This window comes from Dromaius novaehollandiae, chromosome Z, assembly GCF_036370855.1.
Source record: "Dromaius novaehollandiae isolate bDroNov1 chromosome Z, bDroNov1.hap1, whole genome shotgun sequence".
Lineage (NCBI taxonomy): Eukaryota > Metazoa > Chordata > Aves > Casuariiformes > Dromaiidae > Dromaius > Dromaius novaehollandiae.
The window spans coordinates 28,542,385-28,686,563 of NC_088132.1; the positions used below are offsets into that span (position 1 = coordinate 28,542,385).

At 39.9% G+C, this 144,179-nt stretch overlaps 1 protein-coding gene across 5 annotated transcripts; it reads right to left on the bottom strand.

Annotated features, from left to right (window-relative positions):
- Nucleotides 1-33,476: 33,476 nt before the first annotated feature.
- On the bottom strand, nt 33,477-111,952 carry LOC112978774 (TLE family member 1, transcriptional corepressor). Of its 5 annotated transcripts, none has more exons than XM_064502281.1 (20): nt 110,695-111,952; nt 110,116-110,216; nt 108,413-108,476; nt 108,271-108,315; nt 84,059-84,121; nt 83,007-83,111; nt 65,901-66,102; nt 65,136-65,152; nt 56,602-56,718; nt 53,422-53,475; nt 51,677-51,829; nt 50,693-50,837; nt 49,800-49,990; nt 48,282-48,358; nt 39,603-39,852; nt 37,583-37,830; nt 35,603-35,750; nt 35,083-35,233; nt 34,559-34,635; nt 33,477-34,403 (listed from the first exon to the last, which is right to left on the bottom strand). In XM_064502281.1, exons 1-20 carry the CDS (start codon nt 110,716-110,718, stop codon nt 34,296-34,298), a joined length of 2,340 nt encoding a protein of 779 aa, XP_064358351.1. In that variant the 5' UTR covers nt 110,719-111,952; the 3' UTR covers nt 33,477-34,295. The 5 variants fall into 5 exon arrangements, with proteins under 5 accessions (XP_064358351.1, XP_064358354.1, XP_064358350.1 ...); XM_064502284.1 differs by having other exon boundaries at nt 83,037-83,111; nt 110,695-111,951; XM_064502280.1 differs by having other exon boundaries at nt 65,901-66,105; nt 110,695-111,951.
- Nucleotides 111,953-144,179: the final 32,227 nt, after the last annotated feature.

Consider the following 144,179-nt stretch of genomic DNA (forward strand, 5'->3'; position numbering starts at 1 on the left):
AGACTCGTGGATGGATCCAGTCGCACCCACGGTGGTCTAACACCTGTGAAATTATCAGACACATGCCCTAGCGTAAGATCAGAATCAGACTAACTGCCTAAATTAAATTGAGGGTTGTTTTCTATTAAGTATGGCCAGAAAAACACAAATGCAGTGCATGTTTGCATAAAGCAGTCAGATCCCATTTCAGCGCCTATGATTTCAAAACAGGAGTGAGCACATGTGAATGAGAACTTGTGTCTGCTGTAACTTAGTCGTGGTACTAAAACCATGCGCAACTTAAGACACCAAAATTAGAAATTTTGGTAAATACTTGTATCCCAGAAGATATTTCCTGAGACAAGCACCTTCTTTTTACCATAGATAATGATATTACATGTTTATTGATTTTAGCTAAAGATTCCACTGTCATCTCTGTACACTGCTGCAGGGAGTACCTAACTCCTGTGCTGCCATACAGCTCCATTTGCACCTTATCTTCCTGCATTTGCACAACAACTAGCACAATTGTAATCAACGAAGATGTTCCCATAGTAAAGAAACAGAGCCAACAGCACATTTCTAGTTATTTTTCCCCATCTAAAACACTAAAACATTCAAGTAGAAAATGAAGAGAACAGAAAGAGTTGAGCTTGCCAGTGTCCCATTGCATGTGAACAAAAATAGATGATCTACCAGTCCCTTCTTTCTTTAAAAAAAAAAAAGTTTTACATCATAGATTTTGCAAGGAAATTCAGTTTTGATAGCAGAAGTAACTCATACACTACGTATTATATCCAATCAGGCAGTCCAAATATTGCAAAAACATGTCCTTCACCTGAATTATCAAAGCCTTTTCCCAGTGCACTACTGGGTTATCTATCAATTGCAAAGGATATCTGGAAAGTTAGAAGCAGCAGTCTCAAATATTCAGCTGATTCTTACAACAAAAAATAATTTGGTTTTGTGAGTCATCCTACTTTCTGGCAACAACAAAAAAGAAAGCGATAACACATTTCACCTCTGTCCCACGCAAATCTGGTCATATAAAATGTAGGATGTTCATTATAGTGAAAGTGAGAAAGAAGAATCCTCTTCATACTCCAGTAACAGCTCTTCTAGTGAGTCACAGCAAAAAGTAGCCTTGCACAAAACACAGCATCTCTCTCTCAGGCCAAACTCCCTGCTCGCTGATCTGGCACGGTATCACTGAAATTAATTAACCAGCAATCATTTGCACCATAAAAAAGTTTGGCGCTCTTTGTATCAACAGGCTTCTGAGGTGGTTGTTGGGAACAGATTTTCCTAAGGAACCTCAGTGTGTATGGCACAGATCTGAACTACAGCACATACCTGCTAATACTGTGATTTCAGCAGACTTCCACAAAGCCTCTTAAGTGAGAAAAATCTCCGTTTTCTCAGAGACATTGACTTGATTCATTGCCAGAGGAAATTTATAGGCCATCCTGGAGTTGTGAAAGTGATGATGCTTCCATCTGCCTTAAATCAGAGGGGTACTAAGCAAGCTCCCGCAATCAAAATTCACTGCTCAGTTGGACAATATGCTCTAGGTTGGACGCTTGAGCCCAGAATTGTCAAATTCAGGTAGCCAGTCTCCTAAATTGGGGTAAAGAAACTAAGAAACAAGCACTTTTTTCCTCTTAAAGTGGTTTTCTTTGTTGTTCAGGGCACAGATTTACTGTACTTACAAAAATTGGCCTCATGTTGGCCTTGAGAGTCATGACCACAGCAGGCAAGACAATGTGACATTCACCTGCAGAGTGCAGAAACAGGAAGGTCAGAGGGAAGAATGATGATAGAGGACCAGACCCCCAAACTGAATAATTCAGTGAAATGCATAATGAGTCATACCAGCTGAAGACCTAGTCCAAAAATGCCTGGCAATCCTAGCCAAAAAATAATTCGGAAGTCTCGACATCTTGTGCTTAAGAAAATCCTCTGTGCAGAAGCCAATACACATTTCCTATGATCACCCTCACCGTTGCTCAGGTCAGAGAGGCCTGATGCACATTTGCCACATGCAGTAAGCATCTGCTAACTACTCATGTTTACAAAGAAGAGGGAAAAAAACATGCAATGTCCTACCTAAAGGTTTAAAGAACTCTTATCTTCCGCCATCTCTATAGCCATGGACACATCACAAAGCATGATCCAGCACAGACAATCAAGACAAACAAGTAGATGAAAGAAATCCAAACACTAAGTAGGTAGAGAAAGAATATTTTAGATGCTAAATGAGCTGCAAAGAGCTGTTACAAGCACTATACTGAAGGATTTTGATTCTTCTAGAGGATGCTCCGATTTGTTTTTCTGTGTGTACTAACTGTCAGATCCCAGAACGATGACTTTTATTCACCTGTAAAATGCCTTATCACACATCGAAAGAAAAAACTAAACTCAGAAGGCAGAAAATGCACTACTGGTTCTTATACTCGTTAGGTGCAATGAGAAATTGAACAGAAAGGAAAATGAGAGAATCAACTTTTCACGCTGCCACCTTATTAATAGTCTTCAGCGCCCAAAGACTCTGTGCCCGCATATACTCAGGTTACGTTATGCTCTGCACAAGGATACAAGGGATAAGAAGTGGCTTAAACTATCATGCCTTCACATCTAATGTGCTACAGCTCTCTCAGTCTTTTGCAGGAGAGATAATGAACTTTACTAGTTGCATAAGTATGGGAACATGGGAATGCCATTGCTTGCAAAACACTTCTACAGCTCCAATTTCAAAATTATATTTGCCCTACGCAAAGAAGGGTTCCTATCTATATCCAAAAAAGCCCAAGAAACCTAGTCATAAAAATTATGAAGTATTGAATTCCCATATTTTTTTTTAGTTCGCTGCAGTTAAAGTGGGGCCCAAGTTCATATATCTATGCATGTGCGCTCCTTTGATGCCACAAGTCAACCTGCACAGCCAGGTTGCATCCTTGAACTGGATGCAAGTAGAAAGACCTGCAGAGCAGAGCAAGCACAGGGCAAGAACAAACGAAGGGGACACCAGGCAGAACAGTAAAGGGCAGGAGGAGCAGATTAGCAGTTGTAAATTGCCAGAATTTCTTTGGCTCCGACAGGTCTAAGACAGTTTACACAGCTAAGAGCTGCCCTAAGATGAGAGAGGGGGAGAGAGAGACTGAACAGAATGGTGTATCATAAAGCCTGGTCAAAACTGAATTTTAAGTGTTCACTGAAATTTAGGCATTTAGGTGTTTTAAGAGATCTTACCTCTCCAAGCTCTCTGAGATGGGAGTGCAATAGCAGTCACTAGGGATGGAACTTCTGTTCTTAAGCTGGTGAAGAGATCTGCCAAGCCAGAAACATCCCTCTGCAACGTTAACTACCTTTACTTGTAACAGGCATTATAGATACACAGTTTGTCAAGGGGGATGGTTAGAGGTTTTTTGTTTTTTCTGCATGACTGCTTACTTGAGTCTTGTTTTGCATTTACTATTATTTTTGGCATATTAAATAATTCTCTGTGTGTAAACAGAGAATATATAGAACTGTACATTTAAAAAAACCCATATTCTTACAACATCAGCAACAGGCATGTAATACTTGTATCTCTTGCTCTTTCAAAATGATAACCTCAGGTACGAAATAATTCACATTTCAGTCACTGAAAGAAAAAAAATTAAAAATCCAATTCTCGAAATTGGAATATGCTCAGGCAGCTCTGCTGCCTTGAGCAAGATGACACCTGATGTCCTTTATAGGATTTAACAACAAATATCTGCAAGCATGAATGAACTCATTAGATGTCTGACTGTGTTCTTTTCTCCTATATCATTCTTTGGTCTGCTTTTCCACCCAGAAAAACACTGCTATCAGTATCACTCATATTCCCTCTTGGTTTTTTAATCCACAAGGTATATTGTGCCTCAGTCTACTTGATTGTTTCTTCAGATTAAACTGGTATGAGATGTAGTAAAACAAACGCTGGTAAGCCCTACTGAAGAAAGTCGTCATCTCAGATAGCCATAAGCCATTTCCTAAAAATCTACCAGATTATAAATTTAAAGACCATTTATATATATCACACAATTATAGAAACATAGAATAATATCAGTTGGAAAAGATGACAACACATCCAAGTATAAATTGCTATTATGTGCACTTGCATATGGTAAGTAAGCTAAGGGCACTTACCTCAGTTCAAACATCTATATGTGCAACCTCACCTCAGAAGCAGTTTCCTTAGGGTAGCTTATAAATTACAACAGCATTGCTGGCAATCGAGCTTGTACAGAAAATTTTGAAATCTAAATAACTACTATACTAACAAAGATCTCATTGCAATTACACTACCCTCCTATTTACATACTTATCTAATTCACCTTCAGACTCAAAGTACATCGTTTAACTGAGAGTAGAATGGACTTTATTTCACGGTTGTCACTGAGCACAGACACAATAACCTGCACATCAACAACTAAACATACCATTCCAGAAACATACAGCACTACAATAAAGGTGTGAGGGCAAATACAGCCCTTATCTTTTTATTGCTTGGTTTAGTTCCTGCATGCTGGCTGAACACAGCCCTTCAGTGGGCTTTGGGAAAAGGGAGAGATGAGTCTGCCCCATCTCCCAGAGGAGGAAATCAACTCTCAAGCAAACAGGAATACACAATCACACTCCTGTATCTTTTTTATCTCTAATTTTCATGGTGGGATGACCAACTATTTACAAATACCTTTTTTTCTTTTTCTTCCCTCAAGATGCCCTTAGCAGTCTGTAAACATCATTTCAGGTGTATTATCTCTTCTTGATACTTCAGATTATTAAGCAATACTCCTTTCTCCTCAAAGTCCCTTGTATCCCTCAGAAACCTCCACCAAGGGATTTCGGTACATATGTAGCACACCACAGACATGCTGAACTCCCTGCACCACTTCCAAACCCAAACACCCCAGCCTACTGAACTATTTTCTAGTGTTGCAGCTGAGGCAAAGTACATAAATAAGGATGGCAAGTAAAGCCAAGACAACCCGTGAGGTCTAATTCTTTAACATTAAGGCTCCCCAAGGGTTTATTATCAGCATTTAAAATATGTGTAATTAATTCTAATCCTAATCCTGTGCAGAATTTGCATATCAGGAACATGCCTAATTTACTCTGGAAAAATATAACTTGCCAAATGCCTGTTGGTCACTATACATCCAACACTCCTCGTGTTCACACGGAGGATTTTGCTTATGAGTAGATAGGTTCTCACACTGTTGGGAATCATTTCTGGACAAGCAAAACTCCACACAAGAGAGAGTGTTGAAGAATTTTCTGACGAATTTTCTGACGAATTTTCTGATTAACCATAACATTCCATAAACAAAATAAGATCTAAAAGTTTGTTAAAACTGATATTCATCTCAGAATCCTTCTCAATAACCACCCAGAGACTGCTAGTGAGCCCAAGCCTGAAGAACTCACTTCTCTAACGCAGTCCCACCATGAAGGGGATCTTGGGCTTGGAGGTCTAGGTCTTCAAGCCCCTCTGCCTTCTCACAACTATTGACCAAGAAAGCAAACCTGCAGTGGCTGAGGGCACCCTCATGGCTCAGCACAGGACAAAAGCACTGTGTAAGCCATTCAGAGAGGATCCCCAAAACGCAAAGACTTTGGAGGAACTGAAGGCTTGCAAGAACCGTGGCCAAGAGGATAACAGAGTTTGGGTTCTCCTACTCCATTTCATTCTGAAATTTTCCAAGCAAAGCCTTTACTTATTTTCTAAGATCTTTATTTTTCTCTTCTGTGGGAAGTTCTGACATTTATACTTCTAGTTTTGGAAAGTCAGAATTTCTGGCTTTCTGATCAGCTGTCATCTTGTCCTCCATTAAAGGAGTCAAATTATCATCATGTGAAAAGGAGCACCATGAAAAAAATACCTTCTGTGCAAACTGCTCTTTCCTTATATTTTCTCGTGAGTCCAGTCAATGCACTTAAAATAGGAGTTCTAATGTAGGGGAGCAGATCTTATTTTGGAGATCTTTTCTTCCTTCTAATGGCTACAGGACTGGTAAAGCAGCTCAAGACCTGAGCAGGCTTCCGACATGCAGGTGATTTGGGACCTGGTCACCTCTCACCCCATCCGAGTATGAGGGAACAAGCAGATTTTGTCCAGCTGAGCTGGGCATGCCACTTGCACCATCAGAGCAAGGGAGGCAGAAGGACCCTTCAAGCAGCTCAGCTCTAAGCAAAAAGACAACATTTAACTAGTGATGCTGCATACCCAATTCCTTGCAGCTCCTCTGGGGAAAAGTTGGCAAACCTCCTCAATGCCTTCCTCAGCATCAGAGAGGGCATTTTAGATAGCAGTCACCTCACTGAACCTGTCTCAGAGACACTCAGTCACGTGCTCTTCTCGCAGTTTATTTTCCACAAAAGTTCTTTACTCCACTCTGCTGCTGCCGTCCATCGCACATCTCAAAGGAGCTAAGAGAGAGCTGCCAGCTGGCACTAAGCTGACTTACAGCCAGCAGTGGCCATGTGGGGAGAAGAGGAGATCCAGGGATAGCTAGATTTAGTCATCAGATAATTTTGGTGTTTATGACCACATGTCTGTGACAGGCATTACTCAGAGATACAAGCAGTGCCAGAAGGAGAGAGATCAAGTTTGTAACAAAGCCCAAAACAATAAAAATAAATCCAAGTTTGGGGAGGGAGATGTACACATTTCATCCTCGCCTAGACAAGACTCATGAGGACTGTCCTTTCTGGGCAGCCCGAGAAGTCGTTCCAGCACTTCCCTCCCTCCCTCCGTCCCCTCCAGCCTTTTCCCGCTGGCTTACGAAACCACAGCAAGCTACGGCTTCACAGCTACGTTACTTCCAGTGCATCCAGCTGGATATATCACGCATAACAGGGCATTTTTCAAGGACTGCCATTGTGCTGCTGCTAAATAACTTTCTGTCTGCTAATCAGGATGTAATTGGATCAGTTTTCACTTCACACCACACTACCTGACCACTTAGAAATGCTGCTTCACTTTTGTCGTGACCCTGATGCAACGAGGAAGTATTACTGCCATTTTACAGAGGCGCAGAGAGATTAAGCCATTTGCTCAAGGTCAGAGTCAGCAGCAGAGTCCACAGCTGAAGTCATAAAACCTGAAATCCCACAACTTGAAAAAACACAGAGTCATCCGTCGCCTGTCTCCTCGATAACTCTGATGTTACATGGGAGAGTTTCCAGGATGGTCGTGTTACATCGCTTCCATCTGACCTTAATGACTGTTTCCCAGATTTGTAAATAGCAGAACAAGAGGAGGGAAATATTATAAAACAAGTTTATCCTTAAGCCTAAGAAAAACCTTCAGACTAATTACACACTAAGACCTCAGGGGATTATACAAACAAGTACTGCATTGTATACATTGAAGCTGAAAGGAAAATGGTTTGTCTACAAAGGAAGAATACTTCAGAAGTACAGCAACGACCAAAGAACTACAGATGAATTTATTTAAAGGTTTTTATTGGAAGTCTTACTTGGAGATTTTGATCACCCTGGCGACATCCCCTCTGGGGAATTTCCATACTCCTCCAGCATTTAAAAGTATTTCTAAGCAGGAATTTAAGAAGAGACTGAGGCCTTTTTTGACATCAATTCCTATCGCCTTATCTTCCCCCACCTCTTACTCCTTCCCTTGACAGTACACATCAAGGTAAACAAAAATATTCCTGTAGGACATCTCCACATTCAGAAGAACCAGAGGACAACACATGCTTTCATCTCAAAACAGCAAGTTTAAGCATCCAATCAGCATCAAGTTACCAAGCAGAATCCGAATCCTGGAAAGGCTGGTTTCTACCAAGAAATAAGACAAAAAGATGCCAGAATGTAATTTTGTAGTGTAATTTGCCAGATATACAGGATCTAGCTTGAAGACTCCTGCTGTTGTATCATGTTCAAAAAAGAAAAAAAAATCTTTCTTTTCATCCTTACAATTAGAAAACATGTGACATGAAAAAGAATTTCACATGACTTAGTAGCAGACAATTTTGAAATAACTATAATGCAGGTGGAAGAGTTTCAGTCCTCCTTCACCTCCTTATACTGTATCCAGATAAACTTCTCAGATTTTTTGTTCCAAATCATTTTTCTGCACATCTTTAAGGGCCAAATAACTTTCTGGGGTTTTTTTTCAGTACAACTAACATTTCAGAAATGTATTAAAAGTCTGCACCATTTTTATTTATAAAATAGTTGCAGGGGAAGAAAAAAAAATCAGCCACTGAGTTTATATCTATGCTTTTTGCCATAAAAATGCACAAATTATTTTGATAGATCTGTCCTTTTAAGGCAGCAATTAGCTATTATTACAGTTGGGTTGTATAAAGCAGCATGTTCAGTTAAACACTGTGTTGCAGTGAATAGTGTCACCATTGGATAGACTTTTATGCAGACAGTTTAACCTGGCTGATCTCTGGTGATTCATAGAGATAAGCTCATTACAATATCAATAAGGAAACCATATATCACAGGAATAACAAAAAAAACAAAGAAAAATTTAGCTGGAGTGTTAGGAAAAAATTGCTCTAAGTGTATAGAACATGCTGTAGGATGACTGCATTAAATTCTTCAGAAGAATAATGAAATAACGAAGGGAGAATAGTGTTCTCTCCCAAGAGAAACACTCTTGTTAGGGTATTTTAATGGGTTAAGAGCAAGAGGAAAAAAGGAAAAGGATTAGATAGATAAATATTGCATAAACTATATTTCAAGGCTAACTTAAAATTTTGGTAAATAGGATAAAGTTTCATTATTCCTCTCCCTGCTTCTTTGTCCCTTTTCTCTAGATAGATAACTCTGAACTGTTTATGAACTGTGAGACAGAAACTTTTATGTATGTCTGAGTATCTACAGAGAGCAACAATTACTAGAAAACAACCTCTCCATAAGAATAGTCTAGAAAGAGCAATTGAAAAGACACCATCATCACTATTCTTTCAGTAGTATTTATTATTCTTGTTTCAGAAGGAAAAATGTCAAGGTGTCGGATTTGTCATGGGAAAGCAATTCCACCTTCTGCACAGTCCCACTGCTGGGCAGAGGTTCTCCAGACTCCTCATGAGTACGTGCCCCAGTGGTCCTTTGTTTCCTTGATCGGGATTTACAAATCCCAACAAACATCACAGCGGACACTGACATGGCCACCTTTCAGCACTATGCCATGTTCAACTCTCTCCAGTCAAGCCAGAAAAGGCCTCACTTACTCTGTGGATGAAAGGCCCCTCTGTGGGGAAGCATCAGCTGAAGAGCAGTTTTCTGCTTCATCATCCTTATCACACCAGCGTTTCTCCTGTCCACGATGCAGAACTCATTGGGAAGTCACACAAAAGTTCAGCTTTTGGTGCTCTGGCATTAGTTTCATTTCCCTTGGGGAGAATAAGATATTCTTACCCTACCGTTTTCTTTATTTCCTTCAAAGCCTGAGGACTATCTGCAGTTCTGCCAAACACACACACACGCATTCCCCACCCCTTTTAAAAACAACCGTTTGTCTTTTAGTCTTAGATCTTTAATGTAACGTTCTCATTTTTCAGGTAAAAGTAGCCTGAGATGCTGCAAGCATAGACCTCAGCTGTCCTCAGGAAATTCAAAGTGCTTTAGCTAAGCTGTTCTCAGTTTCAATAACGTGGGTGTTTGGAATTAGCACTTGTCACATTTATCTTATGTTAGAGTGGTTACAAACGTATCGCTGAAACCATGACAATTTAACAAGCTGCCAACATAGATTAGTACTACCTAGCTTTCACACAGCATTTTAGCTACATAGCTCAAAGCACGTTACAGAGGACGGTAAGCAACTTCTCATTTAGCAGGCATGGATGACAGCCACCAGCGACACGGCCGGCAACGCGGCCAGCCGGGGCCTGCTCAGGAGGGCAGTTCCCAGCCACCGAAAGGCGGTCGCTCACGTCCTCAACAAGGTGCTCGCGGCCCCTCGGCAAACCTCGCCCAAGACCTCGCAGCCACAGAAGGGGGTTGCCGTGCCACGGTGCGGCTGTCGAGCTCTCTTTGCTACAAGACACCTGGAAAAAGGAAACGTGGCAAGATTCCCTGCAGAAACCCGTTTCCACAGGTTAACCTTCTCCTCTTAGAACGTTTCAGTGGATTTTTCTCCCGGTCTGCTTTTCAGCTCTAGCACACTACTGCCACATTTTGATTCCCCATTCAGGCCCAGTCCTACTGCTGAAACCAGTGGAAATCTTCCCAGTTCACACCTGAAAAAGCAAGGTATGACTCCAACCCATGATGTGCTCCATATGAAAATGCCAGTAACCATTTTAGACTGCAGTATATTTCCCTAGCAGTCAATTGCCACCAAACTGGCTTTTAGCCAGTCACTCTAGTCTGATGTTCTGTACCATATCTTCCTTCACCAGGGCATATTAAAGCTCTCTTTAGCAATCATACAGTCCCTAGCACTGATGAAAGAGAGTTAAGTAGGCCAAAAAAAAAAAAAAAAAAAAAAAAAAAAAAAAAAAACACCCAGATATAAACATCCTTTTGACAGAGGACTACAAACAAGGTTTATGCCAGTGTAGAGGTAAGGTGGCAAAGGGTGCAGAACCCCGGTTTTCAGGTCACCTACTGTTTTAAGTGTTTATTTCAGAACATCCTGGTCAGGAAGCTGGTGGCTTGAACAAACAAAATTCCACATCGAGCTTTTCTTGAAAGAGTGTTTGTATAGCAGACCTGGAAATCCAGAGCTGAAATTGCTACATATAGTAGGAAGCATATGTATAGCATGCATAGAGAACTATCATTAAGCAGCTTTGAAATCCTATATATCTAGCATGCTTGAAGAATAGCCTAAAAGCAACCCAGAGAGGATCACAGCACCATCTGACATCTTCACACTGGTGCGCGCCTCAGTACTGCCTCTTTGGTCTCAGCAACACCTAAATATTTGCTAAGGCTGGAGAAGGGATCCCCGCAACAGTTTGTGTTGCCTGTTTCTCCTAAGTCTCACTGCACAGTCATGAGAGTTGATTGATGCTGCTTCAACCATTTAACTTGGTTTAAAAGTAGCTGGAGTGGGAACAAAAATCCTAACCTAGGTGCCTAAGGCAGAGCACTCAAAAAAAAAATAGTGTGAAAAACATTACGACCTACTTTCGAATGGACTTTCATAACTTCATGTCAATGGCAGGGTTCAAAACAGAGCTCACGTTTCCCTCTCAAAACTACTCAGTATCTTGGGAAAAAAAGAGAAGTGAGGAGAGAAACTTTTAGAGGAAAAAATGAAAGTTTAAATATTTCACCAAGACATTACATGAGCTTGTAGTGTGAAGATCCCATGCTTGCGTTCTCCTTTGTAGATCAGATATCCCAGTCAGACCACATTCTCTTGTGATGCATCACTTGCCACTGACAGCAGTTGTGTGACTCGCCCCCAGAAAAGAAAGCCCAGTCCAGACTTGTGAGCTGTAGAAAGAGGAGCTGCCTGAGGACCTTATTCTCAAATGCTGCAGTCTTTTGGAAGAATTGCATTTTCAATTACAAAAATAAATTTGATAAGAGAAAAAAGAACACGCTGTTTGCGAAAGATTGAAATTTTTAGCTAGCCCTAGTCACAGCCAGACCCCTTTGTACTGGTAGAGAGCTAGCAGCTATTCAAACCTAATTTCTGCAATTAATCATTACGACAACAATTAACAAATTACCTAGCTTGATATTGATGTGGAGGTGATATACACTTCTAAAGGAATTACTTTGCAAATTAGCAGGTTACTAACTGTCTCATACTACAGTTTTCAGTTTGCCAGCCTGACATACAATGCACATTAAGAGAGAGAAAGAATTATGAATTTTGGCTTCCAGCTCATAATTTTTTCCCCTTGAGGTTTACTGTATATCACACAACAAGTACATGGAAGAAGTGAGAACGTTCAGTAAATCACACTTTAAGTTCACAGCCAGGGTACCCAGAATTTCATGTTAAGCAGTAGCTGTCAAAGAAGAAGTGAAGATGACTATCCATATTTGTATAAATATTTGCCACTGGGTGGAGGGTGTTTTGATTTACAACATGCAATTCATATTTTTCAAACCTCTGGGAAACTGGCAGTGATGCTACAGTTTTTGGCTAAGAAAGGAATTCACTATTGTCCACAGGAAAAGAAAAAAGGAAGAATGTGATATTGAAAGGATTTAAAGGCATATGAGATAGTACCTTCAAACCATGACAGCCTGAACTTTGTCAAAAGAAAACAAAATGGGAAAAACACAACAAAAACAACCCCAAAGACTGTGTGTGGGCATTTATTCCAGCAAACAGAAGCACATGGCTGTTCATAGTCCTTTTATTCCCTGAGCTCATATTTGGAAAACACTGTATTCTAGAAGCAGTTTCTGAAGTCCTCTATGTCTTCTTAAGGCGGAGAAGGAGGGAAGGTAAAATCTAGTCAGCAACACAAACTATATAAAAGAAATATAGTAGCTAAAATTACAAAAAAGATACTCAAGTAATCGCTATACTGAGTAGATGCTTACATAGGCAGATTTATTTATTTTTTTACTTAGAGATTTAAATAAATAAATAAATAAAAATGTTCCAAATTCACAAGGTCAAACTGCTCTCCAAGTTACAAGCTCCATTCTCCTTTCCATGCACCAAACCCTGATCTGCGGAAATCAAGCTGCTCAACCTTTTGTCGCTAATGTTTCTTCTTCCTGTTCTCAAGACAGCTTTCCTTCTTCTCATGCATCTTTTTTTCCTTACCAGCTTCTCCAAATCCTATTAGAGATGGATAGGAAGCAGTTGTTTTCCCTCAGCTGAATTAACTTATACAAATGGAAGTGTTTTTTCATAGAGAAATCACAAACTTGGTCTCCAGAAGAAAACAAACAAAAACAATTTTCAAATGTAATTATATGCTCTTTGGTTACCAAAAATAGCTTTTTCCTGTGCTTTCTTTAATAAAATAAAGCACATACTTTTCACAGAAGTTTAAGCTTTCAGATAAAAAGTTTCATCCTACCAATCTCAAAAACTCTCAGTGAATAAGAGACAGCCCTGCAAGATCTCCAGAGGTCTCCCAAATGTTGAGAACGCCATGTTCCAGGCCTGCGCTCAGATTTCAAGACATATAACCCTTCAGACCTTATTTACAGAAGACTGTATCGCTCATCCACTCCAGAAAGTACTTGAAGGTGTTTTATCTCAAGAAAGAAGTCTCCCTTCAGGTAAAAAAAGAAATAGTCCTCGGTGCATAGTTTAATGTTCCAACCAGAACTGGGAAATGCAAAAAGCAGATGACCAAATCAGAAAGATGAAGAGCTTTTCTATTTAATGAACAGGTATGCAAGATAAAGATAAGTTCTTCAAGCTGCCTCCAATTCTGGATATACAGGTCCTCCTCTCAAAAAACACTTCAGAGTTAAGTTATTTGGTGCTTTTAACTGCTGCAGCTGGCGACCTTTTCCAGATCGTAACAACCAAATTTTAATGTGTTCTAGCAAACCTCTTCCATTATTAAAAGTGTTACATATATTCCTGGTGTTACTTGCCCTCATTTTTTTCCGAAACAGCTAAAATAACATCCACAATCACTATCAATATCCATGTTCCCAAATTATTACATATTTATTTGACAATAACAATCCTTGTCTTTTGCCTTTTGTTATCTTGAGTGAGAAGCACAATTGCAGTTAGCAACAGGCTTGTGAAAGCACAGTCATACCCATCCATTCTTTGAAAAACAAAACTAAAACTAGCACTGATGAAATTCCACTTCCCTTCCAGAGGCTGAAAGCTGCGTAAGATGCCTTTCACTGCAGCGAGAAAAAGTATTTCCCTTCCTCGCTTGCACTGAGGAACCTGGAGATATAATTTATGATGGATTCACAAACAAAACGGTCAATGGTTCAGTACAAACCAAACATAAGCAGACACATTTCTAAAGCCATCCGTCATGCTGCTTACACAATCTGTTGATCCATTGAACAAATATATGTTGAAAGATTAGGCGGGAGTTGACTGCCATTCAGTAAGATAAATGTAGACTAGACTCATTTTCTGCCTGACTTAACACTTAAGGATTTGTATCAAAGGGGAGGGGGAGGGAATTCCAGCCACCTAGATCTTTGGAATGAGATTATCCTGCCAAGGACCGCACACAAAGGTTCCTACCAGCCCTCTTTCACATATTGAACCATCTGTTTTCTGAATAAAATTGCTAGGCAAGTGAACTGGTACTCAAGGAGCGCTAATTCTGGCTATTCAGGTTTTTGTCTTGGTAGAAGAGGAAAAAGGCAGCAGGATGAAATCGTATGTGGTCCGGTTCCAAGTGAAAAGCCCTAGCTGTGCCGTCATAGTCTTTGTTATACCGTTGTTTCACAAAAGAGTTGCAAGCTATCCAGCCAGAGTGAAAACCCAAGACCATTAAGTGGAGAAAAAGCATTTACGCTGCCCCAGGCCATCCCCTGGCATATAATAAGCCCGACCTTAACCTGCTTGCTCTTTGCCGACACTCCCTCTAGTTAGAGGGAGCAACAGGTTTCCTAGAACAAGACTGTCCTGATTTTACCAGAAAACATCTTTCACCAAAAGAGATACTGCCTTTCAGAACTTGTGTCCAACAAAACTTTGATTAAAATGTGATTTGCTGGGATTAGAAGTAGCATCCAGTGGGAAAACAGTTTGTTTTATGACTCTGTCATGAGACCTGGCAAGCCCTGGCATCCCCAGCAAGGAGGGCTACTGAAAATTTAGGCGGCCAACTGACAAGAGATCAGACTGATTTAAACCATCTCAGGTCTTCATCATCATGGAGAGTTTCTGGTTTTGACAAAAAAAATCCAATAAAATTAGAAAGTTTCTCATCAGGTCTATTTATAGACTTCTGAGGTGCAATCCTGAATATGTGAGGCAAGCCTGAAATACAGTCCCGGGGAGCCTTTGAATAGACACTAGGCACAGCCATATTTGTCAGACAGACACGGCTTCTAGAAACATGGCACCCAAAATGTGGGTAAAATCTGAGGCTTACTGAAGTCAGTGTCAACAGTTCCATAAGTTTTAACGAGGACATTTATTCACAAGTTTACAGAAGAACATATCTCCTTCAGGTGTCCAGTACTTGAATCCCACAGGCTTCTGGGAGCACACTTTATTATAATGACCCCAGCAATCGAAGCTAGACATCTATCTCATGTTCCTAGGACTTTTTCTTTTTTAACCTAGCCAGCAGATGTAATTAAACAACAAATTAAAAACGTTGTTTGCTGGCAGAGAGAACTTACTTAGCATCTCAGACCCTTCCACTCCTTGGGCATATGAAACACACTTGAAAAGATACTGGGACAAATGATGATTTTGTAAATGTCTTTATTCCAGTCTCTAACTCTCATTGCATTTCTCACACAAGAAAAGCTTTTTCAGAAGCAGGCTAAATAGGGATATCATTACCTGGCTACTTGCGCTGCCTTTCACTCTCTTGCCTGCTACATACCAGCAACGCTGTCTTGGACCAGCTCTTGCACACGTGTCCCTAGCTGGGCATTTTGATACATCACAAGCATGCATGCATCACTTGCATGCACCAGTGTCCGTTTCCTGTGTGTTACAGAGGAGCTACTCCTGTAGATTTTGATTTCTTATAAATGAGCTCTCAAAGCACTAAAATATGCTTAACCTGTCCCACTTCTCCCCACCTTGTTTAGTTTTTGCCTTTCTAAAGCAGACCCAGTGGTCTCTGGAGTAGGAAGTCTTTTTCTTTGCTTGTTTCCACAAGTGCAGGCTAATGGAGTGCTGATCTCCCTTCCAATACTGCCCTAATACTGATGGTAACACCTTAGAAAAATAAACACACACCATTGTACCAGTTACAGCAAACACTGCCTTAACACTCCTATGGCTAATTGCATCTCACTGTCCAATATGCAAACACTAGCCTCTGCATATCTAAACCTAAATTCACTGTAGAATATTAAGTGTTTCATGAAACAGAGATGTTTTGGCTTAAAATCACCTAATACATATGGAAACAAATACAACTGTACTCCCTCTTCTAATATGTTTGATATTACTGCAGTTCTGCTACCCCACTCATAATCTGTTCCTCCTTTGATCTTTGGCTCTCTGTTGTGGTCCCGTGTACATAACAGATGGTTTATGTGGTCCTGGGCACTAACGTGCTTTATTTTCCAGCTGTATTCCAACCACCACACAATGCGGCTCCACAACAGAAATACACCCAGCTTTGGCCTGTTACTGGGCTGTGAACAATCTTGAGATGATGCTCTGCTGCATGACTATTATGATGCATATGGGGCACCACAACTTTGCACCTGGTATATTCAAGGGCATTCAGTGTGAAAAAATAGCAGGCAGCAGCCAACAACCAAAGAGCCTGAACTAGATTGACAGACACCTTCAAAGAGGACATGTTATACAGCTGCTGCACTTGCCGTGTTTTGAGAAGGGTGAAGCGATTTGGTCCCCCAGCAGCTTTTGTCAGAACCCGATCTACACAAAGCAAGCAAATGGCAACTTTATCCCAGGATTTCTACTTTATATATATTTATTCAGTATTTTGTCAATGAACTAGGATTCCAGTCAGGCAGTTTAGAGGACATAGCCATGTCAAATGCCATGCCCCTCTCCAGAATTACTTGCTCATAACTAAACAAATATCAAGATAAACAATTAAACAATCTTTTTCTTTCAGTTCCTTGTCATGCTGCATTTGACAACATCAGTTGGCTTGTTCATTTCACTACCTCCCCTGTACATCCACAAAAGAGTCACACTATTTACTGTAAGCAACCATCTCAGATACTAAGCTCCTAAAAGAAATGCAGGAAAGGGGTAGGTGCCTCCTAGATGCCAAGAAATGCCCACTGGAGGAGCTCTTCTCATTGCAGATGGAGGGAGCTCAGCTCCATCTCTCACACAACAGAGGGATGAAAGCTAGTTTTATTTAAAAACTGGCAAAAGATGACACCCACCACTATATTTTCTACCCTGTTCTTTCCCCAGGCTTAAACATCAATACCGTCGCTTTACAGATGAGTCAGTGGGCATCCTATTATTGTCTCAGCGTATGCTGGTTCTGTTTTGTTAGAAATTTGATTTCTTGTTTTCTCAGTAAATTCACTATCAGAAAGGATCAGTAAATTACATTTAGTACTCTTGCATGAAGTATCCGTGTGTAAAGCACTGATGGTTTTGTGTTTTGTGGGTTTTACTTAGAGGGAATTTTCAACATTGCTAGTGGTTGGTATTAGAGTTTAGAGGTCTAATTTTATTAAAATTAATTTCTACAGAAGCATATTATTAGGATTCCCAAAACTGATTCAGCTTTAGCCTATTTTAGTTAAATAACTACATAAGAACACCTCTCCCAAGTTTCAGGTACTCTTGGCAAATCCTTAAAACAAGTGAATGATAAAAAACCCACAAAATTCACAATAACAAAAAGCATACAGGATAAAGCAATCTGCAAACATGGGTAGACAGACTTCTAGCACATCCTTAGACCAACGTTTCTAATTTGGTATGTGAGCCATCCATGATATGGAGGAGGCAGGTGCCCCAGGTGAACACATTACAACTGCAATTTCATGTTATTCAAATGTCTAGATCACTCCCAGACAAACGCAGCACATTAGCTATCTCTAGAGAGTATAACCAAAATTTCACAGGGCTGTACACTGGTTTAATTAAAAAAAATTAAAAAACAAAAACAAAAAAACCCTGCTGAACAGTTTAAACCCCTCAGAGAAAATGATCAGGCACTCAAGATTAGTTTGGCAGTCCCAGGCTTTTTAACCTAGCTGCTAAAATTATACTAGAAAAGAAAGCTACAATATGGTTCTAATGAATTCACTGGAGACAGTTTGCATTTTAAAGAAAACATAAACTTGACCATCTGGATTAAGTTACAGCAGATTGCTGGGTATTTTTCTTCCTTCAGTCCCACGTATATGTCTAGCAACATCATATTTGGCACAGCAGTAACCTGTGATAGGCTCCACGGCTCTTTTGAAAGCCTGCGGGTACCTGCTCCAGACCTGGGAAGTCAAATGGTAATCATAATGATAAATGACAGTCAAAGAAAGCTTCATTTGTATTTTTTTCTGCTTAAGATAGCCGCTACTATTCATCCTTCTTTTCGTGATACCACAACATATGTTCAGAAAGTAGCCTCTACAGACAGCCAAGTCAATATATGAGACCAGTTAGTGTCTAAAAATGAGTGCTTTACACCAAGAAGGGGGAAAAAAAAAAAAAAAAAGAAAGCAAGACTCAAGTACTGGCCTATCAGTGTTACTCGTGAGCTCCTAGGAGAACAGAATAAGCATAGCACCTGAAGTGAAGTCCACAGCATTGAATTCCTCACGCCTTCTCCCCTTTCCTCAAGACATAGACACGTTCTTTCTTTCAGCCCTACTCAGCTGAAAGGAGGAACAGAAAAGCTACTTTTTTTTTTTAATTAGAACTAAAAGCAAAAACACACAGAAACCAGCAAATAAAAATACACAGGAAAAGCATTAGAAGTGCTGAGGGGTAAAAACGAGGTTCCACAGCTACAGAAGTAGCTCAGATCTTCCTTCAGCATAAGGTACCCGCTCTTCACTAAACTCAACAAAATTACGTATGACTTACAGCCATTCTAGATCAGGCCCAATGGCCTAAAAATCATTTAATTTTTCTTCCTGGAACTAGCAGCTGGATTTGCCAGCTGCCAAAAGCAGGAATTTTGCAAACAGACACTTACACTGTACTACATAAAGACTTTGAAGCTCCAAACACATTTAAATGCAACTTTTCAAGGGTAGTGAAAAGAAATCCTGTTTTAAATATAGGAAGTTCAGGCTCAAATTTTTGCCCAGGAAAGGAATCCCACAGTGTTTTAAAATACCTGACTCAGCAGAGGGTAAGCAGCAGCATGAAGAATGTATTTATTATGTCTTGAGAAGGCAGCACAGGTCACCCCTGTTTTGTGTTTACACTGCAGTGACCCTTGAAGCTTCTGGAGCAATTTGTTCAGCTGTGTCTACAAGCCACGTTATGTGCTGCATTTCATCTGGTGGGCCATGTTTTATCTTACTGTCAGTATACACACATGGTTTTCCGTACGTGGCCATTACACTGGAAAAACAGGGTTTCTGCATCACAGGAACTTTGCTTCACAATTGATAACTAATAAATATGATTTGTGCAACTCAATACCATGGCGTCTACTTGGATGGTAACACAGCAAGGCCTTCAAAATAACTAGAGCTGCAAGTGGCTGAATCTGCAGTGGGAGGAGAGAGAGGTCTCTTCAGATCTCCTTGGCCCATTGCACCGCATCAGGACAGACACATGCATCAGACGATGCTAATGGTAGAGCTAGAGCCCTCCCAGTTCTTCCCCACTAAGTGTGCCCAGTAGAAGGTGGTCACACAAGGACGGCTCTCCTTTTAGATCCATGTTTTGCATCACTGTCATTAACCAGGCTCATCCCAGCACATACCACATTTGTTTAACTGTTCAGGTTAAACAGACAGCAGTTAGGACACCTTGGACACAGTAAGAGCGTGTAACGGCTCTCTAGTGCTTCTGCAGCTCACCTAAGAATAGGTCCTTCTCCACATAGTCAGCGCTGCGTGCATGTGCTAGGCTTGCAGATAGTGAGAAGCCATCACAGCTACTGCATGGGAGGGAGCGATTTATACAGCAGAGCTTTAACAGTTCTCAAAGATGGAAACCACAGTGGTATTTTTAAGGTATAAATTCCTTCTTCATATAACATATGGGGAAAAACATGACAGGATTTTACAGCCCACTCAAGACTGAGTCATACCCGTGGAGGAGTTAAAACTACCATTTACTTTTTCCCTGCGTAAGGTTGTCTTTTCCAGCTCCTCTCACCCCAGCTGGTTATCACCTTCATTGATGTTTTTCCTTTCTCATCTAGTTTCCCCCCTTCCTCCTCATCCCATTTTTCTCCTACCACTCATGATGGCAGGTGGTATACCTTGCCATCATTATCAAACACAAATTATCACTTGCCCCACCCCAGTAGATAAGAAACACATAGTAAAAACTGAACAAGAATTATGAGTGGAAGAATGAAGAGAAGGAAGAGGACGGTTTCTCTCCTCAAAGAGAAGAGAGCCCTAGGGAGGAAGGTCACTCCGCAAACCATTGCCTCCTATCAGACCTCATTGCCCTCCTATCCGCCAGGGCTGTGCACAATCACCAGGACTGCACAGCCAAAGGACAAGGGGCAACAATCCTTATCCTGACTGCATATAATAAATAAACAAATCATAATGAGAATGGTTAGGCACTGAAACTGGTTGTCCAGAAAAAGCTATGGAATTGCCATTCTTAGAGTTATTCAAAACTCAGCTGGACAGTCTCCAAGCAACTCAGCTTAACTTTAAACTTGGCCCTGTTTGAGCATAGATGCACCAGATAACATCCAGAGGTCCCTTCCAATCTAAATTTTATTCTATGACAGACAGGTCACTGAAGTCTGAGACTGTCCAAGCTAAATCAGTAATTTTGTTATGAACTGGCTTTGTGGAAAAAGGAGAAAACAGGATTCCAGTAGCTTCCATGAAAAAGTTCAGCATAAGGATTATGTTTCCTCCCTGGCTTTACTGAAGTGGTCATGAATAGAGGCTAGGAAGTGAGAACAAGAGGATATGAAGTTAAAGGCCCATCCTGAAGGGATGGGGCAGCATTATGGGGCAAATGCAAGAGAAGTGGCCAAAGACTAAGCAGATATTAGCAAAGGCTGGCGTACGTGTAAAAGCGAGGAGAACTATGGTGGATGTGCTCGTGTGCCTTTGCTAGAGTAGCTAGATCTGGTACCCTAAAAGAAAGGCTTTCTTACAGTTCATTATTTTGTCCAATAGATTTCCCCGTGGATGCCTGAATTGGTAGTTAAAGGATGACTTCCCTCCACCCCCGGCAGGAAATCAAGCACATATTGATAGCACAATGTGATATTGATCGCACAGCTATCAAAAATAACAGAACTGCTCCTTCTTCCAGTACAAAAAGATGCCAACCACTGCAGCTTCCCGAGCTCCCAAAGCCCAGCAGGTTGGGATTCAATACCATCTCTAACTGGTTTCATTTAAAGAGGTCAGTGCCGACTTATTTATTCATACTGAATAGTCTAGCAGCCCAACCCACTCATCACACTGTGTGTGGCTTCTTAGGACAGGATAAGAGAAGGATGGGTATTGTGCTTGTGTGCTATCCCAAAACAAACAAAAATCAAGGAAAAAAAAACAGTAGAAGAGTTACAGATGTTAAGCAGGCCTTTCAAATCCTTCCCCCATCTGACTAGAGATGGAGCATACATTTAAAAAGAAAACTCTTTAAAAAGCTGAAAACTGCAACAGCAAATAAGTCAGTGAAAGTAAGATCAAATTAAAGCTCCTTTTCTAGAAGGAGAAACTTGACTGCTATGGGATACTCAGACAATTGCTCAGAGCTGAAGCTGTTCTTATTGTTTAAGTTCTGTTTTCTTTCATTTTGCTTTTGTAAAATGAGTTTCTTCACACTGGCGTAGCAGCAAGCTACCTCCCAAGGAGCTGGAGAGACAGTCAAATAACTGGCAATGTTTTACTTTTGATTGAATGTCTTGCTTGAGGCATCTTTTCAGGCTTTGGATGAAAGCATGGGAAATTGCTATGATAAGCCTCAGACTTTAAAGCAGTGCTGTAGTGGGGAAGACACTTGCTACAGCACATATTGTGGAACATTTCAAAGCGACGCAGCAGAGCACTGCTCTGCTCCTGACATAGGATGATTCCCTCACTATATAGGAGATTAATAGAACCTACACAAATATAACACCCACTTTTAAGAATTTCTATAGTGCCAGCCCTAGAAAAGCAACATTCTTCCTTTCCAAAGAGCAGTACCTCCAATTTTCTGTATTATTTGCCAGTCTGCAGCATACAGGGAGCAAAGAATTTGCAGTAGGACTGCCGCCGGGTTTTTTTTGAACAAAAATGCCATAAAACATTCAGCACTTTGTGACACCAGCCTACATCAGTTCCAAAACATAAGCTATTAATGCCAGGAACTAACATCCTTATTCAACTCCAGTCAGATCCAAAACTCTGAAGAGATCCAAAAGTTTGCAGTTTTCCCCCACTGAAAAGCAGACCCGAGGGTTTAAGGCCTTCCAGTTTCTGACGTTATAGCTCTACATGCTGTAAAAGACAGAGGCTTCCTCCAGGCAAACTCCTCACGCGTTCCCTGCCCTATAACTTCATCCAGGTTCCAAAGTCTCCAGCACAACTGATCAAGAGTTAATCATCAACGTATCCGAACTGAGAATTTTCAACTTTTTCTAGATTTTTTTTTAAATTTTTTCCTCTAGAATTGCCAACTTCTCCTTTCCTGGACCTGAAGGCAGGACTCCCTCTAAGCCGCCTTTCTGAGAGCAGGGAGGACCACCTCCAACCCTGCAGCCCACGTAACCGAATAGCCTTCCTATAAGCTCTTTTCAGTAGAACAAGCTGGCTCACATCTTGATTTTATAGGTCTCTGCCAAAAGCACATTGCACTTTAACCACCACTGCTCGGACAAGACAATTTCTCAGGAACTTAGCAAACAGTCAGATAAACATTTGCTTGGACATTTGCTCTTCCACTGCCTTTTTTCCCCTGAGGGTACCAAGCACAGCCAACAGCGTTGCTTCCTGGCTTCGCTGGTTTTGGTTAGATAACACAAGTGTAATAGTCCACCCGGTCCTCTCCAACCCAGGAGAAAGGCCGGGCTTACCTTTCCGCCGTCAGGTCCTCATCACGGCCCATGCGTGCCGTCCACCCGCCCCGCCGTGTCCTCCGCGCACGTCGTCCCTGCCGGACGTGAAACAAGGCTCCTTCCCGGCCCGAGCGCAGCGAGCAGCCCCCGGCACCGCAGACCTTCGCCCTGCTGGAGAGAGGCAGCTCAGAGGGGGCACCCGGGGCGCGAGGCAGGGCCTCCCCTGATTTTGGGGACCTCGCGAGCACCCTGCCACCACCGGCAGCCCCCTCCTCGCTGAGGGCCCTGCTTACAGCCCCTTTATAAGCAAAAAGGCGTTTCTTTATGAGCGTTGGAAGAACTGCTTAGGGATATTTCGTGGAAAATAAGCCTTTGTTCTCTATCAAACCCCACCGGGTTTATGGTCCCATAAGGGAGGGTTTCGAAGAGCAAAGAGTAGAGACTAGGCTGGTGCGTTCCCGACTGGAATATCCGAAATGGATGGTGACCAAGACAGGGCGCTTTGGCAGGCCAAGAAACACCCACACTAGCCACATTATAAAATTAAAGACCCAGTGGACCTCATTAATGGGGAGCATGGAAAAAATCCTGAATTGTTTCAATGAATGACAGCAAATGTGATCCTGGGTACAATGAGCTACTCATAGTTAAAAAAAAAAAATTTGCTGGGCTAGGAAAAAATGATGCCAGCAAAACGTTGATATTCAACAGGATGCTGCAAGGAAATTAGAACCACTTTCTGACACTTGGAGTATTGGAAACTTAAACAAGGTTTGGCAAAAAGAAGCTGCATTTTCCCACGATGGTAAGTGAGAAGTGTTGCAGAGGATGGCACCATTTACAAAAGCTCAGTCAGGCTGATTAAAGACATTGGCTTTTGTTTCTCTGATTTCCTCATTGCCTGTATTTAAGCAATATGGAAAAAAGTTGCGCTGACCAAACGCAGACTGACCAGCACTTAGACTTACAATGAATTCTGAATTACAGAAAAACAAAGTAAGCCCAGCCGAGTTTCAGGCCTTTCTCTAGAGCTGCTTAAGCTCTTACAGGATAAGAGATACCACTTCAGGCCTGCACGCCTTTTCCGGTCATTAAGTGCTGGCCGAGGACTGGTTTGTCTGAGCTGTTTTTTCCCCACCAACCCCCTCTTAAACCATGCAGCTACCCAGAGCAGCGTCCAGCGCGCTCCAAATCCCTCACAGCCTGGCCTGAGTTTTTGCCCTTTCCATAATAGAGCAAAAGCTTGCCAGGCGGAATTTGTGACAAGAAGCTGCTGCTTTTCACACAAGAATGATTTCTTACCTCCCCATCCTGCGCAGAAAGATGGGCTCAGCCTTGTTAAAGCCAGGGTAAGCAGGTAGGTAACAGCATTCATAAACCCAGCAGGCAGGAGAAATGGATTTCTTTCTGGACACTGCATCACACAATTTTGTTTGTTGCAAGCAAAAGCAACTTCAGCAATTAGCCAGGGCAGATCTGCAGAGTCTCATCTGAATCATCTTTGCGCTTTCCAATATAGGTACTGCACTATATAAAAAAAAAATTCCCTCATATTTGTCCCTAAATTGCAAGGTATATTTCGGGAATGCAACCAGTATGTAATACCTTGGAAGATGAGCAACTGTTGTAAGCTTAGGATAAAGGCTCAAACAACATAGCTCTTTTGTTCCTGTATTTTGGCATTAAAAGAAAAGACATAACACTGAACACTATCTGCATAACTTCTATAAGAGGTGTTCAAACTAATTCAGGGAGGTAACACTTTAGCAGACTAGCAGCTCCAGTTGACATACCTGCACGTGCATGCACGATGATGAGAATGGAAAGCAGCACCCGAGTGAGCCCTGTAACCTGCTGTTCCCCGCATCGCTCTCAGCTGTGCTTTGCGCCACAAGCTGCACCTGGGCTGCCCTAGCCTCAGCTCCTCTGCCCCAACTCCATCGCTGCCTTTCCCAAATCAGTTGTGAGACTGTCTGCAACCTGTTTCAGCCCATTTACCTCAGCAGACACTAATGCAATAGGAAACGAGCATATTGATTTCACTCCATCCCCGGGCAGCCACCAGCTACCAACCCACTGCAGCTGAGTTTGGAAACAGCAACGCTCTTGCTTGCAAAACGGCTTGCTCCCGCTGCTGCCCTCCGGCCCGTTCGCTGCTCCTGATCAATACGTCTGGTTCACGCACGCAGCTCCCTCAGCAGGCTCCGGACCGCCTAAGCGCAACAGCCGGTTCAAAGAAAAAGTTGACGTTTATTCTTTGCGTTGCAAAGGGATTCTGCGTGCCGCCTCCCCCAGGGTCACGGGGAAGTCGCCTCCTTCACGGAAAGGCCCTATAAAACAGAGCTAAAGTGTAACATTAAAAAGCTAGCAGAAATGATAGAGGATGGAGGCTCATTACATGTCACGCTATGAGGAACACATGGGAATTTGTTTAAAGCAGAGAGGGGCGAGTTTCTTAGCCAAACAGCATTTCATGCTAAAAGCAATCAGAACCAGCGCTTGTCCTATGACTTCCACGCTCAGCGGTTACAGTATAAATCAGCTCCATCTCATTATCCTGCCCCAGAAGTCAAATGGCTATTAGAGATCTAAACCAATGGCATAGAACAAACTAGCCACAGAGTCGCTCCTACTCTAAGGCGAGGCCAAGCAGAGGGCACTGCGAGTTCCTCTGAGATTAGCCCCATAAATTCGCCTTCGGTTTTGTCATTCAATTTTTGAGTTGCATAGGTACCAACATCGTTTAAATGCACAGTGGGTTTTGCCCGTCTTTACAATGAAATTTCTTAATAAACCTGTAATGTCTCTTCTCCCATCTTCTGAGAGGAAGGATGGGGGGCAGCAGAACCTATCACTAATATTTAAGCTGCCTGGAGCAGGCTGACTACAAGCATAGCCGGGATAATAATTTGTACCCTCCTTCTACCACACATAACACAGTCTTTATTCAGCAAATAGCAAAGTCGTTTCACTCCAAGCCAAAGGTCAGCTTTTGCTGTATTAATAGCTGCTCTGGGAGGGTCAGTGTTGTGCTATCCTACATTTTTTCCAGGGCCTGGAGATGCAATTTCCTACAATCTGCAGGCAATTTCCCACCAATTTTCTTGGGGAGCTAATAGGCTGTGACAGGAGATGGAGCTAGCAAGCAGCAGGCGGCTTCCGAAAAGACAAATTGCATCTCTGCCACCTAACTGGGCAATCTAGAAAGACAGAGTTTATAGCTTTGTAGTGTTATTGGGCCCCATGCTAACAGCAAATCATTCAAGCTGCTATCTGAATTTCATATTCTTTTCCTTCTGAATTTGTTATCACCACATATCACTTTGTAGCACTTTTTCTAGAAACCACTGTTAAAAATGGATCATGTATAATAAATAAATACTGGTTTAACTGTCTATTAAATAGACAAGTCTTGCTAAATGTTATTCACACTCAGAGAAATAAACAATCTCATTTTTAAGCACACAGTAATTTTTTTGATTATTTTCATACCTGTCAAGGTATAAAGCAGATGCCTTCAGAAAGGCATTGACTGTTAGCTAAATTCAAATGCACCACACAGCACAAACAATAGAAACATTCAAAAAAATCCCTCTAAAGTGCGCACACCTACAGTGGTAAAAAATGCCACTGAACATACACAGTGAAAAATTAGAGCATGAAAAAGCCAAATATCGCTGACAAGGTCTCTACCCTAGCACTGCTTGAAACCCAAAAAGCAAAACTGAGCAGTCTACAATTGGTCCAAAACCATCCATACAACCAAACGATCTAACTTGCAGATTTAAAATGATTTAGGGAGTTAGTAAAACTAACAAAGATCTAAGAACATATTGCCATATCCACTTTAATAGAAATGAAACTGTTTTAAAGCTGCTACCCCTCAACTAAGATAAAAAAAAGAATGATTTTAAGAAACTGATTCAAAGGCACACACCACTGGCAACTATTGCAATAGTTAAATCGAGCACTGTGTTTCCCCTTTCTACTACAGCAAACCCAGGGGATAAATACTGTAAACACATTTTATTACAGTGCCCTCTATATCTGGATTTTTTTTCCAAAATATAAAAGAATGAGTTTCCGAAGGCAGGGACATTATTAAAACAACCAAAAATATTCATGAATTTATGATAATTAGCAGAATTTTCAAGGTTAATATTTCTTCCCCCTCCCCCCAATAAGAATAAATTAGGTAGAGTAAAAAAAATCCATCTAAATTAATGCTGTCCACTGGGGAATAAAATCAGTTTGTGCAGAGTACTGAGATGTATAAAATTTTACTGTAGTTCAACCCTAAGGATTTTAATTACTTAAGTAATGAAAAAATGTAAAACTACAGTGAACAAAGTGTTGAAATATTCTAACATGCATTTTGAAACCCTCAAATTTAAGCCACTTGCCATTAATATCCCCACTTCATATTTGTATTTTTTAGTAAGTTACAGCTCCATAAAACTACTGCAGAAGTAGGGAAAATTTTAAGTAGAGTACCAGGTCAATGATTTGCACTCAGCAAAGAAAAGTGTCTAGATAAACAAATTAAAAAAGTTAATCAGAGCTGTGCAAACCCCAGAAAAAGTTTTTCCTTAAACAGATTGACTAATGAAATGCAAAGGACTACCAGGATGTGAAAATCTCAAATTTAACACACAAAAATTAATGATTTCTTGATACAAGTCTATAAACTTCTCAAAGTACCCATCCAAAAACTCATTATATTCTAGAGCAGCAAATATTCCCTCAACTGCTGTCAGAAATACACATCTCATGTGATTAACAATCAGAAAGACAGGGAAAAGCAGAAACAATACGTATGTACAATGCATTAAAACATCCTAGAGGACCAATTCCTATTCAGGGAGACAGATGGGGGAGCACAGTAGTGAACCAGGCACTGTATGAACAGCAAACCTGTTGCCGAGAGGAAATTTAATGTGGCCATGAAAGTCGGATTATTGAGCTCAAAGCTCTGTAGCACATACAGCTTGCTAGGCAAATACCAAACTCACATTCTGGTCATTAACATATTTAGCAGCAGCGTTTGGCTGATTCATCAGCCCTCAAAAATATTTTGAATATGTAAAACAATCAGATGATATGTTTACATGAAACCTAATTAAGAAAACACTCAGGTCCAACTGCAAAAAAATAACAATAGCTGGATTATTTTTAAGAATAAAGGGAAGCTTGGTTGTTCTCCAAAATATCCTGCCACAGCAAACCACAAAATAAGAGTTATTAGCTTATCATAATTGCAGCCAATTTTTAAAGTAATGGAGTAATCCACTGTGGATTGCTGCAAGGAAGTGGAACGAAGAGTGTGAAATGAACAGATGGATTTTATTTTAAACAAATTAGGCTCACTACCAGGGAAGTAACAAGTGATTTCTTAGTTTTCCAGTGCTACGGGTTAACTTCCACTTATGACCTTTTCAGTCTGCTTGTTAACTTTTCTAAACTGCCATTGAAATCAGTCCTTGAAGAAACACCAGTGTTTATCGTTCTCGGTTACAAGCTATCATCTCCACTCTCTGTACTAATGACAGAGTATGCAAAAGGAATGAGGATAACAGTACATTTGATTACTTAATCTCCAGACTATGAGTTATCTTTGTTTCTTACTCATAGTTGGCAGAAACCAGAGATAGAGATGAGGTTCGAGAAATATCATACCTTTGTCCTGTGAGCATAACAAAGGCAATACCCGCCAAGCTCTGTGCAATAGCAACTGTCTGGTGTGCCTTGCACTGTCTCTTTTATGAGTCAACATAACCTTACTGTGGGCAAAACTGCATGTCAAATGTTAAGAGAGGAATGATCTCAAATTGACATTTTACCTCAGGAGCCACCACAGAGTTTTTTTAGGGTGAGTCAGCTGCACTGACCAGCCATTCCGCAAATGATAAAAGTATGAGTATGGAACAATGATGCTATCTTATCCTTGGGTGCTTGCTTCAGTAAGGAAAATTATTACAACACAGACTGGTCGATACGATCTATGCAGCTATCCACTAAAAGACACAAGCAGATTTTCCTGTAACCCACACACCGCCAACAGACTCGTTAGCAACAAAATCCTCACTGATGCATGAGCCAGAAAGGGCACAGCCTGATTTTCAGCTTCTAGGGCCCCCCCTTGACTGGGGGTACCAGCAATAGAGAATATGGGGGGAAGGGAGAAACGCTCAGATTTGAAAAGAAAATCCCAAGAACAGCTAACGTGGGTCCCCACAATATCAATTTTTGCTACTCACTTTCCTGAGAATAGCATTTTAGCTCCAAGGAAACACAAATGCGTCTCTCTCAAGAATTAATATATCGCAGAAGCAATAGATTCTTTTGTTTCAAGATATAGCATCTTTAAGAACATCCTGCCCTCTGAAAACAAAGTACTCCTTGCTCATTGTTCTTATTTCCTTTTGTGTTTTACTGTTGTACTCAATTTATAGCTTTAAGTTACATAGGAAGAAACTTAATAAACAAAGAAGTAACCCCCCACCTCATTAAAGCATGTTCACAACAGTGATTCCGCTATATTTTAGAGAATATATGTATTTTTTAAATGAGTGTTTGAGTTCTCCCACATAGTTAAACAGAAATTCTGAGTAAACTTCTCAGAAAGGTCAGTAAACTAGATCCACAAGGCAGATTTTAAAGTACCCTACATGTGTGGTTTTGCTGCACTAAGCACTTAAGCTTCATTGGGACATCCGGGAGCATATTGCTTAAAATGGGATTATCAATTGCTGGAAAGCTGAGCTCAAACTACAAAAAAGATAGGTAATGAGAAATGTTGAGAACTGGCTGTGACTGATCACTTTCCTCTTGGGACTACAGATTACTACTTATGAAGGCTAAGGAGATCCCCACTTCCAATTCTAATTCACGCCTTAGGTGTCCTTGGTTACCGTACAGAAACATCTAGACAACCTTATGGGGTCAAGTAGTAGAAACGGGTGAAATTGCACACTGGAACCTCATTCCAGGTGAGTTTTCTAGATTACAGGTTACACTAACACTAAAAAGGGATGTCACCACTATCCCTTCTCCCCCAGCTTGGTATCCTCTGCTATCCACTCTTCCTTCCATTCTGGTGTTCACCAAATGCTCCACAGGGCTGCTTCAGCTCTCTGATTATGTAAAAAAGGACCCATCTCTAGTAGGGCACTGTGATTCAAGAAGTCTCATATATAGACCTGCATTTTCACATTTCACTCTGTGTGCCTGTGATGCAAAAAAGAAAAACAAAAAACAAACAAAAAAAAAAACAAAAAACCAAAACACCTCTAATTCCTTCTAAGGGACAGCATGGTCCAAGGCATTCCTCCTCTCTGGTGAGATGGTGTAATAGGGCAGTCACTTATATCAGCAGCGTGAGTGCTGAGTTCAGTGCTCTTCTTACCCTGCATTCAAATCTGCCTTTCCTAATCACTAGAAGGTCCATATTTCCCCTTCAGCTCAAAATTGCATCAATATACAGAAAATAAAAAAGATTCCTTCAACTAGATGTCACAATCAGGGCAGTCTTTCTAGAAAAGACTCCCCATCCTTCCCACTCCCCTCCCCACCCCCCCCCCCCAAAAAATCAAATCGTCAATCTGGGTTTAAGTTACCTAACCAACTTAGATGCTTTTGAAAACTCTACCTGCATCACTAATGCAAACATGTGACAGAAAAATTATGGTCAATATTTTATACATGAAAGCATGCATGTGACTAACTGGTAGGTTCCACTCTGATCTTTATATTATGAAAACCAATTATTGTAACAGCCCATGAACTCCATATCCTTTTGGTGCTCCTCCTTCCCTTTAAAAAAGAAAGCTTTGAGATGTGAAAAGGGTTTAAAAGAATTAGTGCGGACGAAAATGTTTTCTGTTAAGGATTAGAGGCTTGTGGGTTGATGTGGGGAAATATCTTTGCTTTGAATTATAATCAAAAAGATGCACTGTGACATTGCAACAAATGCATTTTGGGGAATAATATCATGATTTTATGCACAATTGATTTATAAAAGGTTATGCCTAATTTCATATACACAAAATATATATATATTAGAACTGGCAAAGGATTTCGTTCAGTTGACTTGATACTACCACAAGTCTCTTCTTCATCAGTTTGTTTGCACTGACATCCAATGTGTCATTTGTAAGGACTCCCTGCTTCTGTCTGGCATTAGAGTTTGGCAGAGTGACATTCAAACGATTCTGAATATGGAAGGCCACCCAGCAAACAAAGCCAGGCTGCCCCAGAAATGGGCTAATCAAAGGAATCTTTTAGGATTACAATTCAATTGTCAGAAAATAATTAGCCACCCTGTAGTTTACTGCTTCACCCTTTTTAACCATGTACTTTTTCCAGTGGCTTGCCTGCTATTGCCAGTCTGGTTTGGGCTGTTTTTTCATTCAATATGCAATTACTTCCTCCCACTACTTTACAGAGGACTAGTAAGAACTTACAAAAAGTTCAAGGCCTTCAAGTTTTAAATCTTGTAGAAAATATGTATAGTCATGCCACGATTTCACCAAAGGAAGTACACCATCTCTTCATTAAAAAAAAATGCAACTGCTAGTGGAGTAAGTTATAGTTTGACAAATAAAAATTCACAAACCATAAAAAGCAGAACATGTGAAACCAGAAAGGGAGAGGACTGTTACATGGTGAGTCCCTAAGTTTTCAGAACCAAGGCTTAAAGTAGACCCCTGGGTGTGGGGGGAGGTCAGGAGAGTAATTTCTTGATTACAACTAAGAAATAGATATTGTACAAGTCTGATTAAATTTATTCACAGGCATAAAGAATGTCCAGTTCCATAGCTGCTCGGACTCACTGCACAATCTAAAAACTGGTGAGTTTTCCATCCTATAAAATAGGATGGATACAAGAGGGAAAGACAGACAAAGATATTTCATGATTTTTCTTGACACGAACATATTGAACCCCCTTGATTACTAAGAATTTGGTCTTAGTTACTAACAACCACTATGGTGCACTTTACTGTGGAACTATTATATACACACATGTACTTTTTCAAAAGTTATATAAGCATGTGAAAATATTTGGTTTTTTGATTCCTTCAACATCAGATTTTTAAGAAAGGCAAAAGAATACCTATAAAATAAAAGCTAAGGTGGGTGCAGTTTGGAAGAAATCCAGGTGATCCAAACTACAGCAAATGCTTCTCTTGGGCTTTGCCAGTGCTGCTAAGCAAAGTCAGTGATCATTGGCAGTACAGTCAGATGTTTGGAAAACCCTTCAATATGAAAACAGGGACAGCCTAAAAATTTAGTAATCTAGTGTATACATTTTTTAAATTTTCCTTTCCAAATGGCATAACACTTTACAATATTTCAGTGTAGCAAATATGATTATTTCTTCTGAAAAGCCAGATGCTTCTGATTTTTGCCTCACTATTTGAGGAAGAAACATGCCCACCCGCCCATGCTGGTATGTCATTTCCATACAGATGCACATTCAGGATGCAGCAACAAAGGTATAGATACATATGAATAGACACTAATTGTAGAAGTCTATGAAACTAGATCATCCAGAATGGTTAACATTCTACATTCCAAATGCAAAGTTTTATATATATATGTATACAGGCTATTACAATTCTAGAGTGCTATAAAATGGTTTCAGTAGAATAGTCATTTAAATTAGAAAAAGAAAAAAAAGTCTCTTTAGACGGAAAAACAGTGAAAATTTGCCCCCAACTGGGAAATTCTGTAGCCAGTCAGTGAATCTGTTGGTCACACTGGCTTCTTCCTGGTTATATGTCTTTGAGAGATCAAGGATGTGGCTCACTGTCAAACACTAAAGGAAATGAGAAAGCAGCTCTTCACAGATAAATCTTAACCTGTCTGTCAGTTTGTGTAATCTGAACTGTTTGTTCAAAGATTTCCTTCCATGCAGCTGTACTCTCCATTAGCAACCAGAGTGCTAGTTCAGTTACAGAATCTAGGAAATGCATGGCCCCCACTAGCACAATAGCTAGGTTTGTCTAGCACATTGTGGTAGAACCCATTATTTGAAAAAACATAGCTAGAATAAATATTCTCTCCCCATCCACTCCTCTTGAATACATCAAGAAAACTTGATTTGCAGGCTTCTAGCTTTGCTAACTGGCTGCTCGGTTTAGCTCTTGAGAGATGTCCCACACTGATGCCATAGAGAAAGGGACTCAACACTGCTCAGTATGAATTCACAGAGCCTATAGGCCTGTCTACATAGAGACACTCAGTAAATTTAAATCTAATTAATTTGTACAGTGGATCAGTTAGAAAGCAAAAAACTCCTTTGTCAATATTCTCAGAAGAAATTAAGAAGCAAATTTAACGTCGTTTAGGTTAATTCACTTCTGAATGAATTCTGAATGGGAGCAGTCACACAAGTACTTAACTTTATTTAAATGATGCTCTGTAAAACTCACACTGCTAGTGATTCAGTTAAATTTACTTGAGTAACTATGTGTAGACAAGAAAGGAAGCAGTCTTTAACTACTGTTTAGCCTCTCTAAAGCATGAAGGACACAACTTATCTAGCTTTGTTTAATCATAGGAATCTCCTGTTAAAGAATATAGCCTCTGATGTACTTAGCTGAAATGTAGTCCTGCACAAATTCTGTTCAATGGAGGGGTGTGTGCGCGCAATCACTTCTTCTTGAGAGATGAGCAAATGAATTATGATTAGGCATATATATTACTGTATCTACCAATGAAAATATATACTGGACAGAGTAAACTTATAAACTGCACAACTTTATGAAATGTTCAATTTTTATATTTACACTAAAATTAGTACAAAATTGCCTTTTATGTTTTCTGTAGCACAAGACAGTATCTACTGGATTTGATACCCTAATATATCAATTGACTACTCTGAAGTACAATAAGGGAATCTAGGAAGAGCTATAAAGAATAAGACACCATTTTCAAACTATACATAGTGTTTGCTTTTGCTTATAAAAAGGTACTTACATCCCCAAAAGGTTTTTAAATAGATCACTTAATAAGCAGGGGGGAAAAAAGACTGGTGGTTGGTACTAAAGCCTTTACTGTAATAAACTAAATATATTTACAATTTATACAAATGTTTGACCTTCAACAAAAATACAAAAACATATCACAAGATGCAAAACCAGGAAACAAGTTCATCTGAGACACCACTGCTCTACACAGGACAGAATGCAAGTTGAACTGCAAGGAACAGAAAGGTAATCCCACATATTCAGGCAATGAGAACAATTTGCGTGAGGTCACAAAGAAAAAGAAAAATAAAAGGCTCCAACATTCTTCAGCAGACTCAGTTTTTAAAAACTATGTCAAAAAGCTAGGCTACATCTGTCCATCTTGCCTCTGTGTTCTGTTTGGTCCACGTACCCAAGATTTACTTGCTGGATGTTGCCTTCTATTTTGAATAATCGGAGTAGTTTCATGACAAAGTCTGGAACCCCAATACTTTCGTTCCTTTTTAAAAGGCAAAACCTTTCTACTTCTACAATTAAGAACAATTTTGGCCCAGTTCAACTTTTAAAAGTTACATCCCCATCAAATTTTTCAGTAGATAACTTCATAGACTGTAGCCTTTTTGTCTCCAGAGCCAGTGACTATGTATTTATCATCCACAGAGATGTCACAGCTAAGCACTGATGAAGATTCTTTGGACTAGAAGAAAAATAGAAATATATTACATCATTTAAAAAAAAAGTTTGTTAACTTCATCTCAGCATCTCATTTTAGGTACCCACATAGGTGAAGGGACAAGGCCACTTTTTGGACTCTTGATCTACATTTTTCTTAAAAAGCATCATCATCCTTACCTGGAAGATACTGGCTCCATAAGGAGTTCTCCACGCATTAAGAAGGTTATCTTTCCCAGTACTCACAAACCATTTACCTAGAATGTAAAACAGAGTAACAATGAAAACCTATGAAACAGACATCTGACAGATTTTGAGTTTTCAACTCTCATCTATGAGATCTGTTAGTTAGCTAATTACCACTATACAAAACACTTGCCACTAATCAACACAGTATTCTTGCTTACAGTCAATGTGGATACCTGATGCTGCTGCAGTCTGTTACATACTAAAAAATCCCCATACTCTCTAAGTGGAAATAGCTTTCTACATATAACTCAACCCTCACAGCAGACGTCTTAAAATAAACAGATGGTTGTTTGTAGTAAGTGTTTGTATTTATAAAGCAGACATATTTATTTGTAAATTAAGAAGCAGTTATTAAATGAGTTTTGACTATCAAATGAGTTACGACTATGTAATAACTACCTAGCAAAGCAGGAATTAGAGCGCTGACTTCCAGGCTTACCTCTGGGGCAACTTACCACAGTAAGCAAACTTGAGTGACAATACACAGCTCTCATGAAGATGCAGTTGATATTTGTCTGGTTTATTTACATGTAGCACTTCTACATTGCTGCTCTCCATTCCCACAGCCAGCCATTCACCAGTAGGACAATAGCCAAGGGAAAATATCTGTGAAAATTAAATAATGTTTACACTTTTTTTCCTTACAATAGTTAAATGAATTGGGAGGGGGAGAGAGAGAAGGGCCAAATAAAATTCACACAGTTCAATAACAAGACTGCTGTTCAGAATTCAAGTGATTAAATAACCTCTGTTCTTACCTATTAACCTAGGAAAAGTGAGGAAAAGAGAGCAATGTCACTCAGGCTATCATATTGTTCCGGAAGCTAAATATATGAAAGCTCCAAAATATTGTGTTGTGCGCAGCCAAAACAAACAGAAGAAACAATTTCCCAGTTGTACTGTGCTCAGTTCTCAGCTATCATCTTAAACAAACATTTTTGCTTTTCCCCTCAAGTTGTAGGAAAATCCAGTTACCTGTGATGTGAAGTCATGCTGTTGTAGCTGTCTCCCCTCTCTCAAGTCCCAGGATCTGACAGTGTTGTCCAAACCTCCTGTCCAGAGCTTGGTACCATCATTAGAAATGTCAATACAGCTGGCTCCATCTGTGTGGCCCTGGAATTGCCTGATAAAACAAACCAGATTGAATAATGATTTCCTGCCAGAGCTCAAGGTAAACACTGTTGTGGTGTTAGTTTTGGACGCTCTCTGTGTGTGTCATCTCTTCTGTGACTGCTGATGGGCAAAAATCAGCCCCTCCCTCTGACTGGGCATGAAATACAACGATATTACAAAAACATGTTCCAGGTGCTAGAAGTGAATTGCATCACAGCTAGGCAGACAAATTCAAACATTTCCAACAGGTCTGAAAAGTAAGAGAGCTTGTGAGAACCCTGAAGTACACTAACTATACTTGAAAGCACTAGTGAACAACTCAGATGAAAATAAAACAAGTGCTCTGGGAAAAAAAATTCCTCCAATTTCAGAAAACAGCTTCTGGATTTTTTTTTAGCTGTAAGTCAGAACGATAAATAGTCGGCAGGGGAAGGGATCCAGATAGTTAAGGGCAAGCACTACTGGATCAACAAAGTTACATTCCCTATGGCAAGAGATCATCAAACAACTAAACAGTGCATTTTGTTTTAAAATCTTCTCATTAGGAATTCCCTGCTTTCAGAAACAAACGGTCAACTCAAGTTTTCCTTAATCCTTTGGCAGAAGACTTCTGAGGCTCCTGCATTTTTCATCAGCAATTAGCTTTAGGAAAGCCCTGTGCCTCAATGTCAAGAATAGGGAAGATAACTAGCTTGGGAATGAAGGGTATGAATTACCAAGAACTGCCACAGAAGGGTCATGCAGCACATCTTGTTTTGTAGCACTGGTCTGAAAATTCCATGTTATCAATTAGCAAGATCAGCAAGCAAGTGGTGGGAACACTTACAGCAAACACTTGAAAAAGTAAAAAGTAACTTGTACCATTCATTGAAGACCATCACAGATGTAGAAAGAATTCCCCTTTACCAAGACTAAGCACAAATATGGCAAATTGAAGATGTTACATACCAAAAATTTGTAGAAGTTTAACAGAAAGTCAAATTTGCATGCACATGAATATGAATCTCACTGCATAAATTTAGGCGAATTATTGATACACAGAAAACCCAGCTGAAACACAGCAGACAAAGCAACTTCTCCAGCCTATACATGCAAAGTTTTCTAGAAAAATCCCAGCCTTTCCCAATTTAGGCCTTCCTTTCCCAGACTATTCTAAACCACCACAACTTTGGTAAACATAAACCAAAATTTATCTTTTAGGTATCTTCCATCTTTTAGAACTAGTTGCTACAAGGCACTTCACACATAGCCCTATCTTTCTTTCGCAGTCGTAGTACTAATGCTGAATATTGCCCTGCCAGACACTTTAATCTTCTACTAAGATATTCATTAATCAAAGGTTTAACCAAAGATATTTCAAAAGTTTGATCACACTCTCTGCAACCCATTCTGAAAGTTTTAGAGATCGAATTCCCAAAAATAACCCTCAAATAGCTTTCCCCTGAATAACAAAACACAGTCCTTCATGCTTTCCTAAAGAACTGGAGGAATCTACACTTTCAATTGCTTTTGTGCAGCTTGTTATTTATCCTCACCAAATAAGTACTGAAAACTTCCTTACTGAATAAGGCTTAAAATGGGGCAAAAGAACAAATCTCAGTTTCCTACCATTCCTACACTGATTTCGACAGAGTGCAGAACAGCCCTTTATGTCCTGGAAGATGGACTAAGCTGAAGCTACTAAAGCTAGTTGCTACCCAACTTGGGTTCAAACTGCATTCTTTGGATAAGAAATACTATTTACTTTGCTATCATCAACCATTATACAGGGAGATAAATATTTATCTAGCTGTCCAAAGAGTAACTTTTATTAAAGTATTCCGTAAACAAGTAATGACTCACCTGACCAACGTCTGATTGTGCAGATCCCACACTGCTATGTTCCCATCACTACAGCAGGAAAAGCACACCTTGGAGTCAGGGCTGATAGCCAAAGCATAGCAGGCAGGGGCTGAAGATGTCAGCTCTGCTTTTATACGAGGAGTTGGTGCTGCCAGGTCCCATATGGATAATGTGCTGGCTTCTCCGCCAACTATGAGGGTGCATCCATCAGGCAGCAATTTACAAGAGCGGATGTAGTTATCTCTGTTCTGTACAACACAAATCACCTCTGTTATGTTAATACATGCCTGCCAATAATGACCACTGATATAATTCTGACAGCATCCAAATTTTAAAGAGGGGCTATTTTTCCAGTGCCAAACCACAGAAAAGAAACCAGCAGACCCTAAAGGGTTTCAAACACCTACATCTCATCACTAACCAGAGATTGCAGCTGCAGAAATTAAACTACAGATTTATATTGCCAGTCTACTCTGTTTTGAACCTGATGAATGACAATGCTTCCATCTCATTACATAAGACAGAGCCAAAGTAAGCTTCCATTTGTGCAAGCGCACTCCTTCAGCTAATATCACCTGCACCACAGGAATATTCCCGAAAAAGCAAATGAACTCTCATTTTGAGAAACCATTTATGAAAAAGTAGTTCAAGTCTCATGAGTTTGAGGTTTTGGCACTTTCCTTTAAACATTATTTTGCATTCACAATTTTTAAGTAAAAATATTGAAAATTTTATAACCTTACTCATCTTAACTTGGATTTATACTGGATTTATACTTTTTTGTTCAGCATGATTCTTATCGTATTGATATTAATGGTTTCACGTTTGTGACACAATTGCTGACTGAGAAGTACTATGTGGATTTAAAGGTGGAAAAAATTTCAGCCTTCACTCATGACAAGCTTGACTCCGTAAGTGTATTGGGTGTCAATTACTCCATACGAGCTGCCCAATTAATACAGAAGAGTTCTTTAGAAGACAGAAGAATAAGATCTGTAACTCAAAACAAAAATATACTATAGGAAGTCAACACTATGTTTTACTTTTTCTTATTACACTGAAGGAACAGTAAGCTGTGTGATAGAAATGCTGGCTGAGTTAGTGGCAGCCACACAACTTCATAACTTAAATGAAGGCAGCTAAGACTAGTGCATCCAGAGAAATATCTGTCGCAAAACAGAATACATATTCAGCCATACTTTTACTACTAGACAGCTAACATGGGGACGGCAGTAAAGAAAGGGCAAAGACTTAGAAAAACACATTTATTTTGATCAATACTTAAACCAATATTATTTCATTCAGAATACATATTGCTGAACTTTACGACATTAAGTCTTCTCAGTTCACATTTCACATGTTGGCCTCTTTCCAAATGCCTACAGTGGTTCTACTGCCAGAAGAACCTTTTGTTGAGGATCAGTGCATAAAAATTCTCAGTTAACTAGACCACTGAACTCCATTCTGTCTGGTAACCAGTAGAGGTGAAAACAAACAAACAAAATGCATAATGTCCAGAACAGCAACAAAAGTGTAGGAAAACTTAAAGTGACCTTGTTACCTTGTTATATTATTTCATTATATAATTGCTGTCTCCTTAAAAAAAGTCACTTCTGGCATGAGTTAAACACTTGGAAGGTTCTGTGTAGTTCTGTATAAGCCTGACTATATTCCTTTTAAACTTATGCAGCAGAAAAACCATGAACATGACTGGAGGGATGGGGGGAGAGGAGAGGACAAGCGCACACACACACACACACATTCAGGTACATTGTTTGCTCAGAAGTCCCATCTAATACATTATTTGACCCTTAATGACAATAGCTATCCCTAAACAAATCAGGATTCTTCCATTGCAACACCACCTGTTTAGTAAAAAGAAAAAATGGACAGCTAAAGCAGGAAACAGAACTGCCTGCTATTTCCTTGTAATATGAATAAAACCCAGACAAGGACAGCTATTTCCTTATTGAGTCTCCAAGGAGAAGTTACCCTTTTGCATAAGTTCCTGTTCACTTACCAGGCAGTCCAGCTGAGAGACAGGGCTCTTGTTGCCAGGCTGGCTGATATCCCACACTTTGACACAGCCCTTCCCACCCGTGTACACGTGTCTCGTGGGGTTGCTGATAGTAACCGCACACACGACTTCCCCATGGTTCAGAGTGTTGATTTGACGGGCATGGCGAGGGATTCCTGGACCGATGAGGGCATCAGGAGGAAAAGGTACAGGCTGCATCTGACCATCTGCAGTAACGTGAAAGGAGTATGCTCTTTTGGGGGGAAAAAAAGACGGGAGAGGAAAAGAAAAGCAACATTAACCAGTTACACTGCTAAAATGCACGAAAAAACATAGTATTCTGCAATTGCTTTCTTTACCAATCTTTTTTCACATAAAAATCAAAGCTACAGTACCACGTAGTGCAGGCCCAACCCCTGACCAGCCACTACATTTGCAGACTTCTTCCATTGGCCTTGCACCTGTTGCCCTGCAATAGAACTAGCCCTGCTGCACAGTCAATATTAAGCTTGTGCTCTGTTTCTACACCTCATCTTTAACATCAGCATTAGCAATGCTCACATGCATCTCTTTCGAGTTGGGAACTAGCACTTTAAACTGAAAACATAAACACGTAGAGTGCACGCACACACACACACCTTTCATCAGAAGACTGATACCATCGTCTCTTAATTATGTTTTCCTGAGTAAGTATTTTGGAAAAGCTGAAAGGCTCAGTTTCCCAGGTACTTTTGGCACTTGTATAACATCTCTTATTTGTATTCACTGTGTGATTTTAACTATGTGAAAACTGAGGGTTAAGGAGGTGAATATCAGCACTGAATAAAATAACAATAATAAATGAATAAATTAATAAAGCACTCCTCCTTGGGGACAGAAGTTACACAAGATATTTCTTTGCATTCACTGTGATGTCTTAAGTCAGCTCTACTCAAAGACTAGGGCCCAAAGAGCAATAATGAAGCTTTTGGATTTAGAGTTTTCAAATAATGAACATACTATCGCAAAAAGGCTGCTGTTTGTTACAATAGTGAGATCTTTTTTGCCTTTTAAAGTGCATACATAGTTCACATTTTTAGACATTCCTGTCACTTTTACAAAATTCTCCAAGAGCCCAAGGTGAATAAAAACGGCGAGATATGAGTTCTTTTACCACTGAGCTACCCTTCCCCTAGTGATACTTTTTTTTCTAATATATTGTGTTCTGAACTGTTCTTTTTTCCCCCCAAGTGCACCTTCCCCAGAAATCTTAAATCTTTGTTACTCAAGTTAAAATCTAGCATTGCATCAGCCTCCCCCAGACACAACAGTAGATGGTTCAACTTCACTCTGTTCTGAACAAGTATTTTCAAAGGACTTTATTGCACGTTCCCAAATATTGCACATTTTAGAAAAACAGAATGAGTAAGAGGCCCCAATCTGTAATAGACATCATAATGTACACCTGAGGTCCTTTCCAACTGAATACACCGAGAAGCAGAGCCAAACAGATGATGATCCTTTGAAAAGGACGTAGAAGAAAGCAGAGAAGGCTTACTCTACCTTTCTTTCATACAGAAGAAAAGAGTAGAGAAACTGCCCCACACAATATCACTGCTCTCTCAGTAGGGAAGGAAAAAAAAGGCTGAGGACCAAAAGTCACTACTATTAACCAAGGAGAAGAAAGGAAGAGTGCCTGCACATGCAATTCCTGCACATCATTCCTGTTTCATGGTCGGACATGTGAATTGAAAACATGCTCAGAGAGTATACAGAAATGGAGGATAAGCAAGCATGAAAGATGACAAATAAAAGGAATAGGAAATGCAAGATAAGAACGGAAGCACAAAGTTGTCTCCCTCATGACCATACAATCTGCGCAGCGTATCAGATGTAATTCTTCTCATGAGACCCTTTCCTTTTTTAGGATACAGAATTACAGCAATGATAAAGGCTACACTAGAAATCTGCACCATTTTTGTGAAGAAGAGTAGAGATAAAACTGTCTCAAAGCAGTTATTCATTAAATAGATGAGACAAAGGATGGGAGAGGAAGCAGAAGAGGAGTAGCAACAAGACTGCTCAAGGCTGAACAACTGCTTAGGTCCAGGTACAGAATCCAGCTACAAAGTCATTGCACTTAAGAGACTGGAAAGCACCACCCCATCCTAGACTACAGACCAAAGCCAGCTGCAGAATATTTGTTAGCAATAACAGTATACAGAACCACGCAACTTTGAAGTCTGCCCATGTTTTTAATTACTGATAGATGAAAAACAATTAAGCAAAGATTAAGCAATTTTTCCCATCATGATGAGTAATGCACCTGCACTTTTCCTTTTTTCTTTTTTTTTTAAAACATGTTACAGAAGATTATACCTTAAAGGTAGTTTTCAATTCACAATATTTTAAGAGATCTGGTGTTTTGAAATGCTTCTCTGCATATACATGTGTAGCTTCTCCATTCTTGGCTAGGATGGGAGGAAGACAATAAAATATTTTTCAAGTGCTTCACGTACACTGTACCATGATGAGGACTTTTATGCTCTGGAATGCCAATCATTCGACCCAATGTATTTTAAGCATGTATAAGTTTGCCATGTTAGGTATGCCATATTCAAAGTGTGGTTATATACACCATATTTCTACTTTCAGTTTTACCATCACCATCAGGCATTTGCTTGCAAGATTAGTCAGCACTCAGGATGACCGAATCTGAGGGCCTAGCAGATCAGCCACAGTTTCACACAAGTCAAGACAGCTTTTGCTACAGTGCAGGTTATCAGCAATTCACTATGCAAAGAAATGGCTACTCATTGCAGAGTCCCCTACCGACATAACCACACAAAAAATGAAATGCTGCTGTTTGCTTGAAGGTAAGTGGCATGTCAGGCTAACACAACCACTGTTGACATGTGTAACTTTTCTTTACTGGCACCTTTTTCTTTGAAAAACCTTGTATCATTTACCACACTGACGCTCCCTAGATAATGACAGCTTCCATCTTCAGAAGAACGCAGTACTAGCGGCAGCAGTTCAAATGACCATTTGCAGCTCCATCACTCTCTGCTCCTCTAGGCTACCTCTCCTCAGGTCACCACAGACTGCCTACTCCTCAGCTTCTGAGGAGAGCTATATTTCCAGGACCATACCTAAGTATATCGAGCTATGCATACATATAATTGGGAAATGACTCAATTTTTAATGCACTGAAGATATTCGCAGGCTTGAATCCTTCAAACTGACGTGTATTTTTGGTCACCCAACCCTAAAGGGGTCAATATTTACTTAAATTTAGTAAGTTTTTGAGTTCTCTAGAGCCTAATTTGAAGACTTCCCATCAGGTACCCCTTGACCTCCCAGGCTCCCTCCTCCTCAAACAGCTATGCACATTTGAATTCCGTAACACCGCAAAACTCTATCATGTGCATTTTTAAGAGGATCTTGCAGAACTCGCAGCTTACACCAAAAACTATGCTTTTGTCCACAGTACTCTGTCACTAGGAGATGACTGGGTTCCATGATTTTCCACCTCTGGTGAAATGGTTTCTAATATATTAAGATAGCCCCTCCTCATGTTGGGTTAACAAACACAGCAAAGGAAAAGAGTTCTTATGAAACATCTTTATAAGCTAACACAAAAAACACTAAGTAGATATTAGCCAATGAGTATATTTACACTTATAACTAATTGTATATTAGGCATTATTTACATATTTTCATAAGAACTGAACGTTAAGAACAAAGGATAACCAAGTTTAGACCAGTACAGAATAGTTACCGGACAAATTTACATGTCTCTTATTTAGGGGGTATTACATCCTCTCTAAATAAGAGACAGGCTTTACGACCCATTCTCCTTTTGATCTATTGCATCCAAAGATTTTTTTCTTTTTCTATGTCACAGAAGCACTGAGAACCTGCAGAGTTCCTATTACAATCTAGTAGGTTGTAAGACTAAAAAGCTTTTTGTAAGGCTAAGAGGCAACTCTGTTTACCGGCTTAAATCTGGCAATTTTGACCCTCCAATTCCGAAGTTCAAAAGTATGCATCCTCTGACATCTGAGGAAAGTCCAGAACAGCTTTCTCGTCTTCAAGGAGATTTTTAACAGTGGAGTCTTCCACGTGAATTTATTCCTCAAGAATATGGCAAATTGACTAAACTACCTATCTCTTAGTTCCTCTGAGTATTCAGATTGATATAATACATGCAGTTCTTAAAGTACCATGCCATCAAAACAAACAAAAACCCCCAGCTTCCACCTCATCCCTCCAATTCAAACAAAATTCCTAAACTAGCGCAAAAATACTCAAACTGCAAAACACAAAAGCAGGCAGTTCCTTCTGTTGATGACTGCATTTTACTTTCAGATCTTTGTACACCTGTTTATTTTTAGTTAAAGTTATCACAACAAACACTGAATATCCTTGAATATCTGAATATAGTATTTTACTATATAGGGCAAAATGTCAACAGTTAGTGATCAAGGTATTCACATAAGACTAACTAATCCTTTTAACTTCATAAATGGCATCAAATCATTCTATCCAGAAGTGGGGGGCTGGAAGGGGGGAAACCTGTTATTCTAAAATATAGCAAAATTAGTCTTCCTTTAAAATACTCCTCACTGTACATTCACTAAAAAAAACCCAAAGATCAGGAGAAGTGAAATCTTTTAATTTTTTGTTTTAAGCAATCTATTTTACGATTCCAAAACTGTATATTATTCCCTTCTGAAGAACAATGCTATTTGAACACAGTGAAAAGTCAACTTATAACTAGAATCTGCAGAGTTTACATTTACCAAATGAAGTCTTCCTTTTCTACGAAAATGAAAACTTATATTTCAACTCTATCTGATGTCTGTCTGTAACAACACTTCACACTCCAAATAAAAGCAGATTTGGAAAAACAGAAAAATACATTTGTGCTCATTACTGCCGTTACTTCATAATTTAAGACACCAGAGAAGCACGACTGTGGGCACAAGTCTGACCACTAAACTGGAATATCCATGCTCTGTGCACCATCCAAGTATTAGAGGTTGTGGTTCACATCATGGAGAAATTCACAAGAACATTACTTTACATCTGTAGAAGAGTAGAAGCTAAACAATTACTTCACTGGAAAGGCCATACAGAGCAAAACACATGAAAACAGCACCACACCAAGAATTTATAGTTCAGTGCATAGTTAAACATACTGAAGTGAAAAAAGGGCAGAGTGCAAAAATCAGACACCACATGGTCATGTCCAAAAATAGCACTGATTTCAAAGACAAAAGAATTACTGATTAGGTGATGACTCAAGACAACTTGGGGAAAAAAAACACAAGAGCTGCTAAGAAACAAGTAATGCACTGGCAGCAAGCAACTGTGAAACAAAATATTAAAATCTACTTTATGCACATTCATACACCCATATATTGAGTCCCTGTCCACCAAAGTAATTACTGAACAATAGCTGAGAGAAAACAAGTGTAAGATCACATAGCATCTTCGAAACAGTGCTGTCCCTGACCTGAAATATGAAGCCAAACATACCATTAGAAGGATAAAAAAAGTTAGCGATAGCCAAGAAGTGATTAGTCAAATGGCAATAGGCATTAACAGCAACTGAAGACAGAAAATTAGGTTATGGGTACACTAAGGTATCAAAGTAGTATCAAAATCCTGAACAGCTTCAGAAAATGCTTAAAATATATATATATATCACCTGCTATCAAATGCCAAGCCTAGCTCATTTGTATAAACAAGAAACTGGTTAAGACACTTCAGCTTTCTAGGCTGCTGCACGATTGCCCAATTCCCTCTGTACCACTGCTAACAAGGTTAGACTCCGAAGAGAGCAAAGTTGTCAGATTCACATTCAGAAACATAAAAGGATGCTGATAAAAACCTACATTTAGTCAAGTTACGAAACAAAGCAAGTGACAGACAAGCTTTTCAGGCCAAATTCCCTTGATAAGAGGGAATAAACAAGCAAAAGCAGGCCCAAGAGGCTACTAATTTTTCTAACAATCTAGTCATTTATAGAGATCTTGGAGTAAACAGGGGTTAAAGAAAACTGTGTGCTATCAGACATGCCATTCCTTTGGAAACAGGGGAACTTAATGTTCTCTTGGAAGCAAGGCTGAGTGAAAAAAAACAGCCCCAACATAACAACCTGCGGGAATCAGCAGACACATACAGCTGGGGATTCAACAGTTTAATCTGAAAACTTCTCTCTGTACCACCTGTAACAAGGCTCAAACTACAACTCCACAGCTCCTTTACAACAAATTCAATGCAGCACATTAACTGGTCTCTAGGATAATGCAAATTTTGAAATAAACCAATAATTCCCCTTTAGTCTGCCTGACTTCAACAAATGTAAATTGTATGGCTAACACAGGAGACTTTTCTAATGTGAATAAGAGATACTTTCAAAAGATGCTGCAGGCAGTAGAGAGCATCCAGGCAATTGTAGTCAAACAGAACTAAATTAAAGGCGATTCCAAAGCCATCAACAGAAAGGTAACAGTTCAGCTTCTGGCATTTTAGGTTTATCTCACAGCTAAGGCAAGCAAAGGAGTTGCTTCAGAGGAAAAAGACTGAGCCAGTCCAAGTAATGCAACTGCGAAACATATTACTGAACACATCAAATCAAGTGGAGAGCAGAGAAATATCAAAAGTAAGTGATCTAAAAAGCAGTATGAATAAAATGCTGAAGAGACTACATAAAATGAACAGACCAAATTAGGTACAAAATATCAGAATACAACATATAACTGTAAAAATGCACTGGTTTTGTGCCTTGATTAGTGCAGCAGCTAGAACCTAGCCTTATTCTTCAGAAGAGTTCTGACTGAATAAGAATAGGCTTTCATAGCTTTTAAAATATAAGATTGCTGGGGTTACTAATGAAATGAAAATTATTGAATGTCTGTGAATACGCTGGTTTAAAAGTAAAAAATTACAGCCAAGGGATTTTTTGATTTCCAAAAATATTTTATATAAGGATGCCATATTCTAGTTAAGTCAGCAAGAAGGCATTTGGCCCTTAATAAAGAGAACCTGTTTTCAGGACAAAGCATGTTCCTTACTGTACTAAATTTAAGCATACCACCATCTGATACATAACACCAACTCACAGACCCTTCACTTCAGTAATCCCATCAACATACCACCAGCTTTTCTTTAAGTAAATTCAGATTTAACATATTTCTCACACTGCCAACAGATAGCTAAGTCTGTTCTCAGAAGCATGGTGGATAACAACGAAAACACATTTAGGATGGCTTTTCCAATGTAAGAAGCCTGCTGTTTTCTTAGTGCTATGCAAAAAAAAGTAGGAGAAAACACATGCTTTACTGCCTGTAATCTCGTGTACACTTTTCAGGATGCTGGAATGATTGACGTTATAACTTATCACTAGGTATCAATGGGAGGTCAAAAAACAGATACACAGAAATCTGTGCGTGTGTAACTTTCACCACAGTAAGTGTTTCTTATAAACTCACAGAGTATCCTAAAAGTAAGTTTCCGGATTCTTCTGAAGCTGCAAAAGGAAAAGTGCAATCATACAGGCAGGCTTCACAGAAGCCTCACAGTGGTTTGGCACGGAAGACAGTATGTACCAGGAAAGCCCAACATAGGAAGCACAAAATGTTAAGTGGGTTTCAGAATTATCTTTGTACCCAGTTAAAGAAAAACCTACATTCCTGCTACTTCCTGTTGAAAGAGAAGAAAAGACTGGATGTCAAGCACAAGGGACAAAGAACAGGTTCTAAAGGAGTGTCCAAAGCTGCTCTGCCTTTCCCTCCCTAAGGAAACAGATTAGTTGAATTTACAAAGTACGTTCTATTTATACTTGTGTAGACTAGTTGTCCAGAAATATATATATATATATAAAACCCCCACACCCTCAGATGTAAGAGTTCATGTACCTCCATGACTCTACTACATATGGGTATACTTAGTCTCAGTCTACCATAGCCAAATTATGGAAGACCTCAACATACGCTGTTTCGGTGCCAGTATTTTAACATCAGTAAGCCTTAGTATCACAGAAGTGATTTATTCAGGCACCCTTTCACCGGTAGTTAAAGCCTTTCAATAAAAAGAAACTGCCGTGAAAGTCATCTTACATCTACACACCACCCACTGCACAACTGTTTCCTTATCCTTCTCCTTTCCAGCTGCATACTTCCACAATGTTTTTAAGTGCTTGCTCCGTTATGCAAGGTGTGCATCAGCTGCCGAAGTAACTGCTTCAGATACCCACTGTGATCAACAGTTTCAGACTCATGCCTGTTAAAACAGCTGCCAGACAAGGAGTCTGTGAATTTGTATTACACATTTATGCTCACTATAGTATGAATTTTAGTTTCAATCTGTTCCATCTTACCCATTTTACCACTGTCTACTACTTCACAATTTCCTTAGCTTCTTCTAGAAAGGAAGTAGTTTAAAAAAACACCCACCCTCAAAGGTGTATATATACCTTCAACAGCTTTTCTCTAGAAATAAATAAACGCACACCTGTTTCAGGAGATGACAGCTACCAGTTGAGAATTTACATGCTACATTCCTTATCAGAAGTCTAAAACAATGTCTTGGGAACAATCGAGACACTACTCCTATTGGAATTCTTGTTCACTGACACAAGATAACTTTATGCTCTCTAAATGTTGCAGACATTACCAAAGTAGAGTTACTTACGGTTTTCCCCCAGGAATCCCTGCTAGATTTGGAGGGATTCCAGGTACTCTCATGTGAGGAGGAGGATCAAACCCAACCTGACAATGAAAAATCAATTAATCTCACATTTGCAATTTCTCATTTAACAAGTCCTTTTTCTTCACCGCCCAAAATGCTATGCACTTAAACAAAAAGAAAAACTTAACTGCAGGATTAGAGAAATAGATGTAATTTTGGGGGTGGGGGGGAGTATTAAAAGCAAGAGGTTTTCCCCATACTTGCTTCTGACAAAAGTATTCATATTCAAATAGAAAACCAGTAATGTATATCAAGTATCCACACCACGTAATAAAGCATAATACAAAGATCCTTGAGCTCACACTAAGCTAGTTCCTCCATTGGAGGCCATGTTGTGTTGGCATGTGGCCAAATCAGTGCTCTTTAGCTCTTGTGACAACTAGCACTTACACATGCAGACACAGCGCATTACTCAAAAGCAGCTTCAGGCCCCAGCTAGAATCTCCATATCATACTGCACCGCACTGTGTGGGCACATCAGCTAACAGATCTCTCACTGAGCTACGCTGCAGGGTACACACAAATCCATCTACAGCTTAAACATATTACATAGGCTCTCTTCACACGCTGCAGTTCCATTAAACTTGTATCCTGAATAAATATGTACATCAAATAATCCAAACAGGGATTGTGGACTAAATACACTTATTTTTTTCTTCTGATACAGTTTACATGAGTTACATTTCTTATTGCTTTAAGGAAAGCATATGCTATCTAGAATTTCCACTTTTTCAAATAAAAGCCCTGTTTTCCAGTTTGAAAAAGCAGCCTTACCCTACAATAACAAGGAAGATGACACAATCTTGCAAATTTGCAAGTAGGTAAGTCTGTGCATATATAAAGCTGCCATCAAGCTCATATGTTTGCAGCATCAGGCCTTTAGGCTATTCTGCTCAGTAGCAGCAATGACTGCCATGTTCCATTTACTTATTACACCACCCACAATAGCAACAAGGACTATTCTTAACACGTTTTATCACAGAGCTTCAGGACATGTACCAACCACCTTCTCATACTGATTTCAATAAAAAACAAAATAAAGTCAGAAGTAGATAAAAAGACTTCTATGTGCTTTGAGATTAATTTGGGACATCTGTACAGCACACAAATCTGATTCAGTAAGAGAAAAACAGATGTCCAGAGCACCAATGAAGTGCTTTGTAGCTACCAACACTACCTTTTCATTTAAAGCATAAATAAATAGTTTGGCATTTACTAATGATCCAAGGCACCGATGAAGTTTAATAAAAAAAGGAGACATACATAAATACACTGAGATTCTCTGTTTTCAAGGTACAAGCTTGTGTCTCCAGGCATGCAGCAAAGTGAAAGACACAGTGAAGCAGTCAAGCCTCTGGTGTTGTTGTAACTTGGGAATCTGACAATGTTAAATGAAGCATGTAGCTCTTCTCAGTGAACCACAACCCACAAGACTGAGATTGCAAGCAACGTATGGCCTACCATAGGAGATCTTCCATAAGCAACCACAGCAGCTGCAGCTGCAGCAGCGCTCATCTGGGGGGACATATTGTGCAGACTGGCATAGGCTGCCCCTGGACTGGTTAGCTCTCCATTCATGCCAGCATGAGGTACCATTCCAAATGGAGCAGGGTACGGTCCAGGTACTGCCAAAGGTGTCCGCAGACCTGCAGCTGCAGAAGAATGAAATCAAACGACTTTTATTTTTATTTCCCTGCACACAGAGGAAAAAAGTCCTCTTTTCTACAGTACCTAACCTTCCCCCCTTTACACACACTGCCAAGAAACATTGCCATATTTCATCACTACCACCTCCTTTTACTCAGTGTAAATAAGGCCCACTGAAGTCTGAACTTGCTGATTACTTCTAACAATCTCTACCAGCACTGCCTATTTCCATCTCTGTAATATTTCCCTGTTTACATTAATCGCTCCTTTGCCAAATTAAGCACTAAAGCTGACAGACATGGTTTACACAGCTCGTGTCTGAAGCAACTGCGCTGTACCAGCCTGAACAGCAAAAGTAAACTTCATCCTGCATTTGTCAAGATTTACACTGCAGCAAATATTAGTAGTCTCAGACAAAGACTGGAAAAGAGACTGCATTCAGAGTAAGCATTAGAAACTTCTGAGAAGTCTTTCTATATTGCATACACTCTCCGGATTATTTGTAAAAAAGACAGAGACAAAGTAAACAAAAGAAGAACACAAGACAGAAAGATATTTGAACTCTCGATAATCCAAACATCTGCTTCTCATCAAGCTTACTCTTATTATCAGGAATAAAGCAATACACTTACTTAATATTCACACAGAACTACATATGTAAAAAAGATTAATGCTGGAACCACAAAACACAAGAGGTAATGCATTACCAGCTTGGTTAACCAGAGGGTCCATTGTTGGAGGCTTGCCAAGGCCTGGACGAAGTCCTGGAGTTGCACTAGTGCCTGGGGTTGGCACATCACTTCGAGGAGTTGGTGTGCTGGATTTCAGAACAGGCGTGCTGGCTTTTTCATGCTGGTATCATTAAACAAATTAAATGAGTATTATTTTTAATCCAGGCCATATTACACAATTTATCACAACAGCAGCTGGGATGCTGGGCACCTACTACGTATTCCCTCAGCCAATTTTCATAAATCCACCCAATGCTGACAGCATTAACTTGCGAGAGAGAAACGCTGACCTTTTCTATTATTGCCAGAATTCAAATAAGCACAGAGATGTAGAAAGTTATTTCTCCTTCCTCCACTGGCATGAAAAAAATGCATGAGCTAACTTTTCTTCAGGACGGTACTGTATGCAACATCAATTCATTTCAGTTTGCAATCATTATCGTCTCAAACATTACTGGACACAACAGATCTATCTATAAAAGCGAAGTACCACCATAGTTGATGATATCAAAAAAAGTGATACTCTAAGAGTTACAGAGAATCTGAATTATTAATGATTCTGCAGAAAGAAAATTTTCAGAGAATAGCAGTTTATTTAGAAGAATGTAAGAGTAGCCTGGAGAACTTCTTAGTGGCTATGTGCAGATCTACAGAGGAATTAAAGCACAAGTTATTGCTCAAAAAGAAAGCAATGCTTAAGCAAATCTTGTGTGTTATGTAATAAATTTGAAACTTGTTTGATATAAATGCAAGAAACGTAAGAAATCAGCATGAAGCTGATGTTATTGCTGAGGAGGAAGGCTGAACAGTACTGTAAAGATGAGGAAGAACAGTAATCAATTCCAGCTTCAAATGTTTAAAATAATATGCTTTCTGCTAAAAATGGTTGCAGGGCGAGGAAGCAGACCTTACATGCAAAAAGAAAATTTCTCTGGACTACAGACCGCTTATAATACTCACCAAACTCATTTCTTTGGATTTCAGGGAAGTGGAACTTCCTGAAGAGGCTGTAGATGCTGGACTGCTAGAGGCATCCTTCTTCAGCAGGCGGTTTTTATCTATTCCATTTTCACGTGGTGAATGAGCAGGGCTTGCCCGTGGGGAGGATGGATCCTAAACAACAGGAAAGAAACAACGGCACAGAAGCACGTTACGGGTTGATACATAAAGAGCACTAAGGAGTTGGGGGAAGTAGGGAGGGGAACCTAGAAGAATTCAAACAGTAAGTTCAAATGAAGAGATATTTTGTTGTCTCTACACAAAAGATTAAAACTTTTTTGGTTTAGTGTAGACATAAGTGAGCGCATATAGTAAGCAATCTGGATTTATTTTAGATTGCATGTAACTGTAAACTGTTTCCAAGCATAGAGTTTGCTATCTAAGTAAACATAAGTACAATCTAAAAAAAGTGTGCATGGCAAGCAATAAGAGCAAGACAGACCAAGAGTAATAGTAATAAGTTTACACAGTTTCCGTAGGTCCTCCACGTACTGCTAGTGAACACCAAGAATTTCAGTAATAATCTTTCTTAGGCAATATATGCTTTCATCATCTCTACCTTCAGAGGAAGTGATAGAGACACATGCTTTATATGCCGTAACATCTATCTGCTACTTCTTTCTAGGTATAAACTGTAATTGCATCACTACTTGCATCTTCAGAAAAAACTAAAATCATCTCTCAAGTAATTATCTTTTTCTCTTCCAGAGGCACTCTCTGCTTTTACTTTATCCTGAAATAGCCTACCCAGCAAGCTACAAAGCCATCAAAGCGCTGCAGGTTCTCTATGCTCTTTCTGCTCACAAGAATAGCAGCAGGGAGGGAGGGAAGTCCTCATAAGAGGGCAGTAAGTCTACTGATTGATTATGGAGCAGTATCATAATAACCAGGGCTTCTGAGATCATTCCTAAATCTCTAGTTGAATATCCATTTTTCTACTTGGCTGACATCATTTGGGCACTTGGAGCTGCTAGATACACTTCCTCTGTCAGCTTCTGTACCTGTGCTTTTTAAAGAGCATCAGAATCTGTTCTGGCATACTCAGGCTTCCTAAATTTTTCGGCTGTATGAGATAAAAGACAAAGGGGAAGGCCAGTCCCTCCACCTTGGTGCCAGTACCAAACTTCTATTCCGGAGAAGAAAGAAAGAAAGAAAGAAAGAAAGAAAGAAAAAAAAAAAAAAAAAAGGCTGTTCTAAGTGGCTATGGTCTGGGAAAATTTTGCAAACAGAATTTGGGACAGTTTAACTGGCTTCATTCTAAAATAGATAAGCATCTGTGGCAAAAGTTGTCTTTAAAGTAGGAACTTAAAGACATTTGTAATTTTAAAGCCATCAAAAGTGTTATTAAAACTACTGTGAATAACTACGAGGTCAAATATTGTCTTTCCTTTTCATTTAGGGACAGTAGTTTAAAAATCTCAGCCCTCTACCTGCATCTCACCACAACTCTCCCCACCATAGAACAGCTGTGAAATATAAGAACACAACTGCTGAGAGAACAGATACGGATAAAGCAGCAGCAGAAGCAGCAGAGAGGGCAACCAGATAAAACAAGGAGAAAGATATAGTAACTGTGGTATTAACAAGAAAGGAGAAGTTGTGAATACTTTAATATGCCCACATAGAGTGTTTCTTTCATCTAACTAAATGCACTTTTCCTTTAATGTTTGGGCAAACGTTAAGACTACAAAAATGAAAAAAGTTACCTCATTGGATACATCTACAACCAAGTTATCGTCACTCTTGTCCCCATCACTGTCCTATTAAAAATAAATAAATAAAATCGTTCATTTCAATTCATACATTAAGAGCCTAGAGAGAAAGACTAGGCATCTATTCAGACATTTTATTGTTTTTCTTAAACAAAAAGCAAAGAGCCTTTCTTTACTTACTATTGATAGGGCAAAAAAGATGAAAACAGGAACACAACAGCTTTCTAGTGCTTTTAACAATAAAACCTAAATGAGGTAGGACTAGTTTAGTGCCAATCTTGCCATCAGTCAGAGATGGTCCAAAACCCCTCCTGATTACCGTCATAAACAGTGTTATTACTACTATTAAAAAAGAAACTACCTCTATTCATCCTGCTACTTAATCTTATGAGAATTATTGCTTAATGTGTATACCAAAAAACCCACCAACCATGTCTCAGAAAATTCCATTAACTTGACATTTGGTTTATGAATCAATTCCTCCAAAGTGATAGGACAATTCTTCTCCTTCTCCAGAAAGGAAAGCTTTGAAAACAGAAAGTTCTGGGGAACAGAAAAGTCCAGAAATGCCAAGAGACTTCAACATTTCTGCCTAGCAAAACCAAAACACAGACATTCTCAAATTGAAATGTTTTATTGTGGCTTATCATGGTGAATTTTGACTCAGTTTCACTTTAACTGCTGTTCATCTGGGCTGCCTTAGTGCCTGAAGGAAGCTGTTACTTAAATGCCTTATGTTCCTTGTCTCCAAAATGGGCTGGGATCCCCGTTGGACATATCCACATGAAAAATTGTGGTCCAGTGATTTCCACCACCATGGTGGCTCAACCAGAGGGTAGACTTCACAGAAAAATTAAGGGAACGACAAAATTTAAACTTTGCCAGGGGAAAGTTGGACATTTCCAAGGAATGTATTTTTAGTTAAAAAGTTTCTAGGAAAACAAGTCAGACATGCAAGATTGCTCCAATTGTCCCCCATGTCTTGAATTATATCAGCAATGCTTTCAAAGTATCTGGGCTATCACACTTAACTCTGGCAGCCAGAAAGGAAAACATCAGTTCCTTCCTTTAACTCCAGGACGTAAGTGTTAAAAGAGCAGGGGGTTTCACCCCTTCCCTTTTGCTTTAGCAGCTGAATAATGCTTTTAAGAAATACTGCAAGCACAGGAGGCCCAAAGAGTGCCACTGGAGACAGAATGGTGGCTCTATTTGTCACTCGGGAAGTTGTCCATCCAAAGGGTGCAACAGGAGAAGAAACAGGGAAGCTCCAGACCCAGGTATTTGCCACCACTTGAAGAGTACGAAGCAAACAGAAGGCGAGAATAGGTTAGAACATACCTGAGCATGTGGGAGACCTGCCTTAGCCCACTGTGGGGGGACATCTGTTCACCAGAAATGCTGCCCTTAATGAGGGCATAGTTACCAAGCAATGACTAAATGCACTTAGCTGATTTTCTCATGTGAAATAGAAGTTACTGGGATTGTTAAAGGTACCTCCTATAGTTATTATTTATATCAGAAGATTCTCCAATAGCTAAACAAACTTACAGGTTGAAACTATCCAATTCACATCAAAATTTGAGTCAGAAAAGAAAATTGTGAATTTACTGCCTTATTTCCAAAGCAACAATTCCTACCACTCATTTATCCCCCTTTTAATAAAAGTTGTTCCTCCTTGGCCCTCCAAGGGACACTTCTAAAAAAGCTGGTAATCAGCAACTCCATGTTTGCAGTTTGAAGTCAAGGAACCTTTCAAAAGAGAAACCTGTTCCAGATCAGAATAAATCTGAAACTTTCATATAGCTTTGTTTTGCTCAATTCTTTATTTTGTTGGTGACTTAACCTGTAAAATCCATCTCAAGAAAACAACATGCAAGACTACACATGTAAAACATGGGTTAAAAAAATGACAAGAAAAAAACTATTTCTACAATGAGATATCCTTTCCATTCCTTTCCAGCAGAAATGAAAAAAGCAGCAAGTAAGATTTAAGTTTTTATGCAGCTTGAGCATGCTTAAACTTTAACTATTTAGGATGAAAAATAACCTTAGAACTTCAAGGCCTCAAAGCTGAGGGAGCAACATAGGGAAGTTTGCCAGATACTTCCGTAATCAAAACTAGGTTTTTAGAAAGTGGTGGAAATAAGACTCTCAAAGCTGCAACAGTAATACAGCACCACAATGTGCAGAAAGGGGAAAGTAACCCAATCCGCTGTCAACGGCTTCACTGCTCAAGTGTTATTGACAGCAGGCCTTCCTGCCCACAGATATCCTGGGTCCAAGTGGAAGAGAAATTCCACTTCCAGATATTGATGAAATATAGTAGCACCTCGTTTTCTCTTGGGTTTCAGTGACCAGCAAGTAATTAGCAATTAAAGTTATTTAAAGCGGACACTTCAAACCACACTAATACTATGCCAAAGAATAACTTTATTTGTTAGATTTAAATTCTACTTTTCAGTACTATTTCAGTTCAGATCAGCCCTATTCTAAAGCCTGTTCAAGCATCATCCGGTTATTTGGCTATGCATTTAGACTTGAACTTGAAGCCTGCCTCTGAGGTTCACGTGGGCCACTGTTCTACTGAAGTGCCCCTTTGAAATGGAGAGATAAGCAACATTTGTCAAAATGCAGAACACAAACTGCACTTTTTGCTTTAGTTTGCTTTCTACTGAAACTGTCACATCAACAAAAAACAAACTTCAGGAAGTTGATACAGCCTTCAAAATGCATGCAATTTGCCCTAGTAATTACTACTTAACATGGTAATAGTTAATATCAGAAATCTACTAGCTTCCCCTCTCTCCCCCATCCCCCAAAAAGTCAACAAAAAGCTCCCATCTCCAACAAACCAGCAGCACAGTGGCAGGTTTACAGCAACCCAGAAAGGATCTTTTGCTGAAACTTAGAAATGGATCCTTCGAACATTTGTGAATCAGAAACAAGTAATCCTGGCTTCTTCTTGCCTGTTGAGGAGTATAACTTGGCAAGAGCCAGAACTACTGAGTCACTGCGCTTTCCACAGTATGAATAACGCTCTCTCTGGCACATATATTCGTGTACTACACCAGTCACATGAAACCTATTGCCTTGTTCTTCACAGCTCTTTTGCTCTTCATACACACACTGTATCCGCAAACAAATTAATCAGTTCTTTGACATGGATTTGCTTACATAGTGGCTGGAATCCTTATCATCCACCTTTCTCTTTTTGATGTCATTGGTATATTCAGGCCCATTCCTGCGTTTATCTGTGCTTCGCAGGCTGTCCGGGACCAACAGAGAATTACTCTGTAAAGACAAAAAACAAGGTCAATCAAAAAAATTCCTTTCAAGATTCCTTTGTATATGCCTAAAAACGCAAACTGGATGTGATAGATGCTTTAGAAATGTGATACCTACATAGCCTTTCATTCCATTTAATTCAACTCAAAGTCCTCCAGGCAAACATGTATAGCTTCATGCATTCTAAAGAGCAAGCGTGGCTTTTCATTGCTCAACTTACCAAACGTTTATTTCACTTGTCAGTCACCAGCTATTTAACTACTCAATTCAACTGAATTTATTGTTTAAGAGAAGTAGACTTGCTGTTTATTCACAAGCAGGCAAGAATGATTTTTTTTTGTATTTACAGACACTTAATACATACAATCTGATTGCTTGCTTGTAGAACATCATAAATAAACATGGCTTTAGTGTGTCTACACCTGCAGGAATGGAGAGATATATGGCAACATGCCCTTTAACTCTTAAATAACAGGTAACTACTAAGTAAGTTTATCCAGGACTCATTTGTTAGCTGTGGTAAACTCAGTTGGATGCTTTCGACAAATTTACTTCAAACAAAGATCAAGTATCTTCACTGCCAACATAACATTCGCTAGTGTGAAACTAAGGCTAAAATGTTGTTTAATCAGATTTGGTCTGAAAAACTGAGGCCAGACACACACAAGACAAGAGCAAAGACTAATCTTTCCCTCAAACTACATGGGCTACCTTCATTCAGATATGCTAAGTACAAACTGTTGACCCAAAAAGAAAGGCATTTTAGATATTTTTCAGTCACATGACAATTTGACATGCCTGCATTCCCATCTCCGTTCCAACTAAAGCATTAAAACATGTTACAATGAGTTCTTTTAAGTGCAGGATTAGCATATGCAAGAGGGCAATTTGTTCAGTGATGTGTTAATGCTGTGAACAATGCTGAATGAGTTGAGGAGAAAAAAAATCCTTTCACAAAGACCTGATAAGCCTAGTTTCTAAAAGCAGAGTACATGCTTACATAAACAAGTATATGCTCATATAAATACCAAGTAAATACATATTTACATGTACACATGTATATCTCGCAAGAGGAAAGCCTAATACCAACATATATGCTATGGTATACATGTAAGACACAAAGGAAGTATTTGTGTCTACCTCTGAGCCAGAGAGGTATTTACTCTTAATATATGATGAACATACACTAATAGCCAGCAAACTATGCACTGAATGGCTCCCCCTTTAAAACCTGAGGACACCACCATGGTAGTTTTGAAGCACTCAAACATTACTGTTCAGTCCCAAGGAAAAGGAAAACAAAATGGGGTACATAAAGCAATCTGAATCCTCTTTTTCCTACTTCAGAAGCTGCACTTTAAAGCCAGCTCTAAGTTCTTTTATTCATGACTATTCAAGCTACACAAACGCCAAGGGGCTTACATAAAGCATATAGGAGGGTCTAATCAAATTCAGTATAAAGCAGCTCAAAATAATGTCTTTACCACGATGTTTTGTAGCTAAAAGGTGGGCTTGTTGGATCACTGAGCTAATTGCTTCAATAAATACAGTCTGAATTTAACCCCTCATCTCCTCCCAAATGCACAAACTCAGGGATTCACTGTTTTGAATACTTAAACCTACCCCTAAGAAGAAACTCGATACTTATTTTAATATTGAATCCATAACATCTATAGCAGGAGAACATGTTAAAAAAGCATGCTGTCAATTCCAACTTGACCACAGATATGAATACTGCAAATGCCTTTTTATAAAAAGAAAGTCTTTAAGAAAAACTTTCCTTTATAAAAATCAAAGACTGTTCCACTGCTGAAATGATTAGAATAAAATAGTCAAATGTAGTAAAGTGAATAAGTAAATGTCTCTTTGAATTGCTGAAATTAAGTGACAATAATGGAATGGTGGCAAGGGGGCAGCAGCTGGGAAGAATTTAGCAACCCTATTTGAAGTTACTACATAAAAGGTGCAGGCAGCAGCTTGCAAACTTTGGCATAAAGTACATGTAGTTAAAAAGAACTGATTTTTTTTTTTAATGTTATGTTCCTTTCATGCAAACACTTGGATAAGAATAAACATGTATCTACCTAGATAATGCCGACAGCATTCTGTACAAATTATCTGGTAGAACTGCAACATATCTAAGCACTCAGAACTCAGACCTGATTCATATAAAACACAACTAGCAGGTAAACACTCGCACACTATCAGTTCCTGTAATACTCACTTATTACATCTAAAATCATCAGCTACAGTTAAAAAGCAAGAATATGAAACAGCCTTTGGGATGAACGCCTCTCTTCTGAGGACCGACTGACCAGCAACACTTAAGACTTATAGCATCTGCAACATGTTGGATAATTTCTGTACATCCTACGATCTTCTAAAGGCCAAATAAAGATTCTTTGGTCTGATTTTTCCCCAAAAGCTTGAGGGCTAACCTATCATATAAATACTATAACAATAACAACAACTCCTGACAAGCCTATTCTGCAATATCTCCCCCTATAGACATATTTATACTGGAATAACATTACTTTTCTGTAACTTATCAAATCTGTATAAGACACTCTTCCTTGGAGTCACAGTATCCATGCTAGAAGCTATTATAGAACAACTTACTTCACAACAGCTGTATTGACAATTGCAAATAAGCATTCTGTTACTTGGGCAAAATGGATCATTAAACACAATAATTAAATAGATACTGGTTTTGTTTGTTTAAGGACTAAAAGGAAGATTTAAAAACTGTGACCAAAATCAGATAAAGGACAGTTTTTGATTAAAAATAACTTGCTCCTGTAAACTACCATTGTAATTGAAATCATCAATTGTATAAGATTTCAGTCAACAATATGAAGCTATGTGTCCTTGTAAGTACTGCTTCTAGTACATCCAGTACTTTCAGTTGGGATTGACATGTTCGATATTAATCAATTTGTCTGAAAGATGCAAAAAATTGTACGTATATACATATAGTTAATTTCCTCAAGAGAAACTGCACGACACCAGTTTTTGTTTTGCCTTGCTTTCTACAGACTAGATTCATAATTGAGGATAATCCTTGCTTTTATACTAAGAACCTGATTTATTAGGGACTACCAATATGTCTGCAGACCACGCATCTCAGATCAGAACAAAGGATTAAAATCCATTTTATGTTTTATCTTTCCTCCAGTGATTCAAAACATATTTAATCACCTGAATCCCCATCTTCAAATAAGCCTTGAAAGAAGAAAAAAGCTTAATGTAGCATTACTTCCTGTCAGTGTTACCCGACTGCATAAATGCTATATAACAGGCAACTCGGTCTCAAAGTGACTTTGCTGACAATAGAATTCTAACACTGAAACCACCAGCAGCAAATATGAAAGGAAAACTTAGTCATGGATGCACAGAGAGAAGGCAGGTTCCCTAACAGGAATATAGCACATATTATTCAAATGCACTTCCTTGGCTGCCATGCCAATGCCCCTGAATAACTACTTCCAAACCACAAATATGCGTGTCAGAAGTAGAGGCTGGGAGTCCACAATACCTCAGTTAGCTCCAGTTATAATACAGCACAGATAACTCACTAGTACATACAGCACTGACAATAAACTGTATGCTGATCAATACAGCAATTAAATAACAGAATTTACATCACATCTGTGTACGTGGTTCAACTACACCCGGTCCCAATTAAGACTTCTCCAGTGCTGGGTTCCCCCTTATCCCTCCCTCCCCCAAACACACACTTACACGTGCTCTGTGCTTGGCCATTCACTGACTCATGGTACATCTAAACCAACATTACAGCCCGGTATGAGAGCTGACTCAGCTTGCACTTGTCTGTATTGCCAAGTAGGGCTGTTACGGTCATTTAATCACCACATTGGAGCTGAGCTGCTATACCATGCACTAGTACTACCTACAGATACCCATACATACCCAGGAACAAATACAATCCCTTGCTGAGTAGGCAAAACAGGATCAGGTCTACCACGTACAACCAAGATAGCAGATACCCGCTGCTCGCTGTCAAAACTCTCAATGATATAAAGAGCGTCCAAGCTAGAGGAGGGACTAGACAGTCCCCAGCAAAGCATAAAAATATTGTACTCAATGAAAGAGTTGTTCGACTCCAGAATCAATAACCCTCCTCTGCTGCATATGCTTCTTGAAAAGCAAACCCCACACAAGACAGCAAACCAAGAGTTCACCCATACGGTGAACTGTTTTTGTTTTAAATGACTGGTGATGGAAAATTACCACCTGCTCCCCCTTTTTATCCCTCTACCGTAAGTTTAGACTAGTATCTTTATACTATGAACATGAAAAATCTAGAAGCTTAAATGGATTTGAATTAGCTTCCTTCTCGAGTCAATATTCCAAAGATATTAAAAGAGAATAAATAAGACTTCTTTTGAATTCAGTATTTTCAGCTAATGTTTGTCAAAATGGGGGTCAGAAATTATCCACAAATACTTAAGCTCGACCACTCCAATCCTCTCACCCTTTGTTTTGTAACTTTTGTCACCAGCCCTCAACTCATGCTGCTTTGTATTAGTAAAACTGCAACACAGCATCCCACAGCTCTTCTGCATGCTTAATTCCTGCTGAAGCCAATTCATTGCTTGCATCCAAGGACTATTAAAATCTGACTTATTTTCAAGTTGTAAAAAATGAAAATATGCAAGAATTCATCCAATAAAAACATAAAAGGCATGAGTGATTTAAGAAATCACTCAAGTTCGTCAGTTAAAAATTCAAGTTCCTCAGTTAAAAGCTGTACCACGAAAAAAATAAAAACATACTTTCTTGACAAAGACCAAGAACCACACACGTGTTACATTTGAAAAGTACTCTGAGCTTTCATGTAACTTGTTCTGCAGCTCCCCCCACCCATTTAAGAGTTAAAACATAAAACTTACAAAAACAGCTTGCATACAATATCAACAAAAAATTGGATTCAGTTGTGCATGCCCCCTGCCCCCAAGATTAGAAGGGAAGAATGGGATGGAGACCTAAAGATACAGAATATTTTTCTGCTGTAAAGAAGAGAGCATCTGCTTTACAAAACAATAGCAGCATTTACACAAAACAACCCAGGCAGAAACAAACTTCTTTCAAATTTTATGAGCACTTCCTAAGTCTTTAAAAACACATGCTCAATGTTTTTCACCAGGACAAAGACAAACAGCAACCTTAATGTGAATCCCACGCACACAAAAAGGTTACAATTCACTGTCTACAAATTATTACTGATACAATAGAGCACTTGACAACATTTGCATTTCTATGCTGTCCAGGCAGGATACTAGAAAGGTGGGAGGACAAGTGATAAATGAATACCTGAGATGAGTCTGACAGATGTTGCCATTATGCTCTCCAGAGAAAAATGTGCACAAAGCTGACTTGCACTGATGTCTCCTAAAACTTTATCAAAGTTCACTTGCAAAACTTGCTTGCTTTGCTGGACTTTATTACCTGTAGCCAAATTGTGTAACAAGGGTGGGAATGGCTGCATTCCTGCAATAGCATGGCTCAATTTTGGACGGTGAGAGTTACACCAGCCAAAAGCCACCTGTCATTATCCACACAGTCCTGGACTTCCATTTTGACAAAGCAATTTCAGCATTTCTTGTGTGAAACGTGCTAACTGAAATACCATATAAGTATTTCATAAACAGGCATTTAAGAAGAACTTCAGGTTTCAGTAAGTAAAACGAACGGTAAAAATGAAAGAAAGTAGCATAAAAATCTAGCCTTCACCATTTAAATGCAGCAAAAGTATGCAAAATGGACACTGATCACACAATCCAGAACAATAATGAAATCCCTTATATATCTTTATATTCCACTTAATATTAAGTTATGGATACATGAGTTTCACTGCAATCTGGAAGTATTTCAAAACACGTGATAAAGACTCTTGACTGCATATTTACCTAAAGAGACTTTAAAAAGACCAAAACCAGATCTCATTTTAAAAGAAGCCAAAACACACTTTAACTCAAAGTTACATTAAAAACAGTTTAAAGTCAAACATCTAAGTATCAAACAGCAATCTTTCGAGCTTGCAGATTTAAAGCTATCAGCTCCTATTGATGACACTGGAAGGTCATGCCAAACAACTTTGCTGGAAATCTTACTGTTGTTCTGCACAGTAGTATCTGACATCACAGTTACTTTAAATAGCTAACAGCATGGGGTTTTGGTGTCTTCAGTGATCAAAGCACACATCTCTGTCAGGATTTTTGGCAGCACCATTACACTTAACACAAAACTCCCCAAACCAAATCCATCTTATCTTGATGACCCAGGTATTATACAGTAATTTGCAAAATAAGAACCTACTGCTCAGTTAGAATAATACATAATTAAACAGTCCTGCTGGTACACTTTGTGTACTTCTGATTCATTCGGTATTATCCGTAAGATGTATTTTAAATTAACAATAAAGCTATTAAAAAGATGAGAGAATTAGAAAAGTACAAAGACTGAATCATTTCCAACTGACCCTCTTGGCCACTAATTTGAATTTCACTTCATTGCTCGAATTATATGCATGCTTCTTTCACTAAAGATATCATTGTTGTTAAAAATCAAGATTCTAAGCCATCAGTGTATTTAAACAAGTGGGTAGCTTCCTGTTTAAATTCACCTGTATTCAGCAATTACAGTTCAATTTAACTATAAAATATTATGCTGCACTGGGACCAGAAAGGAGTTATAACCACAGTAGTGTAGTAACCTGAACTCAATTCTAGGTCATACATTCCTATGGCAAAGCTCTTCTACGAATTAGAGTTCCAGATTGTTTAAAGGATTCTTTGTGGTAATCCAGCATAAAAAGCTGGTTATGTCACACCTACTACAGATAAAACCCAAGCAAGCATGAGTAACACATGTAGGGACAAAAGTAACCGCAGTGACAATCTGATGTACTTTTAATTAAATACAATCAAATGTATACACTAAGCGAAGCACGTGATACTGCAAATGCCCACAACACAAAAGGTGGGTTTAATTTTGGACAGTCCTCACTTCATAGGCAAGATCTATACTCAGCTGTTTTCTTTGACAGACATCTGAAATTCAGACTCTGAATTTCACAACATTGTCATTCTGAGCATGTGAATTTTGAAGTCAGAACACCCTTCATGCATTTGCTATTCAAGACAAACTGGGAGGGGAGTAGGGTGAATGCAGTGTGCCTAATTCTCTTCAAAAAAGTTATCTGATTAAATTTTGTAGTAAAGCATAGACAGTCCGAGCAGGGGATAAAGGACAGGAAACAATAAACTAACCAACCCAGAAACGAAAGCCATCACACACATACAATGCAAACCTTCCTCAGCTCCTGAGAAAGTAGCTGAGAATCCTGCTCTTGGCCAACACCAATCAAGGACAAACGTGCTTATAACTCTGAGGCTTCAGAGAAACACAGCTTTAAATTACTTCCACAGTTACACTGACATTAATAATACTGCCACATTAAGCAAGCTGAAACAAACGCTTCTTGCTTTGTAATTTGGAAACAAAGATTGACTCAAAAGATATGCAAAAAGTTTCCAGTGAAGTAATTCTCAAGCCTAGTACCAAAACAACCAACATTTACAAGCAATAAAAACAGAAGTTTAGTACCATAAAGTTATCAATTAATAACAGTCCCTATTTCCTCTCTTTTCTAATTGAGAATAAGAAACAAATGAGAGCTCAAATTCACCTATCACATCAACAAGCAGAATTAATTCTGTTACTTGAAATAAAGTGAAAGTTGCACATGGCCATCTCCAGCAGGTTAATATGGTAATAGCACTCAAAACACAACAGTATATACAAAAAACTATAACAAAGTAGTTCTTTGGCTGATTTCTGGATAAGATTGTTCTCAGACCAGTTCTATTACAGTTTCTAGCTAGAGAAAAAGTATTTCTAGGATAGTTACAATTAAAACACAAATTAAGCATCAAAGATATTTGTATGACTTGAGCAGATTCTGTTAGAGAAACTGCTGGGACCAAAAATCTGTTCACCACCATAACACATAAATTTACAATTTTTCACCTGTTCTGCAACTTTAACTTCTGAAAATCCTAAAGGAAACATCTTAACTCCAACCATGAATGATACAAACTTTGCATTGGGGTCACAAAGTACTGTCTGACTTGCAGCATTTTTTAAAGCAACAAAGTCTAATTAAAATGCAAGCGTCCCCAAAACCACTCTGCTCAAATCTATCAGATTCATACAAGCCCTCCACCCAGAAAATTTGTTAGTGTTCTGCATCAACCACAAGATATCTTAATAGAAAACAGATATGCTTATTATCATGAAAATATGACTAAAAGGAAAACAAAACAGAAGGACAAACAGAGTAAGTTCTGCTTATTACATAACGTAGAAGTGGAAACATTAGCAGGAGTATTGGTACTTACTGTGCCTGGCTCTCTGTCTGCTCCCGTAGTAACCAAGAAATGCACAGACATGCCCGTTCAGACACAGAGGCAAGAACAGAAATAAAAAAGGGGGGAAAAAAAATTAGAACACAAGCCGCGAACAGTTTTAAAATGGCTTTTATTTATATAAGTCATTGCACATTCCTAATACAGTGATTTCCTGAAAATTACAGTATTTTGTAAACATGATTTACAGTTTAACCATACACAAAGCCTAGTTTTATTTCATGACAGAATAAATTATTTTCTTTTCAAAAATTAGTCAAGTGCAATTTTGCCCAATATTTACTTGCGTACTAGAATTTAAGCCTATGAAACTAAAGTAACAGATGCAATTATCTAAACTTTTTGTTTGAACACATTCACTTCAAAAATTTAACTTTTCATTCCCCCTACCTTCCCACCCACCCATTTAACAACATTACTTTCTTTGAAAAAGTTAGCCAGTTATGCAGTTTAACAGTTTTCCACAATATGGTGCAGGCCACTGGTGTTACACTAAGCATTTACCAGGACGTCAAAATGCCCTGCAAACTATAGAGCAGGAGACACTCAGCAATCCCCCATTTCAAATACTGAAAACTTCCAAGCTGAATTTTGCTTCAGTGGTATAAATGCAGACATTTTTAAGTTTGCCAACAGTTTGTTCTCATTCTATATAACTCGATTTCTTTATAGATGCACACAATTTTCAGCAATGCGCAAATTTGACAATGTCCTAATCAGGCCTGCCATGCCTCTCACCTCTGTGGTGTTCTGCATCGTGATGCTTCTTGTCATCTTTTATTGCCAAGTGAGATTGCCCACCCAAAGCACTAGAAAGGGCAAGAAGGCCAGCACTGCTTCCGAGTGGAGGGATTCCAGGAGGCTGAAGTCCTGATGGATGTGGTGTTAGAGGCACTGGAGGTCCATGACCATGGGAGAGATGTTGAGCCTGCAACTGCTGCTGCTGTTCCCAGTGGCACCATCATCCCCAGAAGAACAATGTGTAGTGCACAGTTTGGGAAGGGAAAGGGAGACAAATTTTGGTTAGTTATAGAGAACCAACACTTTTTCTTTTTAAACACTACTTTTTTTTGTTTGTAAATCCTTCCCTCTTTGTCCCACCACATGATATATCCCGCACTATACCATGCACTATACTATGCTGTAGAAATGCTGCTTGTGGAATACTGTGCTTATGTCCCACAAACCATTAAAAAAATAGCTTGATATTCATTCTGCAGCCTGGAAAAAGGTCTGAAAAAGTAAATTGTTTGATTTTGGGCAGCCACATCCTGTCACAATTTTACTAGTGACCAACAGCAGGAAAGGATTCCTAATAGGAAAAAAAAATGTTTGATAAGACTGATATTATTAGCAAGACTGATATCTTTGCTCCATATCCCACCATTTTGAAACACAGGTTTGCTTCTATTTTAAATAATAAAGAACATCTAAAAGACAGTGCTCCATTTCATATTTAATTTGTGTAGTTAAATGCAGATTTTATTCTAGCTAAGCTTTTGGAAAAAAACTGTTCACGAGTTCGGTTTAAGAACCAGCTTTGGGCTTATAATACAGATATTCCAGAGAGTGTCAATGAGCTCATGGAACTCCCCACAAGAAACATGCCATTAATGAAGTAAAACATCTCCTGTTTCAAAAGCAGCTTGCAAGATCAATTGTATCATGAGTGGACATAAAACACAGTAACCAAATTAACAAAACTTTCAAGCAATTTTGGAAATAGGCTCCTTATAATGGAATGACTTTTCCAAAGTATAAATATTAGGTATTTTCTAATTAAAGCTGTTATGGTTTTATTAACATTTTCCTTTTATTATCATTTTCCAAGTTCAACCTAATTTGTCCAATATGCTCAGCACAGATGTCTTAGACTCCTTAGAAGATTATGCTCCAAAACAATCTTTAGCTTGGACACAGGCCTACTTTAAGTTGCTACAGGAAAACAGATTATTCACCTCTCATCACTATCTTGGGCTTGTGTCGCTGGGCATGTGAACACAAGACAGAACACGCCTCTTTCCCTTGGCCATGCTCTACCATCCATCTGCTGAAGGCAGGCACCATGAGGAAAGATCAAAGCAAAGACTAAGACAAGCAAATGGCTGAACAGGATGATCTCAGGTAGACACCAGAGGAAGAGGAAGGAAGCTAAGACTCTGAGCAAAGCCCAGTAAAGAAGTGTCCAAGGCAGAGATCAACTTTAAAAAGCTTCCCTTCAACAGTTAAGGAAACAAAACTGTATCAGATCTTAAGCTGACATACCTATGGATTAACTACAGCAGCCACATCCATGTGGATACTAGTATCTACTTCACAAACAGCTATTTTTAAAGGTACCCTCTAATGTAACCTTCCACATTTCCTCCATTAAGTGGTAATGTGGTGGTAGACTTCTGTTCTGAAAATTGCTAGGCAAGAGAAACTTGGAAGGAATACAGCAAAACAAGCCAAAGGTCTGATCTACTGAAGGCCAGTGCACTCTAAGAGCAGGCAAAGTTAATCCTAGACTACTGAGAGTTACTGAAATCATACCAGTATCTAGACAAAAGCTCAGAATATTTCACAAATTATTCCAAAATACTCAAAATAATCCAAAATATTTTATCATCTTCTACAGATTCAAAAAGCCTTTCAAACAATACCAGCATAATACCTACCAGCATATTAATGACATTTTATTACTTAAATAACTACAGTACCCCTTCACTTTCATTTCTTATACCCCCCAACCCAAAATATGCTTTGAACTGTTTATGAATTCCTCTAGGTACAAGTGACTGACACTGAAGAATTCTGGACTGCATGTCCTAAGCTTTCACTTCTCCACGGCCCCCAACCGGAAAGCAGTCATTTTCTATTTATTTTTCATATAAGAGGGCAAATCTTAATTTGCCATAGACCCTCTAGGTAATTTTACAGAGTGATGAGTTTACTAAAGTTTTGGCTTCTCAAACTAAGTTTTAGCAATTCCTTTTCACGTGCAGCATAAAAAGCATCACTAGTCTTCAATGCAAGACATAACACGTTCTCATCACTATTCTTGCCAACTCTGAACAGAAGCTTAAGTATCTTTTAAAAGCAAAGTAGTATTTTTTTATTTTTTTAAATATCTGCTTTTACACAAACACAAAGGCTAACATTTTGAAGAAAGTATTAAGATTTCTTTTTTTTTTTTTGAAATAGTTAAAGTGGTAGGCCAACTTCTACAAAATCAGGACTAGATCAAGCAGCTATTGTCAGTGAAACTTCATTTTAAATATCTTGCTACTTCTTTAGAAAGATCAGTAAGAGCACTGAGAAGTCTGACAGGACTGGTGTTTATTTTGGTCCAGTCGCTAAGAAACAAAGAAGAGGCCTCTCCTTCTCACAGACTTTATCACAACTTCAGTAGTTTCCAGCATGTTTTCTCAAATCAAGTGACAACGTGATTTCTTGGCCACTTCTTCTAGCAAGTGGCATCTTAGTCATTCCTCTCCTCTTTCATTACTTGGTCAAAGTCACTGAGGTCTGTCATCTGCACTGTAGCCATCAGACAACATGCATCACTGTGATCACAGCCTCAGTCTTACTGTCCCCATTTGCACTATCACATTGGATTACTTGGCTGTGGTGTGCAAGCAGCTTAAGAACAAAAAGTGATTTTTTACCTCCAAATTGCTATCTTGGAGGGTAACCTGCTCCTTCCTCCACAAGGTGGTCAGGTTAGCTTGTTTGCATGGCAGGCATGGGAAGGCCAAAACAGGGAAACAAAAATAAAATGGTTTCATTCTTGCCCCTATCACTCCATGAAGTCTGTGAAGATTACTTTTTCATGCCCCTCTTGCCTGGTTTAACTAGCAAACATGTTAGCCAACATGATTTCAAGAAGCGTAGTTTTTACAAATCAAACTGTTACACACGTTACCTATGGTCACCTTGGCTCTGCTTTGTAGCCTATACACAGTTAATGTATTTCAAAGGTCTCAGAAAAGAGGAACGTCAACTGAACTCTAACAGGTTCTGAAGCTGAAAGTACAAGACAAAAAGGGCCATATCCTGTTTCTTTGATAGAACTGAATATGAATACTGCTCTACATAATAAGAAACACCTTGGAATCTTAGCAAAATGGTTACTGAAAACAACAGAAAAATGATCCTCAAAGATGCTTAAATACATAACTATATTAAACTGACTTAAGACTGAAAACCCAATCACGGTCTTTTATGCCAGTAAAAGTACACTGTGGTTTACCGTTTATTATCCGAGGCTTGCTGCTCTTTAAGACTTACGCATATTGATTTGTTGTTTATACGCCACCTATTCGTAATAGGCTGCAAGCTCTCCTAACACAAAGACAACCCTTCCCAGGAGTTCATGGTCTCTTTTTATTTATACAATTAGAATTGTTGCAAATATATTTCATTCTCTTTCTAGAATGGGAAAGAGTAGTATGTTCTGCACACAAAGGCAGAAGTAAAGACCAAGGAGATGGATAACAGCAGTGCTCACCAGATGTATTTAGTAACTAGACGTTTGCCATATTAGATCCTAAAAACAATTATGTTATGCATATAATCACTTTCCTGTCACTTCAAAGACGCTAATGCCTGCTCTGTCACCTTTTAAGAGCTCAGCAGCAAGGAGATATAAAACTGAAGAAGTTGGCAGCAGTATCATGGTCCACTAAGCATGTTCATTAGCACTTAATTAAAAACTAGACACCTGCCATAAGAAATGTGCTCAGAAAAGGATGAGTAACAGGTCTGTCTTACTACCAATTATCATCATTACTTGCAGAGCACGGGCTGTGTCCGGTTTCGGAGGGAAGTGGGAAGGTGGAGAAGAGTGCAATGATGCATACATAAGCAACTGCACTGAGATAATGAACCACAGAATTGATTTTAAAAGCATCTCTAGTTCATCCACCATTTTGTTAAAAAAACACAAGTTCTTCATATTTGCAAAGGGAGAAAGGGAGGGGCAAATTCAGTTAACTGTCTATAAGCAGTTTTTATTGCCTCAAATTTCTCCTCCAATATCCCCATAACAAGGCTGCAAAGACAGCATGTGAAAAGCATGCAACTCTTAGCAATTTTAGGGGTAGTACAGTTCTTAGTTTCAAACATCCTAGGCAAGTTCCAGCTATAAAGAACTTTAACTAGGACTCAAAAAAAAAACCCTAGGACTCTTACAATTCTCCTTCCTACCACCTTTAAGCAGCTCTGGTGGGGTCACCAATACCTATGGCCTAGTTAAATTCTAGTTTCTAAGTCTTAGTTTTAAACAGAGCATGCTTCTGTTCTTAAACAGGCTGTGATGAGTTACTATTCAGTATCTGTTCAGTAGCACTGAACTCAAATTCAGATACGGTTGCACACCAACAGTAGAAAATGTTACACCTGGTCCCAAATTACAACAGCGGTCTTCTCTGGTGCTGAAATGCTAACCAAACAACCAAAGGGAGGAAGAGTTTTAAAAATCCTTAACGGCACTATCTCCAGCGCTATTACGAACAGATTGTCCCACCTCAATAGAAGTTTGAAAAATATTTGGCAAGAACAGTCATTTAGAGACTTTAAAAAAAAGGAAAGGACGATAGTTCATGCCAACCTCTATATAACTGAAGAAACATGACTGTGACAAGCAAGCAAACGCAAAGACCAAAAAAACCCCACACAGTTATTACTGTGCTCTATTTCATCACCCTTCCCAAGGGGACTTCTTCAGGTTTTTCATTTGCTTGCTTAAGTAGCAGAAGGAAGGAGAACTAGAGTCAAACATTTATAGCTAATGAATTCTTTACAACTCTTGAGCAACCTTGATACTTTCAAAGACCAAAACAGAGCTGACCAGCATCACCTCTTCAGCTCCAGCTTCAAGATGGGGGCAACCACTTGAGCATGCACAGCTAGCTGACTAAACAGCGGCCTCTACCCTCACCGTTTAGAGATTCTTAAAACTAATATTGCAGTTTTAACCCTCCCCAAAAGGGAACAACCCAAGATCATGCTTCTTCCAGATCCAGTCTCATTCTCCCCCCCCCCCCCGACACTTTGGAAAAAACAAGCAAAAATCTGCACACACCATACACATTAACAAGAATCAAATCTAGCAGGAATAAACTCATTAGACTCTAAGCTATTAGCTAATATTCCCATTTAAGTTTTCAGCAGCTACTTTTCAAAAGAGTGTTTTGGCCATATATGACACTTCAGAGGATGAAAGGCAACCTCCCTTAAGAAAGTACTTATTTCTCCTTACATATATGAAGACAGACCTGTATCCTCACATATGCAGGCAACACTACCCACTTTTCTGATGATCACTACCCATTTTCTGATTTTGCTTCAGCGGTGGAAACTGTTTCCTCTTCATTTCTGCTGGACATGCTTTTTTCCCCCCTTTTCCTTAATACTATCATTATCAGGCTCATTAATTGCAAAGCGTGTTGTTAGCAGTCCCTGCAAGACGTTTCCTTCTGACCTATTTGAAGCAGCATTCTTCAGTACCATAGCAGCTATCTGCAAAACTAAGCTCTGAATTTGCCTTTGTATTGCCTACCCATTTCTCCTTGTTTAAATGCATTTTAGAAAAATGAAAGTAAGCTACTACTTCCATTGCTTAATTTTCTACCTAATTCCTTTGAAACATCTGTGTTTATTTTGGTTCACTGGGTTTCCTTACTTCCTCTTCCTTTAAAGGCTCTGATTTTGTTCTGACAGATAGGAAGCTATACTGTACCATAGTAAACAAACTTGAAAGTGCCCACTACTGCATCTCTCTCTAGTGAGCGGAGAATAGAGTCTTTGTAGCTTTGTACGAGTTACTTGAAAACTATCCATTATGTGAACAAGCCACAGTGCCTTGGGTGCAGGATGAGAATGTCTCTTCAGAACAAAGAAACAGTGTCTTAAGCAAGCCTCTTCCATTTATAAATTACAAAAAATGTCATCTCCTTAGTGAGATTTAACTACACAGAAGGATAGTATTGGCAAAAGCTATCCAAAGCCTACAAGTTTCATACATATACAATTTATGTGCAATAATTAAAGGCCTAACTATCTCATGCGAAAAATTCTGTTCCTTTTTCATGCTTCAGACAGATGCATAGAGATAGCGTCTTTGGATGCTGCCATTTCGCACTCCCACAGGAATCAAGCTTCTTACTGTGGAGATGAGTGATGTCAGAAAACAGATATCAAATTCAGAAAGAAGATGAAAAACTTACCTCAAGTTTGTTTTTTTGTTATTTTCTAAGGGAATTTACTTTTATCTGATATTAACAGAACAGTTTCTGAACAGAAGGCTCTTCAAAATTTTTCACAGTTCCTGCCTCCACTCGTTCAAACAACTCTAACCATACCAATAATCTCAATTGTGCAATTTTTTTTTTTTTGGTTAAAGGGGGAGGGAGTTGCTTAAACTGCCTCAAATTTTAATTGAAAAACTGATGATATACTAGGATAAAAGGCAGCTTACTACACACCAAAGAGCTCTGTTCTCACAAATTAGCTTTATTTACAAGATAAGTGAAATATGGCTGAGGCTTTATTTCACAGCTCTGACAACACAGAGCAGCGAAATAGACACATTAGCAAACTAAGCCCCCTTCTATCACTTTCATCTATAAGAATTAGGATAAAAGACCCTCAGCATGTCCCAGCTACTCCAAAAGGTCATGAAGCACATGGCTCTGGATTACAGTCATTTCTGTTTTCCTCTCTTCAACTCCTTTTCCACTTCATGTGATTCCTTCCTCACTGACTTTTTTCCTCTCCTTTTTGATTTCATTCCTGGCTCTCCTGACTCCTAGAGCAGAGTGCCGCAGAGATTCCGTCTCCTCTTTGTTCTTCATAAAGCTCAGAATAAAAACAGGAATGTTGATTTCAATTGGCTCATATAGATTAAAAAGAGCACCTCATGCACTGGTGCCCTAACTACACTTTTACACTGACATATACCTGTTTCACTAAGTCTGGCCAGCTCTCAAGTTCCCCACCTTGCATTAGAGATCATAGTACATTTTTTAATCTCACTAAAGAAAGGTTAGCATAAACACTTAGAAGCATGAAGGTCTGCATACACTGGCTCTATAAGGCTAAAGTTTATTCTTCTGATAAAGGGAAATAAAACCTGGCTGCAGCCTGACACAGGCATGAATGGCACATTAACTCCTACGAAAGAAAAATACACTCTGTTGATCAGGAATTTACCTCAGGAGAAAAAGTACTCCACAAAAAATTACAATACAGGAAGAGGGCACTGAATTTTAACTAGGGGGCCAATAAACCACTGGCGTACATGAATCACTTCCAATCAACGTGTAGAAGGTAACAGTGTGCAGTTGTCAATAGGGTCAAAGTTATATTGAAATCTGCAACTCGCCAGCAAAAACCTTAACAACTTGAAGACTCGTTTTCAGAAAGCTCTTTAAAGTCTTTATGCAAGATGTATGAATACCAAATATATTCTTCAGCATGAATTTTCTGATATGCTCTGTATTTCATGCGTAATTCAGACATTTATTTACAAGGAAAATGAAATGTTTCATCATGAGAAAGGCTTGGGTTGTTATCAATTCAATTTCTGTAGTCAGTGGCAGCCTACCTACAAATACACACACACAGTACTCTTGTGGAGTCATTCACAGATTCATTTCTAAAATTTTAATAATATATTTAGCTTAACACCTATATAACTGACAAATCTGCCTTCAGTGCTCCCCAATGTAATGCAATAAGCAAATGTAAAAAGATTTTCAAAGGGTAGCTTATTAGCCATCGTTTAATTCCTACAACACCATTACAGACTACAGAGCATAGGGGAAAAACATACTTTTGCTTTTCTTTAGCTCCATGCTGAGCAGCTCCTTTAATTTTTGCTGCGACTTTGTCTCCCTCTAAACAGCAAGGCTTCTCTGCCTTCCCTGCGGGCACTCTGGAGGGCAAGCCCAGGCATCAGAATTAGAAAGACAGAGATATTACACTGCAGGGCTCTTCAAAAAGATTATTGTTGTAAACAGCAATGACAGATGTGGGTGACCCCACCCAAACGAGTTTGTCACCACACCCAATGAATAAGCATATTAGTTGTTTTTCCACTAAAATGATCAGTGATTAACTATTTAACAAAAGTTTAGTGATAATTGTTAAATGGCAAGATTTTTAACATCCCATTGACATACAGGGAACAGTTACATAGAACTGCCAGCATGACTGGCACTGTTGCAAGGGCAGATCTACACCAGAAGTCTAGCTACACTGTGGAGCCTCAACAGTTTGTTCCATGCCAGCAGAGCCCGCAGCGAGGATGTGGGATATTGCCAGCAGATGGAATTCTTCCAGTTCAGCGACATCTCCCCAAGGTGCATTAGCACTCCACTGGTGTAGCTGCATCCACACAAGGGCTTTTGCCAACAGAAGAGAGGGTTTTTCTTCCCTCCTCCACGCTTCCAGGCACTGTAAGTCAACCTCAAACTTGGTAGCTTGCACCAAACACGGATCCACTAAATCATGGCTAGTGCTTATATCTGCAACTGAGCTGGCACTGTAACTCAGTCACACAATTTAAGCCAGCTCCATAAACAGAAGAAACCCTTTTGCTAGCATAACTGTATATTTATTTTATACAAATATACATACATGTGCATGTATATATGTGTGTATATACAAAGTGTTTTCACTAACAGCTATTCTTCTAGAAGTGTGCAGCATAGGCCCAACTTGCAACAGTTCCTGCCTCAAACAGCGTACAGCAAAAAAGGAAATGGAAACAAGTCACAAAACAGCAAGATATACGTGTGTGGTGCTTCTTGTACTAATAATGTTACTTTTTTCCCTTAAACGAAATTTTGAAGAATTACAGGATAAACAGACTAAGACTGAAGCCAGCACTGGAGGAAAGAGACACTGGGACAGTGGAGTAACCAGAAAAGCCTTCACAAAGGACAGATGCCACAGGGCTGGAGTGGGTGGAGGGATAAAAGCAGAGTAAAAATGGAAAGAATGATCCTTCTGCGGGAAAGCATGTCTTCACCAAAGGACTTCCCAGACTAAAGGAGTAACAAATTCAAAACCACAATCTAAAAACCACACAAGATGATCTTAAATTCTCTATCTCTTGGTCCAGACTATACAAAAGCTGGTTTTCTGAAACTAGTTATACTCTTCTGACCACTGTCAGCGCAAGTCACTTGAAGAACAAAGCTCTCTTTTCATTTTAGAAAAGTACATATTGCTTGTTCTGAAGATTCAGATGCAAGCCTTAAGTCTCTAGAATGAAGCTGTCAGCACACATTGCTTCTGGTTTGCAGAATTCGCCAGCACCTATTGAGCTTTTCTGGGGCAACCATAAGTTCCTGCCATTACTCACCTTCTAACCCCAAAACTACGTATTTGCTTTTTTTGCTACCGTTAGCATGCTACCATCCAAACACACTTCAAAAGCATGTTCCTGCTGCCACAGCAGCCAAAAACAACCAGTTCAAGCATGCACCAATCTGGAAAAGACTTAGAGGCATTACTCCTGGGGCGGGGGGGGGGGGGGGGGGGGGTGGCGGTGGTGGTGGTGGTTTTGGTTTGGTTTATTTTTAATCACTGATTTATGATTACCTTAAAAAGTATTTCTCTCCCTCCCAGATTCCTTTATACTCCAGAAATTCAAATCTTGTTGAAGATAAACACAGCAATGATAGTGTAGAAAGGCTTTTTGGTAAATTAAACCTCAAAAGCTAATTCAAATGCAGTAGTTTAAATGATGCCCATCACCATTTATATTAAGCCCTTTTGTCTCAGTTGCTACTACAAATACATTTCAGGGCTTCCAAAAGAATGAAAACATGATAGTCATGAGAAAAGTATTACCTTCATTTTTTTTATTGTTTCAAGCCACACACTAGCTTTTTGGAAATTCCCTGTAAATTCTGCGGGGACTTCCTCCTCCCAAATATCTATCACATTTGAACACTCATTAAAGCAGTACATTTTTGCCAGTCATTGCTTTTGCTATCTCAGTGCTACTGTATATGACCATGCTTGATTTTAAGAGCTACAGTCAGCCAGCACCTTTAAAGATAGTACTGTTCATTTTCAGGAATTTAAGTGCCACCCAGGACAGTGACCTTAATAATTCAGCATGCATCCTGGGGGGAAGAAAGAAGAGGGGAGGGGGGAGAAAGACAATTACCAGATAGCAGGAATCCTGAGTAGTAGGTGCAAATTCTTTCTCCGTCTAATGAGGTACAGCAAACTGTGGTACAAACTGGCTTTTTGCCTTGCCTTTAGGATTTCTTAAAGTTACCCTGCATGCCCCATGCTAGTCTCTCTCCCTTTTCTCCCAGTTCTCCTACACAGGCCCCTAGCTCTACTGTCCACCTTGCTCTTACTCCAAGTAGACTGTAGGTAGTTGGTATTTTTATGCACCTTTCCAATCTTCAATACTTCTAGTATTTCTGTCTACCTGTATCTTCCCCCAGCTCCTCTGCAGCACGGTACTCCCAGTGACTCCACCTCCATCAGACATCCAGTTACAATCATACTTTGCATACGCTAAACCAAGAATTCACCCTTTCTCCCACCAGCACATTGACATTTCTATCACCTCAGTATGCCACAGTGTTTGCTTAGAAACTATTTCCTAGTTCTCTTCTGATCTGTATGCTTCATTTATTCTTTGCACCTCTCTCCTACCTTAAAGGAGGCCAACCTACAGGTCTACACCATTCAACGTGTACATCCCCAACATTTGCCTTCTCTGTTCCCGCTCATGTTTCAGGATAATTTTGTGACCATGCTTCACATCTTCCTTGCTCAATTAACTCCTCTGCATTTGATTTCACCTCATGTGCAGTCCTAGCTGAGCTTCTTTTATGTCTTGGCCAGCTGATTCACTCCTATTCAACTGCTTGCTCCTCCCATTCCACTACATCTCGGACTTCTTTTAAGAGAAGCACTGAAGTTCACATCACTTACTAGTCTCAGTCTATTGACTGTTCACCTACTCTAATTCTCCCACTTACCTCACTTTGAATGCAAACGCAAAGCAGATATTAGTAAGACAGCAGAAGGTACACTCCTGTCTTCAGTCTGTCTCCCTTCACTGTCTTGCTAACTTGGGGGGAATGTGGGGAACGGAACAGTCACAAAAACCACCCTGAGACATGGAAAGCTATTCTGCCCACAAATCTTAATCAAGAGAGGTGCTTTAAATCACTCTCTAGAGGAAGCAATTCTCTCTTCTGGGACTAGACAACCTACTGTCTGTGCCTACAATTTTTACTTATGTCAACCCTCCTCAGTCTCAACCATCTTCAGAAGTAAAACCCATCCTTAACCCCCATTTTGCCTTTCCAGTAGCCATTCCATGTTCTCTTCATTAAGGCTCACTAAACATTTTCTGTAACCCTGCCTGAAACCCTACTCTTCCAGCATTTTGATCTGACTTCAGCTCTTTCCACTCCACTGAAATTATTCCTTCCAAAGCAATCTGTTGGATGCAAACTCATTTGGATGCAAGTTCAAAGAAAAGGAATAATCTCTAGTATATCAGTCTCCTTTGCTTTTATCTGCCTAACTCTTCCTGAAACCTCATCCTCCATTGACTTTTCTGATCTTATCTGCTGCTCCACCTAAACAAGATACAAGTCCGTCTTACAAGTTCCCTCTGCACCTCTCTCCCACAGTAGACCAGCTTACAGCTATATGCCTATCAGCACATCCCAATGTCTGCTCAGTATACAGTAATCTAGTAAGTGGTAAGAATTCAATACTGGTAACTCACATGCTTGTCCTAGTTGGAATCTACCTTCTCTCTGTATTAGTAGCTGCAGTTACACATCTCCAGTTTTGAGCTCTAGTTAACCACATTTCTTTTTTCTAACTATCTCCCTTTCATTCCTTTCTTGAAAGCTGTTCCGCTTCTTAAGTCTGTGACCATATACATGGTCTTGCTTTTGATTTGTAGCCTAAACATTAGCTCTAAAAGAGAAATCCACCTAAAAATCCTGCAGATTTTTTTGGATAAGATCTGAGATACAGCTTTTTCTATCCAACCACATAGCAAAATTTGCAAGTTCAGGGCAGTCTGACCTGCAATTCCAGGTCAGACATTTAGACACCACCACTACCACCCTCTCTACTGCTGCTTTAAGGTCCTCCATTTCCCCTCACCATTACAGGAAGGAGAAGAGGAAAATATGTAAAAATAGTGAGTGAATCTAGCTAGGTTTTCATTGCCTGTTCATTCCTATTTTGCACACCTCCTCCTGGGCATTCTGTTTTGAGTAGGACAAACTACCAATAAGCATGAATTAAGCTATCTTGTTCCCTCAAAACTCAGTGGTGCTGAGGAAAAAACCTGACCATAGTTTGGGGACTAGCACTTTGGGAACACCAATTGTCATCCTGACAAATACCATCTCCATTCACCACCTGTATTAAAAATAGCTTACAAGTATTCTAACAGCACTGAACATGACAATCCTTGCTTGCAATTAAGGTTTGTATGTATTAAAGGAGGGGGGAAAAAAATCAGCCAAGAAATTTCTTCACATGATAATAGTTCCTACTGTAAGAACTTAAACTCATACTTGGGCTTACCAAGTTTATACATTACAAGTGAGGACATCATCTTGTGCTAATTCAATTTATTTAGAAGAACTAAGCCATTTCTCCTCCCTCCCCCCACATTTACTTTGCTTGGTGCATAATGCAGATCGCAGCTGAGGAGGATCTGAAGTAATGCTGCAGCTGCTTAGCGCTTCCCCTGCACTAAGTTCTGCATTCATTTCTGTTCTAGTCTGTATTTCTATTTTATAATGAAACATACAGCCTAGTTATTTATAGGCTTTCAAGGATTAACTACACAGTCATAAGAATAAACCCTCAAGAGGTTAACCTCATCCTCTTAAGCTTCACACACTACAATCCCAAAGATAGCTGGCAACCACAGTCAAGGAGAGAGAAAAAAAAATAGTAATCCCATATCTTGCTAATCCTTTAGCCAATCACCACTTGCAACAGTGGAAAGCCCTCTCAGAGGCCTACAGCTCAATCTGTCTCAGGAGTACCATCAATCCAAAAAGATGTATTTCACAGAACCATTAACAACTCACCTCAAAAGGCAAAATAAGACATACCTCAGTACTCAGCAATGCATGACCTAAAATGCAGTACTAAATGGTACTAAAAAGATTTCAGCTTGCTGCTCATATTTTTTGTTTCAGAGACTTGTATGTTCTACATACAAGACTACCTAGTTTATTAATTTGAAAGTAAAGAAACTTTTTAAAATTGCATAGCTGACATCTAGATAGACTGATAACCATCCCTTACCTTTGCTAGCATGAACTTTGCGTACCTGTGATTTTTCATCCTGCTGTTTAATCACACCTCAAACAAAAAAGCAAAAACAAAAACCACACCCACCCACATTTCCCCCCAAACCACTCCTTCAAGGTAGACCATAATCTACTTAATCCTCTCATATCATGATCTGTATTCTCCCTTAACTCCAAATGTGGGCACTGCCTGCAGCAACACTGAGCAGCGCTAAGGAGTTAACAGACACACGTATCTTTTATGGTCAAAGGTTTTTGCTTTGTTTATTATTTAAGTATCTAGTACATCTAGTATTTCACTCAAACTTAATACACGTATGAATGGTGACATTAAAAAAAAAAGTGTCATGCACGTTGTTTAGCCACACTGCTACCCAATAGCTGAAAGGTAAAAGCCCTCAGAAACATGCAGGAATAATGTAAGGACAGAGATACAACTGTCAATAGCTAATCATCACCCACAGTTCTTTCCTGCATTACGAGAAGTTATAACCAACACAAAGGATTAGCACTGCTTACAAGCTCAGAGTCCAACCATATTACTTTCTTTCTTTTTTTGAAAACACTGTTCAACTTGTCAATTCACTCATTCTTTCTCTTCTTTACATGCATAGTATACAGTGACTCCAAAAGTGAGCTTTTGAGGTGGCAGGTAAAATCTCCAAATACCTCACAGTTCCATGAGACCCATATCCCACAAGTCCCTATCCTCAGTCTTAAGTTTAACAGACTTTCACTTTTTCAACTAGAAATAACAGATGTATAAAATAAAGATAATTCAAAAATATTTTCTATCTGAAAAAAATGTTCCTGCTAATTAAAGGCTTTGTTTCCTCCCAGAATTCACATATGGCCCAGTAGCAAAAAGAATTGCTGTTTTGCTATAATTCTGTCAAGCCAACTGGGAAACTTTTGACTCATGAAGATTTAGTCAATAACAGCCCTTAAAGAACAGAGCAAAGAAGTCAGCTCTCAAACCAGAAACACCAAAAACGCAGATTTCATCTAGTCAGGAGAAAGTATCTGAATGAACACCGGCTAGAAAAAAATTATTCAAGTTTCTTATCCTCAAATTTATTGTACATCAATTATCTTTAGTAGTGTGGTGCCAGGGACTATTTGATTGCATCTTCTACTATTACAGACTGCTCCAACCTATTTGCATTCTGCAAAGAACTTTCGTGATCCTTCATGCTCATAATAGATGTCTAACCCTTTAAATTACTATTTCTTTTCTTATCTTGAAAGACACTGGACTTTAAGAGCATGGCCCCTCCATTGTTCTTTACACTAAGTCAGGTCCCTGAACAATACTGACAGCTGCTATCAAACTGGGCTGTGCTTACTTGCACTGCAGCTGCCGCTTGTAGGAACAGACAGGCTTCTGATGTCTCCTCCCCTCTGGGGAGAGAGCCTAACACACTGCATGCTCAGTGAAGGGGAGCAAAGGTCCACCGAATTGTCAACCCAATTTTATGCTATTCAGATTTTCCAGGATGCACACAATCCCTTTCAAACAAAATCAAGGCTAAGTCAGAGCATGAAACTTATTGTGCAGCACAAGATAATTACTGATCATGTAAGACTGCAAAAGATCACTGTGACATACATCCAATTTTAGTATTATGCACATGCATGCATCTACATGGCCGAATAACATTCGGGCCCACTGTGTTCTCTTCCTCATTCAGTTCTGGATTTGAACTGCATTGTTCAGAAGTCTTTCAGAAGACACATGGAAGTATTTCTTCTGGAGGACGTTAGGTAATTTGAAAATGAAAGAAAAAAAAAGTTTCTATTCCTGCTTCCAAAGAGCTTTCCCACAAAAAAAGTCGTAGTTGCATTTGGCACTTGTAGATCTTACTGCTTTTAAGAAACTATTGTACAGACTTAAGAGCTGAATGATTTACACTCAGGACAATGCATAACAACTTTGGCAAATCAAATTTTGCTATCCTAAGAATGTTTTAAAATATAATTTAATACATACTTCTTTTTACTGCATAAAATATTCTCTAAGACTTGTCCATTAAAAAAGCATTTTCTATTTCAGATTAGCCCTAAGGAAATCATCCATTAAAAAAAAAAAAAAAAAACACAAGAAAGTACAGTTCTCTAATCTTTGCTAATCAAATATCAAATGTACATGTGCTGTATGAATACCTGATTTGATCTCTGAAATAAAGTAATTCATTACACAAGCAAAGCAGAGAGGAGATTGTGACAGATACAGATGTAATTGTGTGGGTTTTTAAAGTGCGATTAGCAAATCAACTAAGTAACAGTCAGAACTTGATACGAAGGGAAAAAACAGCTCAGATTTGAAGGGGGGGTATGTTTATGCAAAGCTAATCTGTCAAGTGTAATAAAGCAGCTTGAATAAAATTTAAGCTGAAAATCCACTGAAGCTCCCCATTTCAGGGAGGAAAAAGCTATTAAAAGGAATTGAAGGTCACCCTCCCAGTTTATTTCACCTAATTGACTGCCAATAGCTTACCACAGGCAAACCGACTGCAGATCTGCAATTGAGAAACTGATGAAAGGAGAGTTTTCAAGCTGAGGCTCATTCTTTTAATCCTCCCTTGCTCTTATGTTTTTTTTTTTTCCCCATCTCCAGTTGGGATGTAATTTTAAGCACAGATGGATTAACTGGTTCCATTGTCTGTAGACGTCATTGGACTATGGCACTGTTAATCCGTACAGCAGCATGTCTAATTATCATTACAAAGTGTCTGAGGGAACTATAAAGACCAGCAGGGCATCTTCTCACAAGCAATTAACATAAATTGATAAATGAGTAATTTGAATCTGCTCAAGGCGCTCACATATGAATAAAATCAGAAAGGACGGCTTCTTGTTTCGGCTACTTCTTTCACTTAGTCTGGAAGGGCAGAAAACATGAGAAATATTCTAGACTTAGTGGCGGGGGGGGAAATGAACTCATGCAGTGGAAGGAATGTATGGTTCACAAAGTTCATTAATACAAAACAAATGACTTGTGATTGACAACCAGTCACAAGCAAGTAGTATTAACTTATTTCAGCATATTTAGAAGCACAAACTTAGTGAAAGGCTATTAGAACATTGTGTCAGACAATTAATACTACTTCAAAAGCAAGTGAAGTTCCTTTTCATTAGCTTGCTATTTTAAAATTCATGAAAGATTCACAAGAAAGGGAAAGAAAGAAGAATGAATAGTTGTACAGGCTCCAAGAACTCAAGTGTCACAAAAAGCATGAGGCAAAAGTAACTAGATCAACTGACATACAATACCTACAAATAAACAAGCAACTGTCCTAACCATTATCTTTCTTGCAGGGAAAGTTTTGCTACGCACTGCGTTGTTTAATAAAATGATGTTGTCACACAGGAAACTGCTGTTAACTTAATCCCTGCTAAAGATCTGTGCAAACCAAGTCAAACACATTTGAGAAGTATTAGGCATCAAAACAGTGTCAGATATCAAAACATTAAGCTTATTTTAAAAACAGCAAAGCAGTAAGGTATGAAAGCAGGTTATACACACTGTAGGAGGTAGACCTGGAAGGCCACGTACCCCGATGATGGCATTCAGTTCAGCCATGGTCACTTGTTTGGCACGTTCTACAGCTTGGGCCACTTGCTGCTGATGCTATTAAAATAAGAAGGGATGCGGGGAAGGAATTTATGTTAAAGCATTTACTGCACCAAATCATACTAGAGAAAAACAGGACCACAAATATCAGAACAATCAGTTTCTCTGTAGAAATCCAGGCTATCTATTACAAGACACATCCCAGGTGGATAAGAAGCAACAGTGCCCTATTTCTCACCTGCTCATCAAAAGCAAGCGAGAGCCCTGAAGGCAGTCAGTCAGCTCACCTCTCTCCCCATGCCACTTCAGTATTAATTTTCTGACAAATGAATCATCACTCTAATTGAGTTGACAGGACGATAATGTCAACTTCAAACTAGTGTCAATTTTAACATTTATATACTCTGTGCCCACACAGCAAAACCTATGAAATTTCAAACAAGAGGACTAAGTGTTTCACCAAACTCAAGAAGAATTAGAAATGCTCTTTGCAAACTGCAGAGTTTGAAAAGGCAAATCCAAAAATAACAGGCTTCAAAATGTAACAGCAGCTGCCTACAATACGCTACAATCACAGTCATTCAGACTAGATCTATTATGCAGGTTTGCAACCTTAAACAACGGTTTTGCATCTGAGCTCACCTTTTACACCAGAATCTGATATGAATTTTGTAGACAAGACCAGCATTCTTATTTCACTGGACTTACATTTGACAGCTGAATACCAGGTAAGCAATCAACACAATTAGAAGTGAAAGCATTTTATTACATTGATAATATTTTACAGACTCCCACCCTCCTTAGAGGATGAATGAGGCTGAGCTATTGTCACCAGTTTGAACTCAGATTTGTTAGACCAAATTAGCAGGGGGGTTGCACACTTCAGCTGTAACAGATGTTCCTTACACTTGTGCATTGTGATAAAATTAACATCTTAAAACTAGCTAATTTGCAAACAGAAAAGCAACATAATTGCACTTTAACAGCTGAACAGTTTTACTTACTTCCTGAGACAAAAATGGGATGACTTGTGCACAAATTGTATTCAATCTCTTGGCGATTTCTGTCTATAGAAAAAAGTAAATATTTTGGTTAAAACTGTATTTTAGGCTTGTTCCCATATATCAACTTGTCCACAGGATCATATTAAGTTCACACACTGGAGACCACACGAAAAATCTGTGTCTTCACACTACTGCAAAGATAAATAGTTGGTATACAGGCCCAGATCAGGACACAGATTTAGTTTGCTACTTTAGGACATCTGCCATGTCTGAAGCACCTAATCTGTATACACATTTAAGCACAAATCTGGTCCTTGTACATAGCTCATTAACAAGTAAAGCATTTTTTGAAATCCATTAAATCTGAGATAAAGCCTTTTAAAAGGTAGATTTATTATTACTCAAATTATCAACCAGCATCATGTGAAGGCAATGGGCATGGAAGTCTTTTACACTCAATTTTACAACTATAAACTTCTATCTGGCTTTAAAGTCTAGAAAACAAATTAGCTGCCATACAAAAATTAAAACAAATATATCAACAAAAAGAGATGAACAGCACACATAATAGAGGGCTGAAAACAAGATGCAGTATGAAGGATTCTTGGAAGAGGTATTCAAAAGGCGAGAGAAACAGGGTTTGCCAGGTAAGTACTACAAACAAGTAGAACAAATCAAACAGGACGGAAGAAAAAAAAAAACAGGGAGAGGGTGGTGTGAGAGGAGAAGGAACATAAGTATATTCATGAAGGTGAAGAAGAAACTGGCAGTACCCTGAACATAGAGACTAAAGAGACAGTAAGAAAAAGAGATGAATTGGAAGGCAAAATTAGTTTTGCTGACAGCAAAACAAAAACAAACAAAAAAAAACCCACACACAATCAGGAATACAAAAAAAAATACCAAAACAGAATTGAGGCAGAATGGAGGCACAATAGACACGGACTTCTAAGGCTTCCATATTGAGAGAATTAAAATAATGCAGATAGGAAAAGAAAAGAACCAGATCAGAAAATATGATAGTCAATACTAACAAATTAGCAAAACCATGAGTAACAAAAGAACAATAAACTTAGAAGCCAGTAGAGGAGCAATCCTTCACTGAAAGTGACAGAGAGCACAGCAGGATGAAATGTCTGAGGCCTACTTTTCAATCAGCTTTATACATCTCCCACTCTTGGCTCTCCATCCTCAACACAGACCTGAGAATAGGGTTTCTGGTGGGGCACAACATTCTTTGTCATTAGCTGGCCTTATTTTTTTTTCCACATTTACAGCTTTTCATACCTATGTGTCTGCCAGTTATTCAGAACTGCTATCATAATTAACCCTCAAGTCTTAAAGAAGACTTCAAAAGCACATTGAAGTTCATCTCCCACAAAAAGGTATTTGCACAACTCCTACAGTTTTTTTTCCTTAAAAAGATCTCCTGCATTCATTATAACACAGTCTCACAAAACCAAAATTAGTATCTAGATTGAACCCAGCCTGTATCCATGGTACTCTGGATAACTCTTGCCAGCCTCTATCATATCATTAAGTCAGATGGAGTTTTTTTTAAGACACAGGAAATAGGCAATCACTGTTGAGAATTGCTAGGCTTCCCCTGAAACAATATTCCAACCCAAACAAAGATAAACTTCCGTAAAGAAGTCAGATGAAAACATTGCTAATTCACCTGCTAAGCCTTTCTCCAAACCTTCCCCTCATCCTACATTTCTCACACACAGATTTTTTTGTATCTGCTGAGCTTTACATGTCAGTCAAGCAGTAATTACGAAGCAAAAGCCATGTTCGGCTTTTCTGTCTCAGCAGACAAGTGATCTGGGGTCCAAATACAGCAGATTAGCTTTAATACTTCCCTCCCCTCCTCAGAAATAACAGAAGTAGTATTTGATAGTATTGAGCCTTGCAGCACACCATCTCTCTTTGGTGCAGGCTGACGCACTTCACATGACCAAAAGCAGTTATTTGACAGATACCCACACTGAAGTCTTGCAGAGACAAGAGTCTCCCCCTCAGGTCTGGGATGGACTCTTCCTAGGATGAAAAGGCCCCTTCTCTAAGGGCAACAAAGAAGCAGTTGCTTTCCAGCAACCTTTCTCCCCCACACAAGGGAGAGGGGGCCACAGATATCTACTCCCTTGATGTAAGCATCTGCCATCTCACACAATACTCCACACCAATCAGATTTGGTTTATTTCTGTTTTGTTTGGGCCATGACCATAACATTTCCACCATCCTGAGCGCAGCGGTCAGTACTAGTGTTACATAAGCTACTAGCAAAGACAGAACAGGGGAGTTATCTGCCACACTTAACTGCTGCCAAATCTGCTGGTACTTTCAGTGTATGTTAACTTAAGGACACTTAGTCAATTGTAAGAACCTACTCAAAGGGCTTTTTTCCCCCACATACATTGCCTTTTGGAGACAGATACCAGGTATAACCGTAACAGAAAGATAGTATTATCGGAGAGGAGAAGATACTTGGCTTCCAACAAATTCACTGCTCCAGATGGATGAGATTGCCTTTGTTTTCAGGATAGAAGCAAGGAAGAACAATAGCTGATGATAAAAGGAAGGGGGAAAAAAAAAAGCCTCAACTCTGTTTCCACTGAAAAGTTGTTTCAGTCTCTATAGCCTAAACAAAAGTGTCCCTATTCAGTAATCCTGACAGAATCTGCTCTGAACTGTCTAAAACATGCAACTTGTCTACATTACTGTGTTTTCCCAAACAGGTCCCAAATATCTGAACACTGCAATAACACAGCATACAGAATGGCTTGCAGTAGGACAAGAGAATGTAACATTACTTACTAACGATCATCCCCTCTGCAGGGCCAATAGATTTTTAATTATTTCTTTTCTATAAAACCCTATTAAAAAGGACAAGAAACTAGGAGGAAGGAAAAAATGAAGTTATGATAACTCATCACTCTTCCCTTATTTCTGAAATATGTAGGACAGGTAGCGTTAGCCTAGTTCCAGTTCTTTATTTCTAGTGCTAATAGAAAACTGATTTATACAAAAAGGGTATATGAGGTGCTCGTAAAACAGGTGCAAGACATGTAATATCTGTCTAAAGAGTTGCACTTGCCATTGCCGTCTATTCTAGTATTCAGCAGAGATCCCCTCTGCATATTGAAAAGCTGAATGTTGAACTGGACACCAGAGGCATGATCAACTTTCCCCCTTTCCCCGACAATCTACTTTTACAGCCATTGTCTCAGCAGCAGAATACCTGAACTCGAATCAGAACTGGAAAGAAGTACCCCTCTGAATCTGGCTTTACTGAAGCAGCGCATCACTGCTCATCACATACAAGCAGCATCCCCACTACTCATCCGTGGTTTCAAACAAACTTACATGTACATATAATCAGTGAAAATGTTTATTTTCAGATTCACTACCGCTGTTACAAGCGCCTATTAACAGGCATTCACACTGAAAGGAAGAAAACTGAAAAGACTATTTTGTAGTTCATAACAAAACTCTGCTTATATTTAAAAGGCAGTTTGTCTACTACCACCCCTCCCAACCCACAATTAACTATATTATTTAAAATTATTTATCCACTATGAGATTTCATACATCTCCCATCTGCTGTCTGCAAATATTTAGCAAGTATTCTCATTCACAAACACATTTGGAAATTATTTTTGTTCTCTAATGAGTTTCTGTGCTTAGGTACTGATACACATTTCACCTAATCTTTTCCATCAGAAGTTACAAGAGGTTGTTTTCAGTATTAAGAAAAAGCAAATTTCATCATGACTTTAAATATAAATCCGGCTGTCCAAAAGACAATGAACTTTCACCTTGCAAGGTGAAATCTCTTTGGAACAAAGATCAACCCTGAAAAGTTACAGCTAAAGGCAATCCTCCACATAAGTCATCCCATAAATGTACTATTTCCCATCCACAAACACTGCTACCAACTCTCAAATCTCATGTTCTGCATGCATATTCCAAGCAATAACACTGTATTTAACAGACTCCCTAATATTCATTTCACTGAAATATCCTAGCACACAGTTACAACTGTTAAGAGTTGCACCTATCTTTTACAACATAAAAAATAAGACATCTGAAGACAGACTACGTCTGCGACAATATTCTTCCATACTCAAACATTGTCAGAGATCTCAAATAATGTGACAAAGCTTGGATTTTGAAGACCAGAGGCTTAGTGGCAATTACATAGGGTGCTTTACTTCTCAACCCTCCTGCACTTCTTACCCTTTCCTAAAGGTTTCAGTTCACATGTACACTGTCATATAAAAATTGAAAAGAATGCTGTTAGTGGGTCTAGATTTCAGAAATAATGACAGTCTCCCTCTGCCATGCAAATGTTAATTTTTCATTTAAGAGTTTGGGAAGGAACTGAGGCAGGGATATTCTTCAGGCATGTTGTTGTATACAAATGATGAACATGTTTAATTTAGACAGAGGCAGGATTAGTGTTACTAAAACACTATTCCATTGAGGAAAACTGCCACTTCAATTCCTCTAAGAGTGAGTAAGTTTCAATCTTGAAAGCAAAAACTTTTTTAAAAGGAATCAAACAGAGATTGGTTAGTCAGGACTTATGCCACCAATTACTGACATTTAGAATAAGCTACGTTTTTCAGATTTGGGTCTTAAGTGTTTGGTAGCCAAAAAAAATAAAAAATAAAAATTATCAGTTACTTCCAGACGTCCTCCAATTTAACATAGCTATTATCTGACTGCTGATCTTAAGACATGTAGGGCGGTCAGAAGAATGAGTAAACAAAGAATTCTGCAGAAAGCTGCTTGAGCAGAGACAAACATGACTAATTGCCCATGCTCTCCATCTCCCTGGTAAAGCAGACTGCAGAAGCCTGCATCTTTCATGGAAGCCCTTGTAGCTCTATGGCAGCTCTTAGCAGAGCATCTCAAGTGCCCTTAATTGTTTGTGTTCTTAATGCAGAGCCTCTTGAATATATTCATTTTTAATAGAGGACTTGAGCATGGGGCCCAAAGAATGACAAAACTACTTCATTCACTGGTTCTTGCTGTTGCAGTGATTGTCTCTTGATTTATTTGCAAATGACAAGCTTGTCAGACCCCTGACTGAAGTGCTACCCTCCTTTCTGAAGCATCATTAAAAATTAACATGAAGGAATTCAGCTGCATTTTATAAGATGAAGTTGAGCCGACAGTTTGTGTCTTCACTTGTGTAATTTTTGCCTCCGTTCCTTCTAATTAAGGACTTAAATGTTTTGACCTAACCATTGCCAAACTCAAGTGCTGGTACTTATATTTGTCTTTTGCTAAAGTGAATTCTTAACATAATGACAAAAACAAAGCAGCCAGACCAGTTACTAAATAAGATTCACTTACACAAGTCACTTTATTGAGCAGTTAAGAAAGAGCTTGTATATACACTTGTAACTTCTTTCTCTGTGCCTCGTTAGAAAAAGTATTACAGCATTTTCCTTCACAGTAGTCTATTCCAGATGATTTTGCATTATGACAGCCTGTACTTTCCAAAGCACCATATAAGAACTTGTACTTAAATCAGCACAATTTCATAGGTAACTACTGATTTTTGTACTGGAATGAAGAACATGTAGTTAAAGTTTGGGTACTTGCATTATACTTCATTTCTCACCACACCTATCACCCGTGTATATTTTACCATTAATGCTGGAAACCAAAGAGTGAGGGAGCCACTCTTCTCGTTGAAGAATGCAACCCTCCTCTGAGAACCAGTCCATCACCCTTCAGCTTCAAGGGTTTTAACATTCCCCTTCTCCTCTTCCATCCTTCAATCAGTGTCTAAAATTCTTGTCACAGCAGCAACTTCAGTTATGGCATAAGCAACTCTGACAGTAAGGAATCAAGGATTATCTGGATTAGTCTAAAGCAAAAATTAAATCATACAACACATGGTATTGTGACAATTAGTTGTACTATAGCGACTACTGTATTATCAGTGTTGAGACTCCTCAAAACTGTCTAGGTCTACCTTTATAAAACAATGCTCAGCAAAAAGTGCTGTGGTGCACTAGGGGAAGCCCTAGTTAGATCAACTAGGTACGTGCTCTGACTTGCAAATGGCACTTCCTAGATCAAAAAATTGGATCAATATTTGAAAGCATTCTGTGTTCATTTCTTCACAACAGACGTCTCATTTATTGCATTTTTATTTACCTTGATTATTTCAGGACAATTATGAGAATCACATTCGTCATTAGATTTAGAAGAATACAGCCTAGAAGTAACATGACTAAAAGAACAAAAAACAAGAAAACCCAAAGCTTCAGTTAAAAATTTCAACTCCAGCTGAAATTGTTGAAGCAATAGTTACTTAAAAGTACAGAATCCTAGATGTTTATAGAAATTATAGCTTTGTTTCTACACTATACCTGAAGATTCCTCAAATGTTAAGTTGTGCAATTGATAAGTCCATATAAAAAGGTGAGGGAAAGTATTCTGTCTGGTTGAAAGCTGGTAAGACATAAATCTTTGCATGCAAAGTTTTATACTGTTTCAGTGAAATCAGCATTTTGCCCACAAAATAATCCAGCAATATCAGCCAGTGTACTCTTCCAGAATCTCACTATTTTGTTAATCCTTAGACCTCTCCCTCTAAAAATCCTTTCTATAAATACTAGTTCTATAAGCCATTTTTATATACAGGATCATGCTGTTTTAGGGGTTATTTGGGCAGGGTTTTTCTGATTACTTATATAAAGGTTTTTTTTTTTAAATAGCAAACTCATTACAAAAGGGGAAAACACTGAAGTATCATTTTAGAAGGAACAAACATAACTACGCAGAATTTATGCAACACAAACACAATTAAGCTACTGAAAAAGTGTATCTTAATTCATCCCTTTAAAGAGAAAAATCAGAGAATCGGCCCTTAATGCACAAAAAAAAAAAGAATACCAAGACCATCAAATCATATTCACAAAAGCTTTGAAAGCTAATTCTAAAATACTCTGCCTCCACTTACACTTTCAACACATAGAAAGCCAAGTACAACACTGAACTCCTGGATGAACAAAATGGACTTCCTGCCATTTATACCATGTAACATAGTAATCTGCTAGGGAGTAAAGGTCAATGTTGCACTTTTGGTCATTACCAAATCATTTGAGATGATCTGTGGTGAGGATGAGAGAAAAATCGAAGGCTGTGAGAATGCTGCAAATGGCTTGACCTCAGACCAATTTTCATCTCCATCTGTCTAACAGACATGTGGATAAAAGCCCTATTTATGGAACATGCCTGATCGTTTTTAAATCCCCGCTGCAAACCAGAAATCAGTTAAATATTACATTTAAAAAATCCTTGGTTAAGAAACTACGCGTGAATGTTTTAGTCTTCATCAGTTAACGTTTAGAACCCACACTGTATTTCCATTTTCCAGCAGAACTGCTGAAATAAGTGGTACAGTTAAACAGTGAAGCCTTTATTCTTCCTCTGACTGAGATCTTCAAAAGACAACAAAAAGCATACATATTCGTAGAGCACACAGAAAATAGAGGCATTCCACAGCGCTTAGCTCTCTGTGTGCTTTCTAGATCTTTGCTACAGAAAGACTCATACTTCTAAAAAGTTTAGCTCCTAACAATTCGGGGGGTGGAGGGGAAGTGGAGGTATAATTAAATCTCAAAACTTAAATATTCAAAAGCCTCAAATGATTAAGGCTAGCATTCTATGAACTTTGCTGTTCATGAGTTATTGAATCCACACTGAGCACTGAGATAAGCATATATTATTAATGCCCTTTTATTTAAAACTAATACACTACAGTGTTTTGGCAATGGCTGCAAGAGGAAAAAAATAAAGGCAACATGCCATTTAAAAGTTTAGGCCCCTATAGTACATCAATGTCAAACAACAGCGTGTCAAGCTAAGATTCAATTCAGGTAAGTGCCACTGCCAAATTTTCTTGTTCCCAGACGTGCTTTAAGATTACTTTATTGCTTAAAATTTAATTTGTTCCAACTCGCATCTCCATGACAACGTTGGCTAACCCTGCAAATCATTTGGGTAATTGGATATCTTATCTTTCTATTGCTCTCAAATCGAATGATTCTGCTAGAATTGTAACAGCCAATCAAATTTACAGGCCTCCTGAGTAATAGACTCCGAGAAGTAGCCACATTCATCTCCTCTTTACAGCCAGATTAACCAGTATGCGACAAACTGTGGAAGCTGGCCTTCAAACTGTATTTTACAACATAAACACTGTCACTACTAACATTCTCACCAATAGGAGGGGGTGGGAAGGCTTTTTCCCAACAGATAGTTGGAATTCAATCTGACAGGCAGCAATGGGTAGCACTCATTTCAGCAACAGGAACAATCCCTGTATTTTGGGCATGAGCTGTCAGTTTAACATGACACATCATTAACAAATACAGCTTTCCCTCTGCCCCCCATTTGTACTACTCATTTTAATCACAGGGTCAGCCACCCACAAAACGATGATATTAAAACCCCAGAAGACTGACATGAAAAATCTTTAGCTACAAAAAAACCCAAAACACCACCATATTGCGGGTGGGGAGAGGAAGGAGCAACAGAAATGTTAACAGAATAAAAACTCCAAGCGATAAAGCCACAGAATGCTAGATAATTTCTGAGGCGAAATTAATGTTTTTACTTCACAACCCAAACTATAATTCTCTGTAGTGTCTTATATCCAAGTTTAAATTACAGTAAGGTCATGTTACTTAAACATAAGCTACATATGATGCACAAATCTGCAGCTACACTTATCAAACATCTACTATGGGTTTGGACGTTGTTCAACTATGAAGTACAGTGACGGGATACATTTCAGATGCCTAATTTCAGTTCTCTCTATAATAAAACAGAAAGCTGCTATATAGCTCTCAGCCAATCACTGTAAACAACTGCCCATCCCATTTGCAGTTGTAAATGCTGCTGAACCCAAGCCAACTGGCAAGAATGAAGCTGTTGTCGGGATGTAAAAGTGCTCCTTTCACACATCTTCAGTGTCAAGACTTTTCTTAAACTAGGCTAAACAGGACAGTTATCACATCCCTCTTATCTTGCTTAAGCACTCATAGACAGCTACAAAAGCTCTATTAATCACTATTTTAGTTCCAGAGTTTTATTTCCATGGCTAACCTTCACAGAACTGTTTACATCTCTGAAATGGGCACAGAGCTGTATTTTACTTCCAAGGTATTTTCCCACATACTTCCCCACACACTCCCAACACAGATGCCACTTCTATTTAGACTCCATGAGATGCTGAGCAAATCAGAGGCTCATTTCATTCAAAGTGGGAAGGCCTCTCTACCTTTCTTTCCAGAGGCACAAGTCTATCACTTCACACCACTGCTGGAAACTTTTGGATTTGCCCATCTCCTCCACTCACCGGTCAAGCAGAAAACATTACAGGAGGAGGTACAGAAGGGCCACATTAGGGAACTACCAGATCAGTGAGTTAAATTAGGCTCAAAGGAGGCATCTATCAGATAGCAGAGCAGCTAAAAGGAAGCACCAGCAGCACTCAGCCAGGAGCAGAGATTTTTTGGCAGCAGTGAGCTATCAGATGAGCTGTCCTATTTCCACGGAACTGCGCCCTCGCTTAAGGTATACAGTACTCTAGAAAAAACAATATCTCTAAAACTATCCAGCATGCTTTGCATCATTACGCTTGAGGGTGTGAAAGGCTCAATCTATTGGAGAACAATTGAGCAACACTTTATTATGAGAAAAAGGAGGAAACAGGAGAAACAGAGAACAGAAAGAGGAAGGAGTCATAAAAAGCAGTACTTCTGTACCTGCTATGCCCCTATCAGAAAGGGGTTCAACTGGCTTTCTTTGGTCTAGGACATATTTCAAAACCACCTCCTATTTATTCTCACTCCCAAAAGCCACATCCAAATTTCTGCATACATCCTTGCAGCACTTGCCACACTGATCCACTTCATTGAGAAGGCATTAGAAAGCCAGAGCTGTTGCATAGCTGGAGAAATGCCTAGAGTTACTCAGCTTCCAAAAGTCAGAGCATAAAAGCTCCTCAAAACAAGCACATACTCTTAGAGTACTTAAGACAATAACAGAACCCCCAGTCAGGATTCAATCCACATTAACATTCAAATAAGGCTATAATAGCAGTAGAGTTTGTATCTGGATAGAACTGTAAACATGCAATGTGACAAAAAACAAGACAAACCACACATCAAGACAAGGGGCTGAAATACTGGAGGGAGAACAGGGAGGAAATCCACACACTATCCTCACTAGCACTTACAAAAAGCTACCATGTTGAACTGATTTTGCCAGGTATGTCACATGCATTGGTGTATTTTAAAGCCAACTGCACTTTTATGACACTTGCACATTCACAGCTCAGTTTCAAAAATTTGCCACATCAAAGAAATAAATGAGGGCCTTAAAAGGTGTTCGTAACAACGCCTAAATTGACAACGTTCCTTTAACAATAATCGCTCTGGAAGTTGTTAGCTCTGACGCTTAAAAACAGCAGTCCTCTAGACTTACTGCTACATCAATAATTCCAGTTCGCACAAAGTGTCTTCTTACACTACTGCAACATTACATGACCCAAACCTGTAGCATTCAAAAAAATACTTAATTACACATTAAAAAGTTGCAGTATATAGCCTCAAACAGGTATTGCTCACATCAAGATCCAGAATACAGGGATAATTAGACTTGTATTAGACCAAGAGTAATTAAGGGGGAGGGGAAGAAGCTGTGGGTGCTATCAGGTGACCTGCTAATGAATAACAACTTAGGAAGACTTGTCAAAGTCTTTTGTTACCAACCAGCAGGATTATCCCACACACAGAACTTGTAAGGAAGGTAAAAATAATAGAGATTTCCACAACACAGGCAAAAGGTTTGGAAACCCATTCATCAAAAGCTTGGGAACATGTCAATAAATTTTATTATGTATTTTTACACACACACACACACACCTCTAATAGAGATACCCTCTAGATTAGGTTCTAATAGAGAAGAACTGGCTGAAACTGTCCAAGTAGAAAGTAGTTTTAGCAAGACTGACAATCACTGTATGGTTTGTTTACAAGCATTGCGACAGAAAGGAATAGCAGTAAAGCCAGACTTCAGGAAAACAAATGCCTGTGAACTAAGTACCACAAAGTTCAGCTTTACAGGATTTGTTACTGAGAAGTAAGATAGAGGCATTATGGAGAGTTGACAGTTTAAGAAACAGTATTAAGGGTACAGATGAGAGCTCACCCACTCGAGAACGGAAGAGGAAGGGACAGAGGAAAGGGGAGGGATGGAATTGTACCAAGACACTTAACGCCAGGCTTTGAATTGGCCTCATACAAAGGAGAGCGTGTACAGGAAGCAGAAAGTAGGTCAGGTGAGGAAGTAAATACACACAGCACAAGCACCGTTACAAAATTATGTACCGCTAGTAAGTGACAGCAAAGATTCACTTGAAGTGCGTGCCCTATAGGGTGGAATAGTAGGAAGAAAACCAGAAAAGGATTTGATCTCTTTACTTGCAGAAAAGGTATGCTCAGAAGACACAGCCAGCCAGACAGCCTATTCTTTCTGCGTCTATCTTAACTACACAACAATCATTAGCAAACAAGTAATTAATATAAATTACTAGTTACATAAGGTCAACAGAGAAGCTGAGACAGGAAAGGAACAGATTAGAAAACACTGATGTTAAATGCTTTCAAATTGACTAGGCCCAATGAACTTCAGTAAGGGTAATAAAAAAAGCACCCTAGTGAAGTCTAAGCAGTTAGTGGACACACACCTTGCAGAACCTAAAACTCACAGGTGGATAGGAAATCATGAAAGGATAGTGTGTAACAGACACACACATGCAAAAAGGAAAGAACGTGGACACTCCAGCTTAATTACCATTCCTGAAGTCTGGCAAATTAAAAAGTCTCTTATCTGTAAACTTCTAGGTGAAACGGGGGTATAAATTACAGCTCACAGGGGTTTTTCAAGAATGAACATCAGACTAATGCAAATTCCAACAAAGTAAAGCCTTTATAGTAAGAGAAGCAAATCATATTAACATCTTTAAAGAATTGACACTTGTGACATTTGTAGGAACAGCCAAAACAACATAGCCTAGCTAAAACTTCAAGAGAACAAGCATGAAACTGGTTGATGTTTAAACCTAGCATGGATACATTCTTCACTTTTGAAGAATTAGAAAGTTCTGCATGGATGACAGATCCAATATTTTTCAATATTTTCATTAAGAATCAGGATAAGTGAAGATACTTTATGTTTGCTAATTTGCTAAATTGCTGAATTACTAAAATATGCAGGAAGATAGTTTCACAACTAATTTTTGATAGAATGGGAAGATGGACAAAAAAATAGAGGGTAAACAGGGATAAGGTATCATAGCACACCTAGACAGGAACATAAACAATGGATGAGGAAACAACAGACCAGCAGGGAAAACCTCAGCCACAGTGGATCAGAAATTAAACACAAGTTAATGGCATGCCGTTGCAAAAAAGGCTACGTCCAAACTAAGCCATACAGTAAATAAACTTTCTGTGCTACTCAGCAGGGGGGTGCCTCCACCACTGGAGTACCACATTCATTCTGGCGCTGCACCTCACCTGGGAAACATTCAGAGAATGATCATTAGACTGCAGAGGTAACATAAAAGGCTTCTGGAAAGAGAGGGACTGATCTGGTCTCCCTATGCACAGCAAGCAAAATAAGTAGGAAGGAGCTGAAGTTTTACCAGAATAGATTCAGGCTATAATTAAGGAAACATTCCAATAACAAGGATAGAAAAGCACTTGAACACATCATCAAGAAAGTTTGCAAGTCACCACTATCGTTAAATCTTTAAGAGATCGGACAAGCACTCCGTCGGGAATGATACTGGCATAGCCAATCATGCTAGGACAGAGGGAGAGACAGGGTCCTCTTTATCCCTGCAATTCGTATTTCAGTTTACAGCTGCAAGCTAAGAGCTTTTTCTTAATTTAAGAATTTGTGTTTGCTTAACTGGTGATCTATGTCCATCATTTGGAGGTCACAGACAGCTGGCAGTCTGCAACGTAATGCCTGGCAGCCCAAAACACAGTTGCAAAAATAATTCAGAACCACCTTACACCCAAACCCAAACATGCCAAAGAAGGACAGCAATAAATTTCTTAAGTAGATACTGTTCAATTTATCATTAGCCACAGAATATTATTGTCCATTACAAAAAGTGCAGTGAAACCTACCCAACTAATACTGTTTTCTAAACTATTCTCCCCGTACTACATAGGGGTTTTTTTTCTTAAGAATAAGGCTGGTTAACTAACATAATCCCCAATAGTTAACTTCAAGAGAAATTCTCCTCTATAAATTAATGCTATAAAACTTTTTTATTCCATTTGCACATCAACAGATTATTATTATTAGTGCCAAACAAGAAAATTCAATACTGTTCTCCTTTGTTTATATAAATCTTAACAGAGCAACAGGGAGCGTTTCTTTTTAAGAAAGAAAACAGACCAAACAAAAACTTCACACACACACACTCTCCCAAAACCCACCTCAGGAAATAATTTTTAACTAGTCTGATTTAAACTAGAATTCAATAAATTCAATTCTTTATTGAAGATAAATCATCTGCTCTTCAATCACTACCAGCACTATGCCACATATGGATAAATAATTGCCCAAAATTATAAAACAGGACAGAGGTAAACTCTGAGAGAGGTCACCAGCTGAGTTGCAGAGATGCCTGTATTGCAACCTGTTTTACAAATATGTTCAGCAGCGCATCCAGCAAAAGAGAGTAAACAGTGAATAAAAAAAATCTGTTCTATAAAAGAATTCAAAGTAACAACCACCACCAACTGAAAAATTGTAGAAAGACTTTGTGGGCAGTGAAAACAATTCTATATAGACAGATGTAAAGTTACCTACAAGGGGAATATCCACCACTAGCCTCAGTGTAAAATGGTGGCTTCTGAGCTCACTAGTGTCATTCAAGAGCAAGATCTCAGAAACAAGAAAGATGACTCCAGCAGTTCAGCATTTGGAGGAACAGAGGAAAAAGGGGGAACAGAGGAAATTAAGAAAATAAAGGAAATAAAGAACCTGCAACGTAATGCCTGGCAGCCCAAAACACAGTTACAAAAACAAAAATTCAGAGTCACCTTACACGCAAACCCACATAAGCCAAAGAAGGACAGCAATAAACGAATGTTTCAGGTTTTTTTTTTTCCATTTACAACAAAGTTTAAAAAAAACATTGTGGCAACACCGCAAAAAGAATAATCTTTGGATTAGTTATTTTTCCCAAGGAATTCTGGCATTTAATTCAAACCTTCACATTTAAAAAGGTTGAGATCATCATACAACAAAGCAGAGACCACAGCAATTTGGGTTTTTAGAATACTTGAAAAGAATCCCACGAGTAGGCAGACATCCACAGATTGTAGAGACTATACTGCTCTGGATGTCCTTTATCTTGATCTAACAAAAAGGGAGTGCCTCATAGACTTAATACCCGATCAAGATGCAGCTAAACAAGCATATTCATCCTGCTCCCCTTCTCCAAAACTGAAAGCTACCTTTTTGTTTTCACCTGCTAATCCATAAAGCCTTTAAAATGGCACAAATAGAGGCAACGGCATTTTGTTCTCTAAATCTATTTTCTCCTCAGCCATCAACTAGATGTTCCAGCACAGAGAAAGAACAGTCCTTCCCTTCTAATTCAAAAATCCATACTGCCATTGCCCTTGCAAACTGCTAAACAAGCAGTATCGGCAATTCACTTGTGTTCTGTAATATATTTACTGCAAATCCCAACAGCTTGCCTCCTAATGCAGTTTTTTATTGTGTCTGTTCTTGTCAATACACTGACTGGTCACCTTAGAAGTAAGTCGCTTTGACCGACTGTTTACCCAGACATCAAAAAGCTTCAGAAAGAATGAAGAAAAAGAGACTAAAACAAATCCACCCAAATCTATGCTGCTGGGGGTTAAACACACCAACAAGAACGACCAACAGCAACAAAAACATCATCTCAATTTTCTATTTTGCTATTACATAATAATATAGCAGCTCCTACATGTAACCCCCCCAACACACCTCTAAGAACTTTCATTTGCTACTTAATCATTTGTGCTAATTGTTCACATTTCTGAAGAACGTAAAGAAAAGCAGAGTAACTCAGCTGATTCCTAACTAGGGATCAGAGATTTCTTAAGAAAAAGAAAAAACCTAGCTAAAAGACCAGAATGAAAGAACGAACGGAACAGACCAGAACGAAAGAACAGAAGAAAGAATAAACAAAAGAATAGGTGGGAGAGCAAGGTCAAAAGGAATAGACAGGTAGGCTACAGAGATGGAACAGACGAAACGGAACGGCTGGAAAGAGGGAACGGAATGGCTAGGAAGGCTAGAAGGGTGGAACAGAAGGAATGGAAAGGGCAGGTAGAAGGCACGGAAAGAAGGAGGGAACAGACAGATTAGAAGGAAGGCACAGAAAGGAGGAGGGAACAGAAGGCATGGAAGAAATGGAAAGGCTAAAAAGAAGGCACTGACAGCAGACACGGACTAAAAAGGCTGGAAAAAAAAGGAACAGACCAAACAGATGGACAGGCTAGAAAAAAGGAACAGACAGAACAGAAAGGCCAGAAGGAAAAGAAGGAAGGGACGGGCTAGAAAGAAGGTGGGCACAGAAGTGAATAGAAGGCCAGAAAAAAGGCACAGACAGAACAGATGGGCTAGAAAGAGAGGTCGGGTGGAATGGAAAGGCTGGATGGAAGGAATGGATGGGCTAGAAAGAAGGAACAGACAGAAGGAAGGAATGGAAAGACCAGGAAGAACGGAATAGAAAGGCTAGAAAAAAGGCATGGACGGGCTAGAAAGAAGGAATGGCTGGACAGAACAGACGGGCCAGAAAGAACGCACGGACAGCACAGAACTCAAAGCCCAGAAGGAAGGGAGTGAACCAAAAGGATGGAAGGAATGGAGGGGCTAGAAAGAAGGAACAGCTGGATGGAATGGACAGGCTGGGAGGAATGGACAGCAGAAAAGGCCGGACGGCACGGAACCAAAAGGCCGGAAAAAAGACACAGACGGCATGGAACCGAAAGAAGGAACGGAACAGAGGGAACCAGAAGGCCAGAAGGAATGGACAGGCTAGAAAAAAGGAATGGACAGATAGAACGGAAAGGCATAGACGGCACGGAACCAAAAAGCTGGAAAAAAGGCATGGATGGATGGAACCAGGAGAAGAAACAGAACGGATGGAATGGAAAGGCCAGAAGGAACGGATGGACTAGAAAGAAGGAATGGACGGATAGAACGGAAAGGCTGCAAGGAACAGACAGGCTCGAAAGAAGGAACAGCCGGATGGAACAGAAAGGCACAGACGACACGGCACCAAAAGGCCAGAAAAAAAGGCACAGAGGGCACAGAACTGAAAGAAGGAATGGACGGATGGAACGGAAAGGCCGGAAGGAACAGATGGGCTAGAAAGAAGGAACGGACAGATGGAATGGAAAGGCACGGCGGGCACGGCACTGAAAGGCCAGAAGGAACAGAGGGGCTAGAAAGGAGGAATGAACGGATGGAACAGAAAGGCTGGATGACGTGGAACAGAAAGGCCGGAAAAAAGGCATGGATGGAAAGGAACCAAAAGAAGGAATGGAACAGAGGGAACCAAAAGGCCAGAAGGACCAGACGGAACAGAATAGAAAAGCCGGATGGAACAGACTTATAAGGAAGGAAGGGATGGAAGGGAAGGGTTGGAAGGAACAGAAGGAATAGAAAGGCTAGACAGAAGAAATGAACGGACAGGCTAGAAAGAAGGAATGGAAGGAACAGAAAGGCCCGACAGAACGGCCACGCTAAAAAGAAGGAATGGGCAGCCGGAATGGGCCAGAATGGTCGGGCTAGAAAGAAGGAACAGAGGGAACAGACCAGCTGGAACGGACTAGCCAGGCTAGAAAGAGGGAACAGACAGAACGGACCAGCCAGGCCGGAACAGAAGGAACGGCCAGAGCAGACGGGCTGGCCGGGCTAAAAAGAGGGAATGGCTGGAACGGAAAGGCCGGCCGGAACGGACAGAACAGCCAGGCTAAAAAGAAGGAATGGACGGTACGGAAGGAATAGAAAGGCTAGAAAGAAGGAAAGAACAGATGGCACAGCATGGCACAGCCTGGCTAAAGAGAAGGAACGGATGGCACTGAAGGAATAGAAGGGCTAGAAAGAAGGAACAGGCTAGAACAAAGAAAGGAGCAGAAGGAACAGAACAAACACATGGAACGGAATGGGCAGGCTGGAATGAAGGAATGGACAGAATAGAAAGGCTAGAAAGAAGAAAGGAACGGCCAGAATAGAAAGGCACAGCCAGAAGAGAACGAAGACAGGAACGGCCAGGCTAGAAAGGTCAGAATGAAGAAAGGAACAGCCAGAACAGAACAGCCGTAACAGAAAGGCCAGAACAGAGAAAGGAACAGACGGGCTAGAATGATGGAAGGGACCAGACGGAATAGAAAGGCCAGAAAGAAAGGAACAACCAGAAGGAAGAAAGGATTGGACAGAACGATGGAACAGACTAGATGGAATGGAAAGGCCAGAAAGAAGAAAGGAAAGGCCAGACCAGATGGGCTAGAAAGGCCAGAAGAAACAGACAGGCCAGAATGGCCAGAAAGAAGAATGGAACAAACGGACAGGATGGGCTAGAACAACAGAACGGACAGGACAGAAAGGCTAGAAAGAAGGAAGGAACAGCCAGAACAGAACGGCTGGACAGAACACACCAGCCAAAAAGAAGAAAGGAATAGACAGAATGGACAGAATAGAAAGGCCAGAAGGAAGAAAGGAACAGATGGACAGACTAGGTGGACGGACTTGAGGGACAGACAGAAGGAAAACAAAGAACAGAAAGAAGACAGAATAGATATTGCTTACTAACAGAGTAAGAGAAGAAAAAAATCCAGAAAACAGTATTATGTCATTACATAAACATCTGGTTCACCCAATCCCTGGGAACTGCATGTAATTCTACATTCCTCATTTCAAAAAGGGCATGTTACAAGTGAAAGAGGTTTAGGGCAATGTACAGACAGAATAAAGATATGGAACAACTTGTACTTTAGGAGCCATGTAGGCTGGGACTGCCCAACCTGAAAAACAGTCAGCATAGACGGGATATGACAGAGGTCTAGAAAACTTTGCATGGAGAAAGCAGCTAGATGTCAGGTGTTTATACTTATCTCCTCTGAGGACTAGAGGCAAAAGATAATGAAAACCAAGTTCAAAGGAAACAAAACCAGGCTCTTAAACAAGAACACACACACACTGCATATTAGACCCCTTTGCCAAAGGAGTTCTTGACAGAGACAGTGCAATGACTTGCTGGTTCTGCTCCTGGGAGACCCACTCCTTGCAACAGCACAGCCAGAGCGGCCAGCAGAATAACGTGCTAAAAAGCAGTTTTGCAGAACAGGGTGCAGGGGATCCTGGAGGACAAGTGGAACATGCGGCGGCATCACAACATTGTGATGATGCTAACTTCACCCTAGGATGTAACAGTAAGAGCGTAGCCAGCTTCTTCAGAGCACTAGTTTTTCTCCCCTTTAACATTTATGATCCCCTGCTTTAACACTCATGATCCCACAGGTTCTGCACCCAGTTTTGGGCTTCCCAGTAAAAGGAAGGTGTTGACCAACTGGAGTGAGTGATAATGTGAGTGAGTAATGCCACTAAGATGAACAGGGAGCTAGAGTACATGACGCACCAGCAAAAAGTTAGATTTGTTCAGTCTCAAGAAGAGAAAGACAAGAGGGAAGAAGGTGGTAGAAGAGGATTTAATCGTTGTCTTCAACAGCCAAACAGTTGATTACAGACAAGACTAAGCAACATTCCTCTTCGAGGTGCACAACAGAAAGAGGAAAGGCAACGGTCATCACTGCAGCAACAAAAATCCTGATTAGTTAAAGAAAAAGTTCTTCACAATGAGGGGAGGTCAAACCCTGTATCACATCTGTGGGCAAGATGTTCCAAACAGACCTCCACAAAATATTAAAGATGGAAAACTGACACTAAACTACCATCTTCCAGTTCAGACCGAACACAGGAGCACTTGCATTTAAGTACTTTAGAAGTCACAGCCAAGGAATATTCTTAAGGACATATTTGTTAAACTAGCTGTTTCAACATGTACATCCTGAAAGATAAGAAATTCTCCCTATTAGCTGTTTTTTCCTTTCTGAAAGGAAGTATGTGAGCAACTACTATGGTTCAAACAGCTACATCCAAAGACTAAGAAGTGTGACACAAAAAATGCAGACAGTGGCATTTACTGACATAATTGTCATTAGATATTCCCAAATCTTAGATTCAGTAGAAAGATGACATTACTAGCTCTACTCAGAGCTGTTACTACTTTTAAAATAACAGTTGCATACTGTATAGTCTTTCAGCGAGCACCAGTTAATCCCAAATTTTTTCGAAGGCTTTCACTGCACATCAATGGCAACCTACCAACAGTCCTAGAAGATCCTATCTTCTGTTTTCCACAGGTGGTATAATGCAATTTTATCCCCTTACTACACCTACTTAAGGCCTGGAGCAGGGCAGGGGGGGAAAGGTGATTCGGATGCTCAGCCTACCAGCTTTGATTTGATGTTACAACTAGTAAAAAGAGGAACAGCAAGTTTTTCCTGAGATATGTTGCCAGAGAAGTACTCCACGTTCATAAAGTGTCCTCCTTCTCACATATGTCTCCCCAGCCCCAAAAGGTATCAGCAAACCTTTCTGCCTGCTTGAACTAGACCATAAATGAAGTACACCCGCACAGACTTTTGCCAATGTTAAGTTCCATCTATGCAAGTGAAGTTTGACAGCATAGCTAGCAGCAATGCACCACCACCATACCCGTGGTTCTATGATAAACCTGAAATCTGGCAAACCACATCTACAATGCAAGATGATTGGGCAGTATTTAATATACATACAATATACTGTGATGTACTTTTTGACTAAGTTGTATACAAAGTGAATCCAAAACCTGATATAATAGATATTCTCTAAAAGTTGCATGGAGACATGCAGCGCCCTGGATCTGTCAGGTAGCTCTCTAATGATGTCAGTTTCAGATTTAAACATTGTTCAAAAATTGAGAAGGTTGAGCTCATTACTCCGGTCTTTCCTCCTTGCTCAAACTGGCAACTGTATTTGTGGCTGTAACAGCAGTACTGGGGATCCAACTGTACTCATTTAGAAATCCAGTATTTGTACAATAAATACAACTTTTGAGGGAAAACATTACATCCCAATCAATCTTGGCATTTGCCCTTTTATTTAAAAGGCAGGTTCTGTACCTCTTACAAGCAAGAGCCAACTCTAAAAGCCTCCTGAAACACTCATTACACAGCATCAAAACCTTTAGAATTCATGAAGTTTTTCATTCTAATAATTAAAATGCAAGCAGGAAAAAAGGCAAAAAAAAGAATTTATCTTTAAATCCCTTTCAACAATACTACCATTATATTAAGGAGCTGTAGAAAGCTAACTAAGCTTCTTAATTTCTTTTTATTTAACCCACTCTCCTGGAGACTAATGTTCTAATTAGATACCAGTAGAAGATTTGGGCCTTGCCTGTAGTGCATTAGAAATGATTCTACAAAATGGTCCAAGCTAAACAGATATCTAACTCCCGAACAATCGGTTATCACAATACCATTTAGGAGTTTGTATTATTAGTACTTTCTAGAACAGGCAAGGTACTGAATATCAGGTTTGCCTCAAGGCAGGTCACAAAGATCATAATAATCCACCCAAAGAGAATGCGACCCACCTGTCACTTTTAGGATAGTAGAAACAAGTACTGTAGTAGTTTATATAGTCTGTCAGTTGGTTCAGCAATGACGATTTTTTCTTTCTCTGGCTGCCTGCCACTGAACAAAAGCTAATCTTGCACCTAAACAATCTGGGCATTAAACACACAGGAAGTCTTATCTTCTGACTTATGACAGAAGATGACAGACATTGTTGGTGAAAATAAAGAGGCACTGCCCTAACAGCCAAGGGCAGCAACCCTTAAGTACAGAAGGATTTTTAACACCCAACAGACTCGACATCTTGGCACTAGCAGTTGCTGCAGCTGCTTTGCTAGCCACAGCCGTCACAATGGGAAAATCTGACTGGGACAGAACAATGCAGAAGGAGAACTTGAAACCACACAAAATGTCCCTAACCTTTACGATTTCTTGATGCATACAAAAATGGTACCTGAATCACATGCACCTATGCTAAATATCCTCTGGTGCTCATTTCCATTTCAGATAGGCAAACTTACTAATTACTCAGCTTTTTAAAACAAAACGCCTGGAAACAGTAAAACAATGCACACACAATATCCTCTTTAGAACTAACCTTTGAAATTCCTAAAAAACAAGACAGACAGGCAAACAAGCCATAAATAGGCTAAAAAGATTATTTATTCCCTGACCACTGTTCAACCAGCAGGGTGAAATGCAGCAAGAGTATCTCGATTTATGCAATTAAACACAGCAAAGTGGTAAATTTAAAGTTGTGAAGGAAGCCCCTAATAGCCATTTCTTGACTCAAATGCAACATATTCAAGTGGAAATCTTTGTAATGCAGCTGTTTGTGTATGGAAAGTTCACCTCAATTAAGTCTGTTTATAGCAACAATCAAGCCCTAACTAACTTTATTTCAGCCAAACTATAATAGATTGCCAAATTAAATGCAAAGGGAAGTGCATCAGTACAAGAAATCAGCCTTTCATGAGCAGGCAAACGACAATTACATCATTTTATCCAAGTGAATCTACTTTAACAATGATCCACACAGCACACTGTATAAAGTGACACGGCTGCAGTATAATTTTTTGTTTTTAAAAACAGCAGCCCAGCCACTCAAAGGGCTTCACACAGAGCAAGTGTCACATCCACACAGGAGGCAGGCCTTAAAAACGTTAAAGCTCGTTCAGTGGAAAGTTTCCCCATCACTGCATTTTTCAGTAACAAAGATGTTGTCAGAAATGACAATTTTTCGTGTCCCCTGATGATGCCTTGCTAGCATTTGGTTATAAGCCATAAAGCAGGAATAATTTCAGCCTGTCAGGAGTCTAGCTAATGCCCAGTTTCTCCCTAGAGAGAATTCCTGTCAAACATAATGAGAGCTCCAAAGGCCCTCTCTACAACATAATGAGCACTTAGGCCATGCTGGTGATCAGCTAGCAAAAAGCATCAATTTGAGCCTGGCTAAACCCTCGGGGCTAGACGTCACCAGTTTTAATAAGAATTATGATTACTATCTGCCAAATGCCTCCCCAGAACTTACCGTTTTCACTGGAAATTCAGAACAATGTCATTGTGGTTTTTTGTTCGTTTCTTTTAATTTAAGACCACCTATATACTGAAATGCAATGCAACCATTTGGCATCCTCATAGCAGGCATACTAAATCAAGATTCTTTAATATGAAGGTGGTATTTTATCAGAAACTAGGGCAACTTAACACGTAAACGCCTAGCACCCGAGACTCACATCCAGGGAAGTTTATCTATCCCCTTAAATGTTTTTTTCTTAAGTGCTTCATAACAGCATACACAGAGTTAGCATTCTCTATTCTCCCCAGCTAGAACTAAGGTAGGTATAACACTCTGGCATGCATCTTAAAAGTCTCTACGGTATCACTGCATACTGGGTATATAATTAGAGTTGCCATACATACAGAACATTAAACCCTTGCAATACAGAGATGTTAAGGTCAAAGCGGAAGCCTCAGTTCTGACACTCCTTAATCTCATGGGCTTAATTGATTTTACCCTAAAGTTAACGTGATCTCCATAAGTGTACCAAGAATTCTGTTCAAAGAGCTTAGGAAAATAATAAAACATCCACTTTAAACCAAAAAAGGCTCCCATATAGATGTTGGCTTCCTCACAGGCTACCGTCTGCTTTAAAGGTGTTTAGGAGGAGGCAAGGAAAAAAAAAAGAAAAAATACCACTCAAAATCTTGAAGCCTGAAAAAAATTACCTCACAGAAAATGTGCATTCTTCTAAAACACAAGACAAAAACTACAGCAGGTACAGTACAGAACTGAGTCAAACACTGCTCCGGTTGTTCTGTCTACCTTTTCAGTGCATTACTTCAAAACAATATAGTCGTCATAATATTTCTGCTTTTTTCAGTATTTTGCATTTAAACTACTGCATCTCTAAAAACAACCAAAAATGCCAGAAATCTATCTAGCTTTCCAGACATAAAACTATCACGGAATCAAAACATCACTCTAGCAAATAGGATATTTTTAGGGGAAGGGGAAAAAATTAAACAAAAAAAAATCAAAGAGTTCAGAGTTACAAAAGCAAAATTCAACTCTGCAGTTCGCTTGCTTAATGAAAGTCTTTGAATATACTCAAGATCTGAAGCCTGAACTAATCAATTTCTTCACTGTGCCCTAGCCAGTCAGCCATGCTCTTTAATTTAATGAAACAAGAGTTTTAGATGGAACAGCACATATACATCAAGAAAGAATTGTATTGTTGCACTTTGAAATGTGTCCAACTGTGCAACTTCATCTAATGATAATTTTTTTAAGAGGCCATCGATTTCTGAAAGACTTATTGTACCAGCATCTTGATGAAAAAGTGAATGTCAGCATATCTACAGAATACTTACACCCTGCCATTAATGCTTTCTTTGGCAGACAATGACTACTCAATTGAGGGTCCTCTGGGCTGAGCAATCATTTAGCTTTTCTTCTCTTACGAGGTCCTTAGTGTCTTGTTCCAGTTCAATACTCTCTTTATTCACCATTATAGTGGCCGTAAGTGTGAATTTTATGGGAACTTGCAAACTTATAGTCATAACTAGAGCTTTCCAAGTCACTATTTTTTTCATACCTTTAAATGGCAAGGATTTGAGCAACTATCACAACATATGCCATGTGCACGTAAGACTGGTTCTACACATCAAAGACTATCGACGACAAAATAAAACCAGATAAAGCAGAACCAACATCAAGAAAGCACTGTTGCTCAATCTAAAGCACACCTCATTTGACAGTACACGAGCAAAGGTTTACAAATCACAGCTACAAATCACAGCTACAGATCAGTTCATTCTTTCAGACATATGATATTGTCATTCAAATATAAATAAAGCTAGATTTAAATACACTAGACTACAGATTGTCGTTTAGAAAATGAAATGCCTTACCTGTTTGTGCATTTCAATGTTTAAGCCATATGACATTTCATAATACTGCAAATCAAGAAACATACATTACTATCTCATAGTGGCTAACAATTGTATTAGAAAATATTTACAGCAATATAGGAAAAAAAAACCCCACACTTACCATCACATAGTGCCTCTGCATTTCTGTCTTTTCGCTTGCCAGTTTCTCACATTCCAATTTAAGGCTACAAAATAGATCACACTTTCATGTAAGTGTTATGTCATTTGTTTTGACATCTACCCGCCTTATTTGTATTTTGACAGAAAAAGCTCATTTAAAAAAACCTCATAAACTATCATGCAAACAGAAAGATTTAGTTCATCCTTTAAATACAAAGACTGAACAGGAAATTTAAAAGGTATATCATAGCATTCATGAAACAAGACCAAACTTTCCTTAAAGCAACATATGCAATTATCGTGCTTTGACAAAAAGTTGCTACAAAGCACAGTGAACTCTCAAGCTATGGTATTATCTGAATTTTCCTAAAGTTCTTGTCAATAGCAAAATAAAAATGTTTGACATTTAATAAGTTATAGCCACTCACATTTAGAATTGCAACTTGGGCACATTATGATTTTCACCTTCAAGTAATCTCCAGCTTACACTAGCTCATCCACAACTTGAAAAATCAACAGCTTCAAGTATCATTTGCTAGGAAGTTTTCTATTTTTGTTTTCTTAAATGAAAAGTTGTATTTGGAACTTGTATTTCTCACTCACATCCTCATAGCTCTGACTGCTGTCATTAAGGGGAAAAGCCTCAACATTCCCTTTGATCTTCAAAGTGCTTTTTTTTTTTAATATGACATTAGTAAGTATCCTATGGAGTAGTTAACATGTAAGCCAGCATTTTTCACTTACAGCTGCAGTATCAAATGTTCATAGTTTACACTGCATTTTTAAAGTAATAAAGGGCTTAGACAAGCCAGCCGTTACAGATAAGACTCAGACTACGGTGTCATGGGTGGAAACAAGGAAACTAATCAGCACCAAGGGAATTCCAACATGGAAACTTGCAGAGACTTCCCTCCTATCCCAGCTTTGCAGAATACGTAAATACAAATTTTGTGAGGAAGAGACTCCTTCCCCGCGGTAATGCCAAATGCCCTGTGTATGCAACAAGGGGAACTCACATCCCAAATATGCTGAGGCAGGGAACTCAGCAACAGGCACAAACACTTGCAACAGGAGTGTTCGAGGGACAGCATGACAAGCTAAAGCAAACCTCACGGCTTCAGTCAACTCTTGCTAACTTTGTGGTAGCGCTCCAATACTTGCGTGCTTTTATGGTGCTTCTTGGTTAAGCACTGCGTGCTGGCATTTCATTATTTTTTGCGTTAACACCGCATGCAAAAAAGAGCAAACGTGAGAATTTGCCCCTTGGACGGCCTGTGCCACACCATTAGAGCAGGTCTCTTCCCGAAATACTCTGGGAAACCCTCAGCGTAAGCAGTGCCACGGATTTTTAAATTTTTTTAACGCACACAAGTTGTGGACGACTTCAGCTCCGCTCGTTACCGCCATTTCACAGGTGCCCGGGCAGCGCGGTCGCTCCGCTCTCACCACCGCATCGCACTGCCTCCTGCCGAGCTCCCGGGCCCCCGAGACCCCGCAGGGGCCGGGGCACCCGCCCGCCCGGCCACCCCGCGCCGCCCCTCGCGGCTCCGGCCGCTCAACGGCGACAGCGGCGGCCAGGCCCGGCCAACGGCCGCGCCGCCGCGCGCCACCGCCTGGCCGCGGCGCCTCAGCACAGCCGCTCGGCGCCGGGAGCGGGCACGGCAGCGGGACCCCGCTCCCCCCGGCGGCGGCGGCGGCGCTCACCTGTGGTACTGCGCCTGGAGGAACTGGAACTCCTCCTTGATGCGGTCCAGCGACTCCGGGATGGTGAACTTGAAGGGCTGCCCCGCAGCCTGGTGCGGCGTCTGCGGCAGGCGCGGGGACACAGGGGCAGCGGTGAGACAGCGGCCGGGCACCCCGCACCCCCCCGCCCCCGCGCCCGCCACCCCCGTCTTCGCCCGCGGCGCGGAGCGGCCCGCAGCGCCGCCCGGGCCCGGCCCGGCCCGGCCCCCCCGCGCTCGCCGCCGCCATCTCCCGGCAGCGGGGCGTGCCGGCTCCTCCCCGCCGCGCCCCGCCGAGGGGGCCCGGCCGCTGCGGGGGGGACACACAAGCGGCCCGGCGGCGAAGCTGAGGGCGGCCCCGACCCGCCGCCGCTTCCCCGGCAAAGAAGTTAGACGTGAAACAAAAACGGGAGGGGCGCGTCCCCCCGGCGGCCGCGCGGGCGCAGCCGCTCTCCCCGAGCGGCCCGGGCTGGGGAGGGCGCCCGCCGCCGCGGCGAGGGGCCCCGCGGCCCCGCACGGGGGCACCCCCCTCTCCCTCCCCGCCCCGGGGGGCCGTACTTACGGGATGCCGGCTCTGGGGGAACATGGCTCTGGCGGCCGCCGGGCTCCTCCGCAGCTCGATCCTGGCGGCGGGCCCCCCCACCCTGCCCCGACTTCGGGTCCCGGGAAGCGGCGGGGGTGGGGGGGGAGGACCGGCCGCCGGCCCCCCCCCGCGGAGCGCGGGAGGCGGGAGCGGCGCCGCTCAGAGCCCCCGCGGCGGGGACATCCTGCGGCCGCGGCTTCCTTTGTTGCTGGCGCCTCGGGGGGGGGCGGGCGCGGGCGGCCGGGCCCCGCTCGGGACGGTCGCGGCCGCTCCTGCCCTGGGGCGGCGCCCGGCCGGGGTAGGGCGGGTGGGCGCCGCCGGCGCACTCAGTAATCCCCTCGCCGGCTCGCGAGTTGCCGACGCGACGGTATCGCCGGAAGCCCCGGGCGGAGGCGACTCCTCTCCCCGCTTCTCCCTCGTGCCGGGGGGGAAGAGCCAGGCGCAGGAAGCGGGACGCGGTGTCAGCGGCGGGAGCGCGGCGCGCCGGCGAGGCCGGGGGCGGTCTCCAGCGGGGGCCGCGCTGCTCCCGGGTGCCGGGTCATCGGCAAGACACCGAGCGGCGAAGGAGGGAGGCAGGCGGGAGGCGGAGGGAGCGGGCGGGGGGCGCGCTGCACAGCCAGTCCGGGTCGGAGCAGCTCCAGTAGCACATGCACGGCACGCAGGAGCGCGGAGGAGGGCAGCCACACACGCAGCGCTCCGCTCCGCCAGTTGCGACGAGATCCCTGGGACAAAAGGGAAACAAAACCCCCGGAACGCCCGCGGGCCCGATCGGCCGAGCCGCCCGCCCCGTCGGGAAAAAAAGAAGAAGAGAGAAAAAATAAAAATAAAAACAAAAGCGTCCGTATCGGGGCTAGGTCAGTCGGGAAGCTCCTCCGTGCAACGGCGCTGCTGCAGCCTCCTCCGGCTGGGCGCACGTCGGGGAAGCGCGAGTCTCACCAGAGCCCCCCAAGCAAGGCGCATCGCGGCGGCGGGGGCATCCTCCTCCTCCTCCTCCTCCTCCTCCTCCTCCTCCGCGCTCCCTCGGCCGCCCCGGGATAAAGTTGTCCCCGGCCGAGCAATCCAGAGCAAAGCGGGCGGGAAGGCAAGCGTCGTCCAGGCGCCCTCGCCGCCAGGCCGAGGCGCGGCGCGGCGGGCTCTGAGGGACTGGCTGCGCGGCCGTGGCCGAGCGGGACGCGCCGTGCTCGCCCGCGCCGCTTACATTAACACGCGGTTTCACACTCCTCGAGCTAACCAGGCGCCCGGCCCCGCCCTCGCCGCCGCGCGGGGAGGGGGGCCGCCGCCGCCGTCGCCCAATCGCCTGCGCCGGCACCAACGTGGTGCCGTGATGCCCCCGGCCGCGCCGGCCAATGGCGGCGAGCCCTTCGTCCCGCCGCCTCCCCGCGCTTCGCTGGGAAGCGTTTCTGGCGGAGCGGCAGGACCCCTCCGAGCGGGCCAATGGGAGGGCGCGGAGCGCGAGGAGCGGCGGGGAGGAGGGGAAGGTCGGTGGGAAGGAGAGTGGAGAGGCTGAGCTGTCAATCAAAGTAACGTGGGGCCCGCCGCTGGGCGGGCGGGGCGCGGGCCCGCCCGCCTGCGGGCGGCGGCCTGGCTGCGCGCGGCCTGTGCGGGGCCTGCGCGGCACCTGGCGGGGAGCAGTGCGGAGCGGAGCCCCGGCGGCGGCCGCCTCGCCGCCCTCCCGCTTCCGCACCCGGCTAGCGCGTCCCCGGCTGATGCCGTCCCCGGCTGATGCCGCGGCTTGCGCGCGGCGCGGTTTTCTTTAAGCTTCCCACACACCGGGGCGTAAGAGCGGGGTCGGCGATGCTAAGCGGCCCGGCGCCGCGGCCTGCGGCCGGAAGGCTGCTTCTCGCTCCAGTGCGAGCAGGGCTGCGTGGGGAGCCGTGCCTGCCGCACCCCGAAACCCCGGCTGAAGCGTCCGGCGTCCTGGCGCAGCGCTCAGCCCGAGGTTGTCCTCCGGGGAACGCCGGCTTTTTTTCTTTCTTTCTTTCTTTTTTTGGTAAGAGGGGTCCACGAGAGCAGAGCTGTCTGGAGCTTCACTGTTACAAATGGTTTATGGCCCCACTTGAAGCAGACGAGGGTCAAACAAATTCCACAGGCTCCGCGTGTGACTACTGAGATGACAAATGGCGACACAGCTTGCAGCGGGAAATAAACTTCAAAACATATCCCCTATTAACAACCATCATATTCATACCAGAATTAAATGATAAACTATCAAATACTGGTACCTTCAGACTTTATGCCTTAAGACATATTTATGCCATTAATACAGCTGTATACTACCTAGATAGAGAGTGGTCTTACAATGTCGTATCAGCTCATTTAAACATACAAAGGGTAATTTTATAATACGCATTTTCTTATCATTCCCTATTAATGTTTATTAGATATACTTACTTAGAATTGCATTAAGCTTCATCTTATGTTTTTAAAGAAAGAGCAGTCTGTGTTTAGAATTTGATAGGAAATTTGATATGTTGCAATAACAAGATACAGCTTTACTCATTCAGACTGCTAATTTCCATACTACGTTATTTCCAGTTTTACATTAAAATGACCAAAGGAAAAAAAAAGAAAAAAAGAAACTTCCTCATTCTGCTGCGACGAAGTTCGGACTTCATTCCTGGACTACAGAGTTTTGAAACCAAATACACATAAATGCATGTCTGTATATGTGCGTGTGTGTGTGCATGCATGTTATACATACATGTATGTGTGTGTTTCTGTATATACATATATGTGCATACATATTTGTGAATATGTAAATATAAATAAATGAAGATTTCTCTTTTTCACCAGTTTTTAAGATGGCAGTCAAAATGCTTGTGTTATTAGCTTGTGGTTCTGGGATGGGAATGTAAACTTGTCTGGTATTCCAGGTACATAAGTAGAGCTAAAAATCTTGAATCCTGTTCCCAGTTCTTGCCCTGTTACCCTGGACAAGTCAACTCACTGCTCTGTGCATGGTGTTAGAAAGCTTAATTAATTAATGCTTATAAAGCACTTAGATCCTCAGATGAAAGATGCCATGAAAATGCAAGCTATTATTATATACTCTCTGTGCGTACCTAGTAGCTATGGAGTCTATAATAACGTAACACTTAACTTTGGCTGTACTGTGCATAACCTGCTGGCACAAGTTGTTAATGAGATATTAACAGATAAGACATTAAAACAACACTGTGTTTTGGAACATAAACAAAAGCTTTTTTTTTTTTTAATTGCTTACCTACATGAAAGTTGAAATGTCTTGTAAACTTTATTTGTCATCATTAAAATGTCCAAGGCATGTTTTAACAGAAACAGAAAAGCTCTGTTTTCCTAATTTCTTCTAACAAGTGCTTTTAACCTACTTAGATTCTGAAATCAGACACTTCAGGGCATTTTGAATCTTCTCCATCATAATCAAGACAGAAGAGCTGTAAAAGCAGTAATAGAATAAAGTGCACTGATTTTTTTTTCAAATGAGAGCAACTGGCATACAACATTACATAACACCAGTAATAACCAATACTTCCTGATATCTAGCTAATTTATAGTTCATCATCCTTGGACAATTGGAGGACAAACTTCCTCTTAGTTAGATGGGTGAATGTCTGGATTAATGCCAGAGAACTTAACTTCCTCATTCCATGGCATTACTCAATATTTGTACCAACGAAACACAGGCCAAAATTTGGCTAAGCATGTTGTAAAGAGCCGTGTTCAACTCAAGGTAATATTTTACACCAGATTGTTATGCCATAATACTGTAATTACACTACACAATTCTCCAACTGAATTACAAATAATTGTGTTTAAACCATTGTCTTGTATTTTAAAAATACAATAAAAACAGATTGCCTTCAGTATTAACCCCCCAAAACCATTCTGATTAATCATCAGTTCTACTCTGCTGTTTTAAATCTAGTTTTTTTCCACCTGAAGCATTTTAATGTTATGTTCTTACCTTAGAAAGCAGAAGGCCTAATCCCGCATTGATTACGTACTCAAAACTCACACTGTAAGCAGGTAGAGCTTTGAGGGGAAAAAAAGCAGGATTGGGTCCAAGATCTAGTCTGAGTATACTGAAAGGGTTTCAGATGTAGCGTCTGTTCTTTAGGGAAATGAAGTATTGTATGGTGTTCAGTTTACCATAATGTTTATATTTTTTCCTCTACTGTTAACATTACTACTTACCTCTGTTAGCATTACTACTTAACTTCCCACAAACTGGCACATACAATAAAAATGTTGATGATGTTAATCACTAAGACTTTGCCGATACAGGGGGGAAAGTATTTAGGAAGTCTGTGATTTAGCTCACTGTTCTACTACCTATGTAGTGAGAGAAAATTGCTGGAGGAAGCAACTATAGAATTCAATAGATTTTATGCTTTTAAAGGGATCATTGGATTTTCAACTGAAAGAGAAAGACTGTGTTTAAAAATGATGTATATGTGCATGTGTGGCATTGGGGAGTTGTTTCATTTTTGTTTTTTAATGGTAGGACAGCACAGGTGGAATAGAGAAAAAAAGTATCTGAGACATATAGTGCGTGGGATACAGCAGTGAACTACCTGTAAATCTGTGAGAATGAAAATTATTGTGAGGGCATGCAAAACAATATCACTATTAAAAATATTTCTCTATTTATGAAGTGCAAATGATCTGAGTAGGGTAAAGCAATTACATTTCTAATTATTCACTATCTTTTGGCTAATAGCCATTGCATATCCTCTTTGTAATTTGATTTCTTTTTAATTAGTAGCTTTCCTTGTAGGCAAGAACGTTCAAAAAGTTGCAGTAGGTCATTTTACCATCATGTCTGTGTTCCCTTCCCCCATTCTTTCACCCTTAAAAATTCCCTGAATTAAACTTGAAAAAAAAAATCAGTAGCAGATCGTGCAGCAGTAAAACCTCAAATAAAATCAGATCCAAAGAATCTCTTGTGGTTTCGCACAATATGGTAAAATTAGAGATTGCAGGAAACCAACAAAATTAAACTGGGAACATTTGAAGAGAAATGACCAGGCTTTATGAAAATGACACATTGACTGGCCAGTATGTTTTTTTATCGACGATTTCTTTGTTGAGGCATAGATCAAAGAAACCTGCATATGTTTTCATTTTGTTCTAAGTCTAACTAGAAAATTACATCCAGATGTTTAATAGGCATTCTGTTGGTTTTTCTGCATTGATTAGATATGTTGGTACTGTTTGCTTACAAGTGTAGCCGGATCATTAGCTAATGCAAAGAAATGTTTGCAGCGAGTTGCTAATTAGGTCTTTTGGAAACTCTCCATACTCAGGAACAATTTGTACAGTGGCCAGAAAAACTTGCGGTACTTGAGAAGTTGCTTTCCCTTCTGTGTCTGGGAAGAAACAGTCAGTCGCTTTCCCTAATCTTCCTTTGCCTACAGGGATTGCAGCTTGATCCCAATGGGTTGAAGTGCAAATAAATTAGGAAGAGACCACACACACATACACACACACACACACACACACACAAAAATCTGTTCTTTCAGTCCAAATGCAGTGGTACAGTCTTACAAAAAGCTAACCAAAATGGAGCATTTGAAACTACAATGTGGTAAATTCTCAACCTTAATGTTATCAAATACACAGCATTTTTGAGCATACTTTAGAGACAGATGGGGAAGCCCTTTATGATAAATGAGTGTACTTGAATTCATTACTCTAGTACTTATAATTAAAGTAGCTCTTTCATAACTTCCCTACTTCTGCAGAGTACTTAGAGACAAAGCTTCGGGGAAGTGAATACATGGATGGTTGGGGGCAGGGAAGAGGTGCAGGGGAACTTTAATCTCTTACGCTTTGTTATGTCTAAAGAGGGGTCAGAGAGATTACTTGTTTACTATATTGTCAGAGAAATTGTTTTAGACTTCATGGCTCCGGCTTGATAACCTTCTAGGTGCAATGTCACCTCTCAAAAGATGCTTGACAGTGTCAATGACCTTTTTAATAAAGACCACCTGTCAGTATATCGCACTTTAGTCTGCTGCAGAATGAGGGCCCTACCGAAGGAGACCACAGCAAAAGGAGCAGTGTGTGCCTATTTTGTACAGTAAGCAGGGACACATGCTCCTACCAGCTCCCTGATCCTGCTGTCACACACATGACTAAGTCCACTTTTGGAAATAGTCGCTTTGAAGTCAGCAAGAATACTTGCATGAGAAAGGGCATCTCTGCATCTAAGCTTGCTTCACTGGATCAGGGCCATACTTTGCATACATAGGTTGTGTGTGATATACATATGTAAAACATGTGTTTTTACAAATGAAGCTATGCAAGTGTAGAGGACTGGGGTTTAGCCTCTGTTTTGGGAAGTATCAAAAAGGCGTGGGTGTCACAGCAACACAGTTAACCACTCCAGTGGACTAATGGTGGTACATTACTTTTTTCTTTGACTTGCCAATTCCTAAAACTTTTCCAGCCCATTTTACTTCCATATATATTGACTTTTGATACTGTTAGAAGGTTTCTTTCTTTTTTTCTCCTGTAATCTGTCATTGACATCTTAGAAGTAGCCTACAGATCACCAGAGATCCACAGACTAAAATCCACTGGGGAAATATCACTGAGACACATGCTAGTCTTCTACTTTTTATCTTCACTTTGTAATAGAGATGAGAATATTGTGTGGTTAATATGGGACTTGGATATAATGGTAGCAAATCTATAATTAAGATTTTGTGTAGACTCTTATTTAAGTATTGGCAGGCATGGGTGAGTCTGACAGGACCTACTGGGTCATGAGCATACCCTAGCACCTGTCCAAATCCAGCCACCCCCCCAGAGGAAAGGAAGCAGACAGAAACTTGTGCCCACCCTTACCTTCACTGCTGGTGAAAGTACCTGTATGTTACAAAGTCAGACTTCGCTGTGAAGGGGTCAAAGCGCAGGAATACGTCCATTCCCATCTCCAAACTCTGGTGAGCAAGCTGTCCGTTCATAGCAGAGCGCTGGACGAGTCAGCTGAGGGGAGAGGGAAGGAGAATGGGTGACCCCCTAAGTCACCCCAGCTACATTTGCCCAAGCTTACCTGTCAGCAGGTGAAACCAAAGTCTGCGGCTCATAGGAAAATGAACAATCACATTTATTACGCAGTTTGGCACAGTCGTTCCTCATAGTACAGCTTTATTCGCTATGTAATACTTCATGTACAAAGTTACATTTACATTCCTAAATGCTTTTTTTCTGATATTTTGCTTTGTTTCATTCACTTTTCTGTGGCCTCCATTAGCTCCCCAGTGCTTAGAGTTGCAAACTTCCCAACTGCACACATTCTGGAGCAATGTCGAGTGCAGATTGTTTTCAAACCTGTTGAACACAAATGAAATTATTTGCCTATTTACTGTAACAGAATCAACTTTTACCAAGACTGGGAGAACTATTCATAAATATCAGTGTATCAGTGACTTACTTCCGCTGTCACTAGTAGCCTTCTTTTCCTTTTTCTTTTCAAAAATCAAAAAAAAGGTATTTCCTTTAGTGTCAAAATTCAGAGCAACTGCCCTTAACATGCTCCTAGCAAACTGGGCGCATTGATGAGACAACAAAAGTTCATGGGAGACATTGCAGGGAGGAAAGTTGATGCACTGAGAGTTGTGGGAAAGGGCGAAGGAAATTTCATCATAGGAAAAAAAATGATTATCTGAGAGAGAGAGGGAGAGAGAGATGGCTGCAGGTGTGCTGGCATCTCAGGGAGGAAAACACCAATGGTTTACTGCTGCAGAGGTACATGCAGCCCTCTCCTTTACCCTGAAATCTGTTCTCCCATGCACAAAAGCAACAGCCTTGAGGAATCATTTAAGTACAGATGTGATGCAGAAATATTGTGTGCAAAATCATGCCTCCCTGTCAGCCAACAGGAATTAGATTCAATTGGAATTTGGCTTGGGCTTGGCAGCTGTTTCTCTGAAACTTCTACCCTCATTCTTCAGAATTTGAGTTCTTGTCTACACTGAGGTTATAAAACCCATCTGAGCTGCTCTCATACCAACCTTCGACTCCAGACCTCAGCTTTCAGTCTGGTGGAGGCTAGATGAGAGCAGGTTGTGCCGTCCTGCTGCCTCTTCATAATGCTGACGCTGTAAAGCGCTGGCATGCTACCGCTGCAACATCTGCCGAGATGCTCTTCCAGCGCTGGTGGCACAGAGGCACGAACTCTGTTTCCAGCTTTCCCCATGCCATAAAAGCTCTGGGCTGCCATATATTTCAGGAAATGAACTTACTAGTATGTCTTTCAGGATCCAGAGTGAAGTGGGGAGATTATAAGAAGTCGCCGGACGGGGATAGTGATGGGGAGGGGCACTGGGGTGGGCAAAGGAACTATATGGGAAGGGAACATTTCAGTACTGGTCAATTTGATGCTTTTCTTAACAAATCTGGAAATTTACTCAGAAAAACACTATTGAACTTGACACAAGGTTGTTAACAGGGAGTTACTTTTTCTCACAGGATAAAAACAAAATAAATAAATGACTCAGTCATTCAGCACCGTCCACTTCTCTGCTTCTCTCCTCACTCTGAAATTACTACTCTTCTGCTACTTCCAGTCCAGGTGTCTCTGCTTGTATCTTGAACAGCTAATATCTGACTACAACTCTGACCTTTCCTCAAAACATGAAATCATAAATTCCATAGCTTGGCATATACTTAGAGGTATCACTAATATGGATCCTCCAGTCAGTACTCAAATGGATGCTCAGATGAAGCGTTCTACAAAAATACACATCTTGTAACTACCCATCCCTGTTCTCCCTTCTGACACACTGCTGCTCTTGTAATCAGTGGCATTACCCAGTATAAAATTGGTGTGAAGAAGTGGAAAAATAGGTCCACCCCTTGCAATTACACTTGTATTTTACTGTCTCTCAGCCACCAATAAACTTCCTACCTCAGAAAACTGCATCTGATGTGATTACACAGACACTAGAGTAACCATATATCACTAATCCAAATATCTGAATATTTATCAATCGCAGAACATGGTGAAGAGTTTAGATTAATACTGATGGCTGAGGAAAGAGTAGCCCAGGACACTGAAAGGGAGACATTTGGTATGGAAATACAGACCTAGTATGTACAGTACAGATGGGATGTTATATACTGAATTACTCTGGGAGGGTTTTGTGAGGGGTTTGTGTGTGTGTTTGTGTGTGTCTGTGTGTGGTTTGAAAACAAGATATATCATCTACCCACCAGAGCTCAAAATCAAAAAATATGTGCACATATCCATAATTTCCATTATAAATTCAATAGATAGGATAGAACTGTCCAGCTGGTAGAGAGAGAATTTCTATGCAGACACTCACATTTTCTACTGTGGCTTTGCTGTGTTTTAACATGCTTATGTGTGCCCAGGTACTTAGTTGTCTGTGTCAAGTTGCATCCATGCAAGAGAAAAGCTTCGTGCTACACAGCACTGGAGCATAGCCCAGAACAAAGTCTATGCCCTAAAACTAGCATTAGATGGTACTTTGGGGATAGACAGGCTCACATAAGTGAAATCTTTCTATACAACTATTCATTCTTTTTGAGATAAAATCTCACCAGTGCAAACCATAAAAAGCAGGGAGTAAGCAGTACAATGTAAACAGATGTGCATATACACCTTTTAGCATAATTATATATTGAATTAGGCATTGTCCATATGGGTAGATAACACTTAAGTGTCGGTACTTTGTCTTTAAACTGAGGTCAGTCACTCAAATGAAAGAGATGCATGATTAGTCTTCTGAAGCTGGTGCAAACCAAATGTACTTTTACCGGTGCTCTTCACATCTACAAGTGAAATGTCCTTGAAAGACAAGAACGGTATTTGCAGATTTATAAAAGCCATCAGTTGCATAGGCAATTATTAATGAGGTCCTGTGAAGTTGGGCACCTTTTTTTAAAAACAGTCCCTTGCTTCATAATACTACAGAGAGTACATCTTTTTTTCAAATTTTGCTTTTAGCTCAATAAAGCTAGGGAATATTTGTCTAACAAAAGGAGGAAGTAGTTAAGCATTTAGGGATATATTCTTACATGCATTTTACATGGCAAATTTTTCAGTCTGGCAGAATGATTCAGATTACGCTGTTCAATTTTCAAGTGAAATGTACTACCTGCACCGAAGGGCAGTTACTTTCATGCAACTTCTTTAAAAGTGCTAAGCTATTTCTTTCATTTAGTTAATGTTTTAAAGCTTCATCCATATTGTTTTTATTTTCATCCTTTTCTTACAAGCTTAATTTTTGCCTGTTTCTCATAAATCGGCCTGAACATCTGTCTCAGTTTACCATGCAAGTAAATAGATAGTTTTATTTTGAAATCATACACTTCAGTCTGAATTAGTGGGTTGGACACTTTCTTTTTTATACTATAGATCCCACTGAAAAAGCAAATAAACTTGGGGAGAAAAAACAAATCACAGGTCATTGTTCATCTTTAGGTCTGTCATAGGACAAGACAAAATCTATGGAAAGAGAAAAGGCCACACTCTAAAACGGCTTTCTTAAAGTGGTTCACATAGGGCTCCCGCTGAACTGGCCAGATGGTGCAGACAAGGTCACACATGTTTTTAAATAATTTCTGAATCTTGGTCGGTCCTCTCCCTCCTAGCCGGCCAAACCACAAGACAAATTCTGAAGCCTCAATTGAGCAAAACTCCCACAAGCAAATTGCTCAGCAAAGCCTGGCACACTTTGATCCTGTGTTTGAAAACAAGAGCGAGTGGGAGCCGCGTTTCCCCACTGACTCGTACCCCAAGCCGTGAGACACCTCGCAGAAGGCCATCCGGTGGGAACGGGTCCTACGGGGAGGAGGGGCGCAGCACTGAGGTGGCTCTCACCTCCAGGGCTTGCTCCCCGCTGCAGCACAGCCGGAAATCTTGTCTCCTTCCCTCTGCGCCACACATCACGCTACCTAGTTTAATATCCCAGATCAGGCCCAAAGTCCCAAAAGCAAGGGAGAGCCCACCAATGCTTGCGATGCAGGGCCAAGCGCGGGAGCACCAGCTGTGCGGCTCTCTTGCCCTACGTGCTGCAGCTTATTCACTTCAGCTGGGGGAGGATTTCACCCCAGGTAACTGCCCAATCCAGCAAAATAAACCGAACGTCCCAAGTTTTACTGAGAATTTTCCTGCTTGGGATGTGTAAGGAGAGTTAAAGGCAACCCCCCAGAGCTGCCCATCTGAGCTGGACTGTCACGCAGAGCTTCCTTTTCGGAAAAACCTGAGCAACTACGAAGCTGTTGCTGGGTGTAGTTCGCAGAATTTTACTGTGGGAAATATTTGGCCCTCATTGTCCACTCTTTCTCATTTTAAGATCTTTCATAATTTTGTTGCCCAGCATGAATGTTGCCTTCTTTAGCATGCAAAGGACATCTGGGACTTGTTACTTACTTGCATAGAAAAGTCCTAGAATATAGTTTATCTGGCACACAGCACTAGAAAATATTTTACCGTCAGTTGTTGAGTTCAAAAAATACATCTTCCTCTATATAGATAGCCTTCTATCATTTATTTTTTGTAGCCTTTTATTTAATTCCATAGAAGTCTGAACTTCTAATGGGAATGCAGTAGAACTTTAAAAACAGAAATCTTCAAATCAATCAGCTTGTTATGTTGGCAGTCCCCTGGTACATTGTTGTATGGTTGCGAGAAGTTGAACTCTGCAGTAAATCTCCAGTAAAAGCAAAGAACAAATTTATCTGGATAATAAGTATTTGAAAAGCATGAGACAGTGGAAAATAAGGTTTAATTTATTTTTAACTAACTAACTGCAACATTAGATATTTGCTTTGCTGTACTATTATTTTTTGACTGAAAATATCTGCCAAACCATTACATTAAGTCCTGGATCTGTTTAGGTACTTTCTTAATGACTGGAAGAACAGTCGAAAAACTAGACTAGTACCACCTGGCCCCAGCCAGAAAGATGAATCTTTTATAGAAGGTAGACTCTTTTGCCTTGAGCCTCTGATTCAACTTCATTTTCTACCTAATATATAGCTAATAGTTGCACACGTATGAATAAACCCTTAATGTATTACTTTTAAAGTGTTCCTTGAATGAAAGAACGAGAAAGTTATATTCCCCCAAAGTTTCTGTGAAAGCACAATTCTATAAGCAACCTATACACATAAACTAATGGTAAGAAAAAATGCTATTCTCATTTTTCTTCTACATCAGCTAAGGAGAAGGTGCGGATTCTAATTACATCATTTCAAGCACTACATGTGGTATGTACTAAATGATGGATATGATATTGAACAATACAGAAGATAATTTTGTGCTTCTTCACTATTTTCAAAAACAGAGAAATATATGTTTATAAGAAAATCAGGAAGTGCTTGTATATATATAAAAATATGTGTATATACAAACATGTATATATGTATATACATATATGTATATGTATGCATTTGGGGAACAGCATGAGGTAGTAACTGATACATTCAATTTACAGACAGGGCATTCAACAGGCCCAAAGGGCTGGGAAGACAGAATGTGATACAGAGGTGCAAGACTTTCAGTTCCTGAAGTGATTAATTGAAAGTCAAGCTAGTGACCTCACATTTTTTGCCACCATTTCCAGTATTACAAATGACTATTCAAAATGCATAAAGAATACTTTAAAATATCTCCATTAGAATGTCAGAAAGAGACTCCAGGGAATGCAGTTGTCTTCTGGTTTTACCATTTTATACCTTCTGTTCCTCAGTATAAATGGCAAACTGCAACTGGCACCTGAGAAAGTGTTAAAACACACTGGAAGTATTGGAGTAATGTTGATAAATGCAAACAGCCTGCCTGAAGGAATACCACCTTCATTTAGATCATCTGTTTTCAAATGTGTATATCTGTCTGAGAACAGACATGTTAAGGTAGCTTTTACCGCTAAGTCAGTTCTTAGAAAATAAGTTTAAAGGAAAGAATGAAAATGCCTATTGATAACCTTAGAAGAAAAAAGCCCCTTAAGATAATTCCGTAATTATAAGTCCAAAAGCTTAAAAACCAAAAATACAGTTTAGCTTTAAACAGAAGTTTCAATATATAGAAATTTTAGGTAGCGTATACAACCTTAACTTTTTCTCATATGATACCAAATCATGAAAAATTATTCTTACAGTATGAGTGCTTGTTTCTTTTTTTTTCTAACACTTTCTATATACAAACACAACAAAGTATATTTCCCCTTCTTTCAGCAAAGCATCTAAACTTACTAAATGCAAACCCATCTGTAAAAGTACCGCCACTTTAAGTGATCCAAAGTCAGACTTTAGACTATTTTATTTTATTGTTGCACTATTCTTTCGGGTGAGTCTGTCTTTCGTGGAGGCAACATACTCCACATATTTATTGGGATTTAACATTCAAATTTTAAAGAGGAAAGTAAAATTTTTCACTCTCATGCACATACACATACTCACACAAGCAAATGCAACACTGTTCAAAAAACGTTTTGTGACTGTGAAGATGGAAAGTTTTGGGATATGATCAATGTCTGCACAAACAGGAGAAATTACAAAATGTATTTGGTTGCACACTGGTGAAAGGGGTATTCTAGCTGGTTTATAAGCTTGGACCTTTAGCGTATATTGTGAAGGCACATGTGATGTTTGGCACTCATAGATAGAAATCAAACAAACCGTGAACTTGTCTTCATTTCCTGAGTACAGGCAAAGGGGGACACGGGAAAGGGTACACCTCTAGTCTGAATACGAAGGATAAAATGTGAAACTATGCAGCTTGCTCGGGCAGAGCTGCCACTGGCTCTGCTAGGCAGGTGCACCAAAGTGACCGTACCCGGTACCGGACTGAGAGTTTGGTATAGCAATGACACATGACAGCTCGCACAGGAACGGTGGCATGTCGAAACTTCCTCTGTCAACCTGAAACTCTTGAGTATCGTCTTCAAAACACTTGATGCTTTCTCTAAGACAGCACTTACCCTGTTGCATGCACCGTTCCCGTATTTCCCGCGCGCGTTGCTTTTGCTGCCCGCTGACGAGAGGAGAGAGAGGCGTCCTGCAAGGCGGCCGCGCGCCGGGGCTGGGCCCGCTCCGAGGCTTTGCCTCGCTCTCCGGCCACCCGCAACAAAACGGAGGGGCCCGCGGTGCGTCGGGGGACCCCGCAGCTTCCCCCGGGGCACAGTCCTCTGCCTTCAGGAGTGAAGAACGCTAGCGCCAGTCAATACAGAGAGTCCCCCGGTATTTCATTGACGCAGCCGTGCAGGTCTGGTCCCACAAAAGCACCACCAGGTGCCTTTTCTAAACACGCCAGGTAGCACCCCCAGGTTTCGGGGGGAAACTGCCTCAGTTGTGAGACCCTGTTCCTACCCACTCTTTTAACTCTGGGTTGGAAAAAGACGTTTGGCTTGAAGTCTTAAACATTTGCTTTAAAGGGAAATGAGAATGTTTCTGTGAAGCAAGAAAAAATTAGTCAAATCATTTTTTCATCCTATTAAAAATATTCTAATTCAAAATTTTGCTTCTGCTGCTCTAGATCAAAGAGTCTGTTGATGTGTTACCACTTAAAACTTATCTTTTGCTTAAATCTGCTGAATATTCACACGCCAGAGGTATTTAGGAAAGATAGTTTAGTCAAGAAAAGTTATTAATCCTTAAGTTGCAAGTAGGTTGGGCCCAGTCCTTTCCCTGCTTGCTGTAAGCCCAGCCTCTTATCCATGGGAGTCTGAAGGTCTGAGGGGTTTCTGTCACTGGGGATGGAGCTGGTTATGTGTCCAGGGATTTTTTTCAGTCAAATAAGCACTGCGGGTGCAGCTACTGCTAACTGCTGAGAAAACTTTCCTTTTAGTTCAAAAAGACAACTATAGTTTGGAAATGAAGCAGCAGGGTTCCAGTTGCAAGAGCTGTAGGTGTTGCAGTTTACTAAAGCGAAGCAATCACTTAACCAAGATGAGTTTTCGTCCCTTTTGATTTTCCTTTTTACAAAAAAGAAATCGCATATAATTTAGTTTTAGGGCTACATCTTTGGCAGGTAGAATACATTCAAAACGTTGGCTAAATGAATAAGTACTTCTTTTAAAGCTTTTTTTTTTAATAACTTCTTCAGAGCATCTTGCAAAGAACCTAGGTTTTAGCATCACCTATCTGATTATTGTTTCATCTTTGTAAGAACTGACTACAGTGTTAAGAAACTAACACTAAAAATAAGTAATATATATTTAACCTTTATTTCCATGAATGCAAAGGTGTACTTTTCAGGGGAAGAAACAGACTCGTGTGACCAGCCTGCTCTTCACAAACCCTGTTGAAGACTCTGCTTTAAAATACATGCATCTACACTCACAGCAGCTATGGAAAAGATTTAAATCAGAATGGCAGGCATGCTAAAATACAGTAAAAAGGTACAATTTGAAACCTCTCTTGCAATGAGTGGTCAGAGAGCTCCATGCAGCCACAGCTAGACCACTTTGAGCATCCACACCGCCTCATTTAGAGCCAGCTACGCACTGGATAGTTCACTGCTGGTTCACTTAATCTTAGAGTTTATTTGCAAGAAAAAAGGCTTTTACGATATCAGCTAAGATGGAGGTTTGCAATACACTGAGTCACCTTGTGGAGTCAGTGTGAGGTGCCTTACACCATTCAAAGGTGGAACTAGCTGCAATAACCACGACCAGGCTGAAGAACTGAAAAAAAAGTGACTGGATAGTAACGATACATAATAAGATCACTTCCAGTGAGCACCCTCAAGCCTCCACTGAAAATCCAGTGAAACTAGTGAAATTCTTGTTCTGCCTTTGCAGTTGTTGGCATACAGCAAGCGCAACCCCACTTTTCTAATCAACGCAAACTGCTGGAACGATATCAGCACAACACTGTAATATGCCAACACGAGACAGGAGCAACAGCGGTCATCATGGGCCCTGCATTATTTTCCCACGGAATATAAGGACAGGCAATAGATCCAATGGCAAGAGGAAAAGCTTGTCTACTCAAAACAGAATAACATTTATGTTCCATTTCCAAGAACCCTGCCAGTGGGTCTCTTTGCTCTGTGTCACAGAGGGTGCTGTTACCAGATATCTTGACTTGATAGCTTCACAACATTGTTTTCTGAGGCGGAAAGGTCCCATGCAGGTTCTTCTGCACTACCACAGTTTCCTTCTATGTCTTAAAAAAATTGCAGGTGCATAATCAGGTATGATCATAAAGATATCTCACTTCTTTTCCTCTCTTTTTTTTTTTGGTTTGTGTTTCCTTCAAATATTTTGTTTTGAGGTTTTACACACAAATTCAAGACGTCAGGAAAGATGAAACTGAAGAAAGAGTAAAAGACAGCTGATGTACCCAGAGGCACAGGGACAAAGCAAATAATGAGAAGAAAGAGTCTGAGGCATCACGGCTTGCTTTAGAGGAGTTATAAGAAATTAGGAACAAGAGCAAAACAGAGGACCAACAGGATGTCACCCAAAAGAACGAAGACATCAGAGCTGTGGAAGACAGTTCCCATGAGATAGAATAAAAACGGGGAGACAGGTTTGATGGTTAGACTTGGAAATTTGAGGCCAACCAGGCTGTAACATGAAGGGTTGTAAAATAAGAGTATTGTTAGCAACTTCTTGTCTCAGGAGATTAACACTGGGGCCCTAAAGGACTGTAAAGTGGAGTCTGAGAAGCCTTAGATTTGGAGATATGGGATAGGGGGAGGCTAACGGGTGATTGCTCCCCAATAGGACCTCATAGTGCAGCCCAGGGAGGTACAGACATCTTTGTCACACAGTGCAGTTGTGGCTGCATTAAATTTTCAGGTCCTCTATTTGGATCAGATTTGTTGACCGTTGATGTTTCTTGAAAGCAACTCCATGCCGTAAAGGTGACATTGCAAGGCTTTAATCCTACAAATCAAAGTTTCAGCCCCAACAATTGCCTCATGATTTCAGAAGGCCTCAGCACAGGTTGACAGCTTTGTGCTTTTATACCTCTAAATCCAACAGAGCTGCAGTAAGTGTAAGGGAAAGGAACCACATCAGCAGACACACAGGTCAGTCACACTGGCAGCCCCATACTACACTGACAATGTGTGGGCTTAAACCATGTTTTCTTTCTGGTGGAGCTTCTCCCAATCTCTTGCCGAAAGGAACTTGAGAAACAATCTTTTGTGGAAAGTCATAGCAATTTTCAGAATATAAGAAGACATTTCTATAGTGAGTGCATGATCTGGTTTATGCATACTTAGAAGTTCTCTTTAAATATGTTAATATGACAAAAGCTATGGGAAGTGTGAAAAAATAACAGAACTGAGTTTTAAATCAAATATATTTTGTGGTTTCTCATGAACTGTCTACATGTCTACAGACATTCCTATATATATATATATATGTTCAAAATAATAAAGCTCATTTAATGTGAATATGATTTTCTTTATGATGTTGTTCAAGCCCTCCATCATTTCAGATTGTGAACTTCCAAAATACTTTTTTCACGTTATCTGTTTTACAAGCATGGGTTCAGATTTCTCAAGTCTGTGAATGAAGCTTAGGGGGAATTGATGAGCCTTTCCTAAATAAGAATCCTAATGGCTGTGAGTTGCTGTTTATGTGGTGGAAGTCAAACTTGATTATGTTTAAATTCTACAATTCTGTACCTACCAAGGCACTATGTAGAACCTTGACTAGGTGTCCCACTTCATTTCAGTTCTTACACTTGAAATCCAGCACAGAGAAGAAAAGCAAGCAGCTAGTCTGTCCCTAAGAAAAGTCTGACTCTTTCTGATAGTGAAAATACCTCCCTGTCAATCAAGGATCATATTTCCTCAGGACTCAGACCTAGATTTCTGTAGTACTCTCAGCCAGAATTAGTAGGTTGATCAGCAAACAGTCACAGCCTTCTGTATGCAATGGCCTTGACTGCGCTTTCTGATATTTTGTGCTATTACCTTAAATTTACCTTCCTGTCCTTCAGAAACCAAATATTTTGGTCCTTTTTATAAGCAACATAACAACTTGTTACAGAAATGCTGACATATCCAAATTGTTTTAAAGAAGAGACCTTCTGTTTCTGTGTCTTGCAGTGTAATATCATTGCTTCTCAATAATATCTTCCCACTGTACTTACCAGCAGGCTTGACAATGTTATGGGATTGAGAGCTCCTAAAATTTAAAATTCCAATTTAAAAATATCACTTTTCCTAAAGAATAATAATATCTGATTAAAATAATCTGTTAATTTTTTCAGAAATGTTGATGCTCCTTGGAATCATCTGCTGTTGGTTAAATGCAAGTATCATTGATACAGGATGACATCAACACTTGAAAACACCCACCAAGGATTTCTTAACATCGAAAAGTCACAACTTTCAGTGTGCAGTAGTCCAAGAAGTGGCATTGACCACTGAAAGACCTATTTCCTTTCAAAGGCTATGTCTCCTGGAAATAAATATTTTGTATGTTTTTTTGCCACTGTCTAAGGTTTCCATTTGCAAAGAAGAACCATATGCTTTAAACTTGAAAACATTCTTTTTCTTATTAGGAGAGGAGGGGAGAGACTTAAACGTAAAGAAGGAATAAAAGAGAGAAAAAAATAAAAGTATTTATGAGATAGCACCACATGTGTCTCTGTAGCGTGCTGCATTCAGTCTGACTCAGAAAATGGCAGATGCCCTGGAGACTCTGTGAGAGAATTTAAAGGTGAGTTTTATACTTTTGCAGATGGAAAATACCAGTCTGTTCCAATATGCCACTAGATGTATCTTCTGCTGTACAAATAGGCTCTCGAGACTCTAGTCACCAGAGGAGGGACGTTATCATTATGTTTTGCTCTTTCTTAAACAGTTGATTTTTCCTGTACAGAACTGATATGCGTAGGATCCCAGGAGACCATAGCAAATATTATAAACCTATTCACCAAAAAGAGCTCAGAGCAACAAGTGGATGCCACTATGAAGAATCTTACTCCTGCAGCTCCAAAACTGCAGTCCTGAGTGAGTGTGCTCTGTCGTCATAGCACGTCCCTGTCTCCTGCCTCCTATGAGACCCTCCTAAGATCTTCAAGATTTTCAAAGCAATGACTCTCAATAAGAATAGCTATGTAAATGTAAACTGCGCACCTAAAATCAATGGCTATTTTGTTGCTGACCTGGCAAGGTGACGCACAGGGCTTCCACTACTGTAGACCTTACCTGTTTAGATGGAAACACTCCCTTAAGAAGACTCAGAAAGGGTTTGCACAGAGAGGGCTGACAAATCCCAAAGACTGTTGGCAGGCCTCAAAAAGCACAAATGCAACATGAAAATTTTTGTTCCAACACCAAAATAAAAAGTAAAGGAGAAACTGCTCATACTTCTGAGGAATATTTAGGAGTGGCATAAAGCCACAGAGCCTGTGCTAAGGCACATGACCTCCAGAAAAATAGCCTCAGTTTCTTGTGGTAGATCTGCAAGATTAGAATTACTGCCCTTAGAGCTCACTGAGAAATTTCCAGTGGAGCAGTTTTTCATCTCAAAATGCTGATTCTACAAAACCAAAACATTCTGCAAGAACATGTTGACTCTGTTATAAGGCTGAAAGGATACCAGGCAGACAGGTAGTCCAGGATTACTGCTGGGTGGGGCAGAATGTTATGCAGCAGTTCAAGCTAAGCAAAAGACAGCATTTCCATTCTGTGGCTAAGATCCCTTGATCTATGGACTCAAGGGCCAAGCATCTTTCCCTTGAAAAAAATCTGTTGCACACTGTGTGTCAATCTATTTGGCAAAATGTTTCCCAAAACATGCAGAAAAGGGGACAAGCAAATTTATGTTTTGTTCGATCTCAATTGCCTGCGGTCAACGACATATAAAATCTCTGCAAACGGCTTCCAATGGAATTTCTTCTTTCAAAATTGTAGGTACCTCCATGCAAAGAAAATTCATTCATTTTCATTTATGGATTAATCCCATGCTTGTCATAGTTAATGACGAAATATCATATTAACTCTAAGTGATGAGGAATCAGGCCTTAAATAGGTTAAAGTAGTCACAGTGCATGTAAAATAGTTTTCAAACATTGACAGATAAGTTATTTAGATAAAAAAGATTAAACTTTAATTGAACAAAGTATGGACAAATGTTAACATTCCATAAAATATATCAGTGCTAGTTTGACTGATAAGAAAGCAAACAAAATTTTTCGATAGCCTAGTTCAGCTGATTTCAACAGTTGATAGATCATATCGTAATGAATTGCCCATCTACACCAGCAGACAACGAGGTATGCATATGCCACTGCAAGAACAGTAACATTGACTTCATTCTTTTTTAATCAGTAACTCAGTTGTAAGAATCTGTTTTATTAGCTAGACTATCGTCTTTTATCCTTTGTTTGTGGAACATTTAACATGCTGTTTAAATAGAATATTTTCTTTCATACTTTCAGGTAGTGATAACTAGGGTGTAATTTATCTTATTAATCCTTGTTTACATGACTAATGTTACTGCGCTGTACATGGCTGATGCCAACATATGGCTCCATTGTCCCTTTGTCTTCTCCACTAAGCTTAAAATCAACAACCGACTTTTCTATCTTTCCAATCTTGGATTTCACCTTACATGCTGTTCAGCTTTTAGAGGGCGTGTGAAACTCACTTGGAAACAAAGTAGTAGTTCATGTTTACTTCTGAAAGGAGCAATTACCTGTCTCTCATTTCCAGTAATCCACTTCTATGAGTAAACATTGTTTTTTAAAAACAACCCACCCTTGTAGAAAGTGAATTTACTTCCTTACCGCTCAAAGTCTTTTATTAGTAATAACACCTCTTTGTTTATATTCTTGGTATCTATGTAACCTTTTACTTCTGCAAAAAACATTCTGCACTGTGTAAAAGCAGGTGGCTAATGGCATTTCCCCAAAGTGTGACTATCAGGCGGGCTGCAAACCAGACTGCCAGAACAGAGGAATAAAGACAAATTTATTCTCTGCCTCTATTCTTCCTCTGCCTTCAAACAGCTTCACTGATTTTTTCCTCAAATACAGGAGAAGAGAAGAGAAGAGAAGAGAAGAGAAGAGAAGAGAAGAGAAGAGAAGAGAAGAGAAGAGAAGAGAAGAGAAGAGAAGAGAAGAGAAGAGCTTCTGCTGGTGTTTCAGGGAATGAAAAGGACTGATAGGTGGATAGAATGAAAGGGATCACCTAGATCACTGAGTCCAGTTCCTTGCTGCAACGTGTGCCACATCATAAAAATATTTGCACAGGAATCATAAAGTTAAGCTGTCTGCTTTGAGAATTCCACATTTAATATTTAAACAAACAAAAATGCCCACATGCATCTTTCAGTTCTGCGTATTGCTTTTATAATATGGAACTTCATTATACTGTATTACAATTGAGTTTTGATTGATCCTTAAAGTAAGTTCAATTTACTCTAAGAAAAAGAGACTCTGAGACTCTAAGATGATTCAATTTAAAATACAAAATTAATAATTAAAAAAGTCTTTATGAGCCTTGCATTTACCTTAAATCTTTCTTTATAATTTCATTCTTTTAAATACTCTTCTTTTCAATATTGCAACTCCTTTTTTGCTTCTGTTTGGAGATAATTACTAGAGCACCACATTTGCCATTTCCATTATGTGGAACAGATTTTTAATGGGTTTGCAGTTGCCTATATTAATTTATACTAGTATAATTCATGTTTTAATTCATACAGGCTGCAAAAGTACTTTAGGTATTACATACATTGCTACAACTACTGACTTTCCTATTGTTTTCTAAAAAAGGAAATTACTTAATTATGTTAAAAAATGCATTCTTAGATGTATGATAGCCAGCATGAATCACCATTTTATGCTGCAAAATCTATGCCCATGTGGTTGTACCCCTATGCATCTTTAACAGAAAATCATTAACAGCTCCTTACTGCAAGAACCCCAGGCAAGGTTTGGGATCCCTTTGTGATACACACAGTACGAATACAAAACAAAACACTTCCCGCCTCAAAGACTCACAATCTGAAATTAAACATTAAATCTCCTCTCTCCTGGAAGGCTTTTTCTTTTCCAACAGATAACCAAGATCTCATGTACTTCCTTTGCAGACTGTTGCTAGAAAAGAAGCAACGCAGGAAGAGAAAATGGAAAGGTGGGCGCTCCCTAAGTGTCTTTCCAGGAACTGCACCAAATAAATGCATGACGAGATTCATGAATTCTGCTGTCATGGACAATTGAGAAATGCATACAATGAAGAAATGGAGGGTAAGCTTTTTAACTGGATAGGCAACACAATTAATATCCAGATGACCTAGGATTACGAAGTCCAGTGGCAAAAAGGTGCAAATATGTACTCATCATTTAATTAGTGGATTAGCTTTAAAAAGCTTGGTGGAAGAGCAGAATTATTGCTAGGATGAAAAAAATAAAAGAAGAAAAGAGTTTCTGAATTATTCTTATGTCTCTTCTGACTTTGTCTTTTGCTGATTTTACAAAGTTTGTCAGCAACTGCATGGAGTCTAAAGCTCTGCCCACCTTAAGGTCATTAGTTTTTGACACCAGCTTTTACCATAACAGATGTTGTGTCTTAACGTTCAATAGCTATGCACTCAAACATTTGATGAATGGGATGTTAAATTATTCTTTTTATTGCTCCTTTTAGCTGCACAGGTATGCTCTTGCATAATTTGGCCTACAACAACCCATTTAAGACTATTAAGGGGATTTTTGTTTTGTTTAGTTTTGATCTGAATCAAAGTTTAGCAGGCAAGTAGTCTCCTAATTTGAATCCTGATTCCCCACGATTTAAAAAAACTTTTGAAAGTCACTTCACATTAGAGAAAATGAGATGATAGTCTTAGGCAACAGACAGAGATCAAACACCCACCTTTAACAGTAAACACTCACTCTAAATAGTATCATTATAAGGCCATTCAGGCAATGAGCAGGAGACTGAATATCAATATTTCCATTTTTGTTTGTATGTCAGTGTATCAGGGTCATGTCAGCACCAGTGCCTGCCTTGCTGTGTGACATGTTCAGAAGAGGAGTGGCAAATGGAAATACTGCTCTGAGGCAGAAAGCTGACACCTGGGAATTAATTTCTGACAGATACGAGATGTATTTTACAATTTTCTGCAGGCAAGGAAAGTTTTGAACTGAGGGACAACATTTTGAATTTCATTGCGCACACATCCCTCAAACTCTGTCACCACTCACTTTCTTAGAGAAAAATGTCATTGATCTTCTTGGAGAAAGTGACAACAATTAAAGTTCTTTTTAAACCCAGGAACAGTTCTACATATGAGACTAATTGTTGATAATTAAAATGAGCTGTTTCTTTTCAAAGCAGTACACTGATATACTGTATCAGGACTGCCAGATGGTTATTTTTCACTATGACAAGATTAATCTTGGTTTTGCGTAATGTTGTGCTTGGTTTTAAGATGAAGGCCACAATCACAGCGATTTTGAAGACTGTAGAGAGAAAAATGACTTGCACAGGCTTGTGGTTTGAAAAACCATTCCAGTATTTGTTAGTTACACTTGCCCCACTTGACGCAAAATTTAAACCCCTTTTGTCATGCAGCTTCTCTGCCTTCTCATCCTTCTCTGACTAGAGCAGGGATGTGGTGAGAGCATGAGGAGCACGGGAGCTGCAGCCCCAATCCATGCAGGGATTAAGGAGTTTCCATGGTGAGCATTGCACCACGTCTATTTAGGCGCCCGTCCCTCTTCCTCCACGGTGAAGGCGCTCAGACTACCTGTACAACATCCGTCCAGAGCTAGGTCCCCTGAAAGCACTGGGTTGAAAGTGGAGCTACCTGAGCTAGGAGGTAGGAACATCTCAGGGCAGTAACGTCCCCATGGCGATCTCTCTCTGCCACTCGGGCTCCAGGCTGCAGAGGGACACGTCTGCCGTGCAGTACCTCCGCCCACAGCCCCAGTCCCGCTCCTGAGAGCGAGCACAGGAACCTTTCCGTTTGGGGAACAGAGGAAGGCAAAGTGTCTCTGTACCTTAAATGGAAAGGGGAGAGAGAGGAAGAGGGGAATTTCACTCCTTTTTTTCCCAGCACAGCACCTTGCTTTACTAAGTGCCAGCAGCCGGAAAACTCCCTCAGCAAATGGTTCGGCTCCTGCCTGCAGGGATTCAAAGCAATTTTTGGGTGAGGATACTCTCTGTTTTTCCAGGTGAAGCCACTCCAGCATACCTATAAGATTTGTGTCACGCATTGCTCAGCAAGTTACAGAATGGGAAGGAGCACACTTTTTCCCCACCAACCATTACGTTAGGAGACTTTTTTTTAATGTTTCTGTTAGGCAGCTATAAATAATGACAATGCTCAATAAATTTCAGAAGTAGAGAGGGACAACATTATACCTATGATAAGAAACCTGGCTTGGAGCTTCTTGACTTTTTTGGACAACATTTCCACCTTAGTATTGCTGTAATACAGCTTTTAAATGTGAATTTATATGTGTATTATTCATTACTGTCTTGCCTTCCTTGGAATGGATAAAAAAACCTGCTGGTTACAGTTCAGCCTCCCATTTCTGTATCTTCTGATGAAATACTATTTCACAACCACAGCAGCATTCCTCAGAAGGGGTTTCTTAGCCTTCCACAAATAAGAATATATTTCAGGCTGCTTTTCTAGTTCACAGAGCAGCTGACAAAATGAACAAACTGTTGTAACAAAACTGTCTGCAACTGTTTCTGTCTACCATATTACTAATAAACTGTTATTTTTAAAATGCATTTTAATATAAGCCTTTAGATAAAACTTCGACAAGGAAACTTATCTAACGTCCACATTTTCTGATGCCTCAAATCTTCAAGTATTTGCGTAATAATGGAGACTGGGGAGGCCAAATGACAATGGCAATGACAAAAATACTCTCCTTCAAAAAATATCCTTTAACTTTCTTAAATGTGTCTCATCCATTCTTTCTATGACTGTAGTATCAATCGAGCAGCAGGGCTACTTATCAAAACAGGCAAGTACATACTAAAATCAAACCTGGAGTAAGTGGTAGTTTCATTGACTTCTATAAGGTTGTATTAGGGCTGAATCAGCCCCGAGTATTTAAACTTCACATGAATCACTGGCGCCTAAGGCACTAAAGGTCTGTGATAGTTTTTATATCTACTGTGTCCTACACACCACATATGAGTAATAGCATTTCAATTAGTAGAAAATAGTTCCTCCCTTTTCCTCTTAAAAGCATATTGCCAGCATTTTAAAAAATAGTTGTTCTGTGAGCTTTTACCCCCTCTGCATATTTTAGTGTTTTCTTAGAACAAGAAACTGAAATGCCATCTGTTTTCAGCCAGTCCTGCGATTTCCATGACCTACGGGTTTTGTGACATCTCTTTGTAAATGATATAGGAGTAAAAAACTTCCACAGAAGTAATCACATAGGACTTTTGGTCCAATGACTGTCTTTGTCTACACGTGAACCAGCAATCTTCAAACTGTTGTGGTGGTATATGTGGTCTATTGCCACACCTATGAACCATATATTCCCTTAAATTTAATCTATCTCATTCATCACTTGTAAATACATTTCACTATTTGATAAAGTTTAGCTCTTGGCAACAGCTTAACAGTATACTAGATTATCATTAGACATACTGAGTCAGATTCAATTACCCTTCTTCACATTGAGCAAAGCTACCCTTTTCAAACAGCTGTTCTAGTTTCAGTGGAATTATCTATAATGCAGAGAAACAATGTAGAGAGGGCAGAAAAATGACTAAGTATTCACTTTGCAGTAGGCCCTAGTACTACACTTGCCTAGTCTAGGACAGTCATATACTGTGTTCTGTAAAAAGAAAGGAAAGAGATCACAATTTAAGAATTTGGCGCTTTTTTTTGCACAAAATTTGTATTGGCTGATTGCATCCTGTGGCTATTTGCTGATTATCTGTAATGTTTCACCATATGTGTTATTGCTTTATACTCTGGGTTCTTTGTTAAACTCTACAGGTAAAGGCTGTTCTTTGTGTATAGGAGCTACCCAGCATAGCTAAGCAGCAAGCATATGGAAACAGCAACACTGGAGAGAAAAAAAGGAGACTGTATGAGTACAGCTGGGAAGTTAACCTGACTGCTAACTCGGCAGAACCACAATAATGATCTTCCTCCCTCCCACAGCAAACATACTTTTTTAAGTATTAAAAGTATTTCTCTAAAGTCCGACAAGTGTTTATGCGGCCTACATCTCTTCATGTGTAAAATGCAATTGACTCAATAAAGAGCGAAGATTTTACTGTTAAAGAACTTCTTGAGGATTTTTTCCCCCCTAGGAAAGATGAACTACAAAATTCTGTATTCATGAAACAATGTCAAAGAGCAACTCTCTAGAAGCACAGTTTAAGGGGACAAACAAGCAAAACCTAGAAGTATAGACGAGTAAATCAATAATAAAGTGTAATCTGAAGATATAGCCTCATTGAATACCATTGTGTTAAATCATGTTCAAATTAGAGCCAAAAAGAGTCTTGGTCATGGAGCTGCAAGCACTGCTGGCGTGAAATAAGCCACACACATTGATTTTTGCTGTACAAGTTTTAATTGCAATTTTTCAAACTTGGGTGCGTGCGTGAATCTGTTTATGTTTCTTATGTTCTTATGTCTTTAGGTCAGATTCCCTCTAAACGTCTTAAGACTAAGAACGAAGTAGGATACCTTCTGCCAAGGTGCAGATCTGCCAGCACAGCCTTAGGGGAACAGGAGCTGCCGAGGTTTAATGCGTAAGGGGAAATGTGTTGGCCCTTAGCTAAGCTGTGGCTGAGCTGAAGCTCACAGAAGTTCCCGAAAAGGAGGGCAATCTAGCCGGGGAGTACACGGGTGACCCTACCAAATGTCACAGTCTGCCTGCGCCTGAGAGCCCCAAGGGAGAGACCACGTAGGTTGGAGACACCAGGGAAGAGGAGCTGCAAGAGCTGCTCCCAGGCAGGAGACGCGTCTCGCTTTCTTTGAGCGGTGGGCAAGGGAACGGTGCAGTCACCTCGGTCCTATCAGTGATGTGGCCAACGGTGAGAAGATTAAGCCAGAATGAATAATTGCTCCTGGAAATTTTCATTTACAAAGCAACCTCCTGAGAAGCCAGTAAATTCAGTTTGCATGCTGCTTTATGCCACAGGGGTGCCAAAACTGGTGTGACTCTTTTTCCATTGCTGGTTTGCAAATACAGGCCTGAGAGCAAGGATTCAAAGATGCAATAAAAAAAGAGCGCTTTGATGGAGACTAACCCCCCATTGTTTCCAGCAAAATTCAAGATAAATCCATAAATAAAAACAATTTTTATTCTGAGATAGTTAAACTGCCAACAAGTTCTTAGCTGCAATCCAGGCAGAAATGCAGCCAGCATCAACACTGCAGCAGAAGATTAACTTTAATGCCAAACTATTGTTTTGAATTTGGTAGTTTTACTGGACAATTCAATTAAAAAGCATCATACTATAAAACCTGTATGTACTTAGACCAATATCTGCTATTATATGGGATGTGACTGGCTTCCTTTTGATTTTTCCCTTAAATATTTTTAGAGACAAATTTTAAACTGGCATTAATATCTGTGGATGTACAGCGTACATAAGCAGCATACGTTTCTAAGTGTGACCTACTTTATGAGTTACCTGAAGTTAGTACGAAATTTCAGTGTCATTTGAAACAGAGATCTTACTTGCTTGGTTATCACTGTAAAGTTTAGGGCATACATAAGCAAGTCATGATGCGGAGAAGGAGGTTTAGTCACTTTTTTTTGGTAATATTATTAGCTACACTTTCTGGCACCTGTCTTGTTTGCAATTTTTTTTTCTTGTTTTACTTTAACACTAAGACAGCTTCTCCCCCAGCCCCCTACCCCTTAGGTCAAGAGGTGCTGAAAGGAGCACCTGGTCCACTCTCAAAGCAATGAGCTAAGAGACACTGTGTGGATGAGGAAGACATCTGAAAATCGTTTTTGAATATTCCAAAAGTCTTTCTCAGAACTGAACAAGTTCTCTTAAATGCTTCATTACAGTTATTCTGGCAGTCATTTACCAGATTGCCATATGGTGCCAATAAATAAGTCTTCACTAGATAGCCATTGTCCCCTACAACAGACATAAACACTGGTTAATTAAACCTAATTAAGCCAATAGCCTACATATTGGAAACACATGCTGACCAATTAGCTAACCAAAGTTGCCACAGCCAAGTCTCCATTTTTTTGGCAGACTGCGACATCTCAAAGACATGCACATCAAGGAAAGAGCCAGGGAAGACGGGGGGAATTTGTGCACGCAGACGCAACCCTAAAGCCCATACGGATGTCAGGCTGATCTACTCGGTGGTCTGAAAGTCGGTAACACTTCTCATACAGAGGCTTTGCCCAGGGAAAGCGTCTCAGAGGGATCACGTGCTACCCTGCCACCTTCTTGATGGGTGCAGCCGGGGACAGGCAGCGCGTGCAGAGGAGCCCCGTGTGGCACAGGGCCACCACAAACCCACGGACAGATGCCATCCATCCCCGCAACCCCAGAGCTACAGCCCACCACAAGTCCCGCAACCCACTGGCAGGACATCACACGGGTTTTGAGCAAGAGCCCTCAGTCACTCATGTCTTTCAACATCAGCAGCGGTTCATTTTCAGCTTTTTTTCATAATTAGGCTAATAGCATGCCAACTCAGTCATCACCCTTTTATACGTTAGCAGGATCCTCTGATGTGTCAAGTAGTGGTGGAATGGCAGGTAATGCTACATAACAGCAGTCCAGCTGTCTGTCGTGTAAGAAAAGGAATATTCCCATTTAGTGATTGAGCTGCCCAATGTTTGCAGTGCAAAAACACTTCTTAATGCAAAATATATGGTACAAAAAGAGTATAGTGGGGTTACATTTTCATGAGGTTATATTATCACTGAACTGATTGTCCTTTTGCCTTTGCCTCAGCTCGTATGGTACAATAATATCTATATAAGGTAGTAGTGCATTGCTCCTTGTTTCAGAAGTAGGAGGGCTAAAACTCACTGCTTAAAGAAAAGAAAACTTAGATCCTATGGAAATAATAATTCTTGTTTCAACCCACAAATTTAGGAGTCCCGTATTTGGAAAGTGTAAACAGCAATATACCAGAATATACCAGCTGAGGACATAACTTTAAATTCGACAGGTTTACATTGAAATAGAGACATTTTTAGGAACACCAACAGGAAAAAATGTAATTCTGTTTCACTTCTCACTACCAAATATTGCAGTTTCTTATCCAGAGGGTTTTTTTGTAGAGTATAAGTTGTTAATAAGACCAAGGAGGAACAATATGATTGTACATGTTCTTACATTCATACTGGCCTTAATCTCGCTGTGCAAATTCATTTCACTCCTCCAACGTCTAGTATAACATTTTAACCCTAATGCAATAAAATGAAAGCACCTTTATATTTAATTCAATACAAATTTAATTCAAACGTCTCATATGCAACCAAATATTTGTAGGAAATGTCCTGTTTTTATGAATATTATATTACAAACATTTATTAGTTAGCAATTTCAATTAGTCTGCGTGCAGACTAATATGCAATATTAAGACACAAAGTTGCATACATTTCCAGTTACTATAAAAGAACTGAACTGATTTATAATGTTTAAAGTAACAGCAAGAAAGTTATTACACCAGAATAATGGGGCAACAATTGGAGTTTTAAACACTGCAATATCTATGGATTCCTTAGAGGGCTAATTTACATATAATTGCTTTTGGTCAGAAATGCAAGAGGTAGTTGTTTAAAGATTAGAATACAGGGCCTAGTGACTGTGAAGTTATGACCAAATGATGAATTAGGTCACGACGCCACCTAATACAAAATAACAAAAGTTTGCAGGAAAACATGCATGCGATTCTCCTTGTTGGTATTAATTTGAATTGTTCCCCAGCCCCCACAATGTGGGATACCATCATGTCCAGATGTTTCTGCTAGTTTTCTAGTTGTCTAGAACTACAGGAGAGACGCTAAAAGTATGCACGTACTTTAGAAAATGCTCATTTATCACCAATATTGCTTTACATTTCCTGATTTTTGAGAAGCAGCAAATAAAAGGAAATCACTTCTCCAGACATTTTTTTCCTTCAGTAGAACGTGAGTGGAGACAAGGATAGGTTTAAGAGGCCAGAATAGACTTTAGGGGTCTTAGGGAGAACATTAATTTTGATTGCTTTCTGAATAAAATATATCTCAATTTTTTCCCCTCAAAACTCTTTTTAACCTCAGCTATGCTATTTTCTCTGGGTCAAAGCAAACTAACACATAACAAGGACAATCCAAAATGAACTCTTGCTTATAGAATTAGTAATTAATTACAGAATAATTGGTTAAGTTTGTAGCTTGTAGTATGCCAGAAACAGAGATATTCAGGTAAGTTACAGTTTTCTAAGGTACGATCTTTAAGAGTTACCTGGTTTACTTCATGCCTGGTATACTTACAGGGGTTATTTTCAAATTAAATGTATTTATTTTAAAGTATTTGTAAAATATGCTGCATTAGTTTACATGGAGGTTCTGCGTGTCTTGTACCAAACTATGTCTGTGACTAAGTTCATGAATCCCAGAAACTGTTCTTGCAAGAGAGCAATTGTGTTCATGGGGTTGGCAGACATAATGAGATATACTTACAGCTGCATAAACTTCACAAAACTCTGAAGAACTTCTATAAACTCTGCTGAGACCTTACAGCAAATTATCATTTGCTGCAAGCAGGTGTGGATGAAGAGCAGTAACCTTCATCATCCCATTGATAAAACACCTATTGCAAATCTTTGCTGCACAAAATTGGGTTTGCATTAAAATAGAGGATTATTTCTCCTCCATAGTATCATTTCCTTCTGAATCTGAAGATTTTTCATGGAAATTTCATCACCGTTTTCTTGAGAAAATATTCTGCTTTTCAGATCAAAATGACCATATGATGAGAAATCATCATGAACACATGACACGCATAAACACATGAATGAATAAGTAGAGAAATAGAATCTAAATTAAATGTTTTAACTGATCAGATCCTTATCTTTTGTCATGGGATTTTTGGTTCATAGAAGTTCACATAATTTCTACTTTTCATGCCAAGATGAAGTCAAAGAAAATAAAAACCTTCAAAATTCTTGTGGGCATTTTGTTCCCAGCACCATGCTGAAATTACAGTGTTCTCCACAAAACCTTTAATCACTTTTCTTGAGAAAGACATGGCAGATAGTCCTCAAATTGACCATTATATTTCTTCAAGTTCTCATTTGCAAAAATGCTATGTCAGCCTTTTTTCATAATGCTGTGATTGAGTATAGTAAAGGTTCGCAGCTCTACCATGAAATTTAGCTTGAGCCAACTGACTTAATCTCCCTGCATGTCAGCAGCTCCATCTATAAAATAGGGTAGTTGTCCTTATTTCATATATATTTCGAAAAATTGGATTGTTTTGGCCACTGTATCTCTTTGAAGACTTTTAAGTATTACTTAAAACGTTATGCAGCTAGTAAAGACTGATCTTCCAAATTCTTGCCCACAGTTGTTTTGGGGTTCCGTGCGAATACTCCTATGAGAAAAAGCTCAAAAGAGCTGTACTAAGCTCCTCATTTTAAAAAGTCTGCAATCAGTCTTTAATTTTTTTTTCCTAAACTGAAAATTTAATCATCCACAAAGTATGTGATTTCTACATATTTAGGTAAGCACATAAAAAGAGAGCATATGTGGGTTAGGCTGTTTTGTCATTTTTCCCCATGAAATGGCCAATGAAACCCCGTTTGTTTGACAAAGCACTGATCCTACTTAATTATCAGTTTGTTATTGTACCTGTGATGATACATAAAACCACGGACAGATAATCAAGAACCTGACCTGACACTAATGCCTTGATTACTGTGCAGCTAGAACAGCAAATAGCCTTCTGAAGAGGCTTATGTTAAACATAGGCTCTCTATTACCAGTCACTTTCAACCAATCTGTTAACCATTTTAACACCTCGCTTAGGTAGGAAGGTCAGCCACCTGACTGCCAGGAATAGCAATTTTTCAAGGAGGGGAATAATGAGATATGTTTCCTCTCCAAATGAGGACAATGTTATTGTCTTAATATGTTTCTGAAGCAGACCAGGGAAAGCACTTAATGTAGTACATTCTTTTATTCATCTCTGTTTAGGTAAGTGGCAGAAATCCTTGAACCAGGCTGATAAGTCCAATGTATTGCAAAGTAGCATTGTGAATAAGTAGGGTTGAAGCTATAGACAAACTGGAATGTATTAAAGAAAAACAGAGTCCTTTTGTGTGAAGCACATGGTATGACACATAGCAATGATTGCTGATAAAAGCAATGCAATTGGATATATTTATTATAGAGTGAAATTATGTGAATGCATTATATATTCTGCCATTTAACTGTTTCAATGTTATACCTTTAAATAGTTTTTTGCACTGTCAGTCACACTTATTTGTATTGGAGAAAAAGCAAAATCCCTATGTTTGTCTTTTAAAAAGCATATTTATGTTGTAGGTCATGGAACATGAAAATTACCTGACCCTTTTCTCAACCCTAAGCCTCCCCACCCTTGCATATAAATACAAATATATATATATATATATATACACACACACACAAATATATATATTCCTACATAAAAAGAAAAAGTCAGTCCTACTGCTTTTAATTCCTGCATCCTTTCCTCCAATAGTCCTAAAGTTTTGTCAGAAACAAAAGAAATTATGGGTCCAATACAGTAACCCTTCATCCCATGAGTATGTTGACTTATGCAAATATACACACTAAAATCTACAGACTCCTCACCAGAATGAAGAATTACCTGGCCTTTCCTTTTTCTACATTGAATCTGGACCTTTTTTTGCATAGTGACACCAAAAGATTTCCCCATAACTAAGCAAACTAGTATGTGTTTTCCTTGTCATCAGGAAGTGTTCTAAGCATGAAGAACAGTTCGTTTGCTTTAGAGATTTTATTGAGTGTAACTGGTCTTGATATATTTTATTTGGCACAACATTCCTGGTGTAGTGGCTTCGTGGTTGAATTTTGCAGACTTTGTGCAACAAGATCCCCATTTAATGGTTTAGTTTGGCCATATTTCGAAAAAAGACAAAGCATGATGCATTTTTATTTTATAGGCTGCTTTTCCAATTTACGTCTTTCATTTGGGGAGTTTTGTTTTTTTTTTTTTTTTAATAACACGGTGTTCCTATCTACATTTGAATGGCAGCAGCCTGCTATGAAAGAATGCTTTTTGCATGGTTTGATGTCAAGAATGTATTTACATGTTGGTCTAATAATTCTAAAACCTTCAATATCAATCTACTGATTCAGATCATCAAAGCCATGAACTGGTAATGTTTGATAAACCCTAGGTAATCTGACTGGGGAAGCTGGGGGGTAGATAATTGTTACCAACTCTATGAAGAGTCAGCCCTGTGACAACAAGCAAAGGGGCACCAAGGATGAGATTCAGTTCACCAAGATGACCCACAGTGTGGACACCTGCGTCCTAGCTAGGAACATTTCAAGGTCAACAG

Coding starts and splice junctions, on each gene's coding strand:
- LOC112978774 (XM_064502280.1), bottom strand. CDS start 110,718: ATGTTCCCCCAGAGCCGGCATCCC. Junction 51,830..53,421: donor TTGTAGATGTATCCAATGAG/GTAACTTTTTTC, acceptor CCTGTTGTTTAG/GATCCATCCTCCCCACGGGC. Junction 48,359..49,799: donor CTTATGGAAGATCTCCTATG/GTAGGCCATACG, acceptor TTTCATTGTCAG/GTTGGGTTTGATCCTCCTCC.